This window comes from Delphinus delphis, chromosome 9 (assembly GCF_949987515.2).
Source record: "Delphinus delphis chromosome 9, mDelDel1.2, whole genome shotgun sequence".
NCBI lineage: Eukaryota > Metazoa > Chordata > Mammalia > Artiodactyla > Delphinidae > Delphinus > Delphinus delphis.
In genome coordinates, this window is record NC_082691.1 from 37,752,923 (window position 1) to 37,897,101 (window position 144,179).

Here is a 144,179-nt window from a genome sequence, read left to right on the forward strand (position 1 = left end):
CAAATAGGAGACACGTAAATTCATCCATCCTCTTAGTTTTACTTTTTTTTCTGAAAGGAGCCGTCACAAGAAATTCTGTTCACCTTAGGCACAGCAAAGTACTTTTCTGATGAGAACTCCTTACCTTACCAGGAGAGAATGAATTCTCAGTGGGAAGTCTTGCATACCTTTCTGCTGGAGGCTGAGGTCCATCCACACAAGGCCAGGGCGTTGCCTGTAAACACTTGATATTCAAAAGTAGAGGCCAGCAACGTGGGTGCCACCTGGGAGCTTGTTAGCAGTGCAGAATCTCAGGCCCAGACTTGACCTACTGCATCTGAATCTGCATTGTAACAAGACGGGAGTGAGGTGGGGGGTAGATAGCTATGCATGTTCAAGATCAAGAAGCGCTGCTAGATGATCTTCATTCTATGGTAATCAAGCCCTAATTTTTGAGCCTGTGAATAAAATGCATTTTACTCTTTTTCAAAGTATATGGGCATTTGTTTATGACTAGTTCTGTTGTATTGGGCAAATTGGTTCACCTTTTGGGCTTCAGTAATCTCATCTTTGAAAAGAGGGTGTGACGATGAGAGGATCTCTAGTTCTTTTCCACTTCTAACATTGTCAGAAATAGATTTTTTTCCTCCAGTGTAAACATCATTTATAACTGCCTGAGTTATCCTGGTGAATGTAAACTTAAGAAAGAGAAGGTCTGTGGCCAATACATACCATAGATGCACATATGCATAGACCCTTGTCAATTAATAGTCACTGAATTTTTATGCAAAATATTCCACCCCCAACTTGGAAACTGAACCTCCTGAAGTCACACTTGGATCTGCTCTTCGCAGGAGCATTCCTTGCCTCCCTGGTTAAATGAGCATCCTGTGTAAATGGACCATCGCCAAGCACCAGCCTTGTGCGTGCAAGCAGGCTCTACCTGGGTGTGCCACGTGGGCCCCTGGGCAATGTCTACCTGCTCCGAATCACCCCCCTTAAATCCCAAAGCAGAGGTCACCCAGCTCCTTTCTTGCAGTCTGCACCATTTGAAAACAGAAAGCCTGGGTGTAGGAAGATCTTTGAGCACAACCCACAAAGATGAAAAGTGTCTGCAATTCAGCTTCTTGCAAGAGCTACCTCTGGAGCGTGATTTCGGGAGACGGTACTTTGGCTTTTTTGTTTTGCGTAATTCAAGAGACCACAAGATCACAAACGCCAGCCCAATCCCAGACACCGCCGTACCTCTGAAGCACAGGAGGGACCGTTGCAGTTCTTTTTCCTCTGGAAACGATGGAATAATTAAGTGGAAAATTGAGATTTATTTTTACTATAAACCAGGACATAGAAAAAAGATAATAGTTTATTATTGTCTAGTTAGCCAGTGTAAACTGCTCTACAATAGAGTTGAAAATAATATCACGTTTCTTCATTTCCCAAATTAAATTAGAACTGGGCCCAGCTGCCAACCATCGGATGAGCAAAACATTCAGTTTCAGTGTCCTCTCCCAAGGTTAAGAACTCACAGGCTGGTGCCTTGGCAGGTGACGAGGTGGGAGGCCTGGGATGGCATCTGGACTGTGGCTACTGCAGACCTAGCAGGGGTCCTCCTGTCTGCTCACACACCGTCTGCCTGGCCTTGCAGCCCATCCATGTGCAGCTTCCTGCCCAGGCCAGTGGGGTCTCCACAGATGGAGTTAGTCCACTTCCACTGTCTCATGAGAAGGAGGTCAGACCTTAGAAAAGGCCAGCTCCTCCATGCCTCAAGAAGGAAAAAATGTATCTTTCTTTCATTCCTTGACACAACCCAGTCTGCCTTCTATCAAAATGGTAAAAATTATAAAATGATTATTAATACTTGGTGCATTTTTAAACACTGTAGCAGGATTTACATTGCTTCAGTCTTTTCAGAGGGCAATTTGGCTGTTATCTTAAAATATTTTCAATGTACATATACTTCACTGTACTAAGAATTTATCAAACAGAAGTATCTCCAAAAGTGTATGAAGATGTACATAGAAAGATGACTATTTCTTCTTTGTTTGTAAAATAGTTACAAAAAAGTGTAAACCTAAATTTCCATTAATAGGGGGGAGATTGAATAATTCGTGGCATATGCATATAGTAAATCACTACCCAAATTCCTAGTGAGGAAAAATTGAGTTTTATATACAATCATTCAGTAGAAAATGTGGTAAGTGAAAAAGCTTCATACACCCACGCACACACAGGAAACACTGAAATGATTGCATATAGAGTTTGAAAATATATACATCCGTGCAGCAGGCCATTAAAAATGACACCCTCTGGAGAATGGTTTGGAGAGATGAAACTTTCACTTTCTGTTTTATGCATTCCTTTACTCTAAATATTATGCAGTAGCAGGAACTACTTTTGCAAACATAGTTAATATTTGGATTTTTACATCTATAATCTGAAACAATAAAGATGAACAATTTTTTATTATATAATATTACCAATCCCACCACTGTTTTGTAATGAACATCCTATCAACCCTTACTCATTGTGCATAATTTATTGTCTCAAAGGCCTCTCTTCTTGGTCTCTGTGTGAAAAATTGGCTCCCTTCTGACTGACCCTCTCTGCTAGATGATCTGTTACAGCTAGGTACCACACAGCTATTCACTAATTTCAGGGGTGCTGTTGGGAAAGAGAAAGATATGAATCAGGTAGGACCTCTCAGAAACCACCATTTAATTTCATTTCCTGGACCATCTCCAACACAAAAAACTGTGTCCTTTTGGAAATCCTCCTTCTTCTCTTAGTGGTTTTGAACCAAGGGTGTTTCCCTCCCTCCCCACCACCCAATCCCTAGAGGCATTTGGCAATATCTGGAGACATTTTTGGTTTTCACACCTGGAGGTGGGACTGTTACTGTCATCTAGTGAGTAGAGGCCAGGAATGCTGGCCTCTATCGTGCAACACACAGGCCAGCCCTTCCCACAAGGAAGAATTGTCCCAGAATGTCAATAGTACCATGAGTGAGAAACCCTGCTCCGCATCGAGATAAAATGGGCATTTTTTTAAAGCTGCTAGGGAGACTCTATGCCTGCCTCAAAAGGTTAGCTTCTACCATTCACACCTATCTTTTCATCATAGCTTTTTTGAGGTATAATTTACAAATAAAGTTTTAAGATATTTATAGTGTACAATATTAGGATTTGAGATATATATATATATATATGTGTGTGTGTGTGTGTATATATATATATATAGAGAGAGAGAGAGAGAGGGGGGGGGGAAGATTTCCCCCAAATTAATTAACATGGCCATATTTACCCCCCTCCCTTTTTTGTAGTGAGACCATTTAAGTTCTACTCTCTTAGCAAATAGCGATTATACCATGCAGAATTATCAACGATAGCCGTCATGTTATACATTAGATCCTTAGATCTTATTCTTATAGCTGAAATTTTGTACCCTTTAACCAACCCCTCCTTATTTCCCCCATACCTCATCCATTGGCAACCCCTTTTCTACGCTCTTCTTCCTCCCTCCCTCCCTCTCCCTGTCTCTCTCTTTCTTTCTCTCCTTCTCGCTCCCTCTTTCTCTCTCTCTCTTTCTTTCTTTCTTTCTCTCTTTTTCTTTTTCTCTTTCTTTCTCTCTCTTTCCTTTTCTCTTTCTCTCTCTCTTTCTCTTTTTCTTCAACATTTAAGTGCTGTCATGCAGTTTTTGTCTTTCTCTGTCTGGCTTGAACTTAGCATAATACCCCTCAGGTTCATCCATGTTGTTGCAAATGACAAGATTTTCTTTTTTTTTTAAGGCTGAATAATATTCCATTGTATGTATATACGACATTTTCTTGATCCATAAATTTGTCAATGAACACAGGTTGTTTCCATACCTGGGCTATTGTGATCAATGCTGCAGTGAACAAGGGAGTACGGATATCTCTTTGAGATAATGGTCTCATATCCTTTGGATAAATACCCACGAGTGGGCTTGCTGGATACTATGGTTGTTCTGGTTTTCTTGAGGAACCTCATACTATTTTCCATAGTAGCTGTACCAGTTTACATTCCCAATAACAGTATAAAGGATTCCCTTTTCTCCACATCCTTGCCAGAATTTTTTATATCTTTTTGATAACAACTATCCTAAAAGGTGTGCAGTGATATCTCATTGTGGTTTTGATTTGCATCTCCATGATGATTAGTGATGTTGAGCATCTTTTCATGTGCATATTGGTCATTTGTACGTCTTAGGAAAAAACATCTATTCAGGTCCTTTCTCCATTTTTTAATCGAGTAATTTGGTTTTTTCACTACTGGTTTGTGTGTGTTCCTTGTATAGTTCGGATATTAACCTTTTACTGGATATGGGGTTTGCCTTTTCTTTTTGTTGATTGTTTCCTTTGCTGAGCAGAAGCTTTTTGGTTTGCTGCAGTCCCACTTGTTGATTTTTACTTTTGTTGCCTTGGCTTTTCGTTTCAAACCCAAAAAATCATTGCCAAGGGCAAAGTCAAGGGGCTTACCACTTGTGTTTTCTTTTAGGATTTTAAAGGTTTCAGATCTTAATTTCAAGTCTTGAATCCATTTTGAGTTGTTCTTTGTGTATGGTGTAGGATAGGGGTCCAGTTTCATTCTTTTGCATGTGGTTGTCCAGTTTTCCCAGCACCATGTATTGAAGAGACTATTCTTTCCCCATTGAGTGTTGTGGATCCCTTGTAAAATATTAGTTGACCATATATGCAAGGGTTTATTTCTGGGCTGTCTATCCTGTTCCATTCATCTGTATGGCTGGTTTTATACCAATACCATACTGTTTTCGTTGCAATAGCTTTATAATGTAGTTTGAAATCAGGGAGTGTGATACCTCCAGCTTTGTCTTTAGTTCCCAGGATTGCTTTGGCTATCTGGGGTCTCTTGTGGTTCCATATATATTTGATGGTTGTTTTTTTCTATTTCTGTGAAAAATGCCATTTGAATGTTGATAGATATTGCATTGAATCTGGAGATTGCTTTGGGTAGTATGGACTTTTTAACAGTATTCTTCCAATCCATGAGCACAGAATATCTTTTTACTTATTTGTGTCTTTGTCAATTTTTTTCATCAATATCTTATAGTTTCTAGTGTATACATCTCTAACCACCTTGGTTAAATTTATTCCTAGGTAGTGTATTTCCTTTTTTGTGTGTGTGATGCTATTATAAATGGGACTGTTTTCTTAAATTCTCTTCCTGATAATTCATTGTTAGTATGCACAAACACAACTGGTTTTTGTATATTGAATTTGTATCCTGCAACTTCACTAAATTCATTTATTAGTTCTAACCATTATTTGGTGGAGTCTTTTGAATGTTCTTTATGTAATATCACATCATCTGTAAATACAGAAAATTTTATTTTATCCTTTCTAATTTGGATGGCTTTTTTTTTTTTTTTTTTTTTTTTTGCCTGAGTGCTCTGGCTAGGACTTGCAGTACTATGTTGAATAGAAGTAACAAGAGTGAACATCCTTGTCTTGTTCCAGATCTTAGAGAAAAAGTTTCAGCTTTTAACCATTGAGTATAATATTAGCTGTGGGCTTGTCATATATGGCCTTTATTATGTTGAGGTACATCCCCTCTGTAGCAAGATTCTTGAGTTATTTCGTTGTGAAAAGATTTTGAATTTTGTGAAATGCTTTGTGTTGATTGAGATGATTATATGATTTTTATTCTCCATTTTGTTAATGTGGTGTATCACAATAATTGATTTGTGCATGTTGAACCATCCTTGCATTTCTGGAGTAAATTCCACTTGATTATGGCATGTCATCCTTTTAATGTATTGTCAAATTCAGTTTGCTAATATTTTGATGATGATTTTTGCATCTATGTTTATTGGAGACATTGGCCTGTAATTTTATTTTCTTGAAGTGTCTTTGGTTTTGGTATGAGGTTAATGCTACCCTTGTAAAATGAGTTTGGAAGTCTTCTCTCCTATTTTTTTGGAATAGTTTGAGAAGGATAGCTATTAATTCTTTTTTAAATGTTTGGTAAAATTGACCAGTGAAGCTGTTGGATGGTTACTTGTTGGAACGTTTTTGATTACAGATTTAACCTCCTTATAGCAATCAGTCTGTTCAGATTTTCAATATCTTCATGAATCAGTCTTGGTAATTTGTATGTTTCTAAGAATATATCCATTTCTTATAGGTTGTCCAATTTGTTGGCATATAATTGTTCATAGTAGTCTCTTATGATTCTTTGTATTTCTGTGGTATCAGTTATAATGTCCCCTCTTTCATATCTAATTTTGTTTATTTGAGTCCTCTCTCTTTTTTGTCTTGGTTAGTCTGGCTAAAGGCTTGGAACTTTTGTTTATCCTTTCAAAGAACCAACTCTTAGTTTCATTGATCCTTCCTGTTGTCTTATTAGTCTCTGTTTCATTTATTTACACTCTTATCTTTGTATTTCCTTCCTTCTATTGACTTTGGGCTTAGTTCTTCTTTTTTCTAGTTCCTTAAGTTGTAAACTTAGGTTGTTTATTTGAGATCTATCTTGTTTCTTAATCTAGGCATTTATCTCTATGAATTTTCCCAAAGAACTACTTTTGCTGCATAGCATGAGTTTGGTATATTGTGCTTTCATTTTCAGTTATTTCAAGATATTTTTATTGCACTTTGATTTCATCTTTAACCCATTGATTGTTCAGAAGTGTATTGTTTAATGTCCACATATTTGTAAATTTTCCAGTTTTCTTCTTATGACTTCTAGTTTCTTACCATTGTGGTTAGAAAAGATACTTGATATGGTTTCAATCTCCTTAAATTTATTAAGACTGAGAAGAATGTGTTCTGTGGCTTTTGAATGGAATGTACTATAAATGTCTGTTAGGTCCATCTGCTCTAACATAGCTTGGGTTCATTTTCTTATTGATTTTCAGTCTATGTGATCCATTTGCTGTTGAAAGTGGGATATTGAAGTCCCCTAATATGATTGTATTGAAATTTATCTCTCTCTTCAGATAAGTTAATATTTGCTTTAAATATTTAGGTGTTCCTCTGTTGGGTGCATGAATATTTATTAATGTAATGTCCTCCAGATGAATGGACCCCTTTATAATTATATAATAACCTTCTTTCTCTCTTGTTACAGTTTTTTTGGTTAAAAGTCTGTTTTGTCTGATACAAGTATAGCTACCCCTGTTTCTTTCTGCTTCCATCTGCATGGAATATATTTTTCCATCCCTTCAGTTTCAGCCTATGTGTGCCCTTAAAGCTAAAGTGAGTCACCTGTGGACAGTACGTAGTTGGGTCTTGTTTTTGTAACCATTCTGTCACTCTGTGTCTCTTGATTGGAGAATTTAGTTCATTTCTATTTAAAGTAATTATTGACAGGTATGGACTTACTATTGCCATTTTGTCAATTGTTTTCTGGTTGTTCTATACATCGTCTCTTCTTTTCTTACTCTTTTGTTCTCTTCCTTTGTGACTTGATGATTTTCTGTAGTGATATGCTTAGAATCCTTTTTCTTTATCATCTGTGTATCTACTATAAGGTTTTGCTTTGTGGTTATCATGAAGCTTACATAAAACATGTTATATTTGTAACAGTCTATTTTAAGCTGGTAACAACTTCAAATGCACACAAAAGCTCTAAATTTTAACTCTCCCTCCTTGCATTTTGTGTTTTGGTGTCAAAATTTACGTATTTTTACTTTGTGTGTCCATTAACAAATTATTGTAATTAAGTTATTTTAATACGCTTGTCTTTTGCTCTTTATACTAGAGTTATAAGTGATTTACCCACCTCCTTTACCACATTAAAGTATTCTGAATTTAATTATATATTTACTTTTACCAATGAGTTTTATACTATCATCTGTTTTCATGTTACTAATTAACATCCTTTTGTTTCAGCTGAAGAATCCCCGTTAACTTTTCTTGTAAGGCTGGTCTCGTGGTGTTGAACTCCTTTAGCTTGTGTTTGCTTGGAAAACTATTTTTCCTTCAATTCTGAATGATACTTTTGCAGTGGAGTATTCTCATTGGCAGTTTTTTTCTTTCAGCATTTTGACTAAATCATGCCCCTCCCTTATGGCTTGCAAAGTTTCTGCTAAAAATTCTGATGATAGGGTTCCCTTGTATGTAAAAAGTTGCTTTTCTCTTGATGCTTTTAAGGTTTTTTTCTTGTTTTTAACTTTTGACAACTTAATTATGGTGTATCTCGGTGTGGCTCTCTTTGGATTCCCCTTATTTGAAATTCTGTTGGTTTCCTGCATCTGAAAGTCTGTTTATTTATCTAGGTTAGGGAAATTTTCAGTCATTATTTCTTTGAATAAGCTTTCTGCTCCTTTCTCTCTACTTCTGGGATCTCTTATAGTTTGAATATTGGCTGCTTGATGGTGTCCCATAAGTCCCTTAAGCTATCTCCATTTTTTTCATTCATTTTTCCTTTCACTCCTCAATTGGATGAATTCTACTGCCTTGTCTTTTAGTTTGCTGATCTTCTCTTTTGGTTGATCTAGTCTGCTGTTAAACCTCTCTATTGAATTTTTCAGTTCAATTATTATGTCATTCTTCTCTGTGATTTCTCTTTGGTATTTTTTAATATTTTCTTTCTCTTTGTTGAAATTCTTCCTTTGTTCATGCATTGCTCTCCTGACCTTGATGAGCGTCTCTACCAGCATTACTTTGAACTCTCTATCAGGTTAATTACTAAAGTTTGTGTCATTAAGATCTGTTTCTGGAGAATTATCTTGTTCTTTTATTTGAAACACATTCCTTTTTATTCATTTTCCTTGACTGTCTGTGTTGTTTTCTATGCATGAAATAGAGCAGCCACATTTCCCAGTCCTTACAGAGTGCTCTCATATAGGAGATGAACCTCATCAATCAGTCCAGCCTAAGATCCTGGTTTTCTTTCAAGACTTTGTAATTGACCAAGCTGCCCTCTTTGTTCTTAGTGACTTACAGTAGTTTAGGGTGTGCCAAGACCTGTCAGTGTCCCTAGAGAGAGGATCGCATTCAGTGTCTAGAATGTGGACCCAACTTAGGTGGAAGGGAATGTATGTAGTTAAGTCCGTTTCACAGAGAAACCGGAGATGGGTATTTTTCTTCCTGCTTCCTCTGTACTGGATCCAGGAGTATAGCTGCGGGGGTTACCTGTAATTGTCATAGTCCTGTTGGACCTGTGAAGGGAAGCCCCACTGGCTGTCAGCACCAGACATACCAGGGACTTGCCCCTTGTGCAGCAGCTGCAAAAGCTGGGACACAGACATATGTACAAGCTTCTTCCAGGAAGATATTGGTGACTTGGAGCAGGCTACCAGGAGTCAATGAGAAAGGTGTTTGTTAGTTTCCCTGGTTTCCAGGAATTTCCAGCTAGCCCCTGTATGTGTGCTAAATCAAAAGGCCTAAATCTCAGGCAGCAGCTTTCAGAGTATGCAGATGGATCCTTTTGGGGGAAAGACTAGGAGTTGGGCAATTTTGCTTGCTCCCTCTGTACTGAGCCCTGGGAGAACAGCTCTATTGCAAGCACTTGCATACCCGTTAACAACTATTCCTTTTTCTGCTATAGTCTTACAGATACAAGCCTCATTGGCTTTAAGAAATAGATGTTTTAGGGGCCTATACCTCAACTGAGAGTTTTAAAAGTTTGGGTATTAGATGTTGGAGCAAACTCTTTGCTCCTCAAGGAGAATCTGGAAATGAGGAGTTCCCTTCCAATTGTATGCTGCTGTGCAGGGGTGGAGCTTATGGCATGTGTATATCTCAGCCTTTTCTACCCATTTTGATGTGGGCAATTTTCTAATTTGCTTGATGTGTAGGAATTGTTCCCTAGTTTCAGATTTCTTTCAGAGGTAATTGCTCTTTGTGTAGCCATAGATTCAGTGTGTACATAGGAGGGGAATTCAGGAGCCTCCTGTATTGCCATCTTGGTTGACCTCTCTGTTCATAATTATCTTGGTCACACCTTTAGATACTCATGGATTTTTAACTGAAGCAATTAAGGAGGATTGAAGAATTTGGTTCCTTTAATGTGTATGCTAGCACTATTATAAAACCAGAAAAAAATTAGCTACCATGAACTTTGTTGACATGTATTGCAAATTGAGCTATGAATGTTAAGTACTCACCCAGTATCAGTTATATCTGGTATCACTGCTTCTAGTAATCAAGAATTACTAGAACCAGAGTTCTTTTTTTTCTTTTTTTACATTCTTTGTTTTGTTCTTTTATCAAATCATTCCAAAAAGAAAAAATAAATCTGATTAAAATGAGAACATATAAAATAGTATAGCAGGAACAGGAAAAAAAAAGCAAGATAACAGCAGAGAAAATATAAATTAGAGGGAGAGGTTAACACAAGTTAGAGAGAGGTGAAAATATAACACAAATGTGCAGTCTGTAAGAGCATAAATCCTTGATCTAGTTGTGCCCTGACTTGGCTTTAAGCTTCCTGGTGTTCAGAATAAAAAGAGACTCAATTATAGTTTGATGAGGAGAAAACATGCTGTTTTCCTAGTTCTAATACTAAAAAACGCATATGGATCTTCGCAAAGGGACTTAAATACAATCTCTACAGTAATTGCCATAATATATCTCGTAAGACTGCTTTTCCTACTACCCCTCAACGAAAACTAAGATCAAAACCTTCCAAAATAAACTCGGTGAAACTCTTTCTGCATATAGTCAAAATAATGTGGCGAAACTACAGAGCTTTTTGATGGTCAAGCTTGATCAGAAGAAAAGCTTACAATATTTTTATAGGTGATATAGAGAAGAGCCCCTACGGTGGGTACTTGAGGTATAAAAATAACATTAAACTCCTCCACATAGTGAGAAGCTGGATTGGAGGAATCTGGGTGCTTAGGCAGAGAAGTGGCAGATGATTTCAATGTGGATGGGTACGTCATAGGTATTCCAAAGCATATCTGTAAAATAAGGACTCTGAGCCATAGGAGCAATGTGGTAAGGTCTGAAAATGGTTCCAGTGTCAAATAAGTTTGGAAAATATTGCATACCAGTTCCATCTCTTGGAAAATTAGTAGTAGTATTACATGGTAGTACTACACAATACTACACAGCACAGTAATACATTAGAGACCTGTAATAAAGGACTCTGATTAACTTTTCTTTGCCTAGTGTTTCCCAAACTTATTTGATCATCAAATCCACGTTAACATTTGGTGTGACTAATATTCTATAAAACAGACGCTGAAAAATATCTCATAGTTTCTGATGACATTGACTCAATGTTATTAAGATTAAAATCACTTTAAAAAACATCACTGTGAAGAATGTCCTAGGAAACAAAACAGTAGACATTAACTCAAACTCTTGCACACCCACAGCCAGAATAGGATTCTGGTATATCTACTTTAAACAAGTATTAAATGGACATATGGCTTCCTCAGAACCTCAAAAGGCTAATGAAAATGTATATATTGGATGTTTATAACATGGAAGGTAATCAGAAGTCAAAATTCTTTTCTATACTATAAAATCTGTTTGGTAACTTGATTTTTAAATGAATTTTCAAATGCCGTAGGTTGTGAATTCAGGAAAAATATGGGAGTCTGTTTTCTTTGTTTTTCAAGTGAGGTATTCTCATAAATTTTTAAAAGTCCAATTTGCAGCTTAGGACTTTTCTTTGATACGTACACAAATGTAAGACTATATTTTGTCAATGGCCTTTGTGTAGAGGCACATGTTAATTTTCTGGGAACACTGAAGTTCTGTTAAGAGCAAAGAGCCATCTTGCATATCCTAGTTGATATGAATGTTCAGTGAGAAACAGTTTCATATCTCACTTGAATCAAGCAGAGAAACCTCCTAAAAGATTGCTCAGTCAAATGACCAGATGATTCTTAAATCTGGTTATATTAATTTACTAGACCAATAAGGGGCATTTTAGGTAGAACAACATTGATTATCTCATATTCTAGCTTCAATTTCCTCCACTGTAGGAATTCCTCAGCAGTCTTTCCTCAACAGATTCCACACACGTATTCCTGCCCTGCTATCTGAAGGTGAACCCACAGTGTAGCATCTCAACTTCAAGGGAAATTTTAACTGTTTGATGCATGTAGTTAAACCAGTGATGCAATTCCTGTTGTATCCTATTGAAGACCAACCTGAAATGTCCTTAAAAAAGTTTTTGAACTTGGAGGTCAGATGACTTGAGCACAGTTTTTGATGCTCCCAGTTACTGGCTGTACGGTGTTGCATAATCTTCTTGGAGTCTCCCTTTTCCATAAAAACTCACCTTATTGTAGCATAGTCGTTGGTATCGATTCTGATAATGGTTGTGAAATTTCTGGGTAAATAAAGCGCTGACCAGATATATGCTTCCTTGCGTTCAGAAAAGAAAAGCTTTCTGACACTTCTGGGTCACTTATTCTCTTTTAATGGTCTTTTCTTAGACCCACCAGTGTGAGACTGTCAAGGTCTAGGTAAAAATGTGTTCTTCCCCATATACAAGAAGCTTAGATGCATAGTTGCAAATAGCATGCTCAAAAACGCTTTATTAATTTTAAAATAAGAACAAACACTTCAAGCTGGATAACTGACACTGCTTGTGTAATGTCTAACTTACTGTAGTGAAACCATTCTTCTCCTAGGAATCAGGCCAATTTGGGGGGTTATTTGCAAAGACCAGACACATTTATCAGGACCCTTCTTCAGAAACACATGTGGGCTGTAAGCAATGTATTTCCTGGCTTCTGACATGAGCTAAACATCTGGAAAAGGCAAAGTTGTAATGAAACTGTGCATTGGCTGTGTTCTTCCACATTTCTTTGCAAAGACAAGGCAAGGCTGGCGCCCGTAAGGCACCACTCTCATCTATAAAGTGGAGGTTCTTTTGCAGGCCCAGATGTATCTAAGGGTGGAGTGGAGGGATGGGGACCACTGCCAGACCTTCCTGGTCCTCTCCTGCAGAATGGTCAGGGAGAGGTACAGAGAACGGCTCTTCTTCTCTAGACATGATTTTAACAGAGGAGTGTTTTTTTTCCCCAAATGCCTCCCTTGCCTTCTTAAAATCGATAACCAATGTATTAGTTTCCTATTGATGGTAATTCCTAAATTACCCCAAACTTAGTGGCTTAAAACAATGCAAATTAATTATTTTACAGTACTGGAAGTCAGAAACCCTAAAATCAAGGTGTTGGCCGGGCTGCCTTCCTTCTGAAGGCACTAGGGGAGAATTGGTTTCCTTGCCTTTTCCAGCTTTTAGAGGCTGCCTGCATTCCTTGGCCTGTGGCCCTCCATCTTCAAGGCCAGCAGCAGAGTATATTCAAATCTTCTCTCTCTCTTTCTCTTGCTTTCTCTCTCTCATCTCTCCTGTCATCACATCTCCTCCTTTGACTCTGACCCTCCTGTCTTCTTCTTATAAGGCCTCTTGTGATTACATGGGTCCACCAAGGTAATAGAGGATAACCATTCCATCTCAAGCTCCTTCCCTTAGTAACATCTGTGAAGACCCTCTTGCCATCTAATCTGGGGATTAGAATATGCACATCTTTGGTGGGGGCTGGTGGGGGATGGGGCATTATTTTATCTACTGCCACCATGTTGGTTGTTTTGATTGCTTTTTAAAATAGTTTCGTCATGTGTAAATTTGGGGCAATTATATTCACCTCCTGGAGATGTAGAGTTCATGAGATAGGTTGGCTTCAGCCTCACAGCAAAGTGCTTGGATGGTGGCCATTAGAAGATTTACTTTTTTAAGTGCTCTCAATTCAGAGGTGCAAAGTCTAGATCCTGTACCTACTACCGACTCTGTTACCTGAACAGGCCACTTTGCCTCTTTGGCCTCAGTTTTTGCATCTTTAAGTGCATCACTTGAGTTTTCTCATCAGCCTGTGAATAATGACTCAAGTTTCAATAGGACTCCACCTATAAAAGAAAGCACTTACAAGCTTCTTACAGTGTCACCTACTTATTTGTAGGAGTGTTAAGGTGGTGGTTTGCATGTATCCACACATCAGTTCTCCCAAGTGTTCCCACTCTGGGCCCTTTTTACTCAGGTCCAGAAAAGAAAGCAGATAATCTGTACGATAGGAAATAGTTGAAGATATGACAACCTCAATGGGGAATATTAGAGGGGTCAAAAAGTAAAGGATTTCACGGACAGTGCAAATAATTTCAAGTTAGCAGTGTCAGAGAGAAGGATCATGAAAAAATGTCACAGCTCCAGAAAGGCAGACAAGATGGAAACCATTATTCATAGTCATCATTCCTTCATCTTAAGGCTGCTTCTGTACTGAGCCAATCTGTCTCCTGTAAATGCTCCCAAGTTTAATTGGCCAACACTTTCTCCAAAAGCACTCATGGATAGCATGTTTCTCTTCAACATTTTTTTCTACATCACTGCATTTACTGATTGCATCTTTATGAGGATAATTTATATCCTACCTAAAAAGAATTTGTGGCAGCTGACACGAAAACTTAAAAGTGGTGACGTCTAGAGGGAAGTAACAGATGAAGCAGGAAGAGTAGTCAGGTAGAAGCATAAAAAAATTTGCCAGACATAAAGGCAGAGGGAAATTGTTGCACTAAGTACAAAACTGAATTCTGTGCTTCCTGGCAGAGCAAACAGGTAAATGAAAGAAATCACGCAGCACTTTGAGAGAAGAGACAAGTCTTTTTTCTCAGTCTAAACTCTAGCTTAGTTCTGCATCTCATTGGTGTCATTGAACAAAATAATGGACAGTGGACAGGGCCCTTAAGAGAAGTTTTTACCAAATTAGTTTGCCTTATAATAATAATAATGGTGGTGATGGTGGTCATGTTTGGCCAGGAAAATCTTTTTCCTGTTGCTCGAGTTTCCATGAGGAAGGATGAGCACTCCTAGCCTCTTGCCTTATTCCTTAATTCTCCCCATGGTAGAAAGCTTGGGTGGGTGACAGCCACTGTCCACTCTCCTCACATATGTGAAGCACACCTATCAGTGGCCCGGGCATGAGGAATTTAGTCTCTTTTTCCCTTTTTCTCTCTCTGGAATGGCAAGAGGCAGTGACATGGGAAAGTAGGCTGGCTCTACTCATTCAAAATATCCCAGAATAGTTTAAGGTCTGGATTCAAGACTGGGGAATGGAGTGGTCAATCCCCATTTGACTCTTCCAAGTTATAGTTTCTAGTAACGATGACATTTTCCCTGTTTACACTTTTTTCTTATTTCTCAATAGCGTCAAAATTCCAGTAGAATAGAGAAGTGATATTTATTTTTTTCTTGGTCCTTTCAGTTGCCCACCAAAATCTGTTTCTTCTTTTTCCACAGAAATAGAATTGTTGCTGGGCAGATGGTGGCAGCCAGGTGTGACCATAGGACTAAGTTCATGGGTACCGAATGTGGGCAGAAGCAATGTATGCACCTTCTGACTTAAGCTCTCAAAGATCCTTGGCCTGGACAAGGTCCTTCCTTTCCTTTCTCCTGGTAGGAAGAAGCAGTGGCTGGAGCCTATTGAGGATAGAAGAGCTGCCCCACCAGCCTGGGTGGCATTCTGGAGCAGAGCCCACTCATATGAGACAAAAGTCTATTTTTGAAACAACTCATTCTTTGATCTCTTCATTATAGCAAGTTGGTCTTTAGCTAATACAGACTCCAAAAACAATAAGAGCTAGCAATTCTTTAACACTTTTCTTGAGTTTTCTAAAACAAATTTTTTATTTTATATTGGCGCATAGTTGATTAACAATGTTGTATTAGTTTCAGGTGTACAGCACAGCGATTCAGTTATACATACACATGTACCTATTCTTTTTCATATTATTTTCCCATTTAGATTATTACAGAATATTGAGCAGAGTTCCCTGTGCTATATAGTAGGTCCTTGTTGGTTATCTATTTTAAATATAGCGGTGTGTACATGTCAATCTCAAACTCCCAATCCATCCCTCCCCCGCACCCTTCCTCCCTCAGTAACCATAAGTTTGTTCTCTAGTCTGTGACTCTATTTCTGTTTTGTAAATAAGTTCATGTGGACCATTTTTTTTAGATTCCACATATAAGCGATATCATATATTCGTCTTTCACTGCCTGACTTACTTCACTTAGTATGATCACCTCCAGGTCCATCCATGTTGCTGCAAATGGCATTTCATTTCATTCCTTTTAATGGCTGAGTAGTATTCCACTGTATATATGTACCACATCTTCTTTATCCATTCATTTGTCGATGGACATTTAGGTTGCATCCATGTCTTGGCTATTGTAAACAGTGCTGCAATGAACATTGGGGTGCATGTATCGTTTTGACCTATGTTTTTCTAGGGATATAAGCCCAGGCGTGGGAATTGCTGGATCATATGGTATAGCTCTATTTTTAGTTCTTTAAGGAACCTCCATACTGTTCTCCATAGTGGCTGTACCAATATACATTCCCACAAACAGTGTAGGAGGATTCCCATTCCTCCACATCCTCTCCAGCATTTATTGTCTGTAGACTTTTTGATGATGGCCATTCTGACTGGTGTGAGGTGATATCTCATTTTAGTTTTGATTTGCATTTCTCTAATAATTAGTGATGTTGAGCATCTTTTCATGTGCCTCTTGGCCATCTGTATGCCTTCTTTGGAGAAATGTCTTTTTAGGTCTTCTGCCCCTTTTTTGATTGGGTTGTTTGTTTGTTTGTTTGTTTTGCGGTACGTGGGCCTCTCACTGTTGTGGCCTCTCCCGTTGCAGAGCACAGGCTCCTGACGCACAGGCTCAGCGGCCATGGCTCACGGGCCCAGCCGCTCCGCGGCATGTGGGATCTTCCCGGACCGGGGCACGAACCCATGTCCCCTGCATCGGCAGGCAGACTCTCAACCACTGCCCCACCAGGGAAGCCGGTTGTTTGTTTTTTGATATTGAGCTGCATGAGCTGTTTGTAAATTTTGGAAACTAATCCCTTGTCGGTCGCATCATTTGCAATTATTTTCTCCCATTCTGTGGGTTGTCTTTTCGTTTTGTCTGTGGTTTCCTTTGCTGTGCAGAAGATTTTGAGTTTAATTAGGGTCCCATTTGTTTGTTTTTATTGCCTTTACTTTAGGAGATGGCTCAGAAAAGATACTGCTGCGACTCACGTCAGAGTGCTCTGCCTATGTTTTCCTCTAAGAGTTTTATATTATCCAGTCATACATTTAGGCCTTTAATCCATTTTTAGTTTGTTTTCATGTATGATGTTAAAAAATGTTCTCATCTCATTTATTACATGTAGCTCACCAGTTTTTCCAGCACCATTTATCGAAGAGACTGTCTTTCCTCCATTGTATAGTCTTGCCTCCTTTGTTGTACATTAATTGACAATAGGTGCATGGGTTTATTTCTGGGCTTTCTATCCTGTTCCATTGATCTATATTTCTGTTTTTGTGCCAGTACCATACTGTTTTGGTGACTTGTATAGTATAGTCTGAAGACAGGGAGTCTGATTCCTGGCTCTGTTTTCTTTCTCAAGTTTGCTTTGGCTATTCAGGGACTTTTGTGTTCCCATACACATTTTAAGATTTTTTGTTCTAGTTCTGAGAAAAATGCCATTGGCAATTTGATAGGGATTGCACTGAATCTGTAGATTGCCTTGGGTAGTATAGTCATTTTGACAATTTGATTCTTCCTATCCAAGGACATGGTATATTTTTCCAACTGTTTGTGTCATCTTCAGTTTCTTTCATCAGCATCTTATAGTATTTGGAGTACAGGTCTTTTGTCTCCTTAGGTAGGTTTATTCCTAGATATTTTATTCTTTTTGATGCTATGGTAAATGGGATTGTTTCTTTCATTTCTCTCTGACATTTAATTGTTAGTATATAGAAGTGCAATGGATTTCTGTGTGTTAATTTTGTGTCCTGCAACTTTATTGAATTCATTGTTGAGCTCTAGTAGTTTTCTGGTAGCATCTTTAGGATTTTCTGTGTATAGTATCATGTCATCTGCAAACAGTGATAGTTTTATTTCTTCTTGTCCAATTTGGATTCCTTTTATTTCTTTTTCTTCTCTGATTGACATGGCTAGGACTTCCAAAACTATGATGAATAAAAGTGGCAAGAGTGGACCTCCTTGTCTTGTTCCTGATCTTAAAGGAAATACTTCCAGCTTTTCACCATTGAGTATAATGTTTGTCATATATGGCCTTTATTATGTTGAGGTATGTTCCCTCTGTGCCCACTTTTTGGAGAGTTTTTATTATAAATGGGTGTCAAATTTTGCCAAAGTCAAAAGCTTTTTCTGCATCTATTGAATGATCATATGGTTTTTATTCTTCAAATTGTTGGTGTGGTGTATCACATTGATTGATTTGTGGATATTAGAAAATCCTTGCATCCCTGGGATAAATCCCACTTGATCATGGTGTATGATCATTTTAATGTATTGTTGGATTCAGATTACTAGTATTTTATTGAGGATTTTTGCATCTATATTCCTCAGTGATACTGGTCACTAATTTTCTTTTTTGTGGTATTGTTGTCTGGTTTTGGTATCAGGGTAATGGTGGCCTCATAGAGTGAGTTTGGGAGAATTCCTTCCTCTGCAATTTTTTTTGGAAGCGTTTCAGAAGGATAGGTGTTACCTCTTCTCTAAATGTTTGATAGAATTCAAACATTTGTTTGAATAGCCTGTGAAGCTATCTGGTCCTGGAATTTTGTTTGTTGGGAGTTTTAAAATCACAGTTTCAATTTCCGTACTTGTGATTGGTCCTCTTTAACACTTATTGTCATGTGCCAGTGTCTGTGCTGAGCACTTTGCATGTATTATGTCATTTGGGTCTCATGAAGAGCCTGTAAGGTAAAGTCATTACATCTTCTTTTTACAGAGGAAGGAATGAAGGCACAGAAGGTTAAATGAGCAATTTATACTACACATCTGGCAAGGGAGCAGAGTCAGAGTTCAAACCCAGTGCCCCGTGCCCTGAATCTTAAACATCATGGTGTCTTTGCTCTTTACAAGGACTTAGAACAGAGACTTAAAGGAAGGGTTTCAGAGCTATTTCCATGGAAAACCAGAATAATGTAACTTGAGGATAGAAAATGCTTCAGGTTTGGCATGCTCCCCCTCTCAAATAACAATCGTCTCTGTAGTCAAAACAGGAGGCAGTCAACAGAGGAAGGATGAACATTTTACTTGAAAGAGCAAGCAGAACCCATCAGGGTAAGTGCTGGAGACCATTCTCCGAGGGTCTCTTGTGTTTCTGCACGTGTTGCAAGCAGAGGCACTGACTGCTTTTGTTGTGAACCATCTTTTCAAGGATGTTTGTATAGTGAACAGTCTTAGGAGATAGTGACAGTGTCTCCTTTCAGAGTAAAGGGTCAGGCATGTGTACTGCTGTCATGAAAGATTTGGGTTCCCTAAGGTCAGGGTTCCTTTCCTGTAACTGCATGTGGGGATGTTTGTCTTGCCTTGTGGGGAACCAACACAAATGCTGACACTGGTTGCTGCTACTGTTGTAAGTTATCAAGTGCCCTTTGACTCTGACCCAGGAATCACATGTCTTTCTGCAGCTGGTTAACCTGTTGGCTTGAATGTAGGGTACAATCTCAGACCATTCACAGTTTACCTTGACAATAAGGTAAATTTTTCTATCCCCTTTTAAGTGCAATGAAACACTCGATATTCAAAGGTAGCTGGTCTGGATTTTCTACATGTCAGTTGGTTGAACAAGGAGGAAGGGAAGTGTCTTCCCAGACAATGGAAATTAACATCCTTGAAATAGATATTCATTTAGTCAGAATTCATATCAACCTAATTCTGAAACACAGAGTTCCGTCTCAGTTCTAAATGTTATGGCAAAGTCCCCAAACTAGATTTCAGTACCCTAAAATGTCAACAAATATGTGGTTTAAAATTTTTTGAAGATACAACCTGATGGGGAAATGGAGTTGAGATACATTTTTAGACTTTCCACAAGCATCAGGATATCCAGCTCTGTTGGAAAGGAGGGTGAAACTATAATTCTGAATAGAAGGAAAACAAAAGTTTCATACATAAAGATTAAAAAATAAAGTTATTTGAATATTTTGAGTTCCCTAAGTGGGAAATAAAGCAAACTTCTTGTGCTGAGGAAAGAATACTGTACCAGAGCTCAAGATAGGTGAGATCATTTTATCAAGTAATTGTGAGACTTGCACGGGATAGTATCTGGGCCTTGTTTTTTCTTCAAGCATAAAACGGGGTATGAAATACATCTCAAAGCTCACATCTAACATGGAAGTTAATGGAATCATAGACTCTCTGAAATAGAAGGAAACAGTAGTGAATTATTTTCTCAGCATAAATTCTAAGTGGTGTTTCTGGAGAGAGGAAGATCATTACATTTCAGATCAGCCTATTTCATCTCCAGACATCTTTCAATAACAGAGTCTTCTTTATATTGAGGTAAAATGTGTTAACTTGTAACTTTTATCATTGATCCTGGATTAACTTCTGGACCATAAATGACAAGAATAATCTCTTCCCCCTCACCCTTGCTAGCATATCAGTTACTTGAAGTAGGTCATCACATCAGAGATCACTCTGTTCTAATCTATTAATCCCTGATCCCTATAAATTCTTCTATATATGAGTTTGCGTTCCTTCCTAATTCTGGTTGGTCTTAAATTGTAAGCTGTTTCACGCAGGCCTGTGTACTTTACACAGGAAAACAGAGTTCTGTCCATTGCTCTTCCTGAAAAAGTTTGCTAGAGGTGGAAGAACTGGTAACAGAAACTGATCTCCAGGGGCTGTGGATCCTGTCCAAGATGGTGGCAGTGGGGTTGGAGATGGGGAAAGGAAGCCAGGGCTGGTTCTGCCTCCTGGAGTTTTAAAAGTCTAAGCTCATCAGCACAGGAAAGCTGATGGGGCAGACTTAAATTCTATCCAAGCACATGGTGATATCCTAGAGATCACATACCACGAGAGAAGGGCAGTTCACCTAATAAACGCGATTTTACTTGTCAGTTGGGAGCCAGAGGAGCAGCTGGGATCACGCAAGGAACAGTGTAGCCTGGGCAGGCCTCCCTAGTCTAATACTTAAATTGTAAGACTATCCTGGTGGTTTTCATATCATATCATCAAAGTAGCTTGTTAAAAATAAGATTCTCAGGCCTACAAATTGGATTCAGTGAGCATGGGGTGTCCACAAATCTAATTTTCAATAGCTCTCTCCATAGACAGAGATGCAGATGGCCCATGGACACTCAGTAAAATACACTGTTTCTGGTTCTTTTGACATCAGAGACACCAAATCCTGAGGACCCCACCATAGGTCCCACCATGATGGAGTAAAATAGAGAACTATTCAGCTGGATGCTTTAAGGTCAGCCTAGAATGGCCCCCTGTAGGCCTGGATGGCTAAATGTTTGTTGAATGAATGCTCCTCCCTGCTCCTTCTCTCTAACCACTCCCAAATCCTTGTTTGTTGAAACCATTTTTGTTTTCAATTTTGAAACTTCTCTCAATCCCTACAACCAGTCTCTCCCTACACGTTCCTGTCAGATCTTCGGTAGAAGTTTTTTTTCTTCCCATTCTGTCTTTTCTTACTGCAAGTTGGCAAATCATTCTTGCTGAGTTCCTAACTATAGTTTGAATCTAAAGTGTCTCAGATTATAAGTACAGAAGCAAAGAATTCCACTGTCCAGTGGGACTGACTACTGTGGTAATAGAGAGGGCCAGATGTGAGGATTCGGTTTGAGCTCCTAGAAGATGGAAGTGGAGGTGTTAACAAAAATGGTAGGAGAATCTCTAGACTCAGGAGGGAAAATGAGGCATTCAGTTTTGTTCAAAGACAATTTAAGGTGCTGGTAGGATATTTAAAAGAAAACTATACTATATTACATATGGTACCAAATACACCATTGGAAATCTGGGCCAGGAACTCAGAAAAGAGGTCTAGGTTACATATTGAGTTATACACAGTGATTCGATTAGGTGAGATTATAAAGAGAGAGAGGTATGGGGGAGGGTAGGAAAAAGGACACACATCGAACCTTAAAAAAAAAAAAAAGCCTATCTGTAGCAATATAGAAGGAGAGGGACCACGAGTAATCCAATCAGGAAACTAATTAGAGTACAGTGTTACAGAAGCCAAGGTAAGAAAGTATCAAGGAAAGATTTCTTGACTTAATAGAACATTTGTACATACAAATCGGTAGTAGTTAAATTCCCACTGAAGGTTTAAGCAATAAGAGGTCAGTGATGAAGAAAGCAAGTCGTAGCAAGCTGCTCTATTCAGATGTAAAACAGTAAAAATGAATGAGTGAATGGATGCATGGAAAAAGAAAAAAGAATCAAGTAGCAGTTTGATTTGTCCTTAGAAGAAAATTGATGATGCTTGCTGGAGAAACCAATACATTCAGTGACTGAAAATGCAAGAAAAAGGAGTTAAGGAAAATCTGAGAGGATAATTGATAGCAACATAAAAGTAAAAAAGGAGGAAACTGAACATTATATCAGACTTTTTTGAGTCAAGTTGGAGATAACGTCACTGGAGAGACTGAGAAGATGAAGATACCATGGGTGGCTGGCAGTGGGGGTGGGATAGATAATAGAAGGATGGGTTAACCGAAGTCTATTTATCTCTTATATAAAAGAAGTCACAAGGTACACAGACAGGGTTTCTTTGGTGGTTCCAAACATGTGGCTCCACGTCATGAGGGACCCTGGCTCATCCTGTTTTCAGTTCACCATCCTAGTTTATGGCTTCTATCTTCATGGTTCAAGAGAGCTGCTAGATCTCCATTGATCACACCCATGTGTGCTGGCTAGAAAGGAAAAGCAGAAAAGCAAAAATGGCTCCTTGCAGCTGCATTAGGTCTCTTTCAGCAGCCTTTCTGGGAAGTATCACAAAAGTTTTGCTTTCCTGTATTTGGCCAGAACTTTTATCAGCTACACCTATTCACAAAGGAGGCTGGAAGATATAGTTTTGTTCCCTCATTGTGATCAGAGAAATGTCAGGGTTCTCTTACAAAGAAGGAAGGGAAGATGATGGTGTTCGGTAACTGTCAGTTTCTGTCATAGACATGGTGAAACATTTGTGATGAGGCCATTATTCCAGTTTCGTCACTTTTTCTAGCAAAACTGGTTATCAGGAAAAGAAATGTTTTGGCCGGGGCTATGGACTGGAGTGGCAGTTTCCAAGAAGGAAGTGAGCAATTCCAGAGTACAAGCAAACATACTGCTGAAACCCGGATACTGAGGTCCAGGCAGATGGACTGAAAAAGCACACTGGGTACTCATGGGGCTAGAGATCACAAGGAACGCAGAGAGCTAGTTGAATAAAGAAGAAAGGAATGGGAAAGTGGAAGAAAGATGGTGTGATGAGAAGAGGAGATTTCAAGTTGGCAAAAATAAGGCAGTTACAAATGCTCAAAGTATGAGATGTGATTATTCTTGGCTGGAATGGAAAAATAGGTTATTATATTGATGTGTAGTAGTTATGGAAACAAGGCTAGAAGGATCATTGATAAGGATGATATCAGGACTTGAAAGTGGAAAGCAACACTAAACTAGAGACTAAAAACCTAGATATTCATGAGATCAGAAGTAAACAGAATGAGGAGTAGGGTCAATGTAGAGATTCACTTACAACTGAGGAGCGGTTGATTGGAAATCGCAGGGGAATATTAGTAATGGCAGACATTTATTGAGTACTTGCTATGTGACAAACAAGAAACTGTTTTTAATATAAAAATGATTTTTAAATTTACAATTTAGGAATAATTTTAGATTTACATAAAAGTTGTGAAGATACAGACTTTCTTCCCTTCATCCGTCTTCCTCTAAACTTAACCTCTTACATAACTGTGGTACATTGGTAAAGCTAGGAAATGACAGTGGTACAGTACTATTAACTAAACGTGATTCGGCTTTCTTCAGTCGCTCCACTAATGCCTCTTTTCTATTGCAGAATGCAATCCCACATACCCTGTTGTACTTTGTATTTCGTTGTCATGCCTCCTTAGTCTCCTCCGACCTGTGATGTCTCAACATCTGTTTTTCTTGACCTTAACACTTTAAAGAATACTCCCAGGAATCTTGTGGAATGTCTCTCAGTTGGGGTTTCTCTGACATTTTCTGATGAGTAGACTAGGGCTATGTGTGTTTGAGAAAATACCACAGAGCAGAAGTGTGCTGATCATATAGCATCGTATCTGTGAGAACACCACAACATAATTGATGTCAAACTCGATCTCTTGGTTAAAGGGGTGCTTGCCAGATTTCTACAATACAAACATTTTTTCCCCTCTCTCTACTGTATTCAGCAAGAGGCTGAGTTTAGCCCACACTCAAGGGGAGGGGTATTAAGCTCCATCTATTGGAAGGCATAGTTACCTATATTTGTGATTTTCCTGTAAGGAAGGTTTGCCCCCTCGTCCCCATTTATTTATTTCTTCAATCATTTATTCATATCAGGATGGACTCACGGATATTTTATTCTTTGGGTTGTAATCCAATACTATTATTTTTTTGCTCAAATTGTTCGTTTTGGCAACTGGGAACTGTTTTTACATAAATTATTTATTGAATCCCGTGAGGTGCCTATTACTGTTATCCTTATTTTGTAGAAACGGAAACTCAGGCTCAGAGAGTAAGAAACCTTCGCAATGATTCACATCATGTGTGTGTTGAGGCCAGGTGTCTTCAGAGTCTGTGTGCTTAGCTTTGCTGTGCTGCTCTTAGAGGGAAAGGATGCTCGACGCAAGTCAATCAGAGATAAGGTGTCTTTATTTCACCCTTTTTCAGAGGTGAGATCACAGATTTTGAGGGGATTCATCATAAAGGTAGTAGTTGCAGAATGGATGAGCTTCCAAAGGGTCAGTATGTAGAGAAAGAAACACACATGGTGGTCAGAACTAAGCCTGTTGCCAGGTGGGAGGAGAGGACAGTAGCTAACAAAGGCAAATGAGGGAATAAACAGGATGCAGGACAGCTAATGTCATAGAACCTAAGGGAGGAAAAAAGTTCATAGAGGGTGCAGGGCCGTAGAGAATCAGCCTATGGTAAGATGGAAGTTAAGTGAACATCATCAAAGCAGCGTAATGGGAAGAAAACAAGATTTCAGGAGACCAACATTATTTTAGAGAAAGGAGGCAAAGAAGTAATTTAATAAGAAAAGGGATGCAGAATCAAGTAATTTTTCTTGTTCCTGGGATAGAGGATGACCTGTACACAGGGGTGCCCATAGGAGAGAGAAAAGACTCTGGAAGAGGGAGACGGAGTAGCTGAGTGTATGAAAACTGGAAAGGAAGGGTGCTTGTCTCTTTTTTATTGAAGTAGAGTTGATTTACAGTGTTGTGTTAATTTCTGCTGTACAGCAAAGTCATTCAGTTAAATATAAATACACACGTTCTTTTTTACATTCTTATTCATTATGCTTTATCATAGGATACTGAATACAGTTCTCTGTGCTGTATAGTAGGGCCTTGTTGTTTATCCATTCCAAATACATTAGCTTACATCTGCTACCCCCAACCTCTGGATGTAGAGAACAGACTTGTGGTTGCCAAGGGGGGGGGGGAAGGGATGGAGGGGCAGGTTGTGGTTAGGGAGAGTGTCCATCTTGGAGGCCGGGGAGCTTCTCCTTCTCCCATGTTGGAAGTTGGCCTAAGAGCAGACGACAGTGGTATTGTGGAGGTAAAAGTACAGACACACTTACGATGTGCTGTGGGGTTTTGATGGTTTCAGTCGTATTAGTGCAACTGGAAGCATGGTCCTCTGCGGACACTGGGATAAAACTTGAGACATTCCCTAGTCTTGTGAGTAGCTAACATCCCTGGTCAGTGTTTGACAGGCTTGGTGACAAGGGGGCAAGTTGCAGTCATTCATGCTGATGAAGTCATTTGACTGAAAGTAGGGATCAGAAATATTATCTGGATTTTTCTTGACTCTTTCAGATCAAACGGTTGAAACTGAATATATTGTGCACGTAGGCAAAAGACAGTGTTAGTCTTTCTCAAATATTTAGAATTAAGTATGTGCTAATTGGCTATGTTTTTATCGACTTGTTGAGAAAAATACCTAATGATTAAGAATCAATGTAAAATTAATGTAAAAAATTGTTACTAGAATGAAAACTTTTTCCCGGGAACTTCTTTTCAACTCTAACTGCAGAATTCTTGGTGAGTGTTTAATAGTTATGAATTTAACACCAAAGGCTTAACATGCCATTTATATTTGTTAGAGGTGTAAGTTTGGGCAATACCTTTTCTAATCTAAGCATAGAATAGAACATGGGTTGTTTAAATTTTTGTCATAAATATTCTTAAAATATTGGCTATCAAAATGGAATGTTGGATTTTAATCTGAGATACAAAACAAATACCACTAGACTATACTACTGATAATACAAGGTTTAAAACAACATACATTTCAGAAGCATTTTAACCTATGAAGTTACTTGAAGTGTGTTTTTTTTTTTTATATTCCTGTCAAGGCCAAAATATCCAGGGGCAGAACTTTATAAGAAGTTTATGAATTATTGACTTAACCTATCCTTAAATATGAATTATTGACTTAACCTATCCTTAAATATTGAAGACTGCTTTCATCTAATATAACACTATACTTTAAGTACTCACTTCCTTTATATGGACCAGAAAGAAGAATTTGCCTTAAAACATATTATTCATACCTGGTGATTATTTTATTACCATATATATTATTGTGTACAATTTTTTGATAATGAAGGATATTTATTACAAATCATATTTTAAACAAAAATGTATTCATGGCATATGTAAGCATTAACATCTTGAAGGAGAGAATACCCATGAAAACATTTACCTCAAATTTAGTAATACTGAAAAACACTAGTTTGAGCATAGCAATGATTGAAAGCTATATAATACATTGGAACACTGGTAAGTCTTCAGGTACTGTAGGAACAACCTGGCATAGGAAAAAGATCAAATGAGGCACATCACATCCTCAGAAGTGCACATCATCTAAAAATAAATCCCTCAATACAGCAGTACACAAACCATTCTTCCTTTGTTTGGCACTTAGCAGTACAGACAAAGGTGTATTTGGTTTAATGTGATTTTACTATTCTTAGATAAATTTTAGTTACTTTTATAGATAAAAATATACAATATTGCTTTAAGTTTTTTAAATTTTATAAGTGTATACTTGATTGTCATTATATTCACAATTTAAAAAGCCTATTTTTTCCCCCACTAAACCATTCAGTAACATGTGGAAGAGATTAACAAAAATGGTTTATATGAAGACTTTTAATGAAAGGTTTAAGTGTGAAAATGGAATATTAATCTGGATCACTGGTCTAAATCTTTAGTGATACCTCATGCTGGAAACAAATTATGAAATGTTTTAGACAAATTTATTATTTTCAACTCTTAAACTGATTCTACAAGTTCAAAATTTTGTCTGAAAATGCATAAAACTGATGTAGATATTTTGTCTGAAGTCACTTTTATATACGTTAATTTACTAAAAAAATAACAAAAACATGTATTTTAATACTACATTTCAGTGTGGGATTCCATCACGTTTTTATATAATACGTGCAAAATGTGTCTGTGCCTTTCCAGATGTCATATTTAAATAAAAGAAAGGCAGATGGTGGCACTTTTAAGTTACCTGAGGATGGTTAAATTAATAGCCTGATTAATTTGCCTTATTGATAATAGAGGTCATCATATCAGAAACAACCTAATACTTGAAGTTAAGAGAACTGCATGATTGTCTTTTTCTTAATACCAACTTTTGAAAGAAGTTGGATTCATTATTTGCTATCTTAAAAAGACACACTGATAAAATATGTTAAGACCCAAACAAATTATTTACGTGCATATATAAGGTATGCACTATTTTTAAATGAAAGAAAATATTTTACAAATAATTTTGTTCATTATAAACTATACAATGCACCATTCTTTTCACTCATACCAATACTTTGCACCAAACATTGCTATATTCAATCTTAACACTCCTCAAATATGAGAAAAACAGTTTCCACTATACTAAGAAGTGAAATTTATAGTGAACATATTCCAACATCTTAAAGGATCACAGATCTACAACAGTTTTTAAAGAATTTATACATATTGAAATGGGTGCTTTACTTATTAAAGAGCTAAAAGTAAAGCTGCTTCTCTTCATTTTAAGTTAAATGCTGTAGCATTTAACAGCAGATTCTTTACACTGCAACATTCAACTATTAAGGTGGAGATTTTAGTAAAGCTAAATGGTGGTATATCTCTTACTTCTGAAAACTGCTGAAATTTTAGTGCTGCTGTCTTATTTGTATGATAATTAAAAAATAATTTGGAAAGACATCTTCCCTTTCAAAATTTTTCAACATAAGGCACACGGCAACATTAAAGTCTAGAAACGACGAGATTAAATAATTAACTTTTCAACCATTTTTTGCCCTTTACCTGAAGAAAGTGGGTGAGTAGCGCAGTTAAAACATGCCTGGATTAATAAAAATGACTGAATTTAAGAAACACTGATAATATTTGTGTGCAGAATGTTATTAATTTTAAAAAGAGAAAGTATATTTTATATAAAACATACTCATACAGTGTTATAGGTAGAAAAAATTGTGAGGCACTTACATTACCAAGGAAGGAGGAGAGCACTGAGATTATCTTTTTATAAAAGCACCGAACCACTCATTTTAACATCTGAGATAAAAGCAGAAGCTACAAATAAAAGAAAATAGTTCATATTTGGTACACTAATAAGAATGTTGTTGAAGTTCAAAACTCGAAGTATTTCATTTTATTCTGACAGAAATAATTCCAACAGAGAAAAAGTTCTTATTTAAAAGTGTCATAATGTCCCCCTGAATAAGTTTTGTATATTCTGTGGTATCTCAGAATACTATAAAGTGTAGATTATTTCACTCCTCTGTGGCAGCATACTTTCTATTTTAATGATGGTAATATATGTAATTAACTCCTCTTATAAAATCATTAAAATTTGGTTTGGAAAAACAGTGAGAACTACATATATCAATGCCTCCACGTGAACTTGCTAACATCCAACAATGACAGTTTTATTACTCCCTAATAATGTTTCACAAACGAATTTAATCAAAAAACCAAGATGAAAAGTGGGCTTGGAATTACAGGAATCCACTGGATGTCAAGTCAGAGAAAGGTCTGGCTTCTGACGGGTGAAGATGGGTGGTAGGCTGAGTGTTATTTATGCTGTTTAATTCAGCTGGATAGGTTTCATTTAAGACTCCTCCGTTCTGAAACTGAAAACAAACAAAAATTGCAATGCAACTCATTAGAACAGATCCTTCGTATAGCTTAAGCCGTTAGATGTATGAAAATGTATTTTTAAAATCTTTGTCCTGGCTTCCCTGGTGGCGCAGTGGTTGGGAGTCTGCCTGCCTATGCAGGGGACGCGGGTTCGTGCCCCGGTCCAGGAGGATCCCACATGCCGCAGAGCGGCTGGGCCCGTGAGCCATGGCCGCTAAGACTGCGCGTACGGAGGCTGTGCTCCGTGGCGGGAGAGGCCACAACAGTGAGAGCCCAGCGTACCGCAAAAAAAACAAAACAAAAACTTTGTCCTGCACGTTGTTAAACTTCAAATTCCTTTCCCGCTGTTAAATTTTAAATCATTCAGTGAAGACATACTGAACATATATTCTGTATTAGTTGCGTTTACAGCCTTTTGGTTTCTCTCTTACATGGTATGGATGAATAATATCATTGTCTCACTGCAGATTTGGCATTCCATACACTGAGAGAGTACTTGATCAGTGAACTGCCTTTGGTTTGGATAGGAACTGATGGATCAGAGAGTACCAATCGTGAATCACAGTAACTGTACTCTCTGTCATAAGTAAGCTTGTTTTGACCAGATTTTATCTAAAAGTTCTAGGTACCGATGAATTAATTACATTGAAGATCACTACACTGAACTACAGATAACCTAGAACCTTCTCAAAGGAGGTAAGTTTTGATTTGCAAGAGGTTTCTTAACATATTACACCATGGGTATATGATTGCTAGACCCAAGTTTTTTAATTCATAACATGCTTTACTACTAAAATTACTGTCCTAATTATGGAAATAAGTTACCAAAGTAAAATACTTGCTCTTGCTGTGTAACAGTGAACTTAGGCTGATTTCCATAACTGCTACTGAAAAAAAGGAGGGATGACAGAGATACCTAGTTCTGTAGGATTTTTACAGATAAGAGAGCCTTTTGTATTTTAGAATATAGTTAGTGAAAGTAACATTATAATCATACCCTTAATTGCTTTGAATGACATCTACCTTTCTGAAGCCTATGTAACATTAGGTTTCAGTAATCAAAACAGACTGCTTCTAAACTTCGTCGAGTTTTCAAAAGGAATATAGTAAGTGCCCAGAGAATGGTAGGTTTTGCATAAATTACTCTCATCAGTCATAATACAATGCACATCAGCAATTCTCTAAATATACTGCCTACAGCAGTGCTGTCCACCAGAATATAATGTGAGCCACAGATGGAATTTTAATTTTCTTTAGTTTTTATAACTCCTAGGGGGAATATATAGGTCTAGAATTCTTATCATTCATAAAGAAGTAATACAAAACAGTGGGGGAAGAAAATACTGTAAGGAACTCATGCTAATGCAGGCCCTGTTCAAAATGTAATTTTACATAATTAACTTGTACAGCAAACTGGACAGAAGTTACCTGCCCAGGCTTACTTCACAGCAGTGTTGTGAGATAGACTGTAACCAATTGTTAAATAACTGAAGGAAGTCAGGAATGAGGATAAGAAAAACTTTCACAGACATTTTCTATGAATAAGCTCATATATAATCAGACAAAACCACGTGTATAAAAAGGCCAGAAAAACACAATTAGTGAAAGAGAGTCAAGTAACATTTATAAACTATTATAATACATAGTCTTATAACCAGGATTCGCTTCAAAACTAAACTTAAATATACGGTAAAATGAACTAAATGTTTTCTAATGGAAAAGCATAAATGCAAACATGATGTATTCCTGGGTGGCCGAAGAGAGCAGCAATCATCAGCACGTACTTTTTGTTTTTTTTAAGTTTCCACGATGCTAGAAGGGTTAGAATGACACATTTAAATGAAGACAAAGCATCCAGCTTGAGTCCCCTGATAGAAAGCCAGCTGAGATACCCTTTTTTTTTTTTAAAGAATGCCACGGAAAAAAACTATTCTACCTTAAAGGATAAAATGAGGATCTGGCAGGTCACAGAGAGCGACTGCCAGAGAACACCAAGGAAGCCAAGTACTGAATTCCAGAGATCATCTAGGACAAAAGCCTTTGAAGGAAGCACAACTATATTGATTTTTAACCCAATTTCAACAGAAATAGAGCCAATATTAAATAATAACTTTAAATAGAGTATAATCGATAAAAACATTGAATCACTATGTTGTACACCTGAAAGTAATTGTAAATCAATTATATGTCAGCAAAAAAATTGAGCTTTGAAGAAAATATCTTTAAAAATTTAAAAGGCCGTATTTTTAAAAATCAAGATTATACTTTTAACTAATTTCACCTGGTTGTCACTTAAGGCCATGTTGCTTTTTTCCTTGATTTCTTTCTCCTTTCAGGTAACTATGATATACTTGTATTACTAACATATTAAAAAAGTACTGGCTTATAAAAAAATAGATAAAGTTTAAAATGCTCTCTCACATGAATGCTACAGATAATAGATTAAAATCAGTCACTGACGTAGAAAATTTATAACTTGGTTCGATTTATAATGTACGAAGAATCATCTAAAGGGTTTATTCAGTTGAATAAAACTCTTACCTTGTTTAAAAATGCCTGCGGGCCTGGCATTGTTGGGTTGTACTGCATCTGGGCCACATGGCTGTGCTGAGCTTCCGGCTGGCACTGGTACATTGACACAGCCCCGGCGTAACATGTCTGAGGAGTTACTATGGCTGACTGTGGATTGAGTCCGTGCCTTTGGCTTTGAGGAACTTGTAAACATGTGACAAAGTCTTCTAAATTAGAAGAAGTTGTAGGGTACGGGGCTGGTTCAAAATCCCCGATGGGAAAGTCTAACTGTGTACCCTTAGAATGTGGCGGCAACACAGACTGACCACAGGGAATAAAGTTCTGTGCGTAAGGCATAGTATCAATCTCAGATTTGTAGGGCAACTCTTGACTGGTCCCAGGTACGTCTGAAAAGACATTGTACTGCTGTAAGTCTTGCTGAGGACAATTAAAAGGCACGGACTGGTTCGAGTTCCAGTTTGCGAACATGCCATTAACTTGCATATGCTGCATTTTCTGACACAGCTGTTGCTGCTGCTCCACTGCTCTGTGCTTCTGATGCTGCTGTAGCTGCTCTTGCTGTTCTAACTGGAGGTGCTCCTGTACCATGCAGCTTGGGTTCAGAGCCATGGACTGTTGCTGATGGTAACCTGAACACCCCAAGGCCGACTTATTTAAAGAGTCTTCGACGTAGGTCAGAATTTCATCTGTTAAGTCAATATCTCTGAAGTCTTCTTCACCAGAAAAGTCAGTTCTGAAAAATTCCTCATTCTGTTCCATGTGTTTGATATCTTCAAAATCGATGCCTAGGTGTTTCATAATGCTGTACAAGTCACTGTTTCTATTATGTGGAAAGAGCCCTGCGTGATCTCCAGAGAGGGTTGGGTTCATTTCCTGAGACTGGCCAATCTGCTCGTGTTTCAGGATATTGTCACTTCCCACTGGTGCGACATTGTTTTGCCAATTACTGCACTCATTCTGAGAGTCATTGAAAAAGTCTCTTTCAAAAGGTGTACTACTTGAAGCAGGATAGCGATAAATAGATTCATCTTGTTGCATCATGGCATTCAGGAGGGAACTGGGATTGAGGGAATCCTTACTTAGAGCTGACTTGGTAGCAGAATCTTTTCCACCAGCACCATTTTTAGTCCTTATTGGTAAGGGATCCATTATGGGAGGAAAAGGGTTGGTTACCTCATATAAAACAGCTTCTCCAGTGGTAAACATAAAAGGCAACTTCAGATTTCGTTTTCGTAAATGCTCTGTTCCTTCTTCATCTCTAAAATTGGGCACAAGAAAGTTGGCGTATGTTAAGGAGAGTCGCATCATAAACATTTCAAAATAAGAAATTTTAGAAAAGAAAAAATAATAGCAAGCAAAATACACTGTAGTTGAGTTTCATAGCAGGGAACATGAACTTTGAGAGAAATCTTTCTGATGATAAGTACTTAAAATTGTTTTTCAGACAAATTTAATTTAGAATTTGTCCAAAAATTTAATAATAGTCATTAATTTCACACTCAGGTTCCATCCCTACCTGAAAAATGGATTACAAATGGAATAAAGATCCAAATGTAAAAATGAGGCTCATGGAAATAAAATATAAAACCCAGAAGCTCTAAAGGAAGATTGACATATGAAAATTAAAAATGTTTGCATGGGGAAGGAATTCATAAATCAAGGCATGGAGAAAATGTCATAGTTATAGGTTCATATGTACTACACAGAGTGTATATATGTAAAATTTAATATCCATATTAGGTAAAGAGCTCCAATGGATTTCATAACCATCCAATGGATCTCATAACCTCTTAATAACTGATAGAACAAGCAAACAAAAATATCAAATGTATAAAAACATCCTTCCATTCTTATAAACAAATTTTCCCATGGGAATTGACAACTGATTTCTAAACTATTGATATAGAAATGTAAAGAGCCAAGATTATCTTGAAAGAGAACAAAAATTCTGAACAAACGAGATGGCGGGCATACATCAAGATATCAAGGCATATTAGGGTACAGAATAGTTAAGACAATGTGCTTTGGTCTAAAAATAGACAACCAGACCAATGGAACCCCAGATACAATCCCCTGATTGAAATGCAGTGCAGTGGGGAAAAGATGGTCTTTTCAAAAAACCATCTTTCCAATAAATGTTACTAATCAGCTAGATATCCATATAAGGGAAAAGAATAATCTTGATCCTTACCCTCAAAACCACATACAAAAATCATTTCGCCAGACTGGAGAAAACATCTGCAATACAAATATCTGACAAACTACTCACTTCGAGAATATATGAGAAACTTAAAAATCACTGCCTGCTTATTAGCAAACACGCTAAACAAAGCACTATTATGTTTTTATTTTATTTGACAGATGGTGCTGGCTTTTCATCTTTCCTTCATATACCCAGGATAAACCCTTGGAGTTTTCTTTGATTATTCTCTTTCTGTAGCTCTACATACACAGTTGTTCAAGAAAGTCTGTTAACTCTGTTTTCTCAATGTCCTTACCCTATGCCACCTTCTTTCTGTACATATTACCTTTCAATTTTTATTTCCAGTGTAAATTCTCTTAAAGTTTATTTTTAGGTTTTCATGAAGGACAATTTATAAACCAAAGTGTTATTAAAATAAAAAACCAAAACATGAAATGTTCTAGGTCTTTGTACTTACGTTAGAGGTCTCTGAGTTGCAATGATATAATCTGGTCTTCCATTCTTATAAACTAAGCGTGCATTCGACTGCACCCAGGTCCATCGATTGTCTTTCGTAAGAAGCCTGAACACTATCATGCCAGTCTCTCCAGTCTTAATCACTGAAACAAAAAAGAATTAAATTATCAAATCCAAAATCAACACAATAATCTCTGTAATATTTCTAGATGTAATTCACATATCACCAAAGATGATAACTATGTTGACGACTTTTAAGCACAGTATACTAAAATGTATCAAAATACTTCTTCAGCATTGCTATTGTTTCCTGTTTCATACTAAATTTATTATTTAAATGGTTCAAGGAAAGATTAAGTCAGACAATTCTCGTAACACATGAAAAGAGAGTATAGAGTTTGGAGGGAAAATTGTTTTCATTTTAAAAAAAAGGGAACATTTCCTACAGCCTACTATTTTACTATACAATTTTAAAGCATAATCTCTATTAACATAAATTTTAGAATTAAAAATGATGCCATTAAAAAAACTCCTGAGCAAAAACGTGGGCAAAACGGTCATTTTCAGAGTAATTAAACTACTTAATTCTTGTGTGGCAGCTAATGAATAGAGTGTAACTCAGGCTAATCATAATTGTGTGATACTAAGGAGACGTTTATCCAAATAGTTTCCTTAAACACATTACATTAGTAATAATTTGAAACACGTACTAGAGCGTAAGCTGCTTTCACAGCCAAGCTCATAAGAAACTACAACTTACTCCGGATATGGTACTCAGCACAGTAAAGCATATCAGCAGCATGAATAAACTGATATCCTGATCCTCTCATGCATAGCTCTGCTTCAGTATAGCCTAAAACAATTCTTCCTCTGTTTAAAAGAAAGGCAAAATAAGAATGCAATTAAAATTTAACAAAAATGAAGTAGCCAACATCAGTTCACTAGTTATATGCTAGTTTCTGTACTATGTTGACATTCAGAATTTCACACTAGCAGGTAGAAACACACACAGTTCTGTAACTGCTCTCTTTTGCTTATGGTTGCAAATTTCACTTTTAGACTGTTTTCTTCTCCTGAATAAAGACCATGAAAATTATTGCTAAAGATCAGTCTAACAGAGTAGATTATATAGGTGAAACACAAAATCTCTAATTAAATTCTAGAATACCTATACTACATTTCTATACTACATTTTGAGGGGCAGGGTTTCTCCAACCTGTCTGCATTTGCATTATTAGGAAGGAGAAAAGTAGCAACATGCTTTGGTTACTAAACTTCTAGGGCTAAAAGTCAAAGTTTGTATAATTTAAAAATGTAAAACAAGCCAACAATAAATGTCATCAGGATACCGAATCTTATATAAACACATCATCTGTATAATACAGAAATTGTGTCAAATATTGTAAAATAAAAAGATTTGTGAATGTGATGAAATTTTATTTTAAAAGGCTATGCTGTAAAGTATGAAATAATAATAGCTACTATAATAATAAACAATACTATAATCAACACCATATGGAAAATATATACATGCTAAGACACACTTACTGCAACAAAATATACATTTGGTAAAATAAACCTGAAAAGGTTTCACTTACTTGGCATCACAACCAGTAGGTGTAAAGTCTAACTTGTGTTTGGTTCTAAAGATGAAATTTTTGGTTCGGATTTCAAGTATGGATGGTGGCTGCAGTGGAGTAGCTATTGCAAACAAAGCCAGCTGCGGTGGAAGTATTGATCCATCTTTCCCTTTCTTGTTCTGTCCGTGAAGATACTTCAACCTCCCTTGGAAATTCATTGCCTTAAATAAACCAAAAAACAGTTCATTAAGATTAACGTTTTAAAATGGTTCCTTTTTAAAAGGCTCCATCAGGGCCATTTCCAGTGTTCTTGATAATTCCATAAAAGTTCATGAGGCTATCAAATGTGACTTGAATTCCTTTCTCCCCAGAAAGCCCATTAAAGATATCCTAAAAGGTAGTATGAGGGCTATCCTCAAGGGATTCGTAAGTGAACCACTCAGTGCTTTAATAGGTCACAAAAGGAAGACCTAATGGTTTTCTGACCTTGCGGCTGCCCTACCATCCACGCCTAGCACGGGTCCGTACACGCTGCACACTCAAACTCTATTTCCTAAACGAATGAATAGTGATAAAGCCATCAAGTACATATTAATTTTCAGATATAGTCTGTGGACTAGTCCACAGCTCAGAGTATATTCAAAATTCCTAGGAATCTTTTATACAGAGATAAAACAACTGTTTAAAAACACTAAAATGAATCATAAAACCATACAAAGAACACAGAACTCTATTAAAGAACAATTTTAGAAGACAGAGGAAACAGAGACAATTTAATCACGACCATGATCAATCTGGCTGCTTAAAACAGTACCAGGCCAAGGGATGATTCTGACATCAATATGAGAGCAGCACAAGGGAGAAAAGGCCCAATTACACAAAGAAATTCCACCTAGACATATATACTAAGTGATCATCAATACTAGCAAACTAGCTCAAAGCACAGTTCTAATTCGGGGTCAGCAAAACTATCTTCAGGAATAAACACACCAACAAAAATCATCGTTTGCTAATAGATTTGATCATCTGTTTCCAATTCCTGATAAGTCACAAAAGTAATATGCAACATGCTTTGTCTCCTTCTGTACCTGGTGGAGTGCACAATCTTCAGGACACAGGCACCTGACAGGCCGGGCCGTCTCTACTCTTAGCGTCCTGCCTATGCTGCTCCCTGGCCATCCTACTCAGGAGTTCACACTATTCAAGAGCATTTCATACTAGAGGAGGATCCTGCAATCATGAAGACACAACCACTTTTTTACACGGCAGTTATTCCAGCCATGCGGAAAAGGCCGTGATAATTTTTCCATTTGGCAGGCATTAAATCCAAGGAGGGTAAGCAGTCTGCTGCCAAAGAAGTGCTATATAATTCTCTATCTTACACCTAAAAAGTCCAAAAAAAGGGGAAGGATAGAGAGTTCCCTGTTATTCCACTAGTCTTTGTTACTGCATCCTAAAGGATAGAGATTTTGAGTTATGCAAGATATTTCTAAAACTTTAGAAAGATTTTAAAAAGTTACTGTCCTTTATAAAATTATTTAATAAAGTAGATTTTTATAACCCAAACTCAAATACATTCAAATTAAATTGGTTTCACTTTACTTTTTAATTTTCTAAAACTTCATAGTAAATGTCAGTAAAAGATTTTGCACCTTACCAGAAAACCAGATGAATTATCCAGCAGACACCTTAGTCGGCAAACGAAGCACCTTTCCATAGACGAAGAGTTCTCTGGAGGAACCTGGTCTGGGTTATAATAGACTGCTGGCTGTGAGAGGCCATTAGCTTCTGTAGAAATAATAGCAACACAAAGTTACTTTCATTTTGCTGTAAAATTAAGTGTTTGAATAGCTGAAATTTGTGTTAGTTTCTAAACCGAAGTCTGTATTTGGATTACAAAAGAAAAATCGCTTTCAGAAGGGGAGCTAATGAAAAGAAATGAAAACTTATTGAATAACATTTTCACTACATAGAACTTTACCTATTCGGCTGTTTTTACTTCTACTGAGCTATCCTGTCAACAATTTCTATATTTTCTAAGCCTTTTCTTCTTTTTAACATTTTCACAGATGTGTGAAAACACTGCTTGCATTAAAAGAAGGTTTTTTTATCCTTGCATATGCTAGTCTGCTTTTATATTTGGTGCATTTTAAACACAGAACAATTCATACACACTCCAGAATCAACCTTGTACATTCCTTCCCCCTTTCACAACAGTGTAAGAGTTCTTTTTATACAATATATTAGTGAGTATATGGGTATACTTTGTCACGTGAAATTCATCAATGGCTGTCATCTGTCAAAATCCTCCTTAGGTCACCAGGTTCCCTGTGACCTGGCTCTGGCCCGCAGCCAGAGATTCATGTCTTTCCCCTTCTCCCCAACGTTCACCATGGAGTTTTATGCCCCTAAAGGTTCTCTGCCTTCTTTCACAGAATTATATCAAAAAATCCCCAACACTATCTTTTGGTAAACATTCTTACCATCCATTTTTTGTCCAGAGTCCGGACACTGTGAAGGGTTTAACGCCCAGTGCAGCTGGCGCTGAAATTCAGCTCGGTCTTCAGTATGGATCAGTTCATACACACTCTGATGGATGACATCAGACTAAAGAAAAAAAAAAAAAAAAAGGAAATTAACAAGAAGTACTGATTTTTTTAAAATGGGGCTTACTAATTTCAAAACCTTGCTAGATTAGTGGGTGCTTGTTAGTGGTGATGAACGCAAATGAAATGCTTGCAAAGCTCTTCAGGAATCCAGTATAGGAAAAGCCAGAAAGAGACTAGCACTGTAATTGACAAGTCAAAAGTTATTTGCCATCACTTCCCTGTGTGAATGCTTTTCAGTCAAATAAGTCACCTTCCCACTCCTTAATTGCAGCACATCAAGTTCTGCTGATTTTTATCTATTTACTGATCTTTTAAAATCCTCCTTCTTCCACAAAACCTTGTCTGAACATCCAGCTGCATTTGACTTCTCTAAGCTTGATAGTATTATGTATTTCCTTCACTGCTCTCTAATAATTTTCCTTATATGAAATTTTTACTTCTAGTAGATTCCATAAAAGTAAGGGATTATGCCATTACCAGGTCAGAATCCCTCCTTCACCTCTTGCTTCTCAGCATTTACTACAGTAAATGGCCCTTCCACCAGAATTGCTCTAACTTGTTTTTATTGCAACTCATGGCAAGAAATATTTTCTTTCCATCGTGTGTGTGTGTGTGTGTGTGTGTGTGTGTGTGTGTGTATACACACGTGGAAAAAAGTTTAACAGAACACTTCTTTTATGTGTAACAATATTTTTAAAATTTATTTTTATTGGTGTATAGTTGCTTTATAATGTCCTGTTAGCTTCTACTGTACAGCAAAATGAATCAGCCATATATATATATATGTATGTATATATATATATACCCTCTCTTTTGTATTTCCCTCCCATTTAGGTCACCACAGTGCATTAAGTAGAGTTCTCTGTGCTATACAGTATGTTCCCATCAGCTGTCTATTTTATACATAGTATCAATAGTGTATATGTGTCAATCCCAATCTCCCAATTCCTCCCACCCCACCCCTTTCCCCGTTGGTGTCCATACATTTGTGCTCTATGTCTGTCTCTATTTCTGCGTGGCAAATAAGGTCATCTCTACCATTTTTCTAGATTCCACATGTGTGTGACAATATTGTGTTTTCTATTTTATTTCATTTTAAGCAACTAAAAGGAATGATTGATGGTGATCCACTATATCAATTTCATAACCCACTAATGAGTCACAAGATGCAGTTTTAAAAATGGTGCCATAAACCACCACCAATGTCAGATATGAATGTTTTCTTAAAGAATATCCAGGTTATATGCATATATGAAGAAAAACAGATTGGGAAACAGCTAATCTTTCTGATTTCTTAACTGTTATGAATCACATCAAATAATAACTAAACTAGTTATGTAATTAAGTTGCAACAGGCTTTTCCATGGACATTAGTATATTTTCTTTAAAATCCAAAAATACTTAAGTTAGGCTTTGTGTCAGTAGCCAGATTCCACCACTTTAGCTATCTGGACTTAAATCTTCCTACGAACTTTATCTTCTAGCATGAAGTCATCTCTATGCCATCCATTACACAGTGCCAGAGTTATCTTCTGAAGTATAGATTGGAGCATACACGTTCCCCTTAACAAAAAACATTTAGTGGCTTCTATAGTGTGTATGACATAATTTAAGCTTCAGTCTATATAACGGTGCAGACAGGGCCATTCAACCATCAGTCTTGGCATCACCTGGGAGGTTGTTAGAAATGAAATACATGGGCCCCACTCTGACGTACTGAATCAGATTATATGGGAAGGAGGCCCATCAATGTTATGACATCTTATGAAGTTCTTCAGGTGATTCTTATGCACATTAGAATTTAAGAACTACTGATACATAAGAGTAGTTAGCATTCAAGTGTACTTACAAACTTCTCAAATCATATTGGATGTTCTTGCCCCTCAAATATGCTGAACGCCTTATTACTCCATTTATTCACTATACACTCAGTAACATTAAACCAAACACGCTCACCTCCTTCAAGGCCTTCCAACCTACTGTCTACATTACGTCTAGCTTTTCTTCTCTGTGTTCCCTCCACAATGGTCCACCCATCCGGAACCTACACTTTCTTTAGGTTAGCTTAAATACCATTTCCTTCAGGAAAGCTTCCATAATCCATACAAGTCAGAATTAAAGGGAGAAGCCATAGTATTTTGCTCATACCTTTACATATCACCTCATTCATTTCACAGTTGTCATATACCTTCCAGTATCCATAACTAATTTGATGGTAAATATTCTCTTGTCTGCCCCTGTCCAAACCCTATCTGCCCCTTACCCTAAAGTTTCATATATATATGAGTTCTTTATAAGTGGAAGAAGAAACACAAAATCCATGAATCACATATACCCTTCAGAAAATTATAATGCAGATTTTTAAAAGTATAAAAATATATTAGCTGCAAACATATATTGTTTTATTCTATAGCATGTATTTTAATTACATTTTATATATACAAACTATCACTTGTGTCCCTAAGTATAAGATAAATTAAACGTAGAAAATTAATTTTCCAAAAAAAATTTTTTAACGACCTAAGAAAAATGTATTTACCTGCTGAAACCCCAGGTAATCTTGTATAGTAGAAGAAGCATAAAAGACCAAAGCATCTGTAGTGACAACCAGTACAAAGCCATTCAGTGCCTACAAGGAAAAAAGTTACAAGATTAGTAATGTGATTAAATAAAAATATTATCATCCATAAATACTGACTTCAGTTAAGGCTGTTACTTTTATTGATGAAAACATCTTTAAAATGGTTAATATTATTACACTCCACAAATGCAGAAACACCACATACCCCAGTAGTGAGAAGAATCTATTCACACCTTTTGATTCTGCCAAAGAAAAGCTTAGAAGTAATTTAATACTCAATCACAATAACTTTAATATTTATTTCTTCTTCTTCCTCATGCTTTAGATTTTGTTTTAAATATACTGCACATGTTTTTTAAATATAATTGTATACACATCATTTACTGTAATCTGTCACACTGCTTTTAAAGGAAGATAGTGTGTAAAGATGTTTATTAGAACCGTAAAAAAATTTGATAGAAGAAAAGCTCTGTGCAAAGATAGTTTAAGCACTGACACAGTTTGAAATGTGGATGCTCTCAAAGTATTATAAAACTTTTAAAAACTTTTTATTAGAAAAGGAATACACAAATGGACTCTACATAAAATACACATGTAGAATGAATACATGTAAGACAAGTACACGCAAATATAGTCCATTTAAATTTAATATAATTACTAATATATTTAGGTTTAAAGCTATCATTTTATAGGTGTTATTTTTATCTGTTCCACTTATACTATGCTGCTTTTTTCTTTCCATTTTGCCTGCTTTGGGCCAATTATTTTTATTACTCCTTCTTCTTTCTTTTAGTTTAGAAGTTATCCTCTCTTTTTCTATTCTTTTAGTGGTGGTTCAAGTCCAATGTTAATATCTCTATAGTCTAAGGTAATAAAAGTATTTAGATCAACTTAAACATTAATCGTGATCACATATTTTAATTCTAAAGCCCTCCTTATTTCCTGCTTGAGTTTAATTCAGTACTTGTTTTACTCTATGCTATGTGATCATTGTTAAACCCTCCTGAGACACTCTTCTTCATGTAAAATGAGACGTGGAATGGTTTAGTTTAAGAACCACACAGTTTGGAGTCAGAATTTGGACTGGATTCTTCTGTTTCTTACTAACTGTGTGGTTTTATTAAGTTATTTACCCCTTTAAGCTTTAGTGTCATTGTTTGAAAAACAGGCACTGTACATGCCTGGTACAGAGCTGGCGCTCAATTCACGTAAGGCACCATTACTATAATATGCGGTTGTGGAAATGAGCAGATAAAGATTTACATGATCATGCTTTGTGAACTACAGAGAGATATATAAATGACAGCAAGTAGTTCATTCAACACTTAATGAAATATTGCATACCAAAGAGGATGCATGCTAAGTACTGAGATTCAAAACTGAAGAAGCTACTGCGCCTGTGCTTATGATGCTCACACAGTCTTGTAGATACCCTCAGTGTTAGATGAGGTAAAAGAAATACGGTGACTGTCTTCCTTTTCCCTCAAAGTCCTTTCACCTTCAAGATCCCTGGTCTATAATTCTGAGAACTTAATTATGCAGACAACAAACAGCACCTACTATTTAACAGCCACTTTTCTAAATGCTTTTTTTTAACGTATTCAAGTACTTTAATTCCCTCAGCAATCCACTGAAGTAGGTGTCATATTCCAGTTTTTAAATCGAGGAAACTGAGGTAAAGAGCTGCACAGTAACTTGCCCACGGCCATACAGCTAGGAAAAAGCTGAGCCAGAAGGTAAACTTTGTTTAGCTCTAAAGCCTGCACACTTAACGTTATATCACGATCTACTGCTTTTATGTGTTACTGATCACGAACTGTTGCATGCCTATAACTCATGTAATCACAACTGGGATCTAAGATCCTTGACTTTAGATATTATGCCTTATAAAACCTGGCAATTTCCCCAGGATGAAAAATGACGATGGCACCCACCAAGAACTTAAATGTTTAATGATTAACACCCCCAAAATTGAGTATTCTTAAGTTTTAGCTGGCAGTAATAGTATATATCCATTACTGCATTTTTTTATCTTGCAGATGTCTTCCTTCTAGAAAATAGTATCCATTGATCATATGCATATTATTTTGTAGAATATGTTTTTCGAACAGTGGAACGAATTTAGTACTGTACAATAAGTTCATTAGTGCATGCCAGGTGACACAAAGATAATTTAGGGTATGACAGATAAACACTTTTAGACAAACGTTAATTGTCAGAAATAAAACAAAAAGCCTCTTAAAAGAATATATACATACCAATCTTAAAAGAATATATACATACCAATTATATGGATATTAAATGATCTTAAATACCATGTGGAGCAAAGTTATTACTTGTACTGAATTATTTATCTTAGTAAATTTAAAGAAGGAATTAATTTGGTAATTACATATTAATAAAAGAGATTATTATTCTTTGGTCTAAGTCACAATTATCTCTCTATCTGAAAATCATGTTGAGCTTCACTTACTATTTAATAAGAGAAATAAACTGCAATTGGTACTGTTATTTATAATTTCAACTGCTGTTATCTCAAAAATGAAGCTACAGATTTTAATAAGCACAGTATTAAGTAGCAATGGATAGAACATATTTAAATATATGAAAATAAACAAGGAAAGCAAATAACAGATAATGAAACGATACAAAAAGTTATTTTATTGTTTTATTTTTATTCCTCATAAAACAGTAACAAATTTAAGCTAATCAAGAAAATAAATATTTTAAACTTTCATTAAACATCTTGTAACATTTTCTTCATGTGCCTCCTTTGTTAAAACCAAAGGAAAAGATTTCGTTTCAAAAGTTTCAAGCCAAATGGTATACTGTACCTCTGGAAACATCCTCTGCCTCTAAGTGATAACTAGGTGATAACCGCACGTTGGAAATATAAAGTAAGACACCATTATGGCAACTGTGTATAATGAAATATGCCATTTTCACATATCTACAATGTGTTCATCTGCTCCATAAGTGATAAGAGGTATGGCCCTAAGCAAATTGTATAGTGTCTGATGCTTCCTACTAGAGAGGAAGCATCACATACTATACAAATGGCATCCAACAGAATTAATGACACGACCACTTATTTTAAATACCTAAATATTTCCAATCTTCAGAAAATTAAAAAGGTAACACTAGTTTTGCAACAGTATATTTTTATTCTGGGTCCTTGACATAGGATATGTTTACAATTTGTCTAAACATTCTAGGGGAAAAATAAAAATCATGGGCCCAGATATCACTGATGAACATAGATGCGAAAATCCTCAACAAAATACTAGCAAACAGAATCCAACAGCACATTAAAAGGGTCATATACTATGATCAAGTGGGATTTATCCCAGGAATGCAAGGATTCTTCAGTATATGCAAATCAATGAATGTGATAAACCATATTAACAAATTGAAGGAGAAAAACCATATGATCATCTCAACAGATGCAGAAAAAGCTTTCGACAAAATTCAACACCATTTATGATAAAAACCCTCCAGAAAGTAGGCACAGAAGGAACTTACCTCAACATAATAAAGGCCATATATGACAAACCCACAGCCAACATCGTTCTCAATGCTGAAAAGCTGAAACCGTTTCCACTAAGATCAGGAACAAGACAAGGTTGCCCACTCTCACCACTCTTATTCAACACAGTTTTGGAAGGTTTAGCCACAGAAATCAGACAAGAAAAAGAAATATAAAAGGAATCCCAATCGGAAAAGAAGAAGTAAAACTGTCACTGTTTGCAGGTGACATGATACTATACATAGAGAATCCTAATGATGCTACCAGAAAACTGCTAGAGCTAATCAATGAATTTGGTAAAGTAGCAGGATACAAAATTAATGCACAGAAATCTCTTGCATTCCTATACACTAATTGTGAAAAATCTGAAAGAGAAATTAAGGAAACACTCCCATTTACCACTGCAACAAAAAGAATAAAATACCTAGGAATAAACCTACCTAAGGAGACAAAGGACCTGTATGCAGAAAACTATAAGATACTGATGAAAGAAATTAAAAATGATACAAACAGATGGAGAGATATACCATGTGCTTGGATTGGAAGAATCAACATTGTGAAAATGACTATACTATACTATGCAAAGCAATCTACAGATTCAATGCAATTCCTATCAAACTACCAACAGCATTTTTCACAGAACTAGAACAAAAAATTTCACAATTTGTATGGAAACACAAAAGACCCCAAATAGCCAAAGCAATATTGAGAAAGAAAAATGGAGCTGGAGGAATCAGGCTCCCAGACTTCAGACTATATTACAAAGCTACAGTCATCAAGACAGTATGGTACTGGCACAAAAACAGAAATATAGATCAATGGAACAGGATAGAAAGCCCAGAAATAAACCCACGTACATATGGTCACCTTATTTTTGATAAAGGCGGCAAGAATATACAGTAGAGAAAAGACAGCCTCTTCAATAAGTGGTGCTGGGAAAACTGGACAGCTACATTTAAAAGGATGAAATTAGTACACTCCCTAACACCATGCACAAAAATAAACTCAAAATGGATTAAAGTCCTAACTGTAAGGCCAAACACTATAAAACTCTTAGAGGAAAACATAGGCAGAACACTCTATGACATAAATCACAGCAAGATCCTTTTTGACCCACCTGCTAGAGAAATGGAAATAAAAAACAAAAATGAACAAATGGGACCTAATGAAACTTAAAGCGTTTGCACAGCAAAGGAAACCATAAACAAGACGAAAAGACACCCCTCCGAATGGTAGAAAATACTTGCAAACGAAGCAACTGACAAAGGATTAATTTCCAAAATTAACAAGCAGCTCATGCAGCTCAGTATCAAAAAGAACAAACAACCCAATCCAAAAATGGGCAGAAGACCTAAATGGACATTTCTCCGAAGAATATATACAGAATGCCAACAAACACATGAAAGGATGCTCAACGTCACTAATCGTTAGAGAAATGCAAATCAAAACTACAATGAGGTATCACCTCACACCAGTCAGAATGGCCATCATCAAAAACCTACAAACAATAAATGCTGGAGAGGGTGTGGAGAAAAGGGAACCCTCTTGCACTGTTGGTGGGAATGTAAATTGATACAGCCACTATGGAGAACAGTATGGAGGTTCCTTAGAAAACTAAAAATAGAACTACTATACGACCCAGCAGTCCCACTCCTGGGCATATACCCTGAGAAAACTATAATTCAAAAAGAGTCATGTACCACAATGTTCACTGCAGCACTATTTTCAATAGCCAGGAGATGGAAGCAAACGAAGTGTCCATCAACAGACGAATGGATAAAGAACATGTGGCATATATATACAATGGAATATTACTCAGCCATAAAAAGAAACGAAATTGAGTTATTTCCAGTGAGGTGGATGGACCTAGAGTCTGTCATACAGAGTGAAGTAAGTCAGAAAGAGGAAAACAAATATCGTATGCTAACACATATATATGGAATCTAAAAAGAAAAAAAAATGGCTCTGAAGAACACAGGGGCAGGACAGGAATAAAGACACAGACGTAGAGAACGGACTTGAGGACACAGGGAGGGGAAAGGGTAAGCTGGGATGAAGTGAGAGTGGCATGGACATATATACACTACCAAATGTAAAATAGATAGCTAGTGGGAAGCAGCTGCATAGCACAGGGAGATCAGCTCGGTGCTTTGTGACCATCTAGAGTTGTGGAATAGGGAGGGAGACGCACGGAGGAGGGGATATGGGGATATATGTATACGTATAGCTGATTCACGTTGTTATACAGCGGGAACTAACACACCATTGTAAAGCAATTATACTCCAATAAAGATGTTAAAAAATAATCACTGGCCCATAATTTAAAGCAGTTTAACAAGTGTTAAGCATGCCACATTTGTCTATTTTCACTTGAGATAAAGAACTTCCTTATTACTTTACTACATAAACTAAGATGCATGTTTAATCACATTCAGCAGCAATTATTAGAATGCTTCCTGTGACCTGAATAAGGGGTCTTTACGTTTCAGCTAATATACATAAAAATCCTCAGCTAGAGGCAGGAGGAGGACGACTCACGGTTGAATATATTTAATTTTTTCTAACATAATGGAAGCAGAAGTTAATTTTCGGTATCAGGGATATGAACACAATTACAAAATTATAATAAAATCTTATAAATTGTTAGGTTACACTTAAGCATTTACTGAATGAATGGAGTTACTGAAACTTATGGCTACTTTTTGTCACAATGACAAATTAAGTTCTCCACTCAGTTCACTGGGTAGAATTGAAAATTATTATGTAACAGTAATAGCGCAGATTATAGCACACATCTTTTCTGTTTTGTTTTATTTTATTTAACTAGTTTCTTTTTTTTTTTACCATTTTTTTAATTGAAGTATAGTTAATTTACAGTGTTGAGAGTTAGTTTCAGGTGTACCGCAAAGTGATGCAGTTATACATATATATATATTCTTTATAGCACACATCTTCATTCTATCTTTCTTTAATAAGATAAATACCTGAGAATTTTAACTGAGAATCGAGCATTGTATCAGATCCAAAAGAAAGAAAAATTGGAAAAGATTTAAAATACTTTTATAGACAAATCTACTAGAAACTCTCCAAGTTCTAGCGCATGACAATAGGGCTGATGGTTGTTGAAAAAAATCTGTAGCAAGTTGATAAGTCACACACAGCTGCTAAAAGAAAATATAATTATAAGAACACATTGAAAAAAATAAAGTTCAGGTTAAGAACAATTTCAAACTATTTAACAAATAAAATTATTTTAATGGAGCTATATTCCTCAAAACATATACGTAAATCCAGTGTCTTAAATGAGAACCTTTAAAATAATCTAGGAGTTCTTGCTATTTAAAGAAATGCAACATGGAAAGTGATAACTAGACTTCTAATAAATATGCTTCATAAAATTCCATTTTTTCATGTACAATACTAACATTATACCGCTGTTGTACTTCAGATGAAAGTGGTATGAAACGCTGGGTGAGTCCTAAATAAACTGGGGATAATTAAAAGGCTGTTAATTAATTCTCCATTTATAACTGTCCTAATGAAAACGAACTATATTTACTACAATTTACCTGCAGTAAGAATTCTCCTTCCTGCAAGTTCAGGCCTTCTCTGAATTTTGTTCTACAGTTGTCCTGGACTCCATTTCTGTCACCTGGGATGGACTTTAATGCAACTATGAAAAAAGGGAAAAACAATGATATAGGATAGGTGGTTTTTAAAATAAGCAGTTTCAAAGAGCTATAATAAAAAACTTCTGTACACCAAACACAGAGATAATTTGAAAAATTGGTATCTACTGGTACTACAGTAACTAAGTGAACAATCCTTTGCCAATGGGTGGTTTCCAGTCAGCTGACAGATTCTGGTGTTTTTTTTTTTTTTTTTTTTTGGCTACATTGGGTCTTCCTTGCTGCGAGGGCTTTCTCTAGTTGCGGCGAGCGGGGGCTACTCTTCGTTGGTGTGCGGGCTTCTCATTGCGGTGGTTTCTCTTGTTGCTAAGCATGGGATCTAAGCGCGGGCTTCAGCAGTTGTGGCTCGCAGGCTCTAGGGCACAGGCTCAGTAGTTGTGGCGCACAGGCTTAGTTGCTCCGCAGCATATGGGATCTTCCCGGACCAGAGATGGAACCCGTGTCCCCTGCGTTGGCAGGCAGATTCTTAACCACTGCTCCACCAGGGAAGTCCCTGACAGATTCTTAAAGATAATTTTTGATGAGTTCACTATATGATTTTTGGCATATTACTTAAGGAGTTTCAAAGAATTGCCACGACATTGCTATAAACACTCCTGCAGTTCTTATCTATTTAGGAGAATAAGGTTCCTCACAACCTAACCTATAAAAATATTTTTAGTATGTCTCTACATATTTATCTTAACATCTGTGAACTACCGGGTGGTGAGAAGAATCAACCAAATGCCTTATTAAGAAATATATGTCCATTGAGGTTAGGATCCTCTTGTCTAGTTTTAAGGTAAAAAAACTGTTAGTAGTATTAAGTTCATATTAAATTTATAGGTCAATTCATGGAGAATTAATGTCTTTATGATGTTGAATCAATCTGAGAACATGTATGTTTTCCCATTTGTTCAAGTCTGTATTTTTTGTCCCACTAGAATGTTTTGAAGTTTTCCACAAAAAGTATTTTTATGTCTATTCCTAGGTACTACTACATGTTGTAATGTGGCTTCTCTTTCATTATCATCTTCTAGTTGCTTATGGATTGCATATGTGAACGGGAGTCTGACAGGATGGTGGGATGCTTATTATAGAGGGTACCACGCAGTAATGCTGCATCTCCCCACCTTCCCATCTCTCTCCACATCGTGTGTGTGTGCATGCATTTATAGTCTGGGAGGCAGCACCGCTGAATAGAAATAATAATTGCTACCATTTACTTATTTAGCATTTTTCCAAGCACTCTCAAATGTCTTCTCAGTTAAAACATGTGGATGGACATTGGTATCTGTCAGAGCTGAGTTCAAATCTCAGCTCCGCCTTTTCCTAAATGTGTGAGCTTTCTGAGCCTGTCTCCTAATATGTAAAGTGGTAGTTGAAAAAGCAAACAAACAAACAAAAACACCCTGCAGGGCCGTTGTGAAGAATAATTAGAATATATGTGAAGTTCCTGACGTAGAGCAGCTCAATATTAGTTGGTAGCTTTAATTATTAGCAGTATTTCCCAAAGCTCATAGGTTGCCCTGTTATAAAGTTGAAACTTTTAGACACACTATTGCACCACCTTTCTATTTTTCTGATCTTTTTTTAACCTGTGATATTTAAAATAAGAGACACCATTGAGCCAAACCAACTGTGACGTTCCTTTTAAGATTTCTTATTTCATTGGATTTTTAAGCGCTAAGGATAATCTGGCTCAGTGATAAGCTGGAGATATATTAATAACCAGATTTTTCTCTCAGTTTGAGCAAAGCATCACATATAAAACATTTTCATGTGTGAAGCATATTTTCTGGTAAACCAGCAGTGCATGTGTCACACTGGACTCTTATGCCAAGTCCTTGCCTTTGCAGAACTTGAAGCATATCTCTTTGAAAGAAGAAGCCAAAAACCTGGCCTCTGAATATAACAATTCCAAAAGGCCACAGAACAGATTTCTTTACGCCAAAATATAGTTTGAGGTAAATTAACTGATCTAACAGTTAACCAAGACCAAAGGAAAGGCTTAATCTTTTCTCGTTGAAAAGTAAAGGACAGATTTGTTGTTCCTTGCTTTCCAGTGGCCACATTTGCTTGAACGCATTAAAACCTCACAATGTAAGGGTTAACTACACTCTCCTACTTTTCCAAAAGCTCCAGTACGAGGCACAATTTAAGAGTTATACCAAATATCAATAAGATTTGCTATTAGAAAGAAAAGAAAACAACAAAACCCAAACCCCGACATTATGAAAGAAGCAAAATCATCCTAAAAATGGATAGATATTAATTGTGTCAAATTTACAATGTCTAAATTTTCTTATTAGGAATCTTTTAAAGTTAACTTTTAATCAGTGGAATGATGTCAGTTCCCACTAGAGTTATTGGACCACTGAGAAGCTGAATAAGAAATGAAAGAGGCCATTCATCTCAGTAACTTACAATTTGTTTCTGGTCTTGTATTGGGGATATTAGCCAATGTAATTAGACATTAGACAGACTCTGCCTTTAAGTAGGGCATATAAGCTATGGAAATGAAGAACGAGAAAAGAATGTCAAAAATATTGGTAAAGAATGTCAAAAACATTAAGTACCAGGATGGAATTTAATTAAAGTATCAGAGGAACTTGAAAAAGAATAAATTCTTTCTAAACAACAATGCTTACAATTCTAAATGTTAGAGGGACAGTGTTTAATACGTATGTATAACTACTGCTTAAGTAGGAAAAGTGGTAAATGCATTTGGGGGAAGGACCACTGGAGGGTTCTTCCAAAAACAAGCAAACAAGTATTTCTGTTGCTCTCTTGTTTAAGGCTAATAATTAATCAGTTAGGAATTCAAGTAAATATTGTGCAAAGATGAGTCGAGGAAGGGTGCACTTCCTTCCCATTCTCATCTAGAAAATACTAATATGACTTTTTAGAAAACTTATTTTATGTCCTAGCCACCTGACCCAAACTATGTAATTTTTGCCTTTCCATGAAGTTTGTCCTCTACTTCTTGATCTCATACCTACCACCTCTCCCTTCTTAAAGTTACTGGAAGATGTATTAATTAATACTACTCACTTTCACATATACATTTCTTGCCCTGGTCAGAAAGCAATAAAAGAGTAAGAAGATGATGTGGGGATATGACTTCCTACCATCTGAGTGGCCTTAAATAATTTCCTTCATAATAATATGTGATACTTAGAGCCCACACTGTATGCCAGGCAGTCTCCATGTATTACGTCTTGTTTATTTAATCTTCATAAGAGTTCTATGGAACTGGCCTTACTGTCCTTTCAGTAGATTAGGAAACTGAGACTTAAGGAGGTTAGGAAACTTTCCCAACGTTCTAGCTTTAAGTGGTAGAGCCTAGATAAGAACCCAGGTAGCCTAATCCTAATTGCATGAGCTATTATTAATCACCTACCAGACTTCTCTCCCATGCTAACCACCTTTGACCTTTAGTGTCCTCATCTTTAAATTAGGACAGTGATACCTCTGGAGACAAATTCTTGTGAGAGCTCAAATAACATGTAGAGTACCTGGGTTAATGCCTGAATCTATAACTGACAGTCAAGGATGGAGAAAATGGGCTATATGCTGAGTTTACACACCCTCAAACCATTATGGAAGCTGACACTAAAAGTTGCAAACTAGGGATAATTGAGTGTTTTCTCATCTCTAAACAGGGAGCATTAAAGAGTGTCTAACAGGACTGCTATGATGACTGTGCAACATAAATCTGAAGGTACTTCAAACATGTAAATTGTTATAAAAATTATATGCATCATCAGATACAGAAGACACTTTAATCATTACACCCCTGGAATTAAATACATGGCAGCTCATAGAAACAAAATATAATATCTGAAAATAAGTCATAAGCCAGTTCTGCTACTCGAGAAACACTGGCCGTACTGAAGAGACATTTGTTAAAATCCTCCCCACATGTGCAAAGTGTAAGGCTTACACCTTCCAAAGTGTAAGGCTCTGACTTTCAGCATTCAGCGGAATATTAAGATAATAAACCATCAAAATATTTCAACTATTTGTTCTTTGAGAGATCAATGATGCAATTAAACAAGAATTTAATTGATAACGGAATTTAGAGTGTAAATATATCACAGCATTATCAGATTATAATATTACCCATATAATTATTACCAACTGATTCAAGTCTTTTTCCCACATGCATTTAATCATATCCATGTTTCCTAATACGGCACTTTCCTTCCTTATACATCTAAGCTCAGATTTCCATTTCTCCCTACAAGCCAAATATTTCCTCTTCAAAAAACATGCTCTGAATTTCTCAAGAGAGAAATTCACGGGGAACAAATATTGGCATGTGGTAAACTATACTTTGTATTTTGTTACTGTAGTTGGCATTTAAACAGAAAGATGACATGGTAAATGTCTTGCCAGGAAAAAGCATAAGGCTTTTTAATCTCTAATTGTTGACATAAATTCAATTTATTTTACAATAATGTTTATCATCCCCCTTTATTACTTCTGGTAGGAAAAGTTAAATTCCATTCCCACATTCGTATAAGCATAAAAGAGAGCAAAGCTATCACCTATTATGAAATTCAACCAACTGCATCTATAAATTAGAAAGGGTTAAGTAATGTAGTATTTCTTGAATATACGGAAAACATCCCCAGTCTAGTATGGATGAGTATTTACAAATAATTTCCAATCATATATAAGTGTACCTGAAGTGAGTTCCTTCTAGATCCTTTGAGGTAATAGATATTTCACTTCAGTAACATCAAGTTTGTTTGTTTGTTTGGTAAATGAAGCATTGTCCTTTTGAGGGAAAGAAGGAAGAAACCGAAAATTTTTTTAAAAAACTATGTTATATTCTAAGTTTTCAGGAGACAAAGATTAGGTGTACACAGTTCAGTGCTTTCTGATGATATTCACAGATTTTTTTCTGCCTAGAAGTTTCTACTCACCAAGGCAGAAAAAAAGTAAATTCGGGTTTTAAAAAGGCACATGTTAGTTTATATCTTCATGAATGAATGTAGGTTGCATAACTGGCAGTTACTGTCTTTTTAGCAAATCTAAAGAAACACATCATTCTAAAGCTGCAAAAATCCTTAAAAGTTAGATCTATTCTCACTCTCGATTAAGTGGAAACTAACTTCCAAAGATGTTACTCAACATTTTTCCAGTTTTACGTTTAGTTACATGCAATTCTACTGTAACGATATGTTAGGTCTCTGAATTAATGAAACCAACTAGAGCAATTAATTTACCTTTTCTGTGGGGAATGAGTTGCATTTAGCTTTCCACATAAACAAGAGTGGAATTAAAACTGCATTCTAAGTAGGAAAATTTAATCAGCCAGAGCAGTGATTCTCAAACTTTCATAGACATTAGAATCATCTGGACGGCTACTGAAACACATTGCTGGACTCCACCCTCTAGAATTTCTGACTCAGTAGGTCTAGGATGGGGCCCCACAGTCTGCATTACTAACAAGTTCCCAAGTGATGCTGAGGGGCAGGTATCACATTTTGAGAACTAGTGACTTAGAAAATCAGGATTTAGGAAATAACTCACAAATGTTCTGGATCTCATTCCTTCATACTTTCTAAAATTATCTTTCCTCTGCTTAAAGAGTTCATTATTAATATGTCTTCAGGAGGTAATTCTAATCCCAATTTTATAAAGATGAAAGTAGAACCACATAATTTACTACTGAAACACAGGGCAATAACAAAAAATTCTGTATGTACAGTTGACTTGTGAAAAACATGGGGTTTGAACTGGGCAGGTCCACTTACATGTGGATTCTTTCCAGTAAATAGTACAGCACTACATGATCGTGATTGGTTGAATCCACAGATGCAGAACTTTGGAGATGGAGGAACCATGGATATGGAAAGCCAACTGTAACGTTATATGCCAATTTTCGACTAACCCTTGTGTTGTTCAAGGGTCAACTGTATACAATTTAAATTTTATAACTGTGGTTCACAAAGATCTTACTTTTTAGGATAAACCCACTACACACTTAAAACATCAGGCAGGCAAGCATTCTTACTGTCCATGCTGAGAAGATGAAGACTCTGTGGAACAGTGATGACAAAGGTCTAATCTAAAGCCACAGGGTTAGTAACCGAACTACCCCCATGTCCCCTGCCTGCTGGTGCGCCCCTTACATGACAAAGTCTCCCTCTCCTGGGCCAGGACAAAGAGAGGGAAGCTGCCTCTGTAACACAGAGACTAGACACTTGAAACTAGACACTATCAAAAATGTAGGAGGCAACAGAATATTCTGTAAAACTGACCATGAAGGCACTCCCACATCATGTGGGCAAATTTAAGCCTAGAAGAATTCGATACAGACAATTCTAGGTTCATTAAGTTGATCCAGTTTGACTGTCTCTTCTCTCAACCTCCCACGGCTGACACCTGAATGGCGTTACGTCTTCTATGGACAACCAAGAATCAGAAATTACCACCTCTAGTATTATTATTTTTCTGTAGACTTTAATTTCACTTTAGTTTACACTTTCATGTGCAATTTTCTCTTTGCCCCTTTAAGAACTTGACAAATGAAGTCATCTTTGAGCAAACTCATTATCACCATAGCACAGTTTCGTATTCCACACACAGAGATGTGTTTTCCTCTATCTCTGCCCATCCTTAAAGCATTTCATCTTTGGTATTTTCCCTCTTATTCTATATGCTTTCCCCAGGAATATTTTATTCACTTAATAGTTTAAAATACTATTCCAATGACATTATGATGACTCCAAAATCTAAATCTCCAACTACAAACAAATAAATGAATTTGAGCTACTGATTAAAAATGATTGATTAAAAAGTCAAAAAGCTGTAAGAGCAGGATTAAAAAATAACACATAAATTACTAAATAAAAATGATTAGTGGTAATATAAATGTGTTTTATTACAGACCCTCGAGTGATTAATTTTATATTACATGTGAAAATAGTTTCTAAAACACTATAACATGGCAAATGTATATTTCCATTAACCAGATCAGCAAAGACTCACAAAAAGTCAAATAATTTAACTACAGACATTTAAAATCTGTCCTGGGGGAAAAAAAAAAAAAGAGAAAACTGCTGAAAGTTGGCTGGCTTTAATATTCCCCCAATGGTAATCTCTGTTTAAAACAGAAAGCTAAGCTCATAAATTTATGACGAACTGGAACTGTTCATGGCCAAGCAATTAAGGATCAAGGATCCTAGAGTCATATAACACTAGGAAATGATCAAAGAGAAAACCTATTAAAGCAGTAAATTTAAAAGAGACAAGAAAGAAGCAAAATATATAATAAAGGATTTAATGAGTGTAGGTTCAGTTTGAAACTGTTATATATTTGTCACTGTTTTTAAAAAAATACTTGTCAAAGCAAAGGAAAACACTCAGAGATAAAAGTATCCTATGTAAAATATCATAAAATTATTTTTTCACTTTACTTATTCATAGAATTTGACTCTTCTGCTGTAAGTTAGGATACCTGAGGAAAACAGATTAAATTCCTGATCCAAAGAGGCCATATTATTAACTATAAAAGCCAGGATTTGAATACCACAATACCCTGACTCAATAAGAATGTCCTACCATTCTTTTCATCCATCCATGTTTCAATCTGCATGGATTTGATTATATTAAGTCCATAAATTAAAATTTAAAAGAATCTCTAAATCTTAACAGTTTTAGTTATGGAAGGTATCATGAATGTTAGGGGAGTTTCATGTTTTCAAATGTAAATTCTGGAAAAAAACACATAGCTAAATTACCATCTAAAATGGATAACACCATGGGTTAATGACACTCAACACTATTTGATGATTTCAAATGTGCTGATCTTTTAGGCAAACAAAACCTACTTTGGACATTTCTAGGATTCAGAAATCACAACTGCTGCCATACTGCAAGTTTTGTAAATTACTTGACACATAGTAATTAAAAAAAAAAAAGCAGATAAAATTAGTACCCAAACCCTGTGAATGTAAAAAGAAAGTGCACATACAAACGCCTTAAACTTTATAAAACATCAACCCTTAAAAAGGCTTTTTATTTAATTCATTTTTACTGCTTGTTCAAGCTCATTCTTCATATATATACATGCATATATATTTGTTTTTCAAGATAATGCTCTGAAATCCAGAGAAACACACAAGCTGAAGATGAATAAACACAATAGCTCTTTTTTGAAAACCTAATGAACTGGAAATGAACTGTTAAAGTATCTACAAAAGGAAGACCAAGAAAAGAGCACATATAATTTTTAATGTAAAATAAAGTCAAAAAAGATCCATGGTAAACAATGAGGTTGAATAAATTTTAGATCATCACATAAACTCTCACCATCCTCTCCTCTCACAGCATTTTTAGACTTGGTGAATTTAAAATACTCCAATATGTAAAATATTTACACTTAATACATGCTTAAAATAATCACCATTTTATAATGATTCGTGACTCATTGCCCCTACACTGCCTAGTTTTAAAAATAACCAGAGAACTATTCCCTATGACAGTTGCAAATGCAGAACTTTGGAATTAGAAACTCAGATCCTCAAGCTCACCTCTGTCAGGCTTAACGCAGCCCACACAAAAATCACCTTTTTTTTGTTTATAAGTTTTCCTTTCCACAAATTAAATTTGCACATCTCAGTTATAGAGATGTCATGAAGAGTAACTCATGACTGAGATTAATGAAGGATGCAAAAGATTTCACAGTTAATGACTCTATTTTAATGGTATAATAACTACCATGAGTATTTTACAGAATTAACAAACACTGCATGCCCTTGACATTTACTATTACCTCAAAGAAAGAAAACTTTTCTGCCCCTTTTACCTCATTAGGTATCTGTGTCTCAACAAAGAACGTGGATTAGTCATTCTCATCAATTTTGGGGATTACTGTCGAAAAGTAGAATAATTTAAACAATCCTTACATGATGATGAATATTTTTAAAACTGATAATGAAATCTAATTCAAAATTTTTACATGTTGAAATTACTTTTGCTAGGAATAAAACATTACCATACTGATTCAGAGTAGTTAACAAGCACAATGTCCACTGTTTTGACTCTGGCATTAAAAGACACAATATAGGAGGAAACAACCCTTTCCTTTCACATCGACCAATTTCAAAGACTGGGTTATGTATAACCACCCAAATCTAAGTCTCTCTTAATAAACTATGATTGCTCATAGTCATTTAGTAATTTAAACTTATTAAATATTTTCCATCTCAAAGGTAACATGATATGTGAGTCTAAAACTCATTTTATGACTGGGGTCTTCTTTTTATTCTCTACTTTTCTTTTTAAATTAGAAGGGGATAGTTTAATTTTAACAATTTGAAATTTGATGAAAAAGCGTGAACGTGATGTTAAAGATTTTAGGCTTTCAGTCTATATTTCCAAGACCTAAGTCCACACTGACTTGCCAGGTCATAGCTCCACTTCGTCATTTTCTGTCTTCAGGCTCCCCTCAACTTTGATTTAATCTATCAAGATGCAAAATTTGTACTTTACTATGTTTAATTACCAACATGAGAAAATAGCAATTTTGAATTTTTAAAATTTGTTTCCTAAAAATACAAAAGACACTACAGAAGTACTTCAAAGATACATAATTTAGAAAAGTCTTTAAACAGTTAAAATAAGCAGGGAAGAATAGAAGGTAACACAGAAGAACAGTGTTACTGAGGAAACTGAATAGAACTTAAACACCTTCTATAATTTCAATTAATCTATTATTAATATATCATTGTTATTAATCCTTAAACATGTTTAAATGTGTCCATTGTGCAGAAATTAAAAATAAAGTATCACCTTATTCTGGAATTTTTAATCTATCAAATTTACAAAGAGTGATTTTTTTCCTTTAAATCCAGAGACCTATTTGTCCATCCTATCTACGCTGACAAAACTGAAAAACACACCAAGACTGCCAGACGACTGGGAAGTATTAATACAACAGGAACATGCAGCAAAGAAGAAAACGACCATAGGCCCAGGAACAAGATAATGAACACAAAGTGAAGGCAAAGGAGCAAAGCGGATGGCACAAGAACGTAAGGGGCAGTACTGAAAGCACCAAGAAAGGGCACAGTGATACAGTTAGTTCAAAGAAGACTGAATCCTTAAACACTTCTACACGTTTCACTGTATGATCCAGCCAATCAGTTAATTAAAAGCCATGTAAAAAGTTCCTTACTGCTCTGATTCCTTAAAACAAACATTCCTTGCATTTGTACATTTAGAAATAGAGAAGAATATAATTGATAGAACCAATAATTATAATTGGCTATTAACAGAAAGCTTATTTGGAAATAGCAAAATATTAACGTCAAAAACTAAGCCCTAGAGCCATATTTCTAAGTATATAATTTAGAATTTCCACATTGTTTTTCAGATATGTTAATACAATTAAGTTAATAAATAATTACTGAGGGCTCACTCTGGGGCAGGCATTGTCCTAAGTGTTTAAGGTGTAACAGTAAACATATTGATAATATTCTCAAGGACCTTCCATTCTAGTTAGAAAAATAGGCAATAAATGGCATATTTAAGTGCACCAAAAAACAAGCATATTATGAAAATGAAAATTTTATAATCATTGCTTCATCATCTGTAAAATAAAGAGTGTACAAACTGAAAAACAATTCTCTGAGCTTTACTGTCTAGAATACATATAGTTCAAGAGTTTTCAAGGATTAAATATTCAAAGGTTCCCACTGTTCCTCAGCTGAAACTAAAACTAATAACTAGTGAAACTTCTAATCCTTTTCCCTCCCTTGTAAATGCTCCCTAAATGTTGCATTATAAATATTTAATGTGCACATTTTTAAAGGATTTCACATACAGTATTTGTCACAGTTTCTGAGATACTCGACCTTGAGCTATTAGAGGGCAGAAGCCTTTTTTCCCCTTTTTCTTCTTCATGAATTCAGCACAGTGCACACTATTTAGAATACAGCACAATCTTGAATTACAAAATGTATTAAAAAATGATTTCAGTTTAATTATGTCAAAGAAACACCTTCTAACTTTACCATAATGACTGAGTCTTGTTCAAGTACTTCAAAGTTATATTTTAGAATGTTTTGATTAATTAGAAATGGATAAAGATTAATGTTGTACTTGAAACTTAAGTGCTGCTTTTCAGACAGTCTTAGAAGTATAGTCATGGCTCCAAAGTTTAAGAAGATCCCATCCAAGCTGGATTATTTAAACTCACAATAAATAGATGTATTTTCTTGGAAAAATATCTATTGTTACAGTAAAACTTGAGTTTCCTTTCTAACAAGATTGTATGATTACTCGTTTATATTGTTCTTTCCGCAGGAATTCACACACCCCCTGTTTGCATCCTGTTATTCACTTAGAGCTTCCCTTAACTTCGCTCTACTCTTTCCCTAATAGTGGGAGAGTGGTTTTAACCGCACACAAAAATCCTAATCACTGTCCGCCTGCTCCAAGTCTCCTCATCTGCATTTAGTACTTGTTCAGGTCCTAAGAATTACGTGCAAATTTTATTCTGTGTTTTTTCAAAATATTGCATTGCCTTCCTAGATAACTGGTGGTCTGGGGAAGACTTTGGGATTTTTCACACATTATTTCCCTCATCTTCCATCAAACTCCTTTCCTGTACTGAACAACCCTACAAAACTGCTTAGAATACACACTACCCTGAAATCACACTTACAGTCTTTCTAAAACTTTGTACATTTGGATTTGTCTTTCTAAAGGCAAAGAAAAATTTATTTTTAATAATTCAGGACATAATCAAAACCAGGTTAAATCACTGCCTCAGACTTATCTAGAATGCTTGTAAAAATACAGATTCCTGGGTTCTACATAAACCTACAAAGAATCAGCATAAAAAGAGCATGTCCTAGAATGTGCATTTTAACAGGCTTTTGAGGTTATGCTGATGCATACTAAAGTATAAAAACCAGTAATTCAAAGGACCTAAAATTAAAGATAATACCACCCAGCAATCCCACTACTGGGCATATACCCTGAGAAAACCGTAATTCAAAAAGAGTCATGTACCACAATGTTCATTGCAGCACTATTTACAATAGCCAGGACATAGAAGCAACCTAAGTGTCCATCAACAGATGAATGGATAAAGAAGATGTGGCACATATATACAATGGAATATTACTCAGCCGTAAAAAGAAACGAAATTGAGTTATTTATAGTGAGGTGGATGGACCCAGAGTCAGTCATAGAGAGTGAAGTAAGTCAGAAAGAGAAAAACAAATACCGTATGCTAACACATATATATGGAATCTAAAAAAAAAAAAAAAACATGGTTCTGAAGAACCTAGGGGCACGACAGGAATAAAGACGCAGATGTAGAGAATGGACTTGAGGACATGCGGAGGGGGAAGGGTAAGCTGGGATGAAGTGAGAGAGTGGCATGGACATATATACACTACCAAATGTAAAACAGATAGCTAGTGGGAAGCGGCTGCATAGCACAGGGAGATCAGCTCGGTGCTTTGTGTCCCCCTAGAGGGGTGGGATAGAGAGGGTGGGAGAGAGACACAAGCGGGAGGGGATATGGGGATATATGTATACATATAGCTGATTCACTTTGTTATACAGCAGTAACTAACACAACATTGTAAAGCAATTATAATCCAATAAACATCTTAAAAAAAAGATAATTGATGAAGGAATGACACAAATAGGGTAAAGATAATTGATGAAGGAATGACACAAATAGGGTAATAAGATCTTACTGTCGAATACACTGAGCCAGAATAAAAAATAAACTTATTAATGAAAAGCCAAGAAAATACTTTTTAACAAGTGAGAATTCCACAATGAGCCCCGCTACACTATGACATTCTTTATAAGGTAGATTTGGGAATCGCTTTTACTTGAGGTATTGAACAGGATACACATCTATTCATGAAATATATATATATATATATATATAGAGAGAGAGAGAGAGAGAGAGAGAGAGAGAGAGAGAGAGAGAGAGAGAGAGAGAGGGGGAGAGAGAGAGAGAGAGAGAGGGAGGGAGACTGCTTTTTACATTAAATATACATATATTAATGTATATGTATGTGTATGCATGTGTGTAAGCATATACACATACTCACACACATAGAGACAGCCTAGAAAGCAGTAAGTATGTTAATACTGAAATGGCACACTGGCTATTCTCCAAGCAGCTTCAATTCTACTCCACTGCTTCTAAACAGGGAAAAACCCATACATTTTTTTTCTCTTTTAACATATAATTTGATTTCCCATTATAGAGGAGCAGGAAACGAAAAGGCAAAATGATCATGTCAATACATCTTGACCAGAGTCAAGGAATAGTGCCTCCCTGGCTTCTCAACTATAAACCCTCTAAGGACAGAGACCACATCTTACATGTCACGGAACCCTCCATCATAAGGTCAAACAGCACAGCATGTGAATAAATGCTGAAGATCAGGACTGCATCCCAAGAAGCTGGGATTGACCTTGGGGTTACAATCTACAACAGGGGCTCCCAAACTTGCCACACCACCAGAGTGTATGATTCCATTGGTCTAGGGTAGGGCCCAAGATTTGGCATTTCTAACAAATGGCCAGGTGACATTAATGCTGACTGTCTAGGGTCTATACTTTGAGAATCACAGATCTAGGGAAAAGTTCTCAGGATTTTGCTATATATATATGGTTCCCAGAAAAGAGAAGTAACTGAGATATGGTCAACAAAAACAACAGAGGGAATGTGGAAACCTAGTTCTAGCTCGATGACAAAATAAATATACAGCTGACACACACACACACACACACACACACACACACACACACACACACACACACACACACCACTGAACATCACGTGACTCACCTAGAAGATGAAGGGTCTGGTATACATGAAGATTGAAAATTCAAAGGCTTTTTATATAGATCAGAGAAAACATAAGCGTCTACTATGAACACTTAAATATATAATCTTCCCTGAAGTTATTATCCTCAAATCAGTGTATATTGCCCAGATCACAATGGTTAAACTATACAATTTTTTTAAACATCTTTATTGGAGTATAATTGCTTTAAAATGGTGTGTTACTTTCTGCTTTATAACAAACTGAATCAGCTATACATATACATATATCCCCATATCCGACTCCCTCTTGCATCTGCCTCCCACCCTCCCTATCCCACCCCTGTAGGTGGTCACAAAGCACCGAGCTGATCTCCCTGTGCTATGTGGCTGCTTCCCACTAGCTATCTATTTTGCATTTGGTAGTGTATATATGTCCATGCCACTCTCTCACTTCGTCCGAGCTTCCCCTTCCCCTCCCTGTGTCCTCAAGTCCATTCTCTACATCTGTGTCTTTATTCCTGTCCTGCCCCTAGGTTCTTCAGAACCTTTTTTTTTTTTTAGATTCCACATATATGTGTTAGCATATGGTGTTTGTTTTTCTCTTTCTGACTTAGTCCACTCTGTATGACAGTCTCTAGGTCCATCCACCTCACTACAAATAACTCAATTTCGTTTCTTTGTATAGCTGAGTAATATTCCATTGTATATATGTGCCACATCTTCTTTATCCATTCATCTGGCGATGGACACTTAGGCTGCTTCCATGTCCCAGCTATTGTAAATAGAGCTGCAATGAACAGTGTGGTACGTGACTCTTCTTGAATTATGGTTTCCTCAGGGTAGGAGCAACAAAAAGCCAAGCAACTTCGTAATTGGATTATATTAATCATTTAGTCAAGCAGTTTTTGACCAAGAATCAGAAACCCAAGGAGTACATTTATTGCTTTAGTCTGCACTCACTGAAGGCGTTTATTACTGTACTACAGCTTTGTGGTAGTCCATTATTCTCCTTTTCCTTTTTGGCTCTTCAAAAACTTGAATACTTAAGCTCGTACATGATCTTGTGTTTTGCTATCCTTTTTATTGTAAAATGCAAATATTTTAAGGGATATTTTGACTCTAAATATGATAAAAGAATTTCTCACCTAAAAAAAAACTATATAATTTTTAATCCAAAATGAAGAACATACAGCATGCAAACAAACCAATAAATAAAAAAGATGCTCAGACTAAACACAGCAAACCATCTAAACATAGACCTACAGGGAAGTAACTGTTCTGCAATATTCTACACACAAACCGCAAATTCAAGTATCTGTAAATATGTCAAGGGCAGCAGTATCAGCATCATCTGACAGTAAGAAGAGCAAAATCTCTGGCGACACCAAAACCTACTGAATAAGAACCTTCATCTTATCAGGGTCCCTATGTGATTTATGAGCACGTTTAAGTTTAAGAGCACTGACATGTCACTGAGATTTTATCATTAATTCTTTACTACTATGGGTAAAATGACATAACAGTTCCTAAAAAATCTATTTCTGACATACAAACAGACCAAAAGAGAAATCGAGGAATTATTTTACATGAGAAGACACACTGAAGCATTATTTTCAAACAAAAACTTCCATTTAAAATAATTTATGACTATGATAGACTGTGCAATTAAAGTGTAACAAACATCACCTAGTTCAAATCCCTAGCTTAAAGCAGAGTAAACTGATGCTAACATGTTCAAGTCAAATAGTTGTCAGTGGCACAATGGAGACTGAAATTCAACTCTATTGACTCCAGTGACAAAATGCCCTTTCCAATGGAAAAAAAATTTGTAATTACATTTTCCTGGAGCAAACATATAGTTAATATAAAGCAGTAGAAGTATAACTTTGAAAGGATAAACAAAATGATGTATCTGTGAAACATATTGAAGGAAATCCAGCAAAAATATATCATAGTAGTTAATATGTGTTTTATTCTTTCCAGTAAAAAAAAAAAGACCTTAAAAAATTGACTAGAAAGGAGAAGAACCAGAAAGTGTCCTTCTTAATATGAGTGTTACTATTTTCAAAGAATGACACCACATATTATTTAAGTGGCAGCATCTGTTTGATGAATCAATCTGGAAAACTGATTTCAGAAATATTAAAAATTTGGCTTTGCTACCTACGTTTTACTATCCAGCAATAAACAGAACTTTTTCACGTAAGGCTAATTTTTGCACTTTTCAACACAGAAGCAGAAACAGCCGTATTCAACGTAAGTATTTTGTAAGCGACTGTAGAAAAATTAAACCCTTCTGTCTTACCATCAAAGAAGCTCTTGGCTCTTAGATAACTGACACTGAGCCTAAGAACTGAAAGTTTGTCCAGCTTATTAACAACATCTTGTGGAAAAGGCAGCAGGCTGGCCAAACGGTCCAATTCCGTATTAAGTCGGTCTCTATGCCGCTTTGAAGGATTCGACTTGATTCCTTCAGCTGGGACTGGCTTGACACTAAAAAACAAACAAAATTCCATAAAATACATTAAAATCTATAAAGAAAAAATTCTGATCACATTATAACATCTCCTCAACTATTTTTCTAACAAAACAAACATCTAAAATCTACTTCAAGTTTACATAAATCCTTTCAAAATGCTCCCTTCATATCTTAATTAAGAAAAACAAGGGAATGGGTAAACTCCTTCATAATGTTTTATTAAAAACGTATGAACCCATCACAGGAAAATGCTGAGTACCTCTTATATACCTCATACATTTGTGGTACATGATTCCCAATTAACAAATCTATTAGGCGTTTTTCCTCTTCAAACACATCTACTGTTAGGGGGAAGAAAGAAATCTGCAGTAAGTTATGTGAAAATTATGCCTCCTTTGCTATCTTCCACAAAAATCATCTTCGCATCATTTATGTTGCAAATAAACAGGAGCGACCCTAAATAAAAAGCTGTTCTTCATCATCCTCAGCTTCCTATATTTAACACTTTCCTGTCAGTGACAACGTCTCAAAGCCATTGTGGCATTTCCACAGGGTCCTCCAGCCATCTAATGGGGTCCTCCGATATTAAAGCGAGAAAAACTTTGACTTTAGTTATTGATATTTGTCAATTGTGACAAATATTAGAGGTTAACTGTTCACCAGCAATTGCCCGCAAATTTTGCTTTTATGACTGGCCAGTAATCCTTCTTAATTATTAGCCATCATAGTTTGCGTCTCAATTAGAAAATCCAATGAAATCCCAACATTTAGCATGATTTTCATCTGAGAAAAATGATACTTATGGTTAGGAGTAGAACTTGAGTTCAGAAGTGAGAAACTGAACTTCACACAAAAGCCTTAGCCAGGATTTCATAACAGAAATTCATTAAAGTGGATTTACAGATCATCAGACACCTAACGTTGAAATATTAAAAAGAGAAGATATCAAAAAACCAAACAGGGGCTTCCCTGGTGGCGCAGTGGTTGAGAGTCTCCCTGCCAATGCAGTGGACACGGGTTCGAGCCCTGGTCTGGGAGGATCCCACATGCCGCGAAGCAACTGGGCCCGTGAACCACAATTACTGAGCCTGCGCGTCTGGAGACTGTGCTCCGCAACAAGCGAGGCCGCGATAGTGAGAGGACCGCGATGAAGAGTGGCCCCCACTTGTCACAACTAGAGAAAGCCCTCGCACAGAAATGGAGACCCAACGCAGCCATAAATAAATTAATTAAAAAAAACCAAACAAAGTAATTTTTAGATCATGTCTCTGTACCCCACCATTTGCCAGAAAAATAAAGAATTAGCCGGAGCATTCTTATGATGAAGACTTTTTTCCTCCAGTTTTACTGAGAAGACAAAGCCATTTTTGATAATTCAAATTAATTTCATCTAAAAGAGTGGAAATTGGCTTGAGTATAATGCTGTTAATTTGATTCAATCAAAGCATTTCTCGACAACATGTTTTCAATGTTATACGAACATGAAGAAGTAATACTTTATGCAAAAAGATAATAGAAAGTAATACGAAAACTTAACAGGCTTTTTTCAATGTCCCTACCCAGTAATTTCTTCAGAACTTGTCTATTTCTGTTTTTTTCTATTACAGTTCATGTTACTTCTACAAAAAATAAGAGTAAGAAACTGATAAAGTGGCATATATACAAAATAAGTCAGTAGATACTTCCTCTAGACTATGCATGTAACTACGTACTTAACAGAAATTGGTGACTATTTCTCTAGCTATTTTCCCTGGTCACGTGTATAATCAAATTCAAGTCACACCTAATTACTGCATCTCTCCAATTAATCAACTGAATCTCAACTTTTACCTATAATGCATGTCTACCTCATTGAATAACTGTCTACTGACTAATCACCTGTTAAAGCAAATATTTATTTGCACCTATGTCCTGGGTGGTCCAGGAAAACATTCTTCTCCTATATACTCAAAAAGTGTGATGGGAGCTGAGTTCAGCGAGCAACTGCTTGAAAAAAGATTTTTATAGAAAAGGTGGTATCTGAGCTACATCTTGAAAGGTGAACAGGATTTCAGGAGGCGGCATAACTGAGGAAAGGTGAACTGTGAGAGGGCCTATCTGTGAAGCACAGGGTAAAGAGAGAGAAGGGGAAGCTGGTTAGGGCCGCCTTCCTTCAGTAAATAGTGACCACCCACCACACGTGCCAAGCACAGAACACTGAGCGGTGAACCAGATTCAAAGCGCTGCTCAATTAGATCACTTTACTGTAGAGTCTTCCCTGACCTACTCCCACTGGATTCCTCCCAGGTGACTACTGTACTTTATGCATCTTATGTAAATGCCTTAAGCACCATGCCATTAAGGAATATTCTGTGCAGACAGCATTTCCCGTAATTGAAAATAAAATCTAGTCGTGCACTCTTGGTAGCTTTCCAGTAATGATTATAAAACACTGGGGAGAAGACAGTAACACAAACATTGAAGCAAGACAAGCTGCTAGGACACAGAAAGAAATAACAATAAAAGTAGGATAAAGAGGTTTAGAGGTGTTCCTCCATGTGATATTGCTGCCTGTCTTGCGCTGGCTTTTTGCAGTAGTCAACCCTGCACTAGATGAGACTATTTCTATACACAATGCAAAACTGTCCACAGCTCTAATGTATTATTATGCACATTATGGAATATTTAGCTTGAGATTGAATTTCCTAAGTCAAGTGTTATGCAACCTATATTGCATATACTTGTTTGTTCTCTTAGTACAATATCAACTTAATCATTCTGTATCTCCAGTGCCTAGCATAGTACTTGACACGGAGTGGACTCTCAATTAATGGCTGCTGATCAGAAGTGTCCAGAAAGGAAATGATTGCAGCCTGACCACAGGGAGTGATAGTGGGACGATAACAAGTAAGGCCTGGCTTGAGATTTTTAAACACAGCACTTTGTACCTACCACAAAGCTCCGTACCTAGCCAGACTCAAGTGTTCAGTCAACTAAACTGACGTGCTGACTTCCTAGGTATAGGAAGTAAGGGAGAGGAAAACGGTGAGTGAGGAGAGGTTGCAAATGACTGGGATTCGTAGCTTAGGATCACAACTATATTTCCTAATGGAAAGTATGCCAAACGAAGAAAGAAGAGACTTGAGGACAGACCTCAATGATGCCAACATTTAGGTATAACGTTGAGGAAAGGGCCGCGGGCAAAGAGTACGGAGGAGGAATGATAAGGCAGATAGGAAAAGAACCCAGGCAGAATATTTTGGAGGTCCCAGAACAAAGTCAAATGCACCAAGTTATTAAGGAAAGTCAGGGCTGAGAAGTACCCACTGGACTTGGCATTTCGAATCCACTGTTGTTAAAGCTGAAGTCATAGATTTGAGACACCTTTTCACCGATTTTATGAGAAAGATTCAGAACTATTTTGTGAAAATACTTCATACTTATCCACACCTATTAAAGATGCACCAAGTAATTAAAAATAGAGAGTAATTCTACATCAATTACACTTGAGTTATGCTGGTACTTTTACTTTCGTATTGTCTTTAAACCTATGCCAAACATACTGCCAGCCATCTATTTAAACAAAAGTCTACATCTGAAATGTAAATAAGTGTCCCTGCAAGATTGGATTTGGGATATCTGGAATTCAGACACCTCCTGAAATAGGGAGACTGTAGATGTCGATCGGGGAAAGGAACAATTTATTATTTTTTTAAACCTTAACCTCAAAAATCTTGTCCCAACCTGTAAACCAAAATTGTTGTGAAAGCAAGACTTTAGCTGACTGCATGCCATGCTCCTGTTTTAGAAGCCCTGCATGCCATAAGTACTGGCAGTAACAAGCCCAATAGCATGTCCAGTGCCAGCTTGCATGCTCTCTTTAATACCTTTTTAATATCCCAGGCTAAAATGTCTCTGAGGCTCATCACTTGTGCTCAGGGTTTGAAACAAAGTTGAAAAACATAACAATCCAGTTTAATCATAAATTACTGTAATTGTAAATGTTTATATTTTTATGACATTTACCATAAAACCTCAAAATGACATGCAAAGACAAAGTTTCAGTAATCCTTAGATTAAGGTGGCATTTTCTAACGAAGATTACCTATCACAGTACTGAGTTTTTTGCCCTATCGGCTTTTTCCTGTGGGTGATTTAATCTACTCTCACTGCTTCAGTCTACTTACCAGTAACTTGTTTATTTCCAGCCCCTGTACCTGAACGTCCTCACATTCGTATTTTTCAGCAGTTGGGTACCGCTTCTCTGCATCTATTATGGTATGACTCTCATTCCAACAGCTAGGAAATTGAAGTATTTCTCGATAAATCTCTCTACCATACCACGTACACCCCATTAAGCCCAACTCTTAAACCCATTCATTCTTCATTTCCTCCCCATGGCTTCAGTGCATACTTATTTATCTCTGAATATAAATGCTGAATGTTTATCATCATAAATTGTATACTTAACGTGATATTGGAGAGGGGATATGTGACACAAATTAAGTCAAATTTCACTGTTACGCGGAATACAGCTGGATATTTTACTCCCCTATGCGAAGCAAAAAAATGTCTACAAAACCTTCGGAGAATTCTGGCTGGCAGTTACTCGTAAGGAGTCTGAATTCTTCAGTCGCTTTCCTGCAGCCGCTCTACAATTGTGATGGGTTCTTCCCTTTCCCTCTTTTGCTATGCTTAAGGAGTGGTGATGAGGTACAAACGGCATATAATCTTTAGCACAGGACTTTAACAATGAAAACTGGAACATGAAATATGCCCTAGAAATCACTGTTACTTCCAAAATCCTGGAAAAAAATCATTAAGAATGTTCCCTTTTTCCTCTTCTTTTTAAAATATACACTTTTTTTCTTTGTATTTCCCTTGGAACCCACAGAGAATACATCACTAAAACATGAAAAATTTTAACTGGTGGCCAATTGTTAAATTAGTAAATATTCTCAAATACCTACTATGTATATGGTACTAGGAAGCTCTGGTTGCTATAAAGACAAATAAAAGGTAAACCTATCTTTACAGAGCTCGTCTTTCTTACTAGGAGGAGATACATTCTATAACAAGCCAAAAATCAAACATAATGTATTGCTCAATAATGTAGATGCCATAAAAGTGATGCTGGAGAGTTCAGGAAGGTAAGAGCTCACATACAGGTAGAGTAATGGGGGAAGGTTTCATGGAAATGTGGTTTCTACATCAGGTCTTAAAGATAGGTAAATCACTTCCAGTTTCATGATGGCAGAGTACATGGCTTTCTGCAACTACCCTTCTCTCTGGAAGATCATGCCAAACAAGGAAAACAGAGATAGAAACACAAAATCCGTCTTGGATAAACCTAAGACACAGCTAAACCCAGATATAAATAACATGAAGATGAAAATTAGGTAAAAAGTGAAATCAATGACAACGGAAAACAGAAAAGAAAATGTAATCATAGTATATTACTTAACTCAGCAATAAACAATACTTACAATTAAGGAATCACTGCATGTGAATTTAATCCAAAATTGTGATAAAATTATACTGGGAGGATGAGGAGAGATTAAATAGCACTAATAACCATAACTATCACAATAAAACATCAACAGATAATGCCTACTATGCTAAACTTAAGATAACATTATACACATTATTGACTTTTTCATGTGCATGTGTTATTTAAAACGAATACTTTTCAAAATAGTATTTCATTAAAAATAAGGTAAAAGAGCAAACTGAAAAACAACTGAAAAACATAAGACAAAGAAAATCAGTATGTAAAGGACATCTCAAGTAGAAAAATCTGCAAATGTACTCACTATTATTCCACACATACAATCCCAACATAGAAGTTCCATTATCTACCCCATTTTTTTTTTGGCTTATGAAGTTGACAATTAATATTTTTAAAGCAAAAATGCAAGGACATAGGCGCTCCTACAGACTACCAATAGGAATGGAAATTTTTTGCAGAGTAATTTGACAGCATGTTTCAGAGCATAATATCTGGCTCAACCGTAAAAGTATATCATATCTTTCTACCCAAATTTCCACTTATAGGAATTTTTCCTAAGGAATGAACTAAAAATTTACATAGAAATTCACATATCTCAAGGGTATTCTCTGAAGTACTAGTTGAAATATTTAAAGATTGGAAATAACAGAATTTCCGCCTCAAAATAAATTACAGAGCTTTAACAGAAGGGAGTACCATGCAGCCACTGAAAACAATGTTTTAAAGGAGGGCAGGTAGCTAGCACATCAATGAAAATAGGAGGAAAAGACTCTAAGAAGAAAGGGCATGAATGCAAGTATGGAGTCAAGCAAGCACAAATCATGTATGGGCAAAGGGAAATAATTTATTCAGAGCACTATTTGAGAAGAAACAGTGAGCGTTAAGGAAATCCCTAGTATGTGGGTGTACCATATGCATCACTGAACTTACCTGGGCAGCACTGCGAAGTTGGAATGAACGTAAGCTTTGGAGCCAAAAGACCTGGAATCTGATATTAAAACTCATCCTTTCATTTACTACCTAACAATTTTGAATCTGAACCTCAGGTCCCTATCTGGAAAGCTGCAATAATAATACCTTTTCATACTACTATTACAAAAATGAAATAAAATGATGTCTGTAAAGCACTGTGCATGCTTATGTCACAATAAGTACTAACAAACAGTAGTTTTTTGTTATATAAAACCAGTATGCAAAAATATCAATTTTAAAAGAAGAGTGGAAGTAGAAAGGTACTGTTGTTAAAGATTTGCATGGTACTAATTTCTAAGTAAGTGTCTAAATTATATGCACCAATAAGCATGTACTGTGTAAGTTTTTTCACCAGTGGAGTAGCACATTTCATTACCCACAATTGAGAATGCAATCATATACTGCCTCTTACTGTTTCACAGGAGAATTGATTGCTCTGTGATAATGTAAGCTGAAATTATTTAAAAATAGAATCTATATTTCTGTTAGAAGTCTTTACAGCTTATAAAATACTCTTCTTCTGCTAATTTTAGTTGTGAGAGTGGCAATGTAGGTGTTGACTGCCTGCCTTATTGGTCAATCACTTGCCAAGACCTATACAAGTGAGAAAAGTAAACCTCATCTTTTAGTTTAGAGCTAGTGCTTTTTCAATTTTAGTTTAGAACTAGCGCTTTTTCAACTAGTGCTCACTGTTTCCTCTTTACACCATTTATTTGTATAAATGTTACCAATAACTAATCACTTTCACTTACTTATTTCATAGGTCCAATATGTGAGAGCCTTTATAGTCACTATGTATAAACTATCTGAACAAAGCTTATTTGAAAGAAAAACAACAGTGGAGAAACAATTATGTAACTAAAAATACCTATATTTTTATTTTAGAAGCTATTTAGGAAATTTTATCATAGTACGTTTATATCAAACATTTTCAGTAAAACATAATTTTATTCAACTAAGTAGGTATTGTATAAGTGAGGTTCATTAGGTTTAAATAGAATGAATGGCAATTTAGCAAACATAGCAAGGAAGACACTGCCTTTATACTAATGTTATTAGTGTGTTAACAAAGTAAAAAGGGTCAACTAAGGCTGAGAAGTTATTTCTAACTCTGACACTTCATGATGGCTGGCTTGATCACCACCACTACTGATATCATTTTTAAGTGTAGATTTCATTTACTCAACACCTATTATTTGCCAATATTCAGCACTAATTTTCTAAAAATATGGTAAATTGAAGTACCACTAAAACTTTTTATGTATTAACAGAACTTAAAAACTACAAAAATACATCCAAAGTTATTATCATTAGGGGAAAAGAAACCCAGACTCTATTTAATTCAATAGTGTGCTTTTCACCTATCTTCATGCAGCAAAGTAATTAAAGAAATGTACAAAAAGGCTTTCATCTCCAAAGAAAATAAAACAAGAAGAGGATTTAAGTAAAAACAAATTGTTTTTTCTTTCTTTCTTTCTTTCTTTTTTTTTTTTTTTTGAGCAGGGTTATTTTAAGGAACACGTAAGGAAACAGTAGAACCTATTCCTAAGGGTATCTTTGAAAATTTCTTTAGGAACATGGATCAGATGCAAGGTTGCTTCATATCCTTTAATCTTCTAGCTTCCATTACTCCGAAAAGAAAAGAAACATTTACTGAGTGTCTACTATGTACAAGATACTTTAGCGGGATTAAATTTAACACGTTTAAAATATATTTCGTACTAAGATAATTTTCAACGTTGGACTTTGCCACTAGGGGGCGTTGATCCCGTTTAATAAATTCCATTGAAAATTGGAAGAGCTTCAGGTTCAAAGTATGTCACACACTTGGTTCCAAAATTTTATGGAATTGTATATTTAAATGGCCATCTTTTTAACAGTCCTATAATTATGCTACAACATATTTTCTCCTTAAGATACAATGGCTGACTTAAGGGGTCAAAATTAAATAGATCTCAATAACATTTTCAGCTCAAACAAGATGAATTTTTCTGACAATGTGCCAACATATTATAGAGTCTATTAGCCACAAACTAGTAATTTAACTAAAAAAACACATTAAACTTAATATTGGGTTTATGGCCCCATTCTTAAAATGGACTTTGATTAACTGCATTTTAAGTTAACCATTTTTTCATTCTGGTAAAAACAATTTATAAACAATTTCATGTGATTCTGTAAATGCCAGCACTAGGCTTTTCTTATGGAGCAGTGACCTTTTAAGGCATTTATACGATTAAAAGCAACGCATGATGCTCAATAAAGATCTGATAAACATTTATACTAACTAAATAAAATAAGGGTGAATGTAGAAACGCTTTAGTTGTATTGTGTTAGAGATTATTAAATACAAATATACTAACATCTTAGAGAGTATATTAAAATGCTAATATAAAATAATAAAAGGTACATCTTACGTAAATAAAATGTACAGTACTATGTTTAAAGGAAAAATCTTTAATAAAACATTAACGAGAAGCCAAAGATGTTAAACTTTATGATGAATAAAAATTAAAGCATTCTATTAAAGTCATCTAGGTCTTTCTGTAACACACTGACTGAAATGCAGTAACTTAAAAATCCATCAGGGGCATCTTCAGGTTATCTGACCATATACATAAAACCTATGATAACTCTATTATATATAATGCCAAGTATACCAGTGTATTAATAAATACATAGAAGCGTTTGTGACGCCTCTCAATTTTAAATAACCACTAAGGACAAAGTCAAATTAGACAAATACATTTTAATATAAGAAACCACTCTATAAAACGCAAGTATTGAAAACCAATGTCAACAGAACTGCCAAGACAAAAACTGCTGATTCGGCAGTATTCCTAATGTCGGCCACACTGCAGGATAAGTCTTCCAAATTTTAATCAGTCTATTTATAAATGAATATCCTCTGTTAATGCCAAGTCTAGATCTGAAGACCTATAATCACTGAAATTCTAAAAGGAAATTAAAACTCCAGAATAATTAAACTTTTAAACTGGTCTTAAATATTAATCTTAAACTGTTATTTTTCTGGTTTGGATTAGTGACCTAAATTAAGTTCTAAGCCAAATGCACACTTCTGATTTGTTCTGAGGAACTGTTTAATGTGTTCTGAAAGTTGTTTATGAAAGTTTGAAAAATGTGAAGTAAAATAACTCAGGGATAATAATTAGGAATAAACACATGAATACTGCCAATTCACAAAAGTAAATCTGTCTCAAGCACGGATTTTTCTTTTTTCTGAAAAAAAAAAAAAAGTATTTGCCATCTCACACAAATATCCCACCAAAACAAACAAACAAACAAATCTAAGTTTGTAATCTATCAGAACTGACTAAACTTGGAAGTAGAGGGAGAAGGGAATTAGAGAATGATGCTAAGAATGAAAACGTCTGTTTCAATAATTCCAGCTCCAAATCATTTACAGACCCAAAGTGATAAGAAAGCTCCCCCAAAAGGTGACTGAAAATACAAATCCGTTACTGTATTCTGGCTACTACACTCACTCAAAACTGCTACCATCTCTATACATTGTACCGATGCGTTCACGCTGAGTGCTACAAAATTACTGCCAAATAAGTAAAGAGTGCAACAGAAAGCCAGTTGCACCGGACTAAAAAATACCTTCAGAAACACTCATTCCCTTTCCTGCAGACAGCACGTGTTTAGCTCCTAAAAGCATCTCCCCCCATCAGGAGTGAGCATAGTGACCGTCCTCTAACCTAACCGAGGAGGATATTAAATGTGAAAGGGGATTTCAAGACGGGCTTAGGTTAACTAATCCACCAGCCAGCCCCACAGGGCAAACCAGAGCTGTCAACAAATTAGGACCATAGCACAGTGAACAGTGCTACAAATGGGTGGGGGGTGGGGGTGCGAGGGTGCGCGTGCCCTGGAGACTGGGGAACGGGGGGGCACAATTTTTTAAATGCAATCTTTAAACACGGAAAAACCCAAGGCCTGGGTTTCTCGACCGGCCTCCAAATCGCGATTCCACGGACTGCGTGGGGAAAGGACCTAATCACCACGCCGCGGGGATGTGGGCACGGGTGAGGCGGCCTCCGGCACCTGCGCGCCTGAGCGCCCACCCCCGCGCCGAGGACGCGCACCAAACACTCACGTTTTCTGCACCGGCTTCCGCCGCTTGCGACTGGCGTAGGTGATGTTGGCGCTGCTGCTGTTCATGGTGCCCGGCTGGCGGCGGCTTCTCCCCGGGCGCGGGCGCGGACAGCCCGGTCCCCGGGACCCGGCGGCGACCGGGACGACGGCAGCGGCGGCGGCGGCGGCGGCCGGCGCCGGGTTCCACGCAGCCGCGCCCGCTCCACCTGCACCCTCCCTGGGCGGTGGCAAAGACGCCGCACCCCAAGAGCCTTGGCTCCCGCAGCCCCGAGTCCAAGTGCGCCGCCCGGGCCTGGCGCCGGCGGTCGAGGGGCGGAGACCGGTGAGCCGGGCGACGCAGGTGCCGTCTATACGGGCGGAGGCGGCGCAGCGTTGCCCGCAGGTGAGGCGGCCCGAATGGAGGAGGAGCCTGGGCCGCCTGTTTGGAATCCCAGCCTGGGTCGCGCGCTCTGGCGCCGCGCCCCGTGACCGTCGCCGCGGCCCCTTGGGTAAAGGAGGCGACGCCGCGCTGCTCCCGGGGCTTCCCCGATCCCGGGTACTTCCCGCCTTTGGAGCTCGGACTCCGGCCGCCGTTTTCGGTGCCACCAGCTTCCGCTCGACCACGCGTCTGCCTCTGGTCTGAGCCGGTGGTCCCAGTAACGCTTTCGGAACCTAGCGTCGAGGGTACTCGACAGGCGCTGCCTCCCGCCGCCGCTTGCACCGGCTGAATGGCAGAAGAGCCCCCGACTCCTCTCTGGCCCCGCCCCGCCTCGTGGCCCCGCCTCTCGAGGCCCCGCCCCCTAGCAGCCCCGCCCCATTCTACTTGACTCCGCCCTTCCTTACAGTTCCCTTGAGGGCCCCACCCTCTCGGCACGTGATGACGCAAGGCGTAATGACCCCCCTCCCCCACCCCCGGTATCCATGTTCTTGAGGTCAAGGGAAGGAATCTGTGGACACATTTCCAGTCCAGAAAGACGTGTGACAACAAATTATGTGTAGCCAAACGCTTTGTAATTAGACAGTCTCAAGGATAGAAATGCCAAATAGTGAGCTTAAATTCACCTATGTAGGAGACAGTGATGCAGCTAATTTTGGGCTAAGAATTACAGTGATCTGGCAGAAAACCAGTGGAACTATAAATTTTCCTCAAGAAGAAATCTTCAGGAGGCCACATCTGAGTTGAACTTGAAGGCTAGGCGTTTACTTGTCTTTTTGTTTGGGTTTGGTTTTTGTCTCCATACTAGACAGTATAGTATTTTTTCCCCAGCCAGAATAACTTTGTTAATCTATAGTCAGATTTCAGTAAGGTAGAAAGGAAGGAAGAAAGGCAGCAGGAGGCATTTGAGGATAAGTAGTCTGGTATGGCTGGAGAGAGGAGCTGGAAGTGAAATTCAGGAATTCTAGGATCAAATCATAAAGCTTTGATCAAGAGTCCGGATTTTATTCTGCAGTCAATGGAAACATTTTAAGGATCCACAGCAGGAAAATGACATTCTGGTGTCTTGGAAAAGTCACTCTGGAATGAAAGTGCAAACTAGATTACAGGAGAGCAAGACTGGATGCAGGGAGAGTAGTTAGGGACTTGTTGAAGTAGTCCAGGTAAAAGTCCAGGGAAGTGACAGTGGGATAGAGAAAAAAAAAAGAAAGAATAGATAAGGAAATAGATGACGAGAGGAGTATGTTTTGCTTGTCAGGAGCAGAAGGGCAACCAGACTAAGATGTCTAGATGAAATCTCACACCATATCTATTCCTACATTTCAAAATGTCATCAAACCATTTCCACCTGGTGAGTTTGTTACCTCAAATTCAGAACATTGATAAATTGAACATCATTTTCTTTAGCTGAAACCTTGTTCTGTCTCTGGCTCAACCATTCTCCAATGAACCTATGAAACATCTTCAACTCCCCTACCACTTACATCTAAATATTCCAGCAAATACTATTAAATTTTGTGCTTAGCAACGTCCCTAATTCATCTTCCTCCACCTTATTCTTCAATAATAACACCGAGAGTGCCCAACTCAAATGCCATATCATTTGCGATTCCTATCCAAATATTGTGGATAATTACCCCCTCCACACATTAATTCAATTAAGAGATATTTTGAGGGTAATGCCTGTGTGCCATGATTGTTCTAGTACTGAGGAGACAATGGTGAACAAAAACAGAAAAGTACCATACTCTCAGGAAATACTGTAATGGAGAAGTACACGATTCAGTATGGTCTTCTAGTAGAGAAATTTGACCTAGTCATTGAGACAAAGATAAGCGTTTGCAAAATCATGACAGTTGAGTTGAGGTCTGAAGGATAAAGTCTTAGGAGAAAAGAGGGGAAGGGCATTCCAAGCCAATGAAATAGTACAAGCAACATCCGTTTAGTGGGAAGGAGCCTGGTAAGTAGTATGATGGACTAAAACAAGTTCAGGATGAGCAGGGGAGAAGGGCACAAATGATCAAATTTGTGTTTCAAAATATCACCATATCTGCAGAGTGTAGAACAGATAAAAGAGGGAGGAGCAGAAAGGAATGGAAATGATACTCCTTAGGAAACCATTAGCAGTAGCCCAGCCAAGGGATGACAATTACTGATACAAGGGTGGAGGTGATAGTGTAGATGGAAAAAAAGTGAATAGGTTCCACAGAATTTGAGGAGGTCTTGAAAGATGGAAAGGATGAATATATGACAGTGACAGAAGAGGGTGTGTCAAAAACACAATAATAGCTTTTTGGACTATGTATCAGGCTATGTAATAATGGCATGTGCTGGTGGGAAATTATTAATTTAGCTTGGATCTTTTATGTTTGAGGTACCTTTGAGACATCAAAGGTGTCAAGTAGGCCGTAGGATATATAGGTTTGTAACTCAAAGATGTGTGAGCTGGAGAATATCTCAGAAATTATCTGCATTTAAGTGACAAAGAAGAGATTATGAAGGTTGTGGGGTGCAAATGTATGCTAGAAAAGGAGGACTGGGCACCAAAAAACTTCAGTATGTAATATCTAATTGCTGGATAGAAGATTATGGTGCTGTAAAACTGAAAAAGAGTTGCTAGAATGGTAACAAGAAAATAAGGAGACTTTTGTCATGGAGGACAAAGTGGAAAAATGTCAGAGTGGTTCACAGTATTGAATGCTGTTGAGAGGTTCAAATAAGATGAGAACTGGAAATGTCCTTTTTGGCTTCTCAAAATGGGGTAATTTGTAACTTTAGTGAACACCGTTGGTGGACTAATGGACCTACAAATCACACGGAAGTGGGAACAGAATTGAATTGGAGATGAGGAGGTGACATTGGCAAACACAGACAATTGTTTTTTTAAAAAAGTTTGTGAAAGTGAGAGACCTAGGATGGCAGCTAGGGGGAGTAAAGGGTTAAATTGGGATTTTTTTCTTTTTCTTTTTTTTTTTAAGTGGGTGGTACTTAAGCAGATGAGAGAGAGGTGAGAGAGAGATTGAAATTAACTGCGTAAAAATGACAAAGAACATTAAGAAGAAGAACTGATACTAAAAATAGTAAAGGCAGGAGGGAAAGAGTGCCAAAGCAGAAAGGGGGAGTTAGGATAACTGTAGTTTTGATAATAACAGAAACAGGCCCTCTAGTGCTTTACTCTTCGAAGTGGTCCACAGCTTCTCATGAGAATTATGAGAAATGCAGAATCTCTGGGTGTCCTTACTGACTCAGAATCTGAATTTAATAAGATCGCCCAGGTGATTCAAAGGTACATAAAGTTCGAGGAACATTACTCTATAAGCTGGGGGACAGAAGAGTGGTGGGTGAGATAGAGAAGGCTGATAATTTTGGATCAGAAAGATAAAGAAGGTGTGATGAGGAGGTAGCATGACCTACAAAGGGACAGGTGTGTTTTGTGGGTGATGGTTTTTGTTTTATTTTAATTTTACAAGACTGTAAGGTAAAAGTGATCCAGGATATGGCAATGGGGAACTAGGTGGACATCAACACTATATCCCGTATATGTGATGAAAGAAAATAATTAGGCACCATTTGGGAGCTGATAGCCTTGGGGAGAACTAGATTTTAGTTTAAGGCAAAAGGTGGAACGAGTTCCCAAAGAAGACAGTGCATACAGGGGAGTTTGCTGTTTATGGATTAGCAATTCCAAGGGCACAGAATCAACCATCTTTATCTTACCTTCTCTTTTATTTCCCTATCTCTGTATTATTATCCAGAGCCATTCTGTCTAAAATGTATAAAGTGTAAACAAATAATTTCCTCCTTGCATAGGAACTTTAAGGGTGAAAAATGCATAACAAAACATAATTTATTGATTCTGTACCTTAAAGTGCTTTTTCAGAAAAGGGATATACTAAATGTACAAAATCCCATAAATCAATCTTAATCTACTGTTTTAAAAAAAGTCCACCCTTTTTAAGGTTGTTAGTTATTTAATATAATCCTTTGCTATCTTATTTTGTCCTACTTCCATATCCCTATTTCCTGTTTGACTTTAGGATTCTGTTTGACTTTATTTTACTAATTGATCTTTATACCAGGATTAAAATAGAATATCAATAAGATTTTCAGGATTAAAATAGAATAAAATTAAAATAGGATTAAAATAGAATATTTAAAATAGAATATTAAAATAGAATATCAATAAGATTTTCAGAATTCATTTCATTTTAATACTGACATCATGCACTTCCCTTAAAACTTGTGTTTACTATGTCAATAAAATCAGGCTTTGTAGTAGAATGCCATTTAAAAAAAAAAAGAATGAGTTGCCACTTTCTAGAAACTATCATCTTCTACTTCTAATATCACCACTGTAGAACATGGTTCTCAAAGTGTGGTTTGTGGCCTTTGCTAAAATTTTAAAATTTTGTATGAGCAATTTTTATGTAATAACATGGCTTTTCTGCTACAAAGCTACAGCAATCAAAACAGTATGGTACTGGCACAAAAACAGAAATATAGATCAATGGAACAGGATAGAAAGTCCAGAGACAAAGCCATGCACCTACGGGCACCTAATCTATTACAAAGGAGGCAAGGATATACAACGGAGAAAAGACAGTCTCTTCAATAAGTGGTGCTGAGAAAACTGGACAGCTACATATAAAGGAATGAAATTAGAACATTCTCTAACACTATATACAAAAATAAACTCAAAATGGATTAAAGACCTAAATGCAAGATCTGATACTATAAAACTCTTAGAGGAAAACATCGGCAGAACACTCTCTGACATAAAGCACAGCAAGATCTTTTCTGATCCACCTGCTAGAGTAATGAATACATAAACGAGTTCTTCCCTGGTGGCACAGTGGTTAAGAATCCACCTGCCAACGCAGGGGACACGGGTTCTAGCCCTGGCCCGGGAAGATCCCACATGCCGCGGAGCAACTAAGCCTGCGTGCCACAACTACTGAAGCCTGCGTGCCTAGAGCCCATGCTCTGAAAGAAGAAGCCACGACAATGAGAAGCCCATGCACCACAACAGAGTAGCCCCCCACTCCCCGCAACTAGAGAAAGCCTGCATGCAGCAACAAAGACCCAACACAGCCAAAAAATAAAAACAAATAAATAAATGTATTTTTAAAAAAGAAAATATAAACGAAAATAAATAAATGGGACCTAATTAAACGTAAAAGCTTTTGCACAGCAAAGGAAACCATAAGCAAAATGAAAAGACTTGACTTCCCTGGTGGCGCAGTGCTTAAGAATCTTCCTGCCAATGCAGGGGACGTGGGTTTGATCCCTGGTCTGGGAAGATCCCACATGCTGCAGAGCAACTAAACCTGTGTGCCACAACTACTTAACCCGTGGCTCTAGAGCACATGAGCCTCAACTACTGAAGCCCACGCACCTAGAGCCTTGTTGTGGCTCACAACAAGAGGAGCCACCGCAATGAGAAGCCTGTGCACCTCAATGAAGAGTAGCCCCTGCTCCCTGCAACTAGAGAAAGTCTGCGTGCCGCAACAAAGACCCAATGCAGCCAAAAGTAAATAAATGAAATAAATAAATAAGTAAAAATTTTTTAAAAATCATGAAAAGGAATGTTTAAAAAAAAATGAAAAAACAACCCACAGAATCGAGAAAATATTTGCAGATGAAATGACTGACAAGGAATTGCCAAAATATACAAACAGCTCATGCAGCTCAATATCAAAAAACAAACAAAAAACCCAAAACAAACAACCCAATCAAAAAATGGGTGGAAGATCTAAATAGACATTTCTCCAAAGACGACATACAGATGACCAAAAGGCCCATGAAAATATGCTCAGCATCCCTAATTATTAGAGAAATGCAAATCAAAACTACAATGAGATACTAAGTCACACCGGTCAGAATGGCCATCATCAAAAAATCTACAAACAATAAATTCTGGAGAGGGTGTGGAGAAAAGGGAACCCTCCTGCACTCTTTGTGGGAATGTAACTTGGTACAGTCTCTATGGAGAACAGTATGGTTCCTTAAAAGACTGAAAATAAAGCTACCATATGATCCAGCATTCCCACTCCTGGACATATATCTGGAGAAAACCATAATTAGAACAGATACATGTACCTCAATGTTCGTTGCAGCACTATTTACAATATTTACACTATTTACAATTCCAGGGCATGGAAGCAACCTAAATGTCCACTGACATAGGAATGGATAAAAAAGATGTGGTACATATATACAATGGAATATTAGCCATAAAAAAGTGAAATAATGCCATTTGCAGCAACATGGATAGAGATGGTCATACTGAGTGAAGTAAGTCAGAGAAAGACAAATATCATATGATACCGCTTATATGTGGAATCTAAAAAAAAATGGTACAAATGAACCTATTTACAAAACAGAAATGGAGTCACAGATGTAGGAAAAACACTTATGGTTACCATGGGGGAAGGGGGGAGGGACAAATTGGGAGATTGGGATTGACATATACACACTACAACTAATAAGAACCTACTGTATAGCACAGGGAACTCCATTCAATACTCTGTAATGACCTATATGGGAATAGAATCTAAAAAAGAGTGGATATATGTATAACTGATTCACTTTGCTGTACAGCAGAAACTAACACAACATTGTAAATCAAATATACTCCAATAAAAATTAATTTAAAAATAAGATAAAAATAAAATCACACCTTCCAAAACATGACTTTTTCTTATAAAATTAATTTGCCTCTAAGAGTTTATGAATATTTGACTGCCTTTTCCAAAGCAGCATTAGCCTTTTATTTAGTTTAGGTGAGATTACTTTCTGAGGTTTACGATGCAGCTTTATATCTGTGGGTTCTTTTTTCCTGCTAAATGTTACGAGAAAAAGAAATAAGTTTTAGGAATGCTACTATAAATAACAGCTGTTTTACAATAAAAAAGAACTGAAATGAATGCTAACCTTATTCTGTCAGAGTATGTGCAGTTATTCATTTCATCCAGCAAGGTTTTAGCTTCTATAATATATACCAGACCGTGGGATGTGGTGCTGGTACCAGACATATTCCTAGCCTCTTAGAGCTTACATTCTAATGAGAGAGAGAAGTTATACAAGTAGTTATACAAATAAATATATAATTGCCACTATGATAAGTGCTATGAGATGAATACTCTGAGAATGTGTAATAGGTGAATTTGCCTTGGTTAAGGGAGGCTACCCTGAGGCGAATTGTGAGACACGGGTAGGCATTTTGTAGGTGACATGGGGAGGGAAAGTGCACCCCAAGCAGACAGACATTTATTACAATTTTTACCTTCTTTTCAATCCTGCAGCTTCTTACCCCAGGCCTTCAGAATGATCTATTTCACTTATCCTCTGCTTCTACATTTTACATCACATATTACATTTACATTAAATATTTTAGAGAGCATAGCCCATCCTTCACAACCTGTGTACTGGGGCACCCCAAGGGCGCCCCAACAAACTCAAAGGTGCACCTCTTAGACCTTACATTCATGGGCTATTTAAAATTTTCAAGGCCAACACAGTGACATCAGTTGGACACCATGCAAGCAAAACACTACCTCCAATTAGATTAGACCTTCAACATGAAATTGTACTCAGTCCGTTTGTTTTTTTTTTTTTGCGGTACTTGGGCCTCTCACTGTTGTGGCCTTTCCCATTGCGGAGCACAGGCTCCGGACGCGCAGGACCCGTGGCCATGGCTCACGGGCCTAGCCGCTCTGCGGCATGTGGGATCTTTGCAGACCAGAGCACGAACCCGTGCCCCCTGCATTGGCAGGCGATCTCTCAACCACTGCGCCACCAGGGAAGCCCTGTACTGCAACCTTCTGATGACATCTTTTAAGGCAGCGTTTTGTAAGTTGCTGTTATAAAACACAAGAACCATGGGAAAATGCCTGTGGAACAGGAAATGAGGACACTGATTTCCCATCCAATTCCAAGGTTTCAGAATTTGTAAAGTATCCAATAAACATGCACACGCCATTAAGAACGTAACAAAAAGTTTTAGAAATGTATGTGTATTATTTTTTTTTAATAGCAACGAAGTTGTTAGGACAGACATACATAATAAGTTTGGACCTAGCTACTTAATAAATGGAATTGTTAGGTATTTCTTTTAGCCTCCACACCATGAAAACACTTCTGAGATAATAAGAGAGCCATGAACTGGGAAGTCTGGGAATCTTTGGCATAGCTAAACCCTTCATTAACAGATGAGAAACCTGAGATAAAGTACCCTGCTAATCAGAGCCTAGAATTGAGGTCTTGTGACTTCTATTCCAGTCAAAAATATATAATTTATCTCACTGTGAACTGGTTTGATTCATTTCTTGAAAAATAATCAGTTTACGAGTTGCTTGCTCTAACACAAAATAACAGACATAAGTAACTAAGGGCTATTTCTAAATGCATAATGCCCTCTTTCCTTGCTTGGATATGCTACACAATGTCACAGTCAGAAGCCAAAAAATAGTAATACCTTTTTTTTTTTTTTAACATCTTTACTGGAGTATAATTGCTTTACAGTGGTGTGTTAGTTTTTGCTTTGAAACAAAGTGAATCAGCTATACGTATACATATATCCCCATATCTCCTCCCACTTGCATCTCCCTCCCACCCTCCCTATCCCACGCCTCTAGGTGGTCACAAAGCATGGAGCTGGTCTCCCTGTGCTATGCGGCTGCTTCCCACTAGCTATCTATTTTACATTTGGTAGTGTATATAAGTCCATGCCACTCTCTCACTTTGTCCCAGCTTACCCTTCCCCCTCCCCATGTCCTCAAGTCCATTCTCTATGTCTTCATCTTTATTCCTGTCCTGCACCTAGGTTCTTCAGAACCTTTTTTTTTTTTTTTAGATTCCATATATATGTGTTAGCATACAGTATTTATTTTTCTCTTTCTGACTTACTTCACTCTGTATGACAGACTCTAGGTCCATCCACCTCACTACAAATAATTCAATTTTGTTTCTTTTTATGGCTGAGTAATATTCCATCCTATATATATATATGCCACGTGTTCTTTATCCATTCATCTGTCGATGGACACTTAGGTTGCTTCCATTGTCCTAGCTATTGTAAATAGAGCTGCAATGGACATTGTGGTACATGACTCTTTTTGAATTATGGTTTTCTCAGGGTATATGCCCAGTAGTATGATTGCTGGGTCGTATGGTAGTTCTATTTGTAGTTTTTTAAGGAACCTCCATACTGTTCTCCATAGTGGCTGTATCAATTTACATTCCCATCAACAGTGCAAGAGGGTTCCCTTTTCTCCACACCCTCTCCAGCATTTATTGTTTGTGGATTTTTTGATGATGGCCATTCTGACTGTTGTGAGATGATACCTCATTGTAGTTTTGATTTGCATTTCTCTAATGATTAGTGATGTTGAGCATTCTTTAATGTGTTTGTTGGCAATCTGTGTATCTTCTTTGGAGAAATGTCTATTTAGGTCTTCTGCCCATTTTTGGATTGGGTTGTTTTTTTTTTTGATATTGAGCTGCGTGAGCTGCTTGTCAATTTTGGAGATGAATCCTTTGTCAGTTGCTTCATTTGCAAATATTTTCTCCCATTCTGAGGGTTGTCTTTTTGTCTTGCTTATGGTTTCCTTTGCTGTGCAAAAGCTTTTAAGTTTCATTAGGTCCCATGTGTTTATTTTTGTTTTTATTTCCATTTTCTCTAGGAGGTGGGTCAAAAAGGATCTTGCTGTGATTTATGTCATAGAGTGTTCTGCTAATGTTTTCCTCTAAGAGTTTTAGAGTGTTTGGCCTTACATTTAGGTCTTTAATCCATTGTGAGTTTATTTTTGTGTATGGTGTTAGGGAGTGTTCAAATTTCATTCTTTTACATGTAGCTGTCCAGTTTTCACAGCACCACTTATGGAAGAGACTCTTTTTCCCCATGTTATAGTCTTGCCTCCTTTATCAAAAATAAGGTGACCATATATACGTGGGTTTATCTCTGAGCTTTCTATCCTGTTCCATTGATCTATATTTCTTTTTCTGTGCCAGTACCATACTGTCTTGATTACTGTAGCTTTGTAGTATAGTCTGAAGGCAGGGAGCCTGATTCCTCCAGCTCCATTTTTCTTTCTCAATATTGCTTTGGCTATTTGGGGTCTTTTGTGTTTCCATACAAATTGTGAAATTTTTTGTTCTAGTTCTGTGAAAAATGCCATTGGTAGTGTGATATGGATTGCATTGAATCTGTAGATTGCTTTGAGTAGTATAGTCATTTTCACAACGTTGATTCTTCCAATCCAAGAATGTGGTATATCTCCATCTGTTTACATCATCTTTAATTTCTTTCATCAGTGTCTTATAGTTTTCTGCAGGTCTTTTGTCTCCTTAGGTAGGTTTATTCCTAAGTATTTTATTCTTTTTGTTGCAGTGGTAAATGAGAGTGGTTCCTTAATTTCTCCTTCAGATTTTTCAGCATTAATGTATAGGAATGCAAGAGATTTCTGTGCATTAATTTTGTATCCTGCTACTTTACCAAATTCATTGATTAGCTCTAGCAGTTTTCTGGTAGTATCATTAGGATTCTCTAGTATAGTATCATGTCATCTGCAAACAGTGACAGTTTTATCTTCTTTTCCGATTGGGATTCCTTTTATTTCTTTTTCTTCTCTGATTGCTGTGGCTAACACTTCCAAAACTATGTTGAATAAGAGTGGTGAGAGTGGGCAACCTTGTCTTGTTCCTGATCTTAGTGGAAGTGATTTCAGTATTTCACCATTGAGAATAATGTTGGCTGTGGATTTGTCATATATGGCCTTTATTATGTTGAGGTAAGTTCCCTCTGTGCTTACTTTCTGGAGGGCTTTTATCATAAATGGGTGTTGAACTTTGTCAAAAGCTTTTTCTGCATCTACTGAGATTACCACATGGTTTTTATCCTTCAGTTTGTTAATATGGTGTATCACATTGATTGATTTGCATATTTTGAAGAATCCTTGCATTCCTAGGATAAACCCCACTTGATCATGGTGTATGATCCTTTTAATGTGCTGTTGGATTCTGTTTGCTAGTATTTTGTTGAGGATTTTTGCATTTATGTTCATCAGTGATATTGGCCTGTAGTTTTCTTTCTTTGTGACCTCTTTGTCTGGTTTTGGTATCAGGCTTATGGTGGCCTCGTAGAATGAGTTTGGGAGTGTTCCTCCCTCTGCTGTATTTTGGAAGAATTTGAGAAGGATAGGTGTTAGCTCTTCTCTAAATGTTTGCTAGAATTCACCTGTGAAGCCATGAGGTCCTGGGCTTTTGTTTGTTGGAAGATGTTTAATCACATTCTCAATTTCAGTGTTTGTGATTGGTCTGTTTATATTTTCTATTTCTTCCTGGTTCAGTCTCAGAAGATTGTGCTTTTCTAAGAATTTGTCCATTTCTTCCAGGTTGTCCATTTTATTGGCATGGAGTTGCTTGTAGTAACCTCTCATGATCTTTTGTATTTCTGCAGTGTCTGTTAATACCTTTTAAGCTAATATTAATCTTAACACTGATAGGAAAAGTACAATAAAATGTAGGAATAATTTGTTGTTGGTCAAAATTACTTCTATTCACTTAGGAAGAATGCTTTGTCATAAAAAAGTCAAGATTTTTAACAAATGAAAAAATGTTATCTGTTAAAATATTAACGTGTATTAGGTTTAGATTTTAACTTTTGCTTGCTGGACCTTTTATTCTTATAACATGACATTTGATTATGAAAAAGTTATTAAGAAGCTTTATATTTTATGTGCTAAAATTCATATCTGAGAAACAGTTTATTAAGTAATGTATAAATATCTTGTGCTTAAAGTTATTTAGCTTTTGATATAAATATATTTAAGATTTACATAAGAATACATATTTCATGCATTTAAAATCATGATATAGAAAATACTGAAATGAAGTTCAAATATATTTATATTAGATAAATATTTCAAAAGAAAATTATATTAACATGATAAGAAAAACTTAAGGAAATATAAATTATTATGACACTCTGTCCTAAAATCTATAATTAGATCTGCTAAACTTTAAAAGACTAGCACATTCTTATGCATATTAAAAAACAAAAACGATGTATCCTTTGTTGAAAATATTTAACTTGAATTTAATCATTCTGTAGACAATGACCCTCAACTTTTATTGTACACTGTGATCTCCAGGGAGCTTTAAAAAATATTGATGCCTAGGGCCCTTTCAAGAGATTTTGATTTAGTTGATTTAGGTTGTGGCCTGGATATCAGGACTTTTAGAGGTGATAATTGTGTTGTGGTTGTGAATGAGATCTCAGGAAATGCATGCTGCAACATTTAAGTATGAAATATCCTGATGTCTGCAACTTATTTAAGAAAAAAATGTATATGCACATATATATGTATATTTATATGTATACACAATTGTGAAGGGAATATAGGCATTTGTTGTGTTAGTCTTGCAATTTTTCCATATGTTACAAGTGTTCACAATAAAAAGAGAAAAAAATAAGAGCAAAACAAATAGCCATTTACTCTCAAGTTTAGAATTCCCAGACAAAAGAATTCTTTGAGACCTGATAACTGTTTCAGTGAGACCAGGACTGATATATTACCCACCCAGCTCTTACATGAGTTAAAGCTTTGGAACTTTCTCTAGCCCTTTATATTCCAGGAAACATATTGAAGATAAGTGAAAGAAGACACAAATGAAATTTCTGCACTTCTCTGGTTTGAGAACAAACTTAGAAGCCAAGATTCCCATTTTGCACTATCTATGGACTGAAGGATGTATGTGTACAGTAGTTAGTTGTGCATTTGAAGAACTTAGCTGGTTTACGTTAACAACAAATTATTCATTTTGCTGTATCCACCAGTTACTTACATATACTAAAACGCTAATAGTTTCCATTACCTTACAAATATTTTTCACTTGTTCTTGTACTTATAAATTTGAAATGTCTTTGTTATCCACTTTTTTGCTTATACTCCCTGACTTGTGTAAGACTTTACAGTGATTCAGTAATCAGGATTTACGTCTGTAAGGCTTATGTGCTAAATTAATAGCTTTTTAAAAATCTTTTGGGGGTGGGCTTCCCTGGTGGCGCAGTGCTTGAGAGTCCGCCTGCCGATGCGGGGGACACGGGTTTGTGCCCCGGTCCGGGAGGATCCCACATGCCGCGGAGCAGCTGGGCCCGTGAGCCATGGCCACTGAGGCTGCATGTCCGGAGCCTGTGCTCCGCAACGGGAGAGGCCACAACAGTGAGAGGCCTACGTACAGCAAGAAAAAAAAAAAAAAAAAAAAAACTTTTGGGGGAGATGTTAACTTGCACCCTAAGTTAAATCTTTTCACATTAATGCTGTGCCAAACAAGTATAATAAGGCTCTCAGGACCCCCCTAAAGCAACCTCTATAGCAAGCATCAGAAAAATCTGCCATTACCTGATTGGTAAGTAGATAATGATAAAGGAGATCTGATTACATAATTAATCAAGGGGATGTAGCTGAGGGTGGAGTGTCCTGTGTAACAGTGGGTTCTCCACCCTTCCCTTCTAAGGCAGGGTGAAAGAATTTCCCTTGTAAAACTGTAAACTTCAGTTGAGTTGCTTTCCTGCCTGAACATCGATCGACTTCCCATCTGCCTTTAGAGTAGCAAGGAGTCCTGATGGGAATGGCATAGAAGGATTCAATTTATTCCCAGCTTTTGGATAAACCTTGCACATTCTTTTTGTACCTGCTTCAGGTTGCATCCATCCTGGTTATCTGGGTCTATAAATAAAGAATCACATAGAGCAAATGTGTTTCTGAAAAAAAGCATGGAAATCAATAATTGTTTTGGAGTACATTGGTATTTGATGGAATACCAACTGGATCATTTTATAATGTAAACAATCCTTATCTAAACTCTTCAGGAAATAGGATTTTCAATTATTTAATTTATTAAACATTATAGTTTTCCATATTTACTTATTTAAACTAAGATTTTGTGGTCTAAGATTTATGTCAACTTTTTGCATGATTCTTTGAAGCAAAGCATCACTACCACCAGCACCCAAACATACACCTGTGTTAATCAAAATACTAATCTAAATCCTGCCAGGGTGTTTTGACAGTAGATGAAAAGCATATGAAAGATAAAAAATGCAAACTTTAACTCTTTTTATTCTTGAACAGCTCAGAGTTAAATGCTAACTTGGGCAAGAACTGAATGATTTTTTATGTAGTAACATGAATTTAACCCCTTCTTTTAATTTTCACATAGTATTATCAAGTCTAAATATACATGTTATCTAGTAATTTATATTTTTCTTTTAATGTATAGATAAGAAATTTCTGTACTTATATCATTAAATGTGCATATAAAAATATGTTCCCAAAGTTGCTGTAAAAAGCATTTGGAATGAAAGTTGTGATTTAATTTTTATTAATGAGATATTACAGATGCATTAAAATTTTTCCATTTGTGCAAGTATTTTATTTGCATATTCCATGTTTTTAATTTCAATATGGAAGTGTACACTTAGGAAGACTTCTCAAAGAGAAGTTTCAGTCTTCCATTTTTCTTTTATGCATGATTAAAATTCAAGAGGATTTAGCACCCCATATCTTTTCTTTTTAAATGTTTTCCTTGCACCGTTAGCAGAAAATGCAAATTAAAATAAAGATGAGGTACAAATATTGCCACATTCGCTGTCTTACCCAGCAGAAAGACAGCCACTAATGTATTCTAACGATGTCCTTCCCCCCATTTTAATAAGAAGGTTTGTGCTGTTCTGATACTAAATGGATTAAGCAGCAAGCCTGCTGAGAAAAATACTCAAAGGTATTAAACCCTTGCTGTGTTGGTTTAACTGTAAGTACTGTAAAATAAGATTAAGTCTTAGTTTGGAAGAACAACTAGATTTGACATAAGGCTAAAAGGTAACAATAATCGCAGATGCCTGAATTAATGCTTCATTGAAAATATAATTAGCACAAGATTTGAAAATATGTCTCCTTTGGCAAATGTCTTCACAGAGTAATGAGTGCTGTAGACTGATGTAGTGGAAAGAGCACTGGGCAAGTGGCCAAAAATCTTTGAATTCAAGTTTGTTGCTCTAGCACTTGCTAGTTCTGTGATCTTGGGTAAGAAATTTCTAAAATCTTCAAATCGCGTAAGGTGGATGTGGCCGGTTGAAACCATTGTCCGCTTTGCAGTGTGCGTCTCTGTACTGCAGAAGCTTGAAGGCTAAAAACTGCACTTCCCAGATTCCTGCGCAATTAAAGTTGCAGATGCAAATTCGGTTCAGCCAATTAGATGCCCTTGTTAAGATTTAGAAGGCAGAAGTCAAGTGGAGGTCATCTTCCTGCTGCTTGCACTGTTTTCTGCTAATAAAGATTGTGAAGACATGATTTCTGTGTGATAGGTTCCAGCATCCAAGTTCTGCGTTTCATGGGTTTTGAGAGGTTGTTGCAGTGGCAGCAGTTGTGGTTTCCTGATTCCTTACTTGTAGCTACAGCGGTGCGCGTGTGAACTCAAATTCTGTAGCGACTTCGGGATTCCTCACCTTTCTGACTGAAGCAGAAGTAGTGGTGCCGCTAATAGGTCAGTTCTGCCATGTTGTGGAAACATTTCTGGATGCCCAGCCTAGAGCCTCCATCTCTAGCCTTTCCAATTATTTTGTAAGCTTTTAATGCCCTGTATTTAGTTTCCATCGACTTAAAGAACCTGGAGCTTATTCTGTTTCCTGTCCTGATACACATGTATGCAAATTTCATTCATACCTCCTAGGGTCATTGAGAAAACCAAACAGTACTATCTAAGTGTATTTAATATTGTTTCCTTTTTTTAAAAAAAAAAGTATGGGTATTGACATGACAAGCGGCTGTTAAAAATGTCTCATGGTATTTTCTTGTCATTAATTTTACTCAGATAATATTGTTCTAAACAAATTTTGTGAAATATTGGTTCTGTTGGGCGAATAACACAGGAGCAGCAATTGCACATTCTATAGGTATCTAGACATTCGAAGTCTCTAGTCCTAAGAATGCCCACGAGTTTGAATGATATCTTTCTTATAAGTGAAATGAAAAATCTTCACTTCAATTTTATATTTTCCTGTTATTGTTACACTTTTATCATAATAATTAGAAGCACTATGATGATTCTGTAAGTGGAAATGGACTGACAGACATAACTCTATGTCTGTCAAGATTTTGAGCAGATTTGGAAAAATTTTGCTCTGTGCTCTCTGACCTCATACTTTCTAAAGTAATAAAATAATCTTTTTATCATCTTTTCCCCCCCAGAAACAGTTTTTGTTGCATCTGTGGAGTCAAGAGACCTTTTATCTTTAAACCAGCCCACATGCCAAACCACCATTAAGGCACGAGTTTTTTTTTTTAATACATCTTTATTGGAGTATAATTGCTTCACAATACTGTGTCAGTTTCTGTTGTACAACAACTTGAATCAGCCATACGCATACATATATCCCCATATCCCCTCCCTCTGGAGCCTCCCTCCCACCCTCCCTATCCCACCCCTCTAGGTGGTCACAAAGCACCGAGCTGATTTCCCTGTGCTATGTGGCTGCTTCCCACTAGCTATCTATTTTACATTTGGTAGTGTATATATGTCGATGCTACTCTCACTTAGCCCCAGCTTACCCCTCTCCCCAGCCCCCATGTCCTCAAGTCCATTCTCTATGTCTACATCTTTATTCCTGCCCTGCCACTAGATTCATCAGTACCATTTTTTTCTTTAGATTCCATATATATGCGTTAGCATGTGGTATTTGTTTTTCTCTTTCTGACTTACTTCACTCTGTATGACAGACTCTAGGTCCATCCACCTTACTACAAATAACTCAATTTCGTGTCTTTTTATGGTTGAGTAATATTCCATTGTATACATGTGCCACATCTTCTTTATCTATTCAGCTGTTGATGCACATTTAGGGGAGAACTGGAGTGTTTATCATAATTGAGGTCCAAGTGAATGAATTTAAGTCATAAGGGATCAAAACCATTCCTAGTTTCATCGATATATATATATAGATAGATAGATAAATAGGTGTGAGTGTGTGTGTGTCTGTCTGTCTCAAGGGCACAGAAGAAGACACACATAGAAATGGAGATGAGTCAGGAGCCAGGCTGAAACCAGAGTGATGTAGCAAAGTCAGGAAATATGTAACTGATTTGAAGAATATTCTATCAATCTCATAAAGTACTTGCTTGTGCCATGTGTTTGTTCCTTAACTTTTAAATTTTATCATATTATTTATAATTTTTTTCATTCATAAGCCATAATTCTCATGCAATTGAACAACATGTTGGTGAAATGATAAGTGCTTAATCAACATGTGTTTGAGTTGAATTTATATACTTAACACAACATAGCCTGAACATTTGATTGTTGAACTTAAACAACCTAAAAATTGCATTCATGCTATGTTTAATTATTGGTTTGGTAACTGTCAAGTTTTCTCAGCTACAATGTTTCTTTTTTTCAGATGTCAATAACAAGTTTGATACATTGCTTGTAATTCGAGATAATCTAGGTAATTTGGTTTATATGCTGAAGCCAGATCATTTCATTAACTGTACAGTATAGGACTTCCCTGGTGGCGCAGTGGTTGAGAGTCCGCCTGCCAATGCAGGGGACACGGGTTCGTGCCCCAGTCCGGGAAGATCCCACATGCCGCGGAGCGGCTGGGCCCGTGAGCCATGGCCGCTGAGTCTGCACGTCCGGAGTCTGTGCTCCGCAACGGGAGAGGCCACAACAGTAAGAGGCCCGCGTAACGCAAAAAAAAAAAAAAAAAATTGTACGGTATATTTATTTGATAGGCATAAAGGATGCATTCATTCAACAAATATTTAAGTACCTGAGCGCACTGAGTAATGGGGATAGCATCAAGAATAAGACATGGTCCTTGCCTCGCTTTCAGAAAATATACTGAGTATTGGGGTGAGGGAAGTGAACAGGAAATCACAATGGAGTGTGATGAGTTTGAGGATTATGGTAAACACAAGGTACCCTGAAAGCACGTAAAAAGGATGCCCAGTCTAACCCCGGGGGTTCTGAAGTGATAAGCTAACTGCTGAAGACCAGGCATTACCCAGCAAACAGGGCTTGAGGAAGTCAGAAAAAACCTGGGGCAAGGTCTGAAGACAGTGAAAGGAAAGTCTTGCTAGGTTCGTGAAAGGTTTAAAGACAGAGGCAAAATTATTTAATGACTTACGTTTTTCTGCTGTTATATTCAGTTCTGATTCAGATTTCATTTGATTCTAGCTCGTCTCTTAACATCTAACAAAATTACCTCAAACCAAAAGCACATACTGGGAATAATATATTTTAAAATAATATTTCATTGACAATTATTATTTCTAAAATGTTCTCAAGGGAAAAATTCTTTTCCTCCTGTTTTAGGGCACATTCCTAAGAGCTTTTACAGAGGGAGTGCTCTCAGGAGAAGAGGATGTGAGAAGTAGGATTGGAAGGGGGAGGACCTAGGCAGGAGAGTGGTCGCAGCTGGAGCCAGCCTGGGATGTGAACTGTGTCACAGAGTCGGTCCCACCTAGAGGCAAGAAGCCTGGCTCGTGTCAGGGAGGAAGGAAGGAAGGATGGATAACCTCCTGGATGCAGGACATAGAGGCTTCCATAAAGCAGAGGGAAATGTTAAGGAGAAGGAAAAGCAGTAAGCCTGGTCAGCCAACACTCAGAGCATCTGGGGGATGGTGCAGCAATAGATCTTGAAAATAAAACAAAACTCTTCTGAGAAGACAAGAGGGACAGGCAAATGATTTTCCAGCCAACGGAATGGCATACAAGGTAGAGAAGTACAAGAGGAAAGCATGATGTATTGAGAAAAGGATCAGTAGTTTGATGTGACTAGATGCCAGAATGTGTTGGGAATGTGGTGACAACCGAGGGCTGAGAGGCAGCGTACACGGGGCTAGAGTATGGACTTAATCCTCTAGCCACTGGAAATCGTAGAGTGTTTTTAAGTAGTAAATGATCCTGTGCTTATCATATTTTACATGTTATTGCAGTGATCTGCTTCCAACGCTAAACTGTGATTATACTATAATAGAGACTGTGTAACAAAGCAGTAGTCCGAAACTTGGATCCTAGAGACATATATGCCAGTTCAAAATGAGTTTTTCCAACTACACAGATAGGTAATTTTCAACAGGTCATATACTCTCTTTGAGACTATGTCTCTTCATCTGTAAGCCTCACAGATTTGTGATGAGAATTAAATAAAATAATACAGGTGAAACCTGGAACATATTACATGCTCAGGAAATGACAGTTATGAAAATATAGATAAAAATGTCTTTCAAGACTGTTCTGTCTTTCTAGTGCCAAAGGCAGTGAGTGGGACTTCAATCAATATTTTAGAATGACAAAATGAGTTTGAGGGGTCAGTCCGGTAGCATTTGGAAATACAGATCTAAAGCTTGAGGGTGAATTAGGGCCTGGTAGCTAATGGCTATGAAGCAGGATGTCATCCAAATAGAAATATGAAATGAAGCTCTGACACTTGTAAAGCTTCAACAGAGAGAGCAGAAAATAAAAAGTGAAGGTTGCTCAGGAGGGAGTACTGAGAGGAAAGCAACTTTCCACGGAGCAGTTTTTCATGTTTAGGAGCACACAACCTTTGAAAAATTTGTCAAAACTCTGCACCCTTTTCCAAGGAGAATATGAACATTTGCAGAATGTTTTGTATGCAGTTTTAGGGATTTAGGGACACCAGAAACTTGTCCCAAGGACCCCTGGTTTAAGAAGTAAGGAAATAATGAAGAATAAAAAGATGAGACTTTGAAAGAGTAGGTAAGGAAAGAAAGTCCATACTGGGATATATATTAATTTAGTTGTACCTGTGGTGACTATTTAAGAACCTAGAATCTTTGCTGGTGATGTGGAAATAGGAAATCGGAACAATTGTTCAGCATTTGGATGGAGATCCTTATTTATCGATATAACCAAGTTCAAATCAAATACCTGGCCACCTTAAATTGGGCAAGGGAAATCCTCTTGCAGTGTTGACAACTTCATGGTCAACATTTCATGGACCTCCTCCGACTACACTGCTAGTCAAATACAAAGAGGAGACATCAGGCAAAGTATATTGTTCCTATGTTGTTTTTCAAATGCATGTTTCTCATCATCATTAGCATGGCAAGCCCTTAGCATGTGCAGAGAATGTTTTCTACTTCTCAAGTTTATGAGAAAATCCTACTTAGACCTAGTGGTTTATGTACACTTCGTGATAGAAAAATCTTTTGTAAAGGCATGTTTCTTTCTTTCTGCCTAATTTAAATCTGTTTTCCATGTTTTACAGCCTAATCTCCTTATCTCTTTTTAAAAGAAATGAAAAGAAAGGTTAGAAGGTCCTTAAAGCTGTATTTCTAACGAGTTCCTATTGATGGAGTGAGGATATTCTTATAGATTAATTGGATTCTCCTCATTTCTTTAGGCCAGAATGCTTTAGTAATTAACCAGTTTAATCCACTGTGGACACTTTACATCTTATTTTAACTGGTAGTAAAGACTGAGCCTGGACCTGACTTTTGTTCTGCCCTTCATACACAACTAAAATGAATTAGTCAAGGAAGCTGTGGTGAGGGTGAAGGGATACACTAGAGACAGATATGTGTTTTCTTGTGGATTTCAATAATTGTCCAGTCTTTATTAAGAACCTCCTGTGTCCTAGGAAATATGTTAAGTGTCAAGAAGACAAAGATGAATATGGCACATCTCCTGTTTTCAAAAGCTCACTCTTAATCTAGTTGAGGAGTCAACATACAGATAATTATAATTCACAGAGGAGAACAAGTTTAGCTTCCTTGGGGTTATGGGGATGGCGTGGTATCATGGAAATCACAAAGAAAAAGTGACACCTGAGAAAACATCTGAAAGATGAAATATGAATTTACATGAAAGACATGAAAGGGGAAGAGAATTCCAGGTAAGGGGAACAGCATGTTCAAAGTCAGGGTGGCATAAATGAGCACGGTGTGTTCCTCAAATTACAAGAGGTTCAATGTTGTGGTATAAAAAGTGGGAGAGGGCATAAATGGGCTGCCAAATATTCTGCATCTTATGAACAAATTCCCGTGAGTTTGTAGGTAGGTACTGGAAGCAATAGTTGATTAATGAAAAATCTGAAGCTATAACCTTGTTCATGTGAAAGTCTGCTGTGATTAATTTGTGATGTTTGTTTGGAGCTCTTGGTCTAGAAGGGGCAGTCTGGCTTCAAAAAAAAAAAAAAAAAACTGATGGGAACGTATGTATGTGTATGACTGATTCACTTTGTTGTAGAGCAGAAGCTAACACACCATTGTAAAGCAATTATACTCCAATAAAGATGTAAAAAAAACCCAAAAACAACTGTACTTACCCTGGGGAAATCATTGTCAAATGAAACTGGAAAAATAGTCTGGGAGCAGAGTATAAAGGGCCTTACAAACTATGGCAAAGCTTCTTTTTGTGTCTATGAGGTCCACGGGTTTCATTTTTTAAAATAAGACTATTTTTTTTTCGAGCAGTTTTAGGTTCACAGGTCCATAGATTTTCACTAAGTAGTTATTAATGAATTCCATGATATTGTACAAATTATATTTGGAAAAATAACTGGTAGCATTTTGGAAATGAATAGGAAAAGATAAGACCAGTTAGGAGGTTATTATAATACAAAAATAAAGGCTCTTTGGAATTGTTTTACAGGACCACACTTCAATGTTATGCCGTGGATTTTTTACTGAGAAACACTTCTAGAAATAAACATAAGTTACTGTATATGCCTCTGTGTTTTTATGAAAGACTGGTATAGATTTTTTAATATTCCATAGCTGGAAAATTACTCCTAGAACTGTGTACCAGGAAAAAAAATTCTTCTCTTGAACTATATGATTCCTCAAATTAGATGAGTCATTTATCAAGTTAAAAAGAAAATAAAGTCATGTAGACTGTGGTGTATCTAAAGCCTGTGCCTTTTCCCAAAATGGAGAGCAGGTGACTGGAGCTGTTCTTGCTGGCTCAGGGTTAAGAGGTCCTGGTCCTGGCTGTTGGTCTTTAACCTTCCTTAGGGAGGACCAGTTTGAGGGTCATTGTTCCAAACAATGAGAATGAAGTAATCATGTTTCTCTTTTTCCCTTGTGAAGTAGGAAGCTCAGAACTAAGGTTTGTGTCTTGTCTTACACATTTTCCTGTCCGGGATTTCTTAATGTAGCATTTCTCCTCTTCCTCTTTGTTTTCTGTAATTATTTCAAGTTAGCATATCTGGGCTTAGAGTGGAAACAACCTCAAATTCATTAAGTTGATTGTATATACATTAATCAGTCAATCGTTTGTTCTCTCAATTTGATGAAAATAGATTCTCAGTTACAGTTTCTCCAACAGTTAGAGGCTTTCCCTAGTTGTTAGAGGCAACTAGGGAATGACACAGGACAGACAGACCTCTATCCATCTCAGATAGCCTCAGCTGGACTCTGGGATCTAAAATGAACATTCAGTAATGTGAAAGATTATATAGGTAGAATACAAAATTGCTTGTGAATTCTGAGTTTGTGGAGCAAAAATGAATCGGTGCATTTTTTTAAAAATGCATTTTGAGAAAAACATTTGCCCACACCAGTTTCTAGACCCCAAACCAACAGATGACACACATAAAACTGAAGCTAATAAAACTAATGACAGATATATCTATTTAAGACTATGGATTGCGACTCTCAGCCAGCTGTAGAATGATTTACTGGAACAACTGCTAAATCCAGTAGCTGCCTTTTTCATATCAACATTACAACAATTGGCAATAAATGTGTCTACAAAGCATGAGCTCGGGAAACTGGCAATGTCATGTCCCAAAGCTAGGTTTGTAAAGGGCGCTACTCAATGTTAGATCAGATAAATGCCAACCTGAAAATTCATCTATGTGACAACGAACTCTGGAACCTTCCAATTCTCTTTAAATAGATCTGTAAATTTGCAGTAGGTACTTATTTGAAGGATGGGAAAAAAAGAACTTAAAAAGTAAATCTCTTCAGCCTTAACACATGTTCAACAATTATTTTTGTTGAGAACCTAACGTTTGCCAGACACCATATTAAGAGGCTCAAGGTTTACAAGATGAGCAGGACGTTTAGATAATATGTAGACCTTTCATGGGAAAAGTAAGAAAAAAAAGCAAGAATGCCAGAAGTTAGGCATTTATTTTAGCATTGTTCCTCATGTTAGCATTAGAAATGCACTATTCTCTTTCAGTCTAACACTACAATCCACAGCGTACATGGTTTTGTCAGGGAACAAAAGTAGGCATGTGGAGGAATACACTGATATGTTAATTTATTAAAAACTTGAATGCTGAGAATTAAGAAAAAAAGACTTTAAAAAAATTTAAAATTTAAGAATATAAATGAACACAGTAAAATGGTGTTATAACATAAAATTAATGTTATCTTACTACTGCAGTTAACATTTATTGGGTGCTTACTAAGTGCCAAACACTGTAGTAAGTGTTTTCTTAAAAATTTAACCTCATAACTAATCTGCAAAGCAGGTATTATTATTGGCCACAATTTTACATATGAGGAAATGAGCCTTCAAGAGGTTAAGCAACTTAATTGAGACCTCACTGCCAACAGGTAGTGGAACTGAGATGGTAATATTAATACCATACGCTTCCACAGAACTCGGTATTTCCCTTATCATGATACTCCTCATGCTTCCTTGTAATTGCTTGTTTAGTATTTGTTTTCTCCACTCTATGAAGGCAGAGTCTGTGTCTATCATATTTAACATTTTATTCTCAGAACCAAAGTACTTGCTATCCAGTATTAGTAGCTCGACAGTATTTGTCAAATGAATGAATCTACAACTTGAAGAATGAATAAACCCATGAAACAACACGACTTAAAAATTATAGAGAAAAATAATTGATTACTAACGTTCTTCAAGGGTTACAATATAGATGCCTATTCCCTGACATGATTACCCATACTTGACTTTTAAAACAGATTGCAGCTATAAAGACCACAGAGTGACACATATGTTTGGCACAGAAGCTAGCCTTTCTAAGTAAAGCAGCCAAGTGCTCTGTTGTTGGAAGCTGAGCTGCGTGAAGGGCAGTAACTTTTTGGCAAAATCTAGAAATGACAACTAGAGATCATGAATCAATAGCTCTTAGGAGTAAGAATGACCTTGGCGTAGGACATTATTAGGTAAACCGTCATTGTGGGAGGATATTTTTCTCCACCTTCTTAATTCCTCATAGAGTTACTCCCAACCCAAATAAGAACAAACAAAAGATAGATCGGTTGCTGTTGGACTGATCCTACCCTCCTGTAACAGAGAAGACAGGCGGGCACATGGTGATTGATTTAGAGAAGCCAGGTTAAAGGCAGGTAAGGATTAGTTCTACTGAGTGGAACGGCTTAATGTACTCAGGACTACTTAATCAACTTAATCCACTGAAAACTGGCATGGAAGTTTCTTGTACAGACCATTTATAAGTAAATCTGTCTGGAAGAAGATTAAATGGGGGATGATGGTAGGTGAAGAGATGGATGGATTCAGGTGATGACAGCAGGCATAGAAATGAAGGCATTCACTATGAAAACACGGAATAAATAATCAAAAAAATGTCATTCTTCAAGTATGTTTTTAAAGTAGGAACAAAAATATATGTTTGAAATGTAAAAAATTAGAAATTTGTATTTTTAAAAATAATTTTAAAGGTGTTTTGGAAAGGGGCACAATTTAGTCAGTGGGATGATGAGTTTAGTTTTAAGAGATGTTAAGTTGGGATATGGTAAGAGATCTAAAGAAGAGCAGCTGGGATTACAAGATTAGAAAGCTCATTTGAGATCCGGACTAGAGACCAAGGTTTGGGGATCATCAACATGGATGTGATCACTGAGGCCATCAACATAGGTAAATGTGTTGAGAAATAAGAGTAAGAAAACCTGTGAGCCTAGCAATAGCCACAGAAAACAGGAGGATGAAGTGTAATTGGAGGGGTGGTCAGGGGCAGTCAGGAAGTTTCTTGTTTAGGATTCTAGAATCCAAGTGATGAAAGAGTTTCAGGAAGGGCAGTAGTCAAACTTGTTTAATATGACAAAGCATTCAAGAAGGAGAAGATTAAGAAGAGACATCTGAATTTGTCGAGAAGTTCCTGATACAGAGAATATTGGTTTATGGAAAGCAGCCAAAAAGCAAATTAAGGGGCGAGAGGTGAAGTAAAGGGAGGTGGTAAGCATACACTTTTCATGTAAGGACTTTGGTATAAAAGGAAGGAAAGAAGTATAATGGAGGGAAATGTTAGGGGCATTAGGTTAACAAAATAAATGGGCAATGATAAAATAAAGAAGAATCTCCCCGAATTCTAAGCTACCTCCTCCTGGTAAATTAGTAGCCCTGGGAGACTCATTAACTCTGCGAGGGCACAGGGGTATTGTTCCATGCATTCTAGTTGCAGCGCCTGACAAAGGATAGAGGCTATTATTCATGGCTTTAGGAAAACCACTTCCCGTCACATTGGAGAGACTCCCTAGGAAATAAAGATACCATTATAAGAAACAGAAGCAGCAGTGTCTGCTTTTCTAGAAGGAAGATATACTTGAAGATAACTGTCAACTCCTCTAGCAAAAAGTTCATCTGTCATTATCAGATTTTAAATCACTGGTTTAAAATCATATTTACAGCTTTCCTGTATCATCTTTACATCTCAATTTCTTTCTGTAAAGTAAGAAGTTTGGAGTTGATGAACTGTAAGAAAACTTTTAACTTTCAAAATCTATGTTCTCTGATCCTTTATTTTCTCAGACGTCACCTGTAAGGAAAGGAAGGGTCTCCATAACTCAAAATGCAAAGAATGAACAGAGGAAGCTTCTATCTATCTTCTTTTTCTCTTCCTCCTTCTCTCCATTTTCCTCCATTTTGCCCTCTTTGGTTTAAAAACAAATGCATCGACTTTTTACATATTCTACCTATTATGTAGCTTCTAGGATTCTTATAAATAGTATTATCAGTTGTAGTATCAGAAAAGCAGTAATAATAAAACTTACCATCACAATGTTAATTTCTTTGCCTTAATTAAGTTTTGAAAACAGAATGTACAGTATTGAAATAGATTTCTCATTTGTAGGCTTCCAACTTTCAGATTTACTTGGAAGAGTGTGACAATTCTACTGTCCTCCGTAACCCTATGTTGTACAAACTTTCAATGATGCAATTGTAAATATTGGAATGCTTCATACAATATGGAATGTTTCCATTCAATTTGTCACACATTTGTTGGAAGCCTGTTATGTGAGATTTTGGAGAGAGCAAAATCAAGTCGGGGTAGTTACCTGCAGGAGTCAGGTATCTAATAGGGGAGGAGAATGACCACATTTATAATAGCTTTCATCCAGATAATTTACAGTGTAAAATATTCTTTCACCAGCGTTCTCATTTGACCCTGACAGCTGCCCTGTAGGGTAAGCGTGCATCTTAGTTTCCTACTTTTCAGATGATGAAATCAAGAAAAAGAAAGAGAAAGTGAGATGCTCCAAGTCAAAGTTAGTAAATGATGGACTAAAACCTGAATCTTCCCATTGAAAACATCAAGCTCTTTCTCCTCCATATGGAAGCAGCAGGATGCAAGACATGTTTAGACACTTGCAGTTAAAATAGACATATTGGGGGTGACATGGGGAGAGGGGTATTATTGCAGGAGATAATGCTAGAAAGCAAGGCAAGAAGTATTTATTAAGGGAGTTTAAATCTCAACCATAAGAGGTTAGGTGATAGTATTTACAGATTAGGAGCTAATTGAAGGATTTTGAACAGGGGAAAGACAAGGTCAGATCTGATTTTTAGGAAAAGAGCCTGATGGCCATAGGCTAGTGAGATGAGCAAAACAGTGGAAGCCAGGGTATAGCTCTTGCTACTTGATCCAAGAAGGGGACAAGGAGAGCCATCGCCAGCACAGAGGGAGTGGGATTGGAAAGGAAGCAAGTGGATGCAGTTTCTCTTACAGGAGGTTCCTGTTAATCCAGTTTTGGATTTATAGGAATGTTACCAGGCCTAGATCCATGGCATATGTCATAGTACCCTTCTCTGAAAAAAAGTATTCACTCTTTCAAAAAACGTACTGTACGAGGTAGGGGACTTAAAGATCACTTCCTGTTACTAGAATCTACCTGATGATTTCAAGTAATCAACTTGTTCAGCAAGCTTTAGTAAGACTGCATTTCTTTTTTTTTTTTTTTTTTTCCTGACATTCATCCTAATCTCTCTCTATACCGGGTCAGGATATGAAATCAGCTTGTTGGTTTAATTTCTTGAATTTCCGTCTCATCACAGTTTGCTGGTTCCTTCAAAGCAGAAATCCTGTTTCGGTGATATCACACCCATATGATGTCCTCTATCCATCCCAGTATAACATCCCAAATATAAGTCAGTTCCATTCTAGGGTTTGTAATAAGGATGTATGTTGCACTAGACATAATCCCACACTGTAACCAATATTTACACCTTACTAGATTGTGGACCACAAAATATATTTTGATTTCCCTTAAGTACTTGAATTAGAATTGCTTAAACCTCCACTGGTTGAATGTAGGAATTTAGCCCCCCAACCCTGATACTCCACTCCCAAGTATCCCTCTGATGCCTAAGGATGCATTTATATGCACTAATCAACAGGTCCTTTACCTTCTCCCATCCTGCCTTCTCCCACAGTGTCTGCTCTCAGCCAGTGACCATCACAGCTACCATCTGTGGTCTTGGATGATATTTTGGCTTCCTGCCAACATGGCTAGACCAGGCCCTTTTCTGATTCTCTACACCTGAGGCTAGCCTATAATGTTGAACAAGAAGGATCAGAGATGATGGGAGAGAAAAATATGTAATTTACAATTGTTTCTTCTACCCATAGCCACACTCAGATATCCATCAAGTCCAGACTCTCCCACAGATACAGCTCCCCCTGGCTTCTAGGAAGGCCTCAGATGAGCTTCACTAGTGATGAAGCAAGTCCAAACCGATAGATGCTGAGACTAGGAACTGGATGTGAATTTCTCTTCCAAGATGTTTGGCTGTCAACGTATGTATGACTTGTAGAGCATCAAAGGGCCTAATATGTTTCTGTTGTGGGTCAAGGCATGCCTCACCCTGACAGTTTTCTCAGTAACTTCAGAAAATGTTGTCAGAAAGCCCAGACTGAGACAAACAACTAAGCAAACGTCTGTCGAACTGAAAGGGAATTGAGGGGGAGTTTTCTGCTTTCTTGGCTCCAGAGAATGTGATTTCAGAATTGTGTCATTATCATAAACTTTTTAATTGAGTTTTCTTTGGGGGAGAGGAAGGGATGGAGTACTAGTTTCCTATGGCTGTTGTATCAAATTACCACGACCTTAATGGCTTATACGATACAAATTTATTATCTTATAGCTCTATAGGGCAGTGGTCCCCAAACTTTTTGGCACCAGTGACCGGTTTCATGGAAGACAATTTTTCCACGGACGGGGGAAGGTGGGGGACAATGGTTCAGGGGGTCATGCGACCGATGGGGGTGATGGTTCAGACAGTAATGAGAGCAATGGGGAGCGGCAGATGAAGCTTGGCTTGCTCACCCGCCCACTGCTCACCTCCTGCTGTGCGGCCCAGTTCCTATTGGATTGGACTGGTAGCGGTCCAGGGCCCGGGGGTTGGGGCCCCCTGCTATAGGGTATAAGTCCAGCACGGGTTTTTCACTGGGCTGAAGGTGTCAGCAGGGCTGCATTCCTTTCCAGAGGCTCTAGGCAAGGATCTATTTCCTTGCCTTTTCCAAATTCTAGAGGTGCTCACATTCTTTGGTTTGTGCCCCGCACCCACCTTCCTCCATCATTAAAGCCAGCAATGGCAGGGCAAATCCTTTTTAAGTAGCATCTTTCTGGCCTTTCTTCTATCATCATATCTCTCTTTCTGACCACAGGCAGGAAAGGTTGTCTGCTAAGGACTATGATTAGATAGGCCCGCTCAAATAATCCAAAATAATCCTCCTATCTTAAAGTCAGCTGACAAGAAACCTTAATTCCATCTGCAACCTTAACTCCCTTCTGCCCTGTAACATAATAATGTACTCACAGACTCCAGTAATTAGGACATGGGCATCTTTGGGAGGCCATCGTTCTGTCTGCTATGGTTGGCTAAAGACAAGGAGAGCTAAGGTTCTTGAGACCATTGTGAAGTTGATAAAATGTTAAAGAAAAGAGGAGAAAAAAAGTTTTTCCCAAGTGAGAGAATATTTATTTAATTTTCAGTATTTTATTTATGTATAGTTCAGGAAGAAACAATGTGCCTTAATTGTCCCCAGTTTCTGGTGCTTTTGTCTGTTTCGTGGGGTAGTCCAGACTAGCTTGTTTCTGTCTCGATATCCTGTCTGCTAAAGAGATGCTCTGGTGGGAGAATAAACATAGATCTTAGCACATAGTGGGCCAAGTTATGGGTACTACTTCCTCTTGGGTGGGGCAGATCCCTCCCCAACATTACCCATGGTGAAATGTTTCCCAAAGTTACCTCAACCATTTAGGTTGAAGATCTTTCTACGCCCTGCTGTTCATGGGTGTAAAGTGTAGCACTTAAGCGGTGGGGATTTGCATGTGGTGGTCCGTTGCCATGGACACAAGGTGCTGCTTTCTAGGGGCAGGTAGCTCCAAAACATGACGGAGTTATGTCTGAGTATCTGGGGAGCGGTGGCATCCCTCTAGTGGGGCACTAGAGTTGTGAAGAGTGAAGCTATACCTCCGGTGTGGACCTTGGCCTCGTGGCCGGGGCTGGGTCCTCTGCTCTGCCCATCATCTTGGGCGCTGTTCTGGACACTCATTCAGGTTTACCAAAAAGGGGATTGTACATCATGCTTGGCAGGCCTAAATGAAACCTTTCCAGCAGGGGATGCTATATGGGATAAATCAGAACTGAAAGAAGCCCTAGCACTGGAGAAGGATCGAGAAGATCCCTGGGCACGTGCCAGTTAGTGGCTTGATTGCAAGGTCTACTGTTTCCAGGAAAAGGAACAGGGAGAATAAAGCAGGCAGGCAGCAGTGTACCAACTGTATTGAAATATTTATAAGTTAACAACTGATATGGGCATATCAGCTGAAGAGCAGCCCTAATTTTGGTCCAGCCACAACACTAGGCAATTTTTCTTTTCAATTCTCAAAACCCAAAAGGTCCTCTCCTCCCCCAGGCAAATAGCAGCTTCCCATCAGATCTACCCTTCTAAAGGATGCTACCCTTGGTGATTCTAAAAGAATTTTGTGTTCTCAACCTGTGAAGAATTAGCCCTTTGCTCACTAAAGAGAAAATATACGCAGGCTATGCCTTTAGTGTACATCCTTCTATATCATGCTCATCAAAATATTTCATGAAAAGTGTTTTGGATTCATAATGTATTTTACCACTTGATTCCAAACTTAAAACTTTCTAAAGGTAGGGGCCCACAGGAGTAGCACTGGGTAAAATTAACATTCAGTTTTCCAAACTTCCATTTGAATCACTATGACCATCACTAACAGGTTTATTCATGCTAAATTCACTGCTATTCCCAAAAATACTCCCTCAGAATTAAGGAATATCTTACATTAACATACACTGATTTTCTTATAAACAAAAAAATCTGATAAAAGTAACATTCATATGATTATTCATAGCTCTCCTAATATCTGCTGCTTGATAAAATAGGATAACATTGTGAATACCAGTGACAAACTCCTCGAAGCTATCAGAAATACTTAAGGAAAAGACTGAAGAAAAGAAGAGTTAGATAAAAATATCAGAGGTGCAAATACTATGGCTTTCCTGTAAGTCCCTTGAGGTCAGTATTTATTCAACAGATTTTTACTGAAGCAACTAAGGCAGGCATCACAGTACATGCTAGAAATATAAATAGGACAGGCAGAGATTATTTTAAAGATATGAGGTTTACTGAGGAGCAGTTGTTGACAAAAATGATAATAAAAATGGTGGGAATGGAAAGGTTTAGCAGAGGAAATGACTACTCAAGATTTTGTGGGTTTAAGAATATAATATTTGTATTTGCATAGAACCATTTTACACCTACATCCTCTTTCTAATGATACCTAATCTTATGCCAGGGCTGGTGTATCAGTCATTAAGATTGAAATGTCTAGACGAGACATATTCTCAAGGTTCTTGGCAGAATGACTCACTTGGGTACGAAACCACATATACACAAAACAATCTCACTTTGGAGTCCAAGGTGATAGTCTGGCATTTCTCGACATTTACAATCTTAGAAGTGAGTAACCACAGAATGGCAAGTTGCTCTACATGGTAATCTGATAAAACAGTTAAGGAAGATACCCAGAAATTAAAATGAGTTTTTGTCTATACCTCCTAGTTCAAACGTCCTTTCCCACTGATATGACTGTACTTATAGTCAAAACTGGGTCTACCACTTTTAAAATGATTAAATCACACAGTTAAATTTTTGGTTCACTTACTCTGAAGCTTGCAGGGGATAACCTCAAATTTAAATTTTTTCCTTTGCCAAAAATATATCTATAATTTAATCCAAGAGTTTAAAAACAACTAGAGTAGAACCACCAACTCTACCAAAACGAGTTCAGAAAAAATGAACTACTATAAACCTTCAGGGATGTTCTCTCACACTCAAAAACTCAATAGGTAAATGTAATCAAACACCAACGAAAATAAAAGCCATCTTAAGTTTGTAGGTACCATCAAACAGTGTTCTATGAAGAGGTACAGTGTGGATTGTAAATGGTAGAACGTGCATCTTGAAAGGCAAATATTTTGGATTAAAATCACCACTGTGAACTGAAGTGCCATAAAGAAAATAAACAAACATAATGGAACTCAAATGGGGCGTTTAAATGCTAACACATTCGGTTCAAAACTTCTACAAATACAATTAGATTTTACCTTTAAGACGCGGAAATTAATATGAACAACTTAATAAGTAAACACTGTGTTTTTAGAAGATTAGAAGACTAGAGAATGTAACACTTGTTACCCAGAAAGAATACAAATATGGAAAAAATAAGCAAAAGGGCATTCTAGAGCAGTGAAAATACTGTGATATTATCATGATGACATATGTCATTTACACATTTGTTCAAGTCCATAGAATGTACGACACCAAGAGTGAATCCTAATATAGACTATGAACTCTGGGTGATTATGATGTGTCAATGTAGGTTCATCCTTGGTAAAAAAAAAAAAATACCACTCTGGTAAGTGATGCTGATAATGGGGGAGACTGTGCATGTGCAGGGGCCGGAGACATGGGCAATCTCTGTACCTCCCTCTCAATTTTTTGTAAACCTAAAATTGCTCTAAAAATTGTCTTTAAAAAAAAAAAAGGCATTAAAATGTTAGAAGTCAAACAAAATTTAGCATTCTTTAAAAGAATTTCCTAGAGCATGGAAATATAATCTAGATATTTTCTTATTAGACAAAGAATAGCATTATATGATATGAGACATAATGGATATAATATTTTAAGAGATGTAATGTGCTTATGCTTTTTCACTTCCTTGTGGAAAGCTGTTTCCTTAGACAGTCTTGGGAATTTAACGGAGATTAGGAGAGTTGCAGCAGAAAGGAAGAAAAAAAAAAAAAGAAATTGCCCAAAGGCAATATGCAGACAGACAAGAGTCTTGAAAGCCAGACTTTGAGAAAATGTTCTAAATTCTTTCATTTCTCCTTTTTAAAAAGTGTCTAGAAGCTGGCCTAGCAAGGTTGATCACTAAAAAAAAAAAAAAAGTTTCTAGTCAAAAAGAAAGAGGAAGAGGGAAAATCTTACCCTTTTGGTCCCGAGGGGTTGATAGGAAGAGAAAGGGAGGGGCAGGTAGAAGCCAGAGAGATATTTACAGCTAGATCTCCCGTTTCCAGGCTAAAGTTCTAAAGGAGAAGGTGTGTGACACGGGACAAGTTGCCCTCAAAGGCTCCGTATCAATCTGGACCCCAAACAGCAGATAAACTTGGTGGTGGAGAGTGATTAGGCAGAGAGAAGACCCAAGTTTGGTTTCCTTCTACATTGCTTCCTGTGTGTCCCAGATCAGACCCACAAGGGCCTGTGTGCCCTGAGGGGGATAGGTGGAAGCTGAGAGGCTGGGGGGCTCTTCCAGGGAGCTCAGAAGTCAAGGCTCAGCACCTGTGTAGTCAAGTACCTGTGAAGCTTATGGTGGGACTGAGTCAGCAGGAAGATGACTGTGCCCTGACCAAGTCCAGGGTGTCCAGACCATAAGTTCCCCAGCAGATGCCTAGACACGGATCAGATGCTCAAGAAGCCCTTCCGCTGCCACTTGGCTCAGCCAGCAGACCAGTCAGCCGCTTCACAACAGAGGCCAAAGAGATTACAGAGGCTGCTCCTTCCATTGCCTCTACAATGTCAAAAAAACCGCACACTCCAAACTGTAAAAACCATTTTGAACAAGGGCAAAGAAGACAGCCTCTAAGATACTGCTCATTTTACCAGAGATTAATATTATAGTGGATTTAGGTTTTGGATGGACCAAACTTTAGATTTTTCTTCTTACCTTGTAGATGCATATCACGAGGAAGATCTGATTGTTACAGAGATAGGAAGAGGCTCTATTTTCTTTTCAAATTTAAATGAGGATGTGAGTAAATTTGCAACTCCATTACATGCACTTTGTCATTATTTACTTCTTCAGAGCTTTATAATCTTTTCCTGGAGACCCTTATTACCTTTGCCCGTTTTCCAAATAACAATCTCTTTCCTTAGCTCTCATGGCACTGGCGTCCTCTTTCTCTCCCTGTCTGTGCAGGATCTGCAGATCTTTAAACTTAGCCACTTCTCAAGGCTCAGTTTTTGGCATCACATACTGATTCATTCTGTTTGATGTTTTGTTTCACAGGAAATAATTTTATATACTACATGGAAGAAACTATTTTTTAAATAATTTTGTTATGATCAATTTATTCTATTGTCTATAATTGTGCCTTGGATACTGATTTTGTCACTTTCCTTAAATGAGTTCATGTGTGTATGGTTGAGCTATATTAAGCATATACTGACCATAACTCAAGAACAGTGACTCTCATCAACAGGATATTGCTCAATGCTGTATATACCATAGATATTTACTAGAAAATTCAGCTGCTTTGGTTATGATGAGTAGACTAAAGATACATACAAGAGAAGTTAAGAAAATATTTTTGCTTTAAAATAAGAAACAAATGGCCAGTGACTAATTTCAAAGTAAAGCAATAAGAAATGCATGCTTATTAAAGAAAGATAATGGACAAATAAAGAAATATTTGTCCAGCCACTCAATTTTATATGACCTCATGTAGTAGCCAGGTTCAATTTTAATTTTCTGTGTCCACTTTCTTAATTCCAAATGGATGGAGCATTTGAGGAAATATTACAATGAAACAATGGTTTGCCAAGTCCAGTGAGCAAGAAAAATCAATTTTAACGAATTCAAATCAGTAAATTGCAACACAACCAGGACTGACAGAGAATGTACTATATGACTGATGAGGAAGAAAGTACGACCTTGTCCTCAAGGAACTTTCCGTTTAGCAGGGGGAACAGACAATTACAACTAGGCAGAACCTCAGTGCTCTGACAGGTGCAAAAAAGAGAAACTTTTATTACTAGGTAATGGGAATAGCTCCTATAAGAAGATGGTCAATGAGCTGGGCTGTGAGGATGGGCAGACCTTGGGAACTATTCTGAGCAGAGAGAACCATATGTGCAATGGCATTTCCACAAAGCTTATTTCCTGCTCCGTTGCATTTATGAATAATAATTAACTGCAGTATTAAATTAATCCTTTAAACTGAAATACAAATGTTTCAAAATTGTTTACCAACACATGTGATATTTGTAGTAAAGATACAATTTCCAGTACAAATTTAAGAAAATTTCTATCATTATAGCATTTTTCTTCATTGAAGTAAAATTCGTAGATAATTAACCATTTTAAAGTGTACCATTTAGTGATAGTGCATTCACAATGTTGTGCAAACATGTGCTCTCTTTCTCGTTTCAAAACTATTATAGCATTTTAAAAGAATGACTGAACTTATCTGAATGATCATATATTTATACAATTTAAACTCATTATCATCCTGTCTCTCCCAACACTAACTGGTTCATGATAGAGCCAGAGAAAGTATTTATCTGTTAGAAACTACTAATTTAGTCTATATTTTTAGGATTCGACACCTTCAAATTGTTTCATGCAATTCAACTTTCAGTTTTCAATGCTTTTAGATAATATGTCCACACAGCTTGTGTTATAATATGCACATTAAAAGTTCTTATCTGTGGCATATATGTATAATGGACTATTATTCAGCCTTAAAAAGAAGGAAATTTTGACATATGACCCTAAGATGGATGAACCTGGAGGATGTTATAATAAATTTTAAAAGCCAGTCACAAAAGGACAAATACCACCTTATTTCACTTACATGAGGTAAGTAGAGTAGTCAAATTACAGCGACAGAAAGTTGAGTAGTGGTTTCCAGGGACTGGGAGGAAAGGGAAAAGGAAGTTAACTGATTAATGGGTACAGAGTTTCAGTTTGGGAAGGCGGAAAATTTCTGGAGATGCGTGATGGCGATGGTTGTACAATAATATGAATATATTTAATGCCACTTAACTGCGCACTTACAAATGGTCAAAATGGCAAATTTTATGTTATGTCTATTTCCCACAATTAAGAAATTTTAAAAATCTTATCTGGATAGTCAGGGATAAGTTGTTCCACTAAGATACATTGAGTAAACATTCCCATTGCTATGAGAAAACACTGGAGTAAATGTCTTTATTGTGCTATCATATCATATCATACCATGAAGACATATCATCTTCGTGGTTATATTTACAGCTATGGGTCATTCCAAGGGCAGAAAAATCCATGAAATTGATCTAACCAATAGGAACACAGTATCTTTGTGATGGGGGTCAGCTCACATGAGGAAAGCCAGCTTCTGTTAAGAGAGCTAAGCCTTCCGTTTATTGGAGCTTCATGTTCTAAAACTGCCCTCGTGAGCAAAGAGATCAGCACATCCTAACTCACTGCATCTTTGACAGTGTGAAAACACCTGAAAGACTGTCTTTTAAGAAAAAAAAAAAAAACATTTCTTGCACAGCCTTCTAACTATAGAAAATTATTCCAAATGTGTACTGCTCCTGGGGAAAGAAATAAAACTCTTTCTCCTTTGAAAAACAGAAGCTAAGGGCTTCCCTGGTGGCGCAGTGGTTGAGAGTCCGCCTGCCGATGCAGAGGACACGGGTTCGTGCCCCGGTCCGGGAAGATCCCACATGCCGCGGAGCGGCTGGGCCCGTGAGCCATGGCCGCTGAGCCCGCGCGTCCGGAGCCTGTGCTCCGCAACGGGAGAGGCCACAACAGTGAGAGGCCCGCGTACCGGAAAAAAAAAAAAAAAAAATACAGAAGCCAAAACAAATATTTATGTGGCAGACACATTCCATATATTATCTTGTTGACTTTATATTTCTGTTGGATTATAGTTATTGGACTACAGTTACGCTAGGGAGCCATACTATAGATTCGGGCATTTAAAAACATAGTTGGGCATCTGTAGAAGTAAGTGATTTAGAAGACATCTATTAGTAATTCAAGAAACTGAGGACTAAGATAAAATGCTATAAAATTATAGTCTTTTAAGCATTGTGTTTACATTAAAACTCTCGAAAGGAAAAATTATTTTTTAGTGATTTTTGTTTATAACAAATATTATCATTTAGTATGGCATATTACAAGTACACAAATTATCTGAGTCATGAATGATTAAGAATATTTTTTAATGGGTGTCTACTTTAAAGTTAATTTTAAATGCCTTTTTAGAACTTTCTGGAAAGATGATATCTTGAGCATAAGTCCATTGAAAACTACCTCAAAATAAAAAGAAATATAAGAATAGATAAAAGTATTTTTTGGTTTTTGTTGGTGGTGAAAATTGGGGAATAAAGAATTCCTTATATCTAGAGCAGCTCTTTTTTATTTGGAGCCGCACGAGCTGTTTGTAAATTTTGGCGACTAATCCCTTGTTGGTTGCATCGTTTGCAAATACTTTCTCCCATTCTGTGGGTTGTCTTTTCATTGTGTTTATGGTTTCCTTTGCTGTGCAAAAGCTTTTGAGTTAATTAGGTCCCACTTGTTTATTTTTGTTTTTATTTCCATTACTCTAGGAAATGGCTAGAAAAAGATATTGCTGCTATTTATGTCAAAGAGTCTTCTGCCTATGTTTTCCCCCAAGAGTTTTTATAGTATCCGGCCTTACATTTAGGTCTTTAATCCATTCTGAGTTTATTTTTGTGTATGGTGTTAGGGAGTGTTCTAATTTCATTCTTTTAAATGTAGCTGTCCAGTTTTCCCAGAACCACTTATTGAACAGACTGTCTTTTCTCCATTGTATATTCTTGCCCAACCCAATCAAAAAATGGGCAAAACACCTAAACAGACATTTCTCCAAAGAAGACATACAGATGGCCAAGAGGCACATGAAAAGATGCTCAACATCGCTGATTATTAGAGAATCACAAATCAAAACTACAATGAGATATCACCTCACACCGGTCAGAATGGTGATCATCAAAAAATCTACAGATAAATGCTGGAGAGGGTGTGGAGAAAAGGAGACCCTCTTGCACCGTTGGTGGGAATGTAAATTGGTGCAGCCACTAGGGAGAACAAGGGGGAAGGGTGAGGGGGGAGGGATACAATGGGAGTTTGGGACTGACATGTACACACTGCTATATTTAAAATAGATAACCAACAAGGACCTGCTGGATTGCACATAGAATTCTGCTCAACATTCTGTAATAACCTAAATGGGAAAGAATTTGAAAAAGAATAGATACACGTTTATGTATAACTGAATCAGTTTGCTGTACACCTGGAACTAACAAAACATTGGTAATCAACTATGCTCCAGTATAAAATAAAAATTTAAAAAGATAATAAAAAGGCAATTTGTTAAACTTAAAAAAAATAAAACAGCAGCTCTGTTTATAGTCCATGAATTTTACATTATGGAATTTCTGCTTATTCTTGAACTTCCCATGGCCACCACATCTGGATGCTGTTCTACACTGGCAAAGAGGTCTCCAGTGAATACCTACAAGCTGTCTCTTACCCCATTTTTTCCTTTCCAAAGTAGGCTTCTGCCTTGCATTTATGGCATTTCTTTCTTTTCTGTTCTGTTCATGGACTTCTATCCATCCCACAAATGTTGGAGTACCCACTGTTTGTATGATTAACAAACCAAGAATGCCCTTGATAAACTCCTATTTCTCAGCTATCAATTTCATATTCAGATAAAATAAAACCTTAAAATTTCATTTGAGATTCTTCCTGCAAGCTCCACATTAGGATAATTGATTTGTATGTTTTTCTAAGCCCTAAGCATTTTGCATTACAATGAGACTAGGATAGGAATAATTCAATAAATATGGTCTATGCACGAGCTTTGTCTATCCGTGTGTTGACAATAAACTGAAGTCATGGTTGGGTGCTGACACACAGACATTGGTAGAAATATTAGATATAAATCAGTCCTAGGAAAAGATTTTTATGCCTGAATTTTAAGTAGCAAAGCTTTAGGTTTGAAAAATATTTTGTTTAACAAGAATCGCACTAAATACATGTAGTCAGGAAAAAGAGTGATTGTTGGCTATTTACGTTAACAGTGTTGAACATTTGTTATGACTATTTTCTGTTCTATACGCCTTTTTAGCCATACATTAGGCAGTGTTTACCAGGAGGTAAACAGCACACCAGCAGGTGTCTTGACCTGTGGAAAGTACGATGTGATTCTGTAAGGTCTCAAGTAAAAGTTTTAAACCTTGAGTTAACCTTTGGCCTGTGAAGTATGAGTGAATTGTTCAGAATCTTAGTCTTAAGTGCCTCATTACACAGCCTGAGCTGGCACTGGAAGGGTAAGGTCAGATGTGTAAACAACTCAAGACAGATCAATGGCAAATTAATATGGAGATCCCACATCATTATACTTTTATTTTATTTTGCGTTTGTGTTTTGAAAGCTGTCTTTAGGCTCTGAACTTATGTGGTCTAGTCATGAACAGTGGGTATGTTCAGAGAGGAATGTTGAAAAAATTCTCACCAAACAAGCGCAGCAGTTTTATTCAGAATTAGCTAAAGGGCATAACACTGTAAAAGAGAAAATGAACCACTCATTTGCTGTCATCAAAAATGAGGAAATGGCTCTAGGCAATAGCTGAAGACTCCTTTTGAACTTGAGAAGTTCACTGACTTGGCAGTGAGGAGCATCTTGTTCGTCCTGCTAGTTCTAAAGAACTATTTATCCTCAAATAATTCCAGTAAGGCCAAGGAAAAAAATCATCAATCTCATTTTTTCTAAATATCTCTCATATTATTATTATATTTTACATCACATCCAAAATATGGCCTATGGCCTTTGTGGGTTTCTTTTTTTTTTTTTTTTTTTTTTTCTGTACGCGGGCCTCTCACTTTTGTGGCCTCTCCCGTTGCAGAGCACAGGCTTCGGACGTGCAGGCTCAGCGGCCATGGCTCACGGGCCCAGCCGCTCTGCGGCATGTGGGATCTTCCCGGACCAGGGCACAAACCCATGTCCCCTACATCGGCAGGCAGACTCTCAACCACTGCTCCACCAGGGAAGCCCGGCCTTTGTGTTTTATATAGATCTTGATATATGCTATATCTTTCTATTTAAAACATGATCTCTTTAAACTAATACTGCAAATAAGACAGATACATAATATAAAGTTAAAGTTGTTTTGAAAAATGATATATATTTGTTGTCATAAGAAGTAAAGGCAGGGCTTCCCTGGTGGCACAGTGGTTAAGAATCCACCTGCCAATGCAGGGCGCACAGGTTTGAGCCCTGGTCCGGGAAGATCCCACATGCGGAGGAGCAACTAAGCCCGTGTGCCACAACTACCGAAGCCCGTGCACCTAGAGCCCGTGCTCTACAACAAGAGAAGCCACCGCAATGAGAAGCCTGCACACCACAACCAAGAGCAGCCCTCACTCACCTCAACTAGAGAAAGCCCGCGTGCAGCAACAAAGACCCAATGCAGCCAATAAATAAATAAATAAATAGATAGATATATTAAAAAAAAAGAAATCAAGGCAGGACAATTTTGTCACTGTCTCAACATTCTTATCTTTAGTACATTCCCACCAGCAATTTATGGGCTGTCCCACATGCTCACCAGCATTTAATATTGTAATTTTTACTTTAGCGATTTTAACATGTGTGTAGTGGTAACTCATGATGGTTTTAATTTGCATTTCTTGAATGGCTAATGATGTTGAATATCTTTTCCTATGTTCCTCTGCCTTTTGAATATCCCGTTTGATGGTGTCTAGTAGTTTTTTCACATGCTTTAATTGGGTTGTTTTCTTACTGTAGTATTTTGTGAGTTCCTTTTTTATTTTGGTGCAAGTTCCTTGTCAAATATGTAACTTCCACATGTCTTCTCTGAGTTGCTAGCCTGTCTTTTCATTCTCTCAGAAGACTGATTTTTGACAAAGATCCAAAGGCAATGTAGTGAAGAAGGGATAATCTTTTCCACAAATAATCCTGGAATAAATGGACATCCATATCCAAAAAATGAACTTTGATTCACATCTCCCCCCACCATATGAGAATGTTAACTCAAAATATATCAGAGACCTAAAAGCAAAATTGAAACTATAAAACGTCTTGAAGACGACTTTGAAGAAAATGTGTGTTCTTGCATTAGCTGCAGATTTCTTAGATGAGACATCAAAAGCATACTTCTAAAAGAAAAAAAAATTGCTAAACTGGACTTTATTAAAATTTTAAAAGTCTGCTCTTCTAAAGACAGACTATTTTAAAAAAAATGAAAATTCAAGAAGTTGGGAAGAAGAGGAGGAATCAGCTAAAGGAGGCTACGGAAAAACCCAGGAAAGTATGGGGTCCTGGAAGCCAAGTGAAGAAATTGTGTCAAGAAGGAAGGAGTGATCCACTAGGGTCAAAGCTGCTGATGGGGAATGATTATTTTATTTTGAATCAGGGAGTAAACAGAGACAAATGTCCCTGGACTCTACCACCTCTGGCCACTGTTGTCTTCCTAATTCTGACTCAACCATACCACCAAGGTAGGGGTTATAGCAATGGCCTTTGCCCATTATCTAGTGAGCCGGACTTAAACTTGGTGCCATAGGCTTTGTATCTGGAACAAAAGGATTGAATTTAGGTTGATGTATGCTGAAACTCAGTCACTATTATGTCTGCATTTATTTATTCACTCCTTCAATGCTTATCGAGCTCATTTTCTGTACTCAACATTGAGTACATAGTGACACTGGGTATACTCTAGTGATTTAAAACAGGCCCAGTACCTGATAATATGGAACTTAGAGAACGGAAGAGATAACAAGCATTAATCAAATAGTCACACTGGTTAAAACTATGATGTTTCTCTCCACTGCATTAGAATGATAACTTCATTACTGATCTTAGCATTTTGAAGTATTATTAATCATAGTATTATGAGCATTATGTTTGGAATTACTCTGTTGCTATTGATGGCATGTTTACATCAGTTTTCACACACTGTGAATGTGACATTTGGTGTGAATAACCCAGGGTGTTTAAACTCATCTTTATGTTTCTAAGTGAGATTTCTTTACCCTTCCCCAAATTGAAGTTGCCATACACCTTAATTCCATGATCAGTCCCCAGATATCTCTCCTCTTTTTATTTGATTCCTGTTTAGAGTAAATAAGCCAGATGTAAATGTTAGGACTAGAAAAACATTAATCACGAATAACTGTGATGAACCTGAAACATGTGGAATTTGTATAATACACAAATGTTCATAGATTTTGCTACCTCTGGGAAATTGCCAATTAAAAACGTATTGGCAATAGAGGTGGAAAACACATTTTTGAAAAAAATTCTATTTCTGCAAGTATCTTCATTAGATAGATTTTCTTTACTAGAAACCACATGTTTTCGTTGTGAGTACTTTTCAAAGATCAAAGAGAATATAGCATAGTGGTTAAGAGCACAGATTCTGAACTTAAAATGCTTGGGCTCCCAGTTCATATACCTACTGTGTTAATATGAGCATGTTAACCTCTCTATGCCTCAGTTTTCTTATCTACACAGAACACATAATATTTGTGCTTACTTTAACAGTTATTATGCAGATCAAATGAGTTAATTCATACAGAGCATTAGAAGAGTTGCTGGAACATAGTAAGCTCATTATATACAGAAAGGGGGGTGTGGGGAGAAAAAGCCAGTGCCTAGGCTCTGAAGTGAGACAATTTGGGTTCAAAGCCTGGTTACACTATTTACTACCTATATGACCTTGGGTAGTTCAATTAACCTTGCTGTTCAATTAACCCTTCCATGCCGACTTACAAAGTAGGACTCATAATAGTAATACTCATTCTTCATAGAGTTGCCATGAAATCGTTCATGTGAAGCAATTAGCACATGCAATTAGTATTAGCTCTTCTTTTATGATGGTGGTGAGGTGTTTCCAAAAATATAGATGAAACCACGTAAATGAAACACAATCAAATTATTTACGATATACTCAAAAACTAAAATAAGAAAAATAGAAAAAAAAGTAGGGGAAAAATATAACGTATATTTGCCTGGGCTCTAGTCATTCTGAGTGAGTGTGGTAACTCAGAGAATTTCCCACAGATAGTAGTACCTTAAATCCAATAAGAACACAGAACATAAATGTTAACTGAATGACTTTAAGGCTACCAGAGTAAGTGAATGGCTTGTCATTAACTGATGATCTATATCTTGATTTATTTGCTGTGAATATGACAATTTATCTCTGAGAGGACGCTAAATACTTCACCACTTTTGATGGAGTGTCTATATGCAATAAATGTATGTCAACGGATATCCAGATGGTTGTTCAGTGAGCTAAAGAGGAATAGCCTTAAGTATGGAGGTAGGAAAATAAATACACTTTTCTGATGCTCGAGGGTGAGCTTGTAAAAGAAATGTAGAGAGCTGAGAAACCACTGCAGCCTACACACCACCTGACAGGCAGCCATAGGAAAAGAGCAGAGGCTGGAACCACTGAGCATTTACAGAATCGGATTACCCGTAGCTACAGGCTCTGAGTAACAACCACAACAATAAGAACAATCTACCGGCATAAAGAACATGAAAAGGACGATTAAGACCACATTAGGTTTTCCTGTGACACCTGCATGTATAAATGATATCCATCAATAACCACGTTGCCACCTTCTCAACCAACACACCACTACCCTCATGGAGAGAGCTAACTTTTTTTTAACCAAAATAATTGAACTGTTCGCACTCTGTAAACCCAATTTCATTTCGCCAGGGAAACCAATATAGGCTTTTTCACATATTCTTTTCTACGGTGGGCTCTTTTGCTATACTATAAAGCTATCAAATGGGGAAAACGGGCTGAAATTTCGTTTTAATTATATTTCTTTTTTGAAAAAGACTACTTCTATTAGTAAGTTGACAAAAGAAAAATATGAGGAAGTGTTTAAATAAAGGAAGTTATGACTTCTTAATCCACACTTAGAAGTTTCCTGAGATACCACAGGAACCTTTCTCCTCAAAACAAGGTTAATGTAAGCATGCCAAGGGGATGTAATTGTGGCTAAGGTAATCTGCTTTCACACTCAACATCCACCTGAAGATAAAGATTATATTCTCTGACTTGGACCAAGTGATGGCACAAGCTGTATTTGGATTTTGACCCTCAGTCATTGTCCTGACTATAATTTAAATGAGCAAAATATTTTATATCAGTGGAAATAAAAAACCCTTTTAACAGTAAAATTCCATAATATTTACTAATTAAGAATCAAAGACAGGGTTTCTGTACTTCTCATTAAAAAGTAAAAGTAGATATAAGTATACAATTTTTAATAAAAACTCATATAGACTGCATTCCTGAGAATTCTTAGTATTTCATTGTCAGGTTTTATTACTTGCCAGCTAATGGCTATTACTTCTCATCTAGAAATTATTCTTAGAATGAAAGTTTTTTGTTTTGTTTTTAACAACCATTAAAGGTTACCAATTAAGCCTGATACTTGTGCTTAATTCTTGTAAGTTAGTACACAACCGAATAGTTAAAGGTTAAGTAGATAGTTGAGCAACTGTCTAGTTAAAAGCAGTAAATATAGTCACAATCTAGCTATACCACTTGGGATCCAAAAAATTCTTTATAGGCATGGTGAGTTATTTGCAAACTATTCTCTTTCTTCATTTAGGGACAATGTCACATGAACAACTTCTGTGTCACATTTACTTTACCAATTCTTTTAAAATTTACAAGGATTAGTGAGTTCTAAGTCTGGAAATAACCAGACCCACATAATAGCCAAGGTAAAAATGAGTGTCCAGTTCAAATAAAATATGAAGGTTTCCAGACTTCCAGAAACTTTTGAACTCTGTGCAGCTTGCCAAACTTAGTTAAATTTTAATTGTAGTGTAAATATTATTTATCCTAGAATGAAAAGGAGAATTAATCCAAATCTTTTAAAGTAGGCAGAAAGTATTTTACGTAACGTTTTGTTAGTTATGTATCAATAGGGAATAAATACCGTTCTGCCTGATAACTTCATATATCCCATGCATTTTACTTCCTAATGCTTATTAGGCAGTGGTCTAACAGGTAGTTCTTAAAACTCGGTGGTGAAAAGGTCATGGTGCTAACGAGATTAGATTCATAGTCAATCATCTTCAAAAATGTGTATGAAAAGTAGGGGAAACAGAAAGTCTGTGCACTGCGAAAATCAAGTTTCCGGCTCTCTAAAACCCTGTGAGCTGAAAGGTGAAGATAAAACATCAAAAAATAAAATGTCTGCAAAATTGGGTTTTGTGTGAAACACTTACCTTAGTCAGTTCCATTAGCAGAATTCTGCATTCAGGTAGTGGAAGAAAGGATATGAGTGTGCACAAATGTTTTTGTTAGAAACAGCATAACCCACCAGAAACAGGAATCCCGTGATTGCATTTCATACTGTCCAACAGATTCTTCCTTTCCAGGCACTAAGAAATATTTCCTATCAGTCCAATAGACTTCTTACCAATTTAGGGCTTCGTATCCGACCAGGGCAATTGGGAGAAAACCATGAATCCTAAAAAACAAAAACACCCAAAATTAATGAAGTGAATGGTACTAGATTTTTTCTTCTAGTTTTTGGTGTTTTTTTTTTTAATTTTTTTTATTTATTTATTTATTTATAATGTCTTTATTGGAGTATAATTGCTTTATATTGCTGTGTTAGTTTCTGCTGTATGACAAAGTGAATCAGCTATACGTATACATATATCCCCATATCTCCTCCCTCTTGCGTCTCCCTCCCACCCTCCCTATCCCACGCCTCTAGGTGGTCACAAAGCACCGAGCTGATCTCCCTGTGCTCTGCGGCTGCTTCCCACTAGCTATCTATTTTACATTTGGTAGTGTATATAAGTCCATGCCACTCCCTCACTTTGTTCCAGCTTACCCTTCCCCCTCCCCGTGTCCTCAAGTCCATTCTCTATGTCTTCATCTTTATTCCTGTCCTGCCCCTAGGTTCTTCAGAACCTTTTTTTTTTTTTAAGATTCCATATATATGTGTTAGCATACAGTATTTATTTTTCTCTTTCTGACTTACTTCACTCTGTATGATAGACTCTAGGTCCATCCACCTCACTACAAATAACTCAATTTTGTTTCTTTCTATGGCTGAGTAATATTCCATCCTATATATGTGCCACGTGTTCTTTATCCATTTATCTGTCGATGGACACTTAGGTTGCTTCCATGTCCTGGCTATTGTAAATAGAGCTGCAATGGACATTGTGGTACATGACTCTTTTTGAATTATGGTTTTCTCAGGGTATATGCCCAGTAGTGGGATTGCTGGGTCGTATGGTAGTTCTATTTTTAGTTTTTTAAGGAAGCTCCATACTGTTCTCCATAGTGGCTGTATCAATTTACATTCCCACCAACAGTGCAAGAAGGTTCCCTTTTCTCCACACCCTCTCCAGCATTTATTGTTTGTGGATTTTTTGATGATGGCCATTCTGACTGGTGTGAGATGATACCTCACTGTAGTTTTGATTTGCGTTTCTCTAATGATTAGTGATGTCGAGCATTCTTTAATGTGTTTGTTGGCAACCTGTATATCTTCTTTGGAGAAATGTCTATTTAGGTCTTCTGCCCATTATTGGATTGGGTTGTTTGTTTTTTTGATATTGAGCTGCATAGTGGGGATAGTTCCCTGTGCTGCACAGTATATCCTTGTTGCTTATCTATTTTATACATAGTAATTTGTGTCTGTTAATACCATACCCCTACTTTGCCCCTCTCCTGTTCCATAACCACAAGTTTGTCTTTTATATCTGTGAGTCTGTTTCTGTTTTGCACATATGTTCATTTGTATTGTTTTTTGTGTGTGTGCTTCTACATATAAATGATATTATACAGTATTTGCCTTTCTCTGCCTGATATATTTCACTAATTTTAATGTTCTCTCGGTAAAAAAACAAAGAAACAAAAAAACCTAAGGACTACCATATGACCCTGGGTACTGGATTTTGAGCATAATTAGAAACAGCCTTTTTCATAAGTCTAGAAATAAAATAAATAGTGTGATCCTGCTTAGTGTCACCCCTCTGAACTTAATTCCAGTCCCAATTGACTCTTGTTCTTCCTTTTCCCAAAGAAGTGTTAAATCTTTTTGAAACAATAGAGTTCATTAAAATGTATAACATTTGCTCCAGGTAACATGTTATGGAGCCATATTCCTAGGAATGAAATATTATGCACTATTCAATCTCTATTCATGTTGTGTGCTCTAGTATGCCAGGCTTTTTACTTTCAAGGAATATATATTGTATCTCTCCTGAGTATCCAAGGAATGAAAAAGGTAGCTAATCTATAGTACACTAAAATAACTGAAGAAAATGAAATTTATAATATTAGCAAAGACTGAAGAAAGTATGTCTAGAACTGATTCAAACTAAGAGGATTACATATTAAACCTGTGATTTGTGGCCAAAGCTATACTCAGAGAAAAATTTGTCATTTTAAATGTATTTATTAGAAAGTTAGAAAGATTTAAGATAAAAGAACTAAGCAATCAATCCAACAATCTAAAACAATTACAAAAATAAATTTAAGAAAGGAATTAAGATAAATATAAAAATGAATGAGTAAAACAAATAGAAATAATTGACATGATTCAAAAACAAAAACTCATTCATTGAAAAGTTATATGAAAGGTCAATTTTTTTAAAGTTATGATTAAGAAAAAATAAAGCACAGCTTAAAAAGTAAGATTAGGTAAGACTATATCTACAGAAGATTAAAAAATTACTAAAATTGACAAAAGAAGACCTGGAAAATCTAAAAAAGACAAAAAACAGTTACAAACACTGAAATGCTAATGGAATAATATCTTGCCCCTACCAGCCCTCATCAAGGGCCCAGATTATTTTATGAGCAAGCACTAACAAATCTTCTTGAAACAAGACATTTTTGACTGGCTGACTATGGATACAAAATAATAAAATAGTAACAAATCGAATCCAGCAATTTGCTGTAAAAAATAATACAGAATGACCAAATAGGGATTTATCTTGGGAAAGCAAAAGTGGCTCAACATTAGAAATCTTTCAGTGGAATGCACTATATTAATACATTAAAGCATAAAAACTATTTGATAATCTCACTTGATTTTGAAAAAGAATCCTAAAGGAATTCAACATCTTTATGACAATTTTTAAAAAGCTTTCTGTAAAATAAAATAATACATAATTTCCCTGACTTTATAAAAGGATCTACCAAAGTCTTGCATCAAGCCCTCCCCATAATCATGAGATATTTAAAGCAGACCCATATTGACAGGAATTAGGCAGCTGATCAACCTTCAACTCAAGGTCCCAGACAATGTAATAAAATAAGGAAAACAACTCAAGTATTGGAAAGGAAGTTACAAAACTGTCACAATTTGCAGATAATTGGTCCTGAGGACACCAATGGGACAAATTTAAAACCAGTAAGTAAATTCCATCAGGATGGCCAAATACAAACTCAGCATATAAAATCCTGTAGCTTTTATTCACAGCAGTAAGCCCGTTAGAAAATAAAATAGAATAAGAGGTCTATTTATAATAGAAACAATCACATCAAATATTTAGGAATAATCCTAATAAGACTCCACTGGAGGGCATAAAAGAAAACCTAAATAAATGGGGAAAAATTCTTTGTTCATGAATGAGAAGGTTCAGTATTTTAAAGATGTCTATTCTCTCTAAAATAATCTATGAATTTAGTACAACACTAAAAAATAAAATAAAAGGGTTGGGAGGGGTAATTGGACAAAGGTGACCAAAAGGTACGAATTTCCAGTTATAAGATAAATAAGTACTAGGGATGCAGGTACAATATGGGAAATACAACTGCTGTGTGTTATTATAAAAGTTGTTAAGGAGGAAATCCTAAGAGTTCTCATCACAAGGAAAAATGGTTTTTTTCTTTTATTTTGTATCTGTATGAGGTGATGGATGGTCACTAAACTTATTGCGGTAAACATTTCACAATGTATTTAAGTCAAATCATTATGCTATACACCATAAATTTATACAGTGCTGTATATCAATTATATCTCAATAAAACTGGAAGAAAAAAATAATTTAAAAATAAACATATAGGGCTTCCCTGGTGGTGCAGTGGTTGAGAGTCCGCCTGCCGATGCAGGGGACACAGGTTCGTGCCCCGGTCCGGGAAGATCCCACATGCCGCGGAGCGGCTAGGCCCGTGAGCCGTGGCCGCTGAGCCCGCGCGTCCGGAGCCTGTGCTCCGCAACGGGAGAGGCCACAACAGTGAGAGGCCCGCGTACCGCAAAAATAAATAAACATATAAAACAATGTTTTGTGGAAATATGAAACCTGTTCTAAAACCCATAAATAAGAGTGAATATGTAAAAATAACTAAGATAAATCTATCAAAGAAAACCAAGATGGAATGGGCTTGCCTACTATGTATCAAACATGTTACAGGATTATAGTAATAAAAATAGTATAGTAGTGGGACAGAAATTAACTAGATGCATGGAATAGGAGTCTAAAAATAAATGCAAGCATATATGCTTATTTAAGATACAATAAGAATGGCATTTTAAATAAATGGATAAAGGGTAGATTTTAAAATAAATGTTCTGGGAGAAAAAGTTACTTATTTAGAAAGATATAGTTAGTTCATATCTCATATTCATAAAAAAAAATTTAGATCATTATAATCTAAGCATAAATATAATACTATAAATGTATTAAATATAGTACTGTAAAAGTCTTACACTAAATTGTAGTATGATTTCTCTTTGATATTGGGATCAAGAAGGTGTTCTTAAATAAAAAATTTCTACACCAAGAAACTTGAAGTGAACTCAATATCTGTATACAGAGGGACTCATAATCTGTGGTAGAGAATATAAGGCCAGAGTTTACAGGAAAGAGGCACTGAAAAAGATCAGGTTTTTGGTATAGTAGGTATATTATGACACAGCTTCTATAAAAGAGAAATACCAAAACAGCACTATACATTTTCTCTGTGATTATTGATGTTTACACATGCATAGAATACAGTCTAAAAAGTATCCACATTAACCTGATGGCAATGGTTGGTTGTGTAGAGGGGGACTAGAATTTAGTACTATTCTAGTCAAAGGTACATTGGCCTTGTATATAAGAATGCATTTAAGTGTCCATCTATACATAAATGGATAAAGAAGATGTTTTACACACACACACACACACACACACACACACACACACACACACAATGGAATATTACTCAGCCATGAAAAAGAATGAAATATTGCCATTTGTAGTAACATGGATGGACCTAGGATTATCACATTGAGTGAAGTAAGTCAGAGAAAGACAAATATAATATGATATCACTTAAAAGTGGAATCTAAAAAATAACACACATGAACTTATTTACAGAACAAAAACAGACTCACATAGAAAACAAACTTATGGTTATCAAAGGGAAAAAAGCGTTGGGGGGAGGGATAAATTAGGAGTATGGGATTAACAGATACACACCACTATACATAAAATAGATAAACAACAAAAATTTACTGTATAGCACAGGGAACTATATTCAATTTCTGATAAGAACGGATAATGGAAAAGAATCAGAAAAAAATGTGTGTAACTGAATCACTTTGCTGTACATCTGAAACTAACATAATACTATAAATCAATTATACTTAATTTAAAAAAGAATATATAAAATAGGTAAAATTATAAGTAGATAGTGAAGTAAATTAGCATTATGGGGAAAAGTTGATCAATCTATTTCACAATTCCACGAAGGAAATGACAAATATGAAAAGAATGTTACTAGAAAGAAAACAGCTGTCTGATTTGACAACTATGAGAAGAGTGAATTTGTTTTACCCATTCAGCTAAAATCCCACATAATCGAGCAGTTAAGTATATTAGTGTATAAATAAGATCTAGAAATTTCTGTGCTCAAAAATAGCCAATGTTCACCATACAGGATTCAAAAGCAGTATTAACCCAAGGTCACTGAAATGGCCCTAAGGAAATAATCTTTCCAAAAATAAAGTCATTGACCAATCTTGTGCACATTTTAAAAACTACATGCTCTTTTTTTGAAACTGTGGCTTATTATTTTGTGCATGTTTTAGCTCTACATGAATCCTATTTTGATATCCCCACCCTCCAGAAAGATAGAAGTAAGAAAAAATAGAAAGGAAAATAACAAGTGACTCTGACTCAGACCTTAAATTTTACTAAAATTCATGCCAGTAAAGATTTTTGTGAAAGACAGTTAATACTGCTGGGTTTAGTGAGAAGGTCTTCTTTAAACATTGCTATTGGGAGAGCAACTTAACAATACAGGTCTACGACTTGACAAACACTCAAATGATTGATTATAGTAGATCTATGTCTAGGGATTTATCCTTAAAAAAATAGCAACTGGAAAAAGATTAATATCCTATGATGTTCATTATAGCATCATCTATAACATTTGTGGCAAACTGAAAGTCCAGCAATAGGGTACTTTTGGTTAAATTAACTATGATACAGCTGTATGATAATAGATTATTCATTTAATAAGATGTTTTTGAAGATGAATTTATGACATGGGAAGATGTTTAGTGAGAAAGACAAGGGATACAATTGTATTTACAATAATGAATGCACACACACACATACATATGTATAAGTATCTGTATCTCTCTACCTACCTATCTACCTATACCTGAAAGGGAAAAAATAATTGCCAAATGACTCCTGAGTCATAATAACATATTTTACTTTTCCCTAAGTAAAGCTTATCTTACATCAATGCTTCAACTTAATTTGGTTCTTTGACATCAGCACTGCAAAAGACAAGTCTCTTTATTATGTAAAGTGAAAGATAATAGAGAAATTAGCAATATCCCAATCATCTCTCCCTCTAATTTCCCATCCCTGGTTCCCAGTGGAAGATTTTTTAAATCAGCATACTTTTCTTTCAGTGTTTATGGATGGGCTCCTCTTGTTCAGACTTAGCTGCTGCTGGGCCTTTATTTTCCATTACTTTGTTTATTCTCAGGGTTGAAGCAAAGAAGGTGTGTGTGCTCTGAGCCCCTTAAAGCATGAGCCTTACACTATCCAAAAGAAGGTGGTACTGAGATCTGTGAGTTCAGTATTGCTTCAAGAAGCAAGTTGGAACCTAGAGGCTCTTCAGTGTGAGAACTGGAGAGGGAGAATGAGCAGGAGGAGAAGGAAAATATAATGTTGACAGTTACGAAAAAATTAGATCTCAAATGATGTGAATAAGCAAGATATTTGCTGCTGTGGTCTTGTCATCCACTGAGACTCAGCTGGGACCATATAAGGGCCAGAAGCATCACCCATCCCAGCTTCTTTCCATCAGAACAAGGCTGATTTCTCTACGGTTCCTCTCCCTCAAGGCTATTACTTCCAAAGTGGGGCAACTGTTAGGGAGATAAGATTTGGCAACATTTGCTATCAAAACATTTCTCTGGCCATATTGTTCTGACCACTAGAAGTTTTTCTGGTCAACTGTAACTTTTTAAACCCAAACATCTTATTACCGTGTAAACCCAATATCGGCATGACCTTTGCTTTGCCTCTCTTTTTTCTAAGCCGAGTTGGCCACCTACTTCATTTAACTTCATTTCACAAAGGTTAGATAACCACAAACTGAACTTAAACAAAATCTGCCTTAGGAACAGACCAACATGTTAGTAATGTTTGCATTTACGTTTTTGGATTGTGGGTAAATTTTATTTTATTTTAAATTTTTAATTTCCAGAATTTTTTATAATGAGCATTACATTTATACTAAAAGGAAACAGAGAAAGAAACATGAATCTCGGATAATGTTTGATCTTCATCCAAGCTATTTTAACTGCATTTGAACCAAAGCAAACTTACTGATAGGGACAAAAAATATAAGTAAAATGAGCACAGAAAACAAAACAAAAACAAAATCCTGTTGGTATTTACCAGTCTCTATGGCTGATTTTTTTTTTTACTCTGTTTTTCAGACTACGTCACCAAATTCTGTGCCTTCTTCTGGTCTTTTAAGTTTCTGCTCAGTCTTCCCAAATTACCTTATCTAAATTCATCCTTCTACCTTTCCACTTATTTAGTGGGTCATATCACCCTGTACATTTCTTCCATAACTCCCACCATAACATTTTTAATTATTTTATTTGTTTACTTTATTTTATGTCTCCTTACACCTGTAGATTAATTCCATGTAGAGGACACTATCTGTGTCCTTTTTCTAGAATAATTCCTGGAATACGAGAATACTCGATCGATATGTATAGATTACATTATTAAATAAATGATGTATTATTTTGTTAGTTTTTCTTTCACAAGCAGACATCAGAATAGTTCCCAATATGTTGCCCTGTTTTGGGGGTGATTGATTCCTATCCAGTGATCGCAAAAAACTATCAACTTTGTTTTTATTCCATATGTGAACGAACAACACAATTAATGAAAATGAATAAAAAGTTTGAATCATGTTGTTTTCACATACTTTTAAGTTTCTGCATGCAAAAACATTTCAGACTCCAGCTGGAATGTAACTGAAAGTACTAACATATTATGAGAAAAGCTATTCCTGTACAATGTCCAATCTGATTTTGTAAACTAAGTATGTTTAGAAAGGTTGTGGAGTATATGAAAGAAATTTTAGATGTTAATTCCATAAATATCTTAGAACGAGGCTCAAATATTGACCCCCAAAAGTCAGTGAATATTTCTGCTTTTCTTACTATACAAAATGTATTGCATATGCTCTATTTTAAAATAAATGATTAATATAGTGACAGACGCAAACCATTATATATATGTGCCAGGCACTGTTTTAAATGCTTTATGTATATTTACTTATCTAATCCTGTGCCCAACCCTAGGAGATAGCGAGTATTATCATCTTTAATTTACTGATGTGGAAACTGAGGCACAGAGTGAACACATTTGATAGCAAGAAGCTTCCACAGCAGCCACCTGAGTTTCCTTCATGAAGCGCACTGCCTCAATTAATAAAGCAATTTTTTTCCCTCTCCAGCATGATTGTTGGCTGGCCCAGGGTCACAAGGCTAGACAAAGGCAGAATTTGAACACAGTCCGGCATCAGAGGTTTTCTCCTAACTCCCTATGCTATAACGCTTCTCTAAAAGACCTGTAACAGATGAGAAGCACAGTCATCCCTTGGTATCCATGGGGGATTAGTTCCAGGACTCCCTGTGAATACCAAATCTGCAGACGATCAAGTCCCTGACTGCATTAAATGAGCTAAGCCTGGTATCATTTACACACAGGCACCTGTGGTGTGGGTGGGAAGGACATTGGAGTTGGATTCAGAAGTCTTGGGATAAAAGTCTGAGCTCTGTTCCTGAATCTGCTACTAATGTAGCCACAGTTCCCATAACTCTAAGATGGAGATACAAATCCTCTATCGCTGTGTTTTTGTGAGCAGTAACTGATTAAATGGGTGACATACGCTGCATAATTCTTGAAACCTTAAGGAACTTTGTGAGTACTCACTCTCTGAATTGTGGCTGCCTATTTACAGACCTCTTTATTCCTTCTATAAATAATGGAGCTCATGAAATTATTTAAGCAAATAGTGGACCTCAAATATTTGGTACTGCTGACCTCAAGGAGGAAACAGGCCCTTCCTGGGTCTTTTACACTCAAACATTCAATTCAAAAATTTTTCAGTTGTGCTTGGGAATCAAACCCTGAGCAGGCTCCATAGAAAACAGGAGGATGAAAGGGTATGGTCATTGTTCTCACCAGTCTTAAACAGCAAACGAAATAGGACACCAAAACCAAAGCAGATCATAATATGTGCTGTGAATTCAGAGGAAGATGGAACGCTTTGGAGTGGGGGAGATGAGGAAAGAAGACTTTCAATATATGGATATTAGCAGAAAAAGGGAGCAACATATACAAAGAAATTAGATTCTCTCTGATTCAATTTCAGACTTTCATTGAACATCTACCTTTTTCAAGGCACTGTGCTGTCTAGGGAATCAAGGAGAGGAAGAGAGTCCCTGAACTCAGAGCTTACAGCGTGGGGGAAATTGTCTAAGTTAGTTCTCGCCACATTAGCACAATGCCAGAAGAACACAGATAAACTAGTCACTATATTCCTTAGAGATATAGTAAAAAAAAAAAAGAAAGTAGGTATAATGTCCTATATCAATATTGATGAGGAACCATTTAATTCTGCCTATAGGAGACAAAGAGAGTCCAGGGAGTGCTACAAAGAGAAAGGGATGATTGACCAGAGTCTTAAATGAAGCTTAAGTAGATAGTTTCTAAGTAGGTAAGAGGGGAAGGGAAAGATAGTTCAAGCAAAGGACACAACGTGACCATGGATTTTGGTTGTTTCTCTTGTCGTATGTGTAGAGAATCACAAAGTTGGGGATATGGGGGGTGGAGGGGTAACTCTCAATTATCTTAGTTTTCTTTCAGAAGAGAGTTGGTCTCTCCTTTCACTTTCAAAAATTGTTTCTAATTACTTGATTGACACCAGGATATTCTACTTGGGCACTGATCTCATGAGCAGCTAACTAGGTCAGTTTCACATGTCAATCTCTGCTCCCCGCTTGAGAATGTCCCAGAGGTTGGGACAGGGGTTGGGGGGAAAAATGCATTTAAGCAAAGGAGGAGCAGGTTTGAAGTGACTGAAGGCACTAATAGAGAAAAATGATGAATAAAATTCTAAGCAGTTTGTATTATGAAAAATTCCAAACATGTAGTGCATAGAATAGCATAACTCTTCCTTTGATCCTCTCCCATATTATTTTTAAATAAATTTGAGACAACATATCATTTCATCCACAAATTTTTTTTTTTTTTGGTGGTACGCGGGCCTCTCACTGCTGGGGCCCCTCTCGCTGTGGAGCACAGGCTCCGGACGTGCAGGCCCATCGGCCATGGCTCACGGGCCCAGCCGCTCCGCGGCATGTGGGATCCTCCTGGACCGGGGCACGAACCCCCATCCCCTGCATCGGCAGGCGGACCCCCAACCACTGCGCCACCAGGGAAGCCCTCATCCATAAATATTTTAATACGTATTCCTAAGAACAAAAGGACTCACAACAAAAATACTACAATTAACATACCTACAAAATGTAACAATATGGACTAACTTCTGAACATTTTTGAGCCTGAAGAACTTATAAAACACTGAGTTTTCACGATCTGAGGAGACATCAGGGCTAGAGATGACGGAGCTTAGTGTCATCAATATATGGGAGATGCTGAGGATTAGGAAATAAGTGACATCACCCAGGAATCAAAAAGGAAGCAAACAGTGGAAGATTGCATTAGGGACAAAATTTGAATAAAGGCCATAGACACCAGGAGTTAGAAGAACATGAAGATCTGTGAGGACTGGAGGAATCAAAAAATCTCTCCATTTGTGACTAGAATGAAACTTAGGCTGGGCCTCGAAGGATAGAACTTAAATAGGTGGTGGGAATGGTGGTGGTAATTCATCTGACAAAAACGGTATGAGTGACTACATGGGGCTTGACTGGTACAAAGGGTCACTTCACAGGAAGGAGGGGACTGGTAGGAAATGAGGCCACCTAGATAGGGGAGATTACAATATGCATACAAGCGTCCAGAATTTGAATGCCATTCACTGTTTCAATAACTTGGTTGAGCATGATACTATACCAGAGACCATGCTAGCAGCTAGGGATGCAAAGACTTATGAGATTAGATTTATGCTCACACATAGATTTAGATCTATTATGGGAAGTGTATAATCAAAAATTCCACAATTATAATACATCATTCAATAAATATCTATTGATGAACATATTCTGTGGGTCACACCATGGTGCGTGCTGTGAATACAATGATAATTAAGTCATGGTCCACAAGAAGTCATTGAACAATTCATGAGTTTTTATTGGGATGCTGACATGAGAAAAAGCATTTTTAGGGGAAGTTCTTTTTCTCTATGCACAAAGAATAGAGTAAAGACACCGACTCAGGAAGACAAAGTGATAAACCTTGAAATAAGGGAGAAGCAACAAGAATGGAGGTAAAGGGATTATACAAGACAGGTATTCGTGCAAAAAAATAGTGGGAAAAAACTGAGTAACTGATGTCCAGAAGTTTCACATGGGGTGTGTGTGTGTGTGTGTGCGCGTGCGCACGCACGTGTGCACACACGTTTCAGGGGCGACCATATCAGTTCTCTCTTTCAGTGTCTGAAAGTGTTCTCTGTGATTAACAATGAGCTGTATAGAGATCACCTTTCCTTGACGCTAAGAAAAATTGAGTTTAAATGCAGCAATGTCCTGAAACATCTTCCTGGGAACATCAGGTTTATTTGGTGAAGGGGAACTTCCCCATTGCTGATGCCTTGATGTGCGGATCTGTTCCCTTTAAACAGTGAGTGTTGTCTTAATAAAGAACAGTGGGTTTTTGGATATCAATATTAAAGTCCACTTGGAGCATTCAGAATGATTCTTAAATGACTGACCAGAGTCAGTCTCTGTGCTCTTCCCTTGGAGTCAGCAAACATCACACAGATTAAAAAAAAAAAAACAATCAGTAAATTATTTCCAAGGAATGGAAACAGAAATCCTCAGATGATTCACCGATGATTCAGATTTCTGTGTATCGCTTCTACTCTACTTGTTGCCAAGGGAACTTGGGGCCTACTTCCTACCACACTTCGGCTATAAAAAGTACCAGCAAAAGCCACAGGAGAGAAACTTGTCTACTCTTTTATTAAAAATGGCTAATGGCCTACCTGTCAGTTACACAGAGAGACTTAAGTTTTATCTGTGAAAGTGATATCCATGAGACACTGAGATGCCACGATGTTATTCTATTTACCTATCAATTGCTTTCATTCCGCGGCTTTCCTCATGCAGGGCATTTCCTATAAAGAACCTAAGATGCCAACAGAAATCATCCTTTTTTCCATAAGATCCAAACTGATGTGCTTTTGCATTAATAGCCACGGCTTGTGAAATCTGTGTCAATGTTAGCCAGGGTTCAAACCCAGAGTTATGCTGCTGCCCTGCCTGCTTGTCTGCGTCATCACGGCAAGAGAAGGACATGAGACAGAGAGAGGAAGACAGGTTGATGATCACAAATGGTCCTGGGCACCTTCACTTTTACTGCCTGAGTGAAGGTGCACAGGATCTGGGCGCACCTGTTGAAGGTGTGATCTGTTGACCCTTCTCTGGCAATCACCTTTCTTAAGCAACATGAGAGAATCAGTACAAATATTCATAAGAGAAAACCAGTCATGGATGGATAATTTCCGTTGCGTGTATCACCTAAATTTTTTTCCTTGATATGTTCCTTGACTTAAATTCTCATCTGGAAATAGGGAATGAAGGCTGCCTCTATGGATAGGTGTCTGGAAGACAGACATAGGGCATTAGTCAACAGCACAGACGAGCACACTCTATGCGTACAAAGGGCAAGATCTCCCATCCACTAGGAAGGCCTGGGAGGACAAGACTGTTGAGAGCATTACGGGAATAATTTTTTTTTTCCATTTGGCTTTGATGCTTACTAGAAAATTTGTAAAGACAGGAAGTTTCCTCTTTAAAGACGGCACATTTTCTCTTTATGGTTCCATAAGGCCAGAAAGAAGCTACCAGCTATTCTTACATGATTCCTACCTAAGACGTATGCAATGCCTAAGATGTCTTTATGCTTACATTTATATAAGAGCCCTTCAGATGTTTGAAGGGGCAACATGATCGAACACGAGGTTATAAATTTAAATTTTTAAAACGGGTGTTAGTATTACTTGTAATCAACAGTGATTTTTTCTGAAATGCAAAGCTTCCCACTTTAAAATCTATCTTAAGTCTCCTATTTCTTTTTTTTTTTCAACATTTATTCTAGCCCTGTTTTCTTTCATTTCTTATATTTCATTTTATTTATTTATTTATTTATTTGGTGGTACGCAGGCCTCTCACTGTTGTGGCCTCTCCCGTTGCGGAGCACAGGCTCCGGACGCGCAGGCTCAGCGGCCTATGGCTCACGGGCCCAGCCGCTCCGCAGCATGTGGGATCCTCCCGGACGGGGACACGAAGCCGTGTCCCCGGCAATGGCAGGCGGACTCTCAACCACTGCGCCACCAGGGAAGCCCCTCCTATTTCTTAAAGAACCAAATCCCAGCTGCTTTTCATGGACTGCAAAACCCCTTACGGCCTCATCTCACATCCCTTTGGACTTGAGCAACGCAGAACTGCTTATAGCTCCCAACGCTTATTATTGCTCCACGCCTCTGTGACTTGGCCCATGGACCTCGCTAAGCCTGGAATGTCTTTGCTCTCGTCCCACGTGATTGGTTCCTATTTATTCTAAACACTTAATTCAAAACTATTACCTGCTCTGCTGAGGCTTTCCTGACTCATCTGCCTGTCTAAAGCAATTCTGATATAGGACTTCTGGCTTTGTCAGTGTTTATAATATTGCACTTTTACTATACGTTAACTATTGCTCATGTGTGCGTGTAATTTTTCTTCTGTTACACTGCATAACTCTTGGGAGCCAGATCCATGTTATTTTTTATTTTTGTATTTCGAGGACTTTGCACAGTGCCCAGTATACATTCAGTTGTTTGTAACTTTTTGTTGAAATCTTTTTCCATTTTGCAAACCTTATGATTATTGTTAGAGGAAAATTTGTTTAAAAGAAATGCACCACTAGATATGTTAGTGATACATTAAATAAACTTTGTAAGTCTGTGCCTTAGAATGCCTAATAGAAGAGTCCTGTGTCCAAAATTTCTTGTTGGATAAACAAGGGAAGGGTCAATATATCATAAATCAGATGGATGTAAACGAAAGGGGAATTTATTCAACAAAGAAGAACCACAACAACGAGGTCTTCCTGATCTCTGACGTTGGGACTAGCTGGTAGAAAAATCAAAGTGTGATTTTTCTGATTGTCCCAAGAACTCTCAATGAGACCAACATAAACATCTGCTTTAGTAACTGAATCAAAGCTACGGAAGATTTGCAACAGACCTGTCAACCAAGAAGTGTGAGAATAGCTCATTCCACCAAATCCACTGTATTTTGTGGTCAGCGTACTCACAGGCCATGATATCAAGTGTTTCAGAAGCCCCCTTCTCTAGGAATGAGGAATGAAGTTGAGTTGACAGGGGTAGATGTAGGAGAGGCGTCTCATTTTGAAACCTGACTCAACACGCTGTCTTTCTTCTGTAAGATTCTATGTATCGGTACCACATGGCTTGTTGTGATGGAAATGAGAACTATGCTGGGTACTGGGACTTTTCACCAGCCACTTGGACCTTGCCTGGCAAAAGCCGTTATAGCACCATGTCGAGGTTACTGGAGCTAAAGCAGGAGTCACATCCACTAAAATGAGAGATGCCCTGACATGCTGAGAAAGCTATGAGAGAAGCCGCATAACTGAGCCAAATGCTAGAGTAGGGTTAGGAAATGAAGAGAAACCAGGCTGAGATATAACTGAGGAGTGGAGGGCTCTTTGAACAAGCACCTGGGCCATCAATAGCCTTTTACTGGTGTGTGGACAGGTAATCTTGGTGTAAAGTGCTTTGTAAATAATGGGAAAATACTTTCCACTTCCCCTACAGGGGTCAAAATGTTCTTCACAAAGAAGAAAGAGCAGAGAACTTACCTGTGCCAGGGTTTCTATACCCTCAGTGGAGTTACTATTAGAAATTACTGCCCACTTCCCTAGTAGCAGGACTCCTACACCAGCTCCATGGAGCCTGGGTTTTCACAAAGCTGGAGTCTCACAGAGATCCCAAGGTGAGTGTGAGAAAAAAGAAGGTAAATTTCAAGCAACGCATCAGGCAATTTCAGGACATGAAAATGTCCAATGACCTGTGCAGTGCTTCTCATCTCCCAAACATTGATAAATGGACTTTTGTTTTCCACCAGGGTATATTTCTCAATTGGATGTTGTCATCTAGATATTACTCTACCTGGATATTTTCTGGACAACATCTTTGTGCATTTGCAGTCAAGACTCTCAAGAACTCTGAGGAGGAAGGTTAAGGACTTGGGCTGGCTTCCAATTCTGGAACAAGATTGTATACACTCACTTTTCCCTGCTCCTCACCGGCGTCTTCCCCCAGAAGATCACCCAGAAATTGTACGTAGCCCAAGGAAGTGCCTTCCACGCTGACAGATGACACCAGAAGGGCCTAAGCAAGAACGCTAAAAGCATCAGAAGAATGAAGCCGACCAGAATAACACTGCGAGGGCTCAGAAACCCAAACTGTCATTGGAACAGAATGAACAAAAGTTACCTATAGGCTCAACCTCCACAGGGCAATGGCCTGCTAACACAGAAAATATGAATAGGATCAATGGTCTCCTAACATAATAACCAAAATATCTGGATACACTTATCAGACCAAGAACCAGGAAAACCCTAATCTGAATGAGAAAAGAACCAGCTGATGCCAATAACAAGATATATTTGATGTTGGAATATCTGATTTTAAAACAGCTGTTATAAAGTGCTTTAAAAATCAATTATAAATCCTCATGAAACAAATCAAAAACTAGAAAATTTTAGCAAAGAAATAGAAGTTATGACAACCTGTGGAATGGGAGAAATGTTTGCAAAACATATATCCAATAAAGCATTAATATCCAAAATATATAAAGAACTCCTAAACTCAATAGGAAAAACTCAAATAATCCAAGTAAAATATGGGCAAAGGACCTGAATAGACATTTTTCCAAAGAAGATATATGAATGGCCAACACGTACATGAAAAGGTGCTCAACATCAGCAACCATAAGGAAATGCAAATCTACCAGATTGCACCTCACAACTGTTAGAATGGTTATTATCAAAAAGATAAAAGATAACAAATGCTGGTGAGGACGTAGAGAAAAGGGAATCCTTGTGCACTGCTGGTGGAACTGTAAGTTGGTATAGGCACTGTAGAAAACAGTATGGAGATTCTTCAAAAAATTAAAACACAACTACTGTATGTTCCAGCAATCCCACTTCTGGAAATCTATCCCAAGAAAAGGAAAACAACATGTGGAAGAGCTATCTGCACTCCCATGTTCATAGCAGCATCATTTACAATAGCTAAGACATGGAAATAATCTAAGTGTCTAGGGGAAGATGAATGGATAAACAAGATGTGGTGTGTATATATAATGAAATATTATTCAGCCATAAAAAGAAAGAAATCCTACCATCTGCCACAACATGAATGGACTTTGAGAGCATTATGCTAATGCTAAGTGAAATAAGTCAGGCAGAGAAAGACAAATACCATATGATCTCACTTATACGTGGAATTTTAAAAAATAGGAAAAAGAAGAAACAAACTCATAGAAAAAGAGACCAGATTTGTGGTTACCAGTTAGGGGTGGGAGGGGAAATTGGATGAAGGTGGTCAAAAGATATAAATGTCAAAAAAAAATTAAAAAAGGAAGTTATGGAAAAGACCTGAGCAAGCTTGCATCGCACCATTTCCAGGCCAACTTCCATGACTCTGGTTGTGTTTCAACCCATCATAATTATCACACATGGTGTTAAGAGTTCTGGATTGGAATAGCCCCTGGGACAAACAAGGATATGTAGTGTTTATTACGTTTCCTTAGCTATGATCAGTATTTCACCCCTCTCTATTTTCCCAATTTGCCTGAGTAAGTTAAAGTCTTCAGGGAAGATCAGATTATAGTAGTCTAAGAAATAAAAATAACATTTATTCATGCCCTGTTCTGGGGCTACCCAAGCTAATCTGATTTGAAATTGTCAAAATTCCCTAGTTCCATACTAGGGAACAGGCCACCCTTTTGTAAAAATGTCCTGCTTTGACTATCTTTAAAGCCTACATCTAGTTTCTAGATAGATGGTCTTAGGTTACCTACCCTGAATGGAAACTGAAGGCACAGCTGATGAACAAAATTGCCTATCTGGGGCTTCCCTGGTGGCGCAGTGGTTGAGAGTCCGCCTGCCGATGCTGGGGACACAGGTTTGTGTCCTGGTCCGGGAAGATCCCACATGCCGCGGAGCGGCTGGGCCCGTGGGCCATGGCCGCTGAGCCTGCGCGTCTGGAGCCTGTGCTCCACAACGGGAGAGGCCACAACAGTGAGAGGCCCGCGTACCACAAAAAAAAAAAAAAAAAGAAAGAAAGAAAAAACAAATTGCCTATCTGGTTCAGAAACACTACCTTGAGTGGACCTGCCTTCAGCCCCTAATTCAGCTGGCATTAGGTGAAGTGAATTTTATTCTAACAACATTTAAAATTCACATCTGCTACACAGCCAACAGTCAAAAGTGACAGGCAGACACTCAAGAATGTTAGCAAGATCTCCAAGCACTGGCAAAGGCATCTTGCCCAGAAAGATCATTGGGATAAAAAATTTTCAGCCAGACGTAGTTGTGACCGCCCAAGGCAAAATAGGAAGCTACTACTACCTGCATGCTGGAATGTCAAGGCAAGAAAGCTCAACTAGGGGGCAGGCTAAGTCAGCTTGAGATCCAGTGGAGTGGTGGGTGAGGGTCCCAAACTATGGCCTTAAACGTGGCTTCTACCTGAAGCTGATTTATGGTGTGGCTTAAAGGGTCAAAGCAGCAAGGCAAGCGAAAGGGTGACACAACAAATGATGCAAAACAAGATTTTTTTAAAAATTAATTTAGTTTTGGCGGTGTTGGGTCTTCGCAGCTGTGCGCAGGCCCTCTCTAGCTGCAGCAAGTGGGGGGCCACCCCCGGCCACGGTGCGTGGGGCCTCTCACCGTGGCGGTCCCCCTTGCTGCGGAGCACGGGCTCCAGGCGAGCTGGCTTCAGCAGCTGTGGCTTGTGGGCTCCAGAGCGCACAGTTGCTCCGCGGCATGTGGGATCTTCCCCGACCAGAGCTCGAACCCACGTCCCTTTTTGGCAGGCAGACTCCCAACCACTGCGCCACTGGGGAAGCCCCGCAAAGCAAGATTTTGAATCATAGCTTTGGTGGTGGAAAGCTGAAATGCTTATCTGTGAAAAACTATTGTATGCCATTTCATGGCACTGGAAGAGATGTTTCTATTGTATTTTCAGTTTGTTCTGAAATAATGTGTTATGACATAAGATTCATACTAGAATGTGCCAAAGGTCAGACTGGTCCAATTTGTCCAAAGGAAAGATCATAATGAAAATTCCTAGAGAGGTTAATACGTCAAATGTAATTATATCTCAGTCAGTTGTTCAATGTTTTTGAGTAAATTCTTTGTACAAAGTTCAGTGTGAAGTGCTCTAACTTTCTATTTTCCATCAGACTAATTTATTGGTATAAGTTTCAACTTTGAATTAAAAGGGATGCACAGTTCTCAAAGATCAAAGTAGTTCTCATGTGAATGACTTTCTGATTCATGGATCTCTATGTCCAGTCATAAAATGTCCCTTCATTACAATCTTATATTTCCATTTTCCATCACTTATCAGAAATATTTTGATATATGACCAAAGATAAGTAATCCTTAATCAGGGAGAAATATGATTGACCATATAACCAAGGATAAATAAACTAGATTATGCTATAACAATTTTGAAATGGCAACATAAATTTAAAGATAAATGAATAAATCTCCCAATTTTGTAAAGATAATATGGCAAATAGCTATAAAAATAATTCTTTTTCCACATATTATGAGGCAAATAAAATTTCCAGCTATAAACACTGTTTTTCATTATTCCAAGAGCAACTAGTTTAAAAATATTTAATGTCTACAATAGTTAGATGAGTTAATGTACAGTTTCATGATATTATTTAGCCCAAAGACTTAATATTTGAAACGAATAAGAAAATACCTGCTTTATTTTCCACATAATATTTTTGAGTAAGACACTTATTTTTCTATGAAACAGTATATGCTTAAAACGTCCAGAGACTGTATTTGAATTCTTGATCCTAATCAAGATCTTTAAGCTTTTATTTCAGTTGGAATTCCTTACATTTAAGCTACTTTAAGTTCAACGTGAGGAAACCTCATATTTGTTCTTTTCCGTAAAAGGGCGAGACTTCAATGAACAATTTTGTCTCTTATCGTGGTCTATGATCATAAGTGTTTACTGGAAAAGATAAAGCCTTTGAGGTTTTCATCTGGAGATGACTTTGAAAGAGTGCAAATTGTACTCTACCTAGTACATCACATGGCATCAGTAAAGGGTAGAAGAGCCATTTACTTTCATGGTTTTGTTTATAAGCCTTTTCCCTCCTTTATTCTTTCATGCTTTTACTATCTTCATTACCGCAGTATGCAGCCTACTGGTAGCTGAATAATACCAATCACCAAATGTTATTTTATTTAGCGGATTTTCCAGTTTCAAAGGAAACTGACATTTTAGCATAATTTCAAAATGACATTTGAGGAGGTTCATTTCTGATATTGGAAGTCAGCTGTTTGTGAAAGTTGAAATCTCAAATATTACAAATTTTAACTTTTATCAGTAAATAGTCCCTCGGTAAATGTCTTACAAATGGTAAACATTCAATTAAAAATGGTTTAGTAATAAATGAATAAGTTGTGTAGTCCTAAATATGCAAGAATACTAAAGTTCTTAAAATTATTTTTAATCATACTTGCATAATTCTTTACAAATCTGATTCAAGACAACATTGTCTTCCTCTTGGGTGATCAGTACTATCTTTAGTGGAAATAGAGTGAGCCTTTGATCTTGCAGAACTCTGTTTAGACCCTGGTTCAGCCTCTACTGGCTGTGCTACATTGAGCAAGTTACTTAGCCTCTCTGAATCTGGGTGTTTGTGGTTTTTTTCCCTAAGGAATTTGACACAAAATACATAAAGAACACACTGAACATCATAACTGTTTAATAAATGGTAACCATTATTGTTACCAAATTGTTAAAGCCACTTATGGAAAGCTATTTGAAGGAAGGTTTCTTGAACCACTATTTTCATGTTCTCTTACAATATTATCCAGATACCACAGAGACATGAAAATGTGTGGATAGATGTGAATAACTCATACTGAATTAAAATAAATATGCAGACAGAGGAGAGATTATTAGTTCTTAAACCAAAGTTTTTTCTCTTTCTTTTTGATATTCATTTCTAATTTTACCACACTATAGTCAGAAAATATAGACCATGTAATTTTGCAATTTCTGGAACATATTAAAGCTTTCTTTGTAGCTTATTTTTATTAATGTCTCATTCATGCTACTTCATGCTCTAAGGAAAATGTATCCCTCAGGAATTGGCATTAAATTCTTTGAAAGTTAAAAAATTATATTGTGAGGTGGTAACCTCTTTTGATTATAACTTAGTAGTTTCTGGAGAAATCTCTGGGAGGAAAGGAGGAGAAGTGGGACTAGTTTAGGGTTCCTTTGTCTGCCTTTCTTGTTTCCATCAGCTCTGTACTCTCTCTGGGCACTCTACAGAAGTTATCCCTTAGATATTCAGTAGCTTTGGAGGATGCTGCTAATTTTTGTCACAGAAAAGAAAATTCAAAACTCCTCTGCCAGCCTATTTCCCAGAGTAGTACCTGACCGCTTGGTACTCCAAAGTACTTTGTACTTTGCCTGTCACCTTCACACAATGCCACTTCTGCCCTTTATCCATCCAGGGTTTCTCATAGTTTCCATGTTAGTTCATAAGACCCACTCCTCTCCTGCTCTCAGGCAGCATCTACAGCATCGAGTTGGGGGAGGAAGCTAACATTCTCTGTAGTTTAGCTGTCTTGTCAGGAATGGGAAGTCTCAAAATCCACATTGGGGTAATTTTATCCCAGGGGCCTGTGCTAATCCATGAAAGAGTTCTATGTGAAAATTGCTGTGAAATGTTTTGAATTATACCCCATGTCTGACATCAGAGGATCATTTATCTTTCTATTAAAATAAAATACCTATTGACTCTCAGGATATTCAATGTGAATTTTAAAGAGATTTCCAATAATCACTCAAAATTCTTGGAAAAGAAAATACGCATTCTATTGCTGGATACAACTGTCCTCCTGGAGAGGGGAAAGATTTAAAAAAATTAAGAAACATTCATTTTGATAATTTGTTGGCACAGTGTCTGTGCCATATATTTGTATAATCTATATAATCTCATTATCTTTTTTAAGCACATGTTGAAACACTTTCTGTGAACAAGCAAGGTGGCAAAAACAGCAGGCAGGGTTAGGGTAATACTCAGAGGAATAGCTACTTGATGGTGGAAGGCTTGCCTTCAACTCAGTGGATGTGCATCTCTGACCACACCCACTGTTTGGATGGTACAAGAACATGGTAACATACAGTACCTCACCCTCATACTAAAGGGACCCACCAGTAGGATAAAAAAAAACACTGTGCTTTAATCACTTCATCTCTTTTTCTACATATAATCACTTTCCACATTTCCTGCATTACATGTTCACACATGAGTTCAGACTTTCTCTTTGAGAAACAACAGAGCCGACTAAAATGGTTAGAGCTGAAGAGGGAACTGTTCCGCTTATCTTTACTGGTAGAAATAGGCATTCCCAGTAGTATAAATGACTTTACCCGAAACGGAAACACCAAAGAGATACAAGAGTTAGAATACCACCATTCTTCTGTCATGTCCAGTAGATATTTTGTCAGATACATGTCCTATATTTCTATACGACATAAAAAGAAGGCAAAGCCACAAAACCGCAAAGTCTAGAGTAGTACCAAAGAAGAGCAGAGCTACTAGGAAAAGAGCCTTGATGATATCTCGATCTCTTTCAAATACACTACAGCACATTGGGAGCACATCAGGCAGACACAGCTTACCACTTTGTCTACTTTGTTTTAGAGTCATTATATTTTACAAGGATTAAAATAAATATAATGAAAAATAATGAACATAATAATAGGTCACATTGAAAATTCTCATAAAGACTTTTACATTAACACTGTCATGGGACCTACATTTTCAGAGTCCAAAGACTGAGAGGGATTTTAATACTATTCAGTAGTAATGCTAATAGACCATAAAATAACTGCACTAAAGTATTCCCATTTATTTGCCTTCACAGTCTATATTCTGAGAACAGGGGTTTTCGAAAAAAGACATTTAGCTGAGACGTCCACAGATTTGCAAAGCTCATGAGTCTGAAGGAATTATTGGGGTTAATTATATACAAATGATGCTTTGCAAATCAAGTCAAAATGATAAGGCTTAATGCATACACATACATAGATAAAGAATCATTTTAATAATATTGTAATCCTATCATGCATACTATTTTGAAACTCATTACTTTAACATAAGATATTATGAATAGTCATTTTTAAAATCATGAATTAAAAAAATACAAACCATTGGGCTTCCCTGGTGGCGCAGTGGTTGAGAACCTGCCTGCCAATGCAGGGAACACGGGTTCGAGCCCTGGTCTGGGAAGATCCCACATGCCGCGGAGCAACTGGGCCCGTGAGCCACAACTACTGAGCCTGCGCGTCTGGAGCCTGTGCTCCGCAACAAGAGAGGCCGAGACAGTGAAAGGCCCGCGCACCGCGATGAAGAGTGGCCCCCGCTCGCCGCAACTAGAGAAAGCCCTCGCACAGAAACGACGACCCAACACAGCCAAAAATAAATAAATTAATTTATTAAAAAAAAAAAAAATACAAACCATGGATGTGCTTAGTTTTATTTGTCCAAGCCATCATCATTAGACTTTTAAGTTGTTTTTAAAAGTTTATGGTGATATATAATTTTTTGGTCAATTTAAAATAAACAAATATTTGGGCATATGTCTCATGATTCCTATTGGTAAAATTCCTGGCAGTGGAAATGTTCGCTCAAAGGTTGAAGCCTTTTGAAATATTTTGCTAAAATATCCTCCAGAATGCTTATATCAACAAGTACTCTCATCAGCAGTGCATAAGTGTGCACTTATAAAATGTTCCTTATAAATACCTATGCTTCGTATTATTTTTTTAATTTTATTTTATTTTGATTATTTTCTCTTTTTTAAAACTTCATTCATTTATTTATTTTTGGCAGTGTTGGGTCTTCGTTGCTGTGCACGGGCTTTCTCTAGCTGCAGCGAGGGGGGGCTACTCTTTGTTGGTGCGCGGGCTTCTCATTGCGGGGGCTTTGCACATTGCGGAGGACCGGCTCTA

The 144,179-nt window shown here is 37.1% G+C and overlaps 1 protein-coding gene across 1 annotated transcript; it reads right to left on the reverse strand.

Moving 5' to 3' along the window:
* Positions 1-23,625: 23,625 nt before the first annotated feature.
* On the reverse strand, positions 23,626-75,333 carry AHR (aryl hydrocarbon receptor). The gene is made up of 11 exons (XM_060020416.1): positions 75,156-75,333; positions 64,402-64,589; positions 48,173-48,276; positions 41,036-41,125; positions 38,371-38,494; positions 37,545-37,675; positions 35,906-36,108; positions 35,068-35,177; positions 34,309-34,450; positions 31,658-32,906; positions 23,626-29,109 (listed from the first exon to the last, which is right to left on the reverse strand). The coding sequence occupies exons 1-11, from the start codon at positions 75,218-75,220 to the stop codon at positions 28,975-28,977; spliced, it is 2,541 nt and encodes an 846-aa protein (XP_059876399.1). The 5' UTR covers positions 75,221-75,333; the 3' UTR covers positions 23,626-28,974.
* Positions 75,334-144,179: the final 68,846 nt, after the last annotated feature.

Bases quoted from the DNA above. Each gene is read 5' to 3' on its own strand.
- AHR (XM_060020416.1), bottom strand. From the start codon at position 75,220: ATGAACAGCAGCAGCGCCAACATCACCTACGCCAGTCGCAAGCGGCGG. The intron at 37,676-38,370 runs GTAAGAATGTTT...TTATTTCTACAG, and splicing joins CTCTGGACAAAAAATGGATG to AAGCTAATGGCCTCTCACAG. The intron at 34,451-35,067 runs GTAAGTTGTAGT...TTTTTGTTTCAG, and splicing joins TGCTGAGTACCATATCCGGA to TGATTAAGACTGGAGAGACT.